The sequence below is a fragment of the Anopheles marshallii genome, chromosome 3 (assembly GCF_943734725.1).
Source record: "Anopheles marshallii chromosome 3, idAnoMarsDA_429_01, whole genome shotgun sequence".
NCBI lineage: Eukaryota > Metazoa > Arthropoda > Insecta > Diptera > Culicidae > Anopheles > Anopheles marshallii.
In genome coordinates, this window is record NC_071327.1 from 41,877,969 (window position 1) to 42,022,147 (window position 144,179).

A 144,179-nucleotide genomic window follows, 5' to 3' on the forward strand; every position below is an offset into this window, starting at 1 on the left:
GCATGGAAGTAGCTCTCTCTATAATAGTAGTAGTAGAATAGTACTCGTTGAGAGCGAATACTTAGAACTTGAACACTAGACGCTGGAGCGCCAAGCAGAAAACTGAAAGAGAAACCCCTTCTGGCCGCAGGGGGGTTAGGTTCGCACCGGACTTGCGACTGCATGTTGAAAACTCAACGAAACGGACGGTTTTGTCTAGATGCCCATATCAAAGGAAATGCATGTCGCAAAGCAATGCATGTTTAGCAAGTGCACGATCGCCGAAGACCCATTTCGGCCGCTGGAGCAGTCCTAGGGCCTGTTGGGCTAGTTTGGGGTTATGCCGTTTGGCACAAAAATGTTAGGCCCTCGTACGGAAAGCGCGGGTGAGCTTAAAAGTGCCGTATCCTTAAAGCCAGGTTCGACGCAGCGCGAGCTCCGCAATGCAGCAACCAGCACCCCCCGGGTGGGTCCGCTCCCCTGGACGGGCGGCTTGTTTGGCTGTGGAAGGCTTTGGATTTGAATACAACAAACCACCACACACTAGCAACCGAATGTGTCTGGACACGTACACAGAACGTGCACAGGGCCTGTACGCACACGCAGGTACCAGTGTGCTGCCGAAGGAAGAGCGCACACAGAATTTCATAAATGACAAGTTTTGCTTTAGAAATTTTAGCTGCCAAAGAGCCGAAGTAGGAAAGACAGCAGCAGAGCAGAAGAGTGCAGAAGGTGGGCGCACCGCGACGCCTTGCCTTTCGCCTGGCTTCTACGCCGGAAACCCCCACGGACGAAAACCCGGTACTTTCTGGGCCGAACAGTGCGCAGTAAGTAGCGAGAAACTCGAATTCGCTTATTTCTGGTTCGTGCGAGGTACAGTCGACGCATTCAGCCCCGATTGCACGCACGGCTGCGGGATTCGTTCGGCTGGCCAGCATCGGTGAGCGCGACGAGTGTACATTACTGCATCTATGGTGCTGCTTTGAAAATAACGTCAATTTTTAAAGGAATCTACATTAAAGTTCTGGATGAGAAGAGAGCTCGAAACGCGACGGCCTGTGTGTGAGCCTGAACCTGAAGCCCATCATCCCGTCGGAGAGAGCGGAACCATCCATGCACGAGGGAGGCTGCGTGCGTGTGACTGCGACGACGAATGGCTCCTGTTGTGTCCCGTCGAAGAACGCGAAACGAAGCCGGCTGGCTGTGGAAGAGGAAATGAACGTGGCGCACATAGCCCCAACACAACAGTGCAGGACTTCTGTCTCCGTCTTTCGCGCTTCCAGCGTCCGAATCATGTGCATGCGAACACGTGTATGTATGCTTGCGCTAGATGGCACAGAGCAAATGGGACGGCGAACGCACTGAGCTAGAACGACGGAAGAGCGCTACCAAAGCTGCCTCGCGATCCTGGAACAGTCAGAGAGCGAGAGTGCAATGTTGACTTCAATCTGGTTTTAAAGTAGATGCTGCTATTCAAACTTTTTAAGGTATCGTGTTTTCCCATTATATGAACTGTACAGGATATTCAGCACCAAGCATATACATTGGCCATTGCAGTGTCTTTCAGTCTTATGGTCCTATGGAGTACAGCAAATATCTTTACACGAGAAGGGAAGGAGGATTTGGGTCACAATGAACCATGCGTGAATGTGCGTGATATGCAGCGAATACAGTGGTATACTTGTTATACCTGTCATGCTGCTTTGAGGTGTTCGATATGAATGAATCCCTGAGGTACGTTGTTTAGAACAACCCAGCATATGTTGTTAGTCATTTCAAAGAATGCTTGGGTGACTGTCTATTCCTGAACATTCCATCGTAGTTTACTCGTGCATTATTATACATTGCATCTGATTCCTTAATGAATTACATAAAACAGTTGTGCCTTTCTTTAGATGGAGTAGTTTCAAAATGTTTTCATTAACTACTTCTTCTTAGTGGCACTATAATCATGAGTGTCTAGGTAGGTTTTGTTGGGTTTGGTACTATCAGGCAATTTGTGAATTAGTCCTTCTACTAGTTTTTATAGGGACTATCTACTAATGTCACATTTTTATATGTGATACATAAAACAGTAACGTCACCTATGAACGAATAGCGATTTCATACTTACAGAATTTCGAAACAGGCCAGAGATAGCATTTTTCGGCAAGACTGACTATTTAGCTGAATGAAAATCCACCCTCTTGTAATTGTTGTCTTGTGTTGTTGTTGTTGTGTGTATTGTTAGCTTGTAAGGTTGTACTGTTGGGTGATCTTGATCATCATTTGATACAACAGCGGTAAGGAATGAGTGCATTTACTCATAATAGAGCATCTATATATCATAAGTCATGGCTTACCTTACCATGCTTACTCACCTATTTGAGTAAGCATGGTAAGGTAAGCCATGACTTATGATATATAGATGCTCTATTATGAGTAAATGCACTCATTCCTTACCACTGTTGTATCAAATGATGATCAAGATCACCCAACAGTACAACCTTACAAGCCAACTGCTGTATTATTGCCAGAACTCACAATTAAGTACAACACTCCGGATAATTTCCAAACCTGAAGAATCAGTACAGTTTCACGGTATTACTGGCTGATGGCCGCAGTGTGGGATGAAGAAAAGGACAACAAGAATCCGATCATACCAAAAAATAATCAATAGCGGATTTACACTTTTAGCGGCACTACTCGGACTTGGGGGGGAATTGTTAAACAAAATAAGCAGGAAAATATACGAGCCTCTGTGAAATGCTAAATTATGAAAAATAGTTGCACTTGCGAATTGAACGTGGTAGAGGAATTTTGCTTCATAACATAACAAGGACAGCCGTAAAAAATTTAGGGAATCTTCCTAATAATTCGAGCTCCGGGATACACAAACACGAAAGAAAGCTTTAATGAAAGTGAAAAAGTTCCTTAAGATTTAAGTTTTTACTCATTCCCTTGTCTTTAATATCAATATATAATCTTCATATGCTACGTATGCATCAACGCATTCTTTCAAAATTTAGTAAAATCCAAAAATGTTTCATACGAGACGTTGGAATGTCCATGTTTAATCCACATTGGAATAAAAGGTGGCAACAGCATCCTTTATTTTAAAGCCAGATTGCCGCAGCCTACAGGAAAAGCCAGCATTTGCCAAAACTGCACTCTCGCTCGCGAAGGATCGCTAGGGAGCTTTGGTAGCGCTCTTCCGTCGTTCTAGCTCAGTGCGTTCGCCGTCCCATTTGCTCTGTGCCATCTAGCGCAAGCATACATACACGTGTTCGCATGCACATGATTCGGACGCTGGAAGCGCGAAAGACGGAGACAGAAGTCCTGCACTGTTGTGTTGGGGCTATGTGCGCCACGTTCATTTCCTCTTCCACAGCCAGCCGGCTTCGTTTCGCGTTCTTCGACGGGACACAACAGGAGCCATTCGTCGTCGCAGTCACACGCACGCAGCCTCCCTCGTGCATGGATGGTTCCGCTCTCTCCGACGGGATGATGGGCTTCAGGTTCAGGCTCACACACAGGCCGTCGCGTTTCGAGCTCTCTTCTCATCCAGAACTTTAATGTAGATTCCTTTAAAAATTGACGTTATTTTCAAAGCAGCACCATAGATGCAGTAATGTACACTCGTCGCGCTCACCGATGCTGGCCAGCCGAACGAATCCCGCAGCCGTGCGTGCAATCGGGGCTGAATGCGTCGACTGTACCTCGCACGAACCAGAAATAAGCGAATTCGAGTTTCTCGCTACTTACTGCGCACTGTTCGGCCCAGAAAGTACCGGGTTTTCGTCCGTGGGGGTTTCCGGCGTAGAAGCCAGGCGAAAGGCAAGGCGTCGCGGTGCGCCCACCTTCTGCACTCTTCTGCTCTGCTGCTGTCTTTCCTACTTCGGCTCTTTGGCAGCTAAAATTTCTAAAGCAAAACTTGTCATTTATGAAATTCTGTGTGCGCTCTTCCTTCGGCAGCACACTGGTACCTGCGTGTGCGTACAGGCCCTGTGCACGTTCTGTGTACGTGTCCAGACACATTCGGTTGCTAGTGTGTGGTGGTTTGTTGTATTCAAATCCAAAGCCTTCCACAGCCAAACAAGCCGCCCGTCCAGGGGAGCGGACCCACCCGGGGGGTGCTGGTTGCTGCATTGCGGAGCTCGCGCTGCGTCGAACCTGGCTTTAAGGATACGGCACTTTTAAGCTCACCCGCGTTTTCCGTACGAGGGCCTAACATGTTTGTGCCAAACGGCATAACCCCAAACTAGCCCAACAGGCCCTAGGACAGCTCCAGCGGCCGAAATGGGTCTTCGACGATCGTGCACTTGCTAAACATGCATTGCTTTGTGACATGCATTTCCTTTGATATGGGCATCTAGACAAAACCGTCCGTTTCGTTGAGTTTCCAACATGCAGTCGCAAGTCCGGTGCGAACCTAACCCCCCTGCGGCCAGAAGGGGTTTCTCTTTCAGTTTTCTGCTTGGCGCTCCAGCGTCTAGAGTGCAAGTTCTAAGTATTCGCTCTCAACGAGTACTATTCGTACTATTTTTCTTGAGCGATCGTTCGCGTCTCTTTTGGAGGGTGGCTGATGTAGGGGTTAGGTTCACCTACGTAGTCGATGTGTCCTTTCCATTTCTATTGTCTGATCTTATTCTCGGTTTCTCACAGGAATGCTTTTCCAATTCACTTTTGCATTGTCGTCTTCGTTTGATTACATCTTTCTTTTCCAGCTCTAGACTTTCCTTTTGGTTATTTTGTCTTGATTCACGACTATCACGAATGTTCTTATATAAACAGCAATATATGTAAATATTGTATATATAAATAACGCACTCGCTTCTGTGATAACTGTTATAAGACAATCTCATCAGTCGTCTTTTTAAGTAGTAAAAAAGATACAATAAAGAAAAGGTTTCTACAAAAAATAAAATATAAAAAATAATAAAACTTTATTGAAAGCATTATAGTTAACGCTAGCATAAAACATCGCAAGATGTAAAATACTGAAACAACTACTGTCCTCTGCAATGTTCAAGCATAAGAAATAAAACATCCAGAAAGTATAGCATAAAAGAGAAACGAATCGAACAAACTCTGGAGTGGTTTGTTCGCTTTAGAATTCCTGCACACTGTTTCTGATCTGTTATAGATGGATGTGTTATGAATGTGTGTGAACATTTTCCCGGAATTCATTTTAGACCCGAATCTCCTCCAACACGGCAGCGTTGCGTTTTGATTGATTTTGGTACTGTTGCTTTGCGGGCATACTTGTTATTTTCTTGTTTCATTTTTGGTTCATACTGCATGCTTTTATTTTTTGTTGAAACATCTTGTCATTTTACTGTTTCTTATATTTCATCTGTGAAGATTTCCGAGAATTTTTCACAGTAACTGCACGTTGTATTTAAGAGAATGCATGTTGCGATGCTTTCTTTAAGTTCTGTAAAGCACAATAATTTGACGATATTTTGCAATAGGAAGAGACTTTAGGGCACAGCTTGTGTATGGCAAATTCTTTTTGTATTAAAAATGTCAGTGGTGTTGAGCAACCAAGTCATAAACGTAATAACATTGTATTTAATTTGCTTGTTCCTGTTTTAGAGTACAGCGATAGCATAATCATAAATGGTCTTAAAAAATTAACAGTTTAAGGAAAATAAAAAAAAAAATCCTCTTCATGGTCATAAATTTAGAATATCATTAATTTATTTTCAGTCATCGTGTACTATGTAAGCAGATGATAGTTCAATTGTACACTGGAGTTAAAAAATGATTTTCTCATGATTTGCCCAATGGGTTTAATTAAAAATGTACATACATTTGGTATAAATATGCTTTAAAATTTTTTAATACAACTATAAACAAAAGCTAGCATAAAAAAAGAATAATATTCCAAAATGGTGAACGGTTAGCCAACAGGTTTTCGTCTTTCCATTGCCAACACAAAGAAGGAACATAGAGTTAGAATAATACCAGACGTAAAAAGATGTGATATAAACATAGAAGAACTTGGAACCTTTTTCAAACTGCTTTTCGGTCGCTTCGGTTTGTTTCGAGTCTCCTTTTCCGTCACCGTTTTCTTTCGAACATGCTAACGCAGGTAGCGAGACAATGGAATCCTTCACGTTGGTCTCTCATTTAGGACCCCATGGAAGATTTGGGAAAAAAACCACAAACACAGACAACATAGAAGGAAATGTATAAGCGAATGGCGAGTAATCTTCCAGTACATTGTCCATTCGTACTACCTCTGGGGGAAGAATTTCTTTCAAAAAGTGAGAAGACAAGCATGATAATATGAGCAGCCATACCCATACAATACCAGGCAACGGATATGCAAGAGCAGAAAAATGAAACTCTACTGGATCGACGAATTGTATAAACGCAAAGGAAAAGCAACGAAGGCAGCAAAGGTTCTTTTATTCCAGAAAACTAGCTACCCCTGCGCGATAGAACAGAAAAAAAGAGCAGAAGGAAAGTATAAGAAAGAACTATTGCCTGGTTTTCAAATCTGAGATGGGTAAAAAGGAAATCGGAGATCGAGTACCGAAAGCAATGGCTGAAAACTTAAACTACACCGTAAAGGACATTGAAGAGTAAAGCTCGAGTGGTAGAAGAGAAGAAGAGTGGTTAGGGTAGGTTGAATAAGTTACAGGTAGTGAAAATCTTGCACGATGTCATAAATGCTTTTGGAACATTTATGAAGCATGTGAAGCATGTTGAATATCACTTATATAGAAATGACTTTAATTTAAAAACGAAACCTTTATCCCACCGTTAACATACCATTCATCGCCACTGGTCATCATGAACTGGAAACCATCAGGTTGTTATGTTGTGAAATGTTTAAAGGAGGTAAAGCTCTAACAAAAAAATCCTATTTATGCGTGTTTTCTGCATTCCAACCGAACACACACGTTGTGTTTGTTGTGTATCCCATATTGACACTGCGAAAATGTGTGTCAACTGATGGAAAACAAATGCATTTGGAGGAGAAATAGGGAAACATTTGTCAAAGATAATCAAACATCGGTTAACCGAGCTGAAACTTGGATTTTAAAATACAAACATACACGACACACTAGGAGGACCCTGTAGAAAAGGCATGTATAGCCAACTAAACCAGTTTGTATATGCGCTTCAGAAGCATATTTTTATCCCGTATGCATTTATTTGTAGCACAGGGTGTTTTACATCGGGCGCACCACATGATTTACGAAGCACCAGTTGTAAAAAAAAACTCCATGTAGCAGGCAATGTTATGACAAAACTCCAGAACACGGGGGCACTTTGCCATTTCGCAGTAAGTAGATGTGTAAACTGTGAAACATTACATATCGAGGCAGGCTATACGTAAATAGTGAAGAAAACCTTTTTCAGCATGTCGTTTTGAGGTTTGTTGAGAAGTTTTTTGCAGCGCTTTCCAATGACAAAATAGCCACTGCACCATAAGAAGGTTGGTTGTTGTTATATGTTTAGTATTGCACGCCGAATGGAACAGAAACCAAACTAATGAGGACGTACGGTTGTTCTTGAAGGATTGTGTGTTTTAAATCGAAACACAATGCGTTGACACGAGCAACACTACCACTATTTAAATGTTATTGTGGAGATTGATTTGTTTTTTGTTGTTTGCATTATTTACTAGCGAAAAAAACATGAAAACCGAAAGCTCGGTAAACATCTTGGTGTTGAAACAGTTAATTTGGAACGGGTAACATTTACATTTCCGAACAAATGTACATCGAGACTTGCAGAAAACATGAGTAAAAAGGTATGATGGTCACATACCATAAAAGAGCAATCTGTGTTATGGGGCGTTTGGCTATTTTTTGCCAGTAAATAATAACAATCAGCAACATGGTAAACTAAAGCGGTCAACAAAAATACGGAAGGAACATTTCTTTCTTTCATAGCAGACAGCTTATACGCAACGATCGTACAAAAAACAGAAAAGGATAGACTAGTGCACATAGTTTTCAGTATTTGGTTTTAATCTTTCCATTATTTTCATTTCCAGTGTTCTCAAATCCTTCAATACATTGCTCAAAAACACATTTTACAGGAATTATTGTTGCATGCTGGCACACACGAACTACCCTTTTACACATTTTGACATGTATGCGCCCTCAGAGGCATGATCGTGTAGGTGTATGGATGATGAGGGATTTTCTGCACGGAACTTTACCAACTTAAAGCATAAACAGACCATAATGTTTGCTTTTTTGCAATTAATCACATTCAAGACTTGTTTCCACAAATGCATAGAAATACATGAGACTTCATTATTTTCAACATGCAAACATAGGTTTATGTTCTGTAAAATTTCCTGTTTTTATTTTTATTTTCTGACTTACAAAAAAAATTAAAACGGAACAGAGATCGATTGCTTGGCTTGAGTTTATAATTTGATGTTTTCTCTCTTTCCCTCCATCTCCCCCTCTCGCTCTCTCTATTTCTCTCTCTCTCTCTATCTCTTTATCTATTCATCTCTCTCTCTGTTTCTTTCTGTTTTTTTCTTATTCACACATCCATCACCCACATTTTCGTCCTGCTGTAGTTTACGAACAATTTGAATCGTTTGAATCGTATGGCTTTTGGTTTGTCCTAATTGTTTTACTTAAAATTACAACAATATATCGCTACGAATGATGGACGCGCCTTACTTCGCAACGGGACCTGCAGTATAATTCTCCTTTTGATTGTAACGCGTCTGACCTAGGATCGTTTAAGTTCTGCGTGTTTGTGGTCTACAGTACACCGACCACATACGTTCCCTGCAGACATCGGAGCACAGCTTTCTGAACAATAACGGAGAAGAGAAGGGTAAATCCCTTACTTCATTTCTCCTTTGGTACAGCACAAAATTGGTGTAACTTATAATAATAATTAATTATGATACAATTAAAGCCTTTTAACGTAACACATCCCGCACAACTACACTTCTCCTGCACGGGAAACAGATGAAATGGTCGACGCGTTAGGGACATTAAAAAGTCCTCAGTCCCATAAAACCTTACCTTCGATCACAATAGCCTTTTCTTTTTTTTTTGCTCCCGAGCCTGGCACATGTATTTTGGGATAATGGTTTAATGCTTAATCTTTGCCACGTACTGATAAATTGAAAAAAGTCAACAAAATAACATCGTTTTCCATAAAACAAACATACAATGAGAATGGGAAGGGTTTCGGAGAGATGTTTGTAACTGAAATAATCTATAATTGAATTATTGTAACGCTACTTACAATCAACATAAAGCGTTCACCGCTTTTCGGTATATTTTTGCTGTTGTTATTCGTTTTCCTGCCTGTGGTTCTTTTACTATGCTATATCGCAACCGATGCCTTTTTCTGCTTCTTTTTTCTTCCGTTAGCAAACTTGATACTAAAACATAATTCTTTAGTAACCTACAGCACATCACCGGACATGCCACAGGCCTCGATTAACCTTCGACAGTCGCGGTAGTTGATTAATTTTTTGCAGCGCATTCGGTGTTAACCGGGTGCAACCATAAAGATCGATGGCACGTAAGTTGACCAGTTCGGCGGCCACAATTTCTAACCCACGATCGGTAATGCGACTACACTGGCCAATGTTAAGCGTCTCTAGATCGTGAAGCGATTTGGCAATGCGAGAAAGACCTTCATCGGTGATTTGACACGCACTGAGGCTTAGAGAGCGCAGCTGGAATAGACCTTGCGAAATGTGCACCATGGCCTGGTCGGCCACCTTATCACAGAAGCTAACATCCAACGTTGAGATCGAGCTGCAGCCTTCCGTCAGGTACGCCATACCGATGTCCGATATGTTATCACATGCGCGCAAATTCAGCTCCTCTAGGCGCGACATACGCGCCAGATGCTTCAAACCACTGTCGGTGACGGAAACGCAGAAACTCAGATTGATCGATAGCAGCGAGCTGAGACCTTGGGCAATGTGTCGTAGCGCTTCGTCCGAGAGCCGCTGACAGTCCTGTAATCCCAGGTACTCGAGGGCAGGAGTTCCGTCCGCGGTTTCTTTGCTAAGCCCGGCAAGATGACCGATACCGTGGTCCGAAATATGCCAACAGGAGCGCAAATTGAGACGACGCAACTTCTTCAGACCCCACGAAATCAGCAACAGACCCGTGTTGGTGATGTTGCTGCACCCTCCAAGCTCTAGCACTTCTATATTTTTCAAATGTTGTGTGATGCGTCCAAGGCTCGAATCGGTCACCTGCTTGCAAAGTGATAGATTGAGCACTTTTAGGTTAGGGAAGTCGGCAGCAAACGCGTGCCCTATAGCCATGTCCGTGATATTGTAGCAGCCGCTCAGATTAAGTGACTCTAAGTTCGGTACGCCGGTCACAATGTCCTTCAGAGCGCGGCGCACCGATAACACCTGGACGCGTTTGATGCCTCGTTTGACCAACGAGCCGAACAGTGTCGGCGAAGGCCGCCGAAGATGCAAACTGGCTTCAACGCCCCGCCAGCAGCTTTTTGCGTACGCAGCATCACGCCAAACGGTGCACACTTGTGCCGCACGGCCACGATCCCTGACGCTTAGCTTAGCGAAGATCATTGCCAATATTTCTGGGTATAGATGTCCGATGTGTGTGCCTTCTTCCTCGATGGCCTGCGTGGGTGGAGTGATCGGACTTTTGGGACGGTTTGCCGACCGGATCGCCGCGTGATGATGGTGATGATGGTGAGCTGCATGGTGTCCGGCATGTGCGTGATGTGAGTGGGCATGATGGTGCGACAGATGATGCGATGGAATGGTGTATATCGTTGGCGAGTTCGCCGATTGTTGCAGATGTGGCTGATGCAAAACAACCGGATAGGGCGCGAACCGATGATGATGCCCACCGGCGATCGTGTGCGGTCGGTGCGATATGAAACCGCCCGGAATTTCCGTCAGCATAAAGCTAGCTTCCTCCATTGACACTCTCAACGTATTTGTGCGGCTAAATCACAACTCTTAACTGAGAATTTGCAATAAGAGAAATTTCACGCACGAAATACGTTTTGTCTCGCGTTTTTATTCAATACACCATTGCACACATAAAGTTTGTTTTTATCAAAAGTCACGCGCGGTTTAGCGGTCTCGTCGGATTGGAACAGCTATTGTGTGTGCTTCGTGTTCGATTCTCACCACATTCTATCTTTGCTGATCTCAGCAGCAAAGTCCGGTCTTGATGGCATTGCCGTTTCCTCTATTTTTCACAACGCCCAACGCAGATAAGACAAACTATGCTGTACAATAAGCAACGATCCCACGCGGACCCGACGTAATTGTTGCCGTAAGCACGACGAAACCGCACAAACTCACATAAACACACACACAAACACGCAGCACACACACGCTACTAGACATACAATAGCGCACAGATTAGATTGCCAAATACGCGCTGTACAATTAAGTCGCTGCAAGCACCAATGGTCGATGTTAGCACTGAGTTGCACACACTTTCTGGGCTTACTTTAACAACAATATTACGGTACCGCCTGGTACGTAATCAGACACCAATACAAGGTATCTATCCATGCGTTGCAAACGTGCGTAATGATTTCGAATTGTAGCAATATTCCGCGATCGTTAGGTAGTGCAGCCGTATTACGTACTATTCCTGATTGCACCGTTCTACCTTACACGGGAGGGGTAAGAATTTTAACTTTTCAACCGCGAAATCGCGCAATAGGTAAACAGCACGGTAAGCACGAGTTCAAATTAACAGATTTGTCAGAGCACCACGTTCAGCATGTCCGCTCGGTACAAAAAATGAATGAAAAATGAAAATGGGAATGAATGAAGGCCGAACTTGAATGAACCGAACGAGATCTCGGCATGAGTATGAGAGTGTGTTCGTGTAGGCATTAATACACCTGCGATGCAACGCACTGTGGGCAAATATCGTAGCAAATTATTTCAATTAATAATCATAGAAACATCATTTAAACGTGCTATCGTGAAAAGTGATTGCTAAATGGATAGATAAAACTCTAAATATCTTAAAGTGAACATGTTAGTGTTCAATAGCAAAAAAATACATCACAAACTGTGATTCAATTGGGGTGACAAATGAATATAGCGTAGAACAAAAATAACCATGATGCTTTCATATCTTTGGACCGATTGTATAATGTAAAAGCATTGTGTGATGTGGAAAGGAGATGAACTTATGTGGATTTTCCTGGAATTTTAATCTTAATTCCGATTTCGATTTCAGCGCCATGGTAATCAAACGTTACCGTTGATTATTGGATATTTCGAAATAATTTTTCAGAAAAAAAAGGAAAACATTGTTGAAATTATTTATTTTATTATAAAAGTATTGTTCAAATTGAGAATATTTACGTACTAATAAATTTCCTGATCAATACGGTAAATACAAAAAATCTATAGCATGCAGAGAAATAAAATTTTGGTGAGGTATTTTTAAAGTTTCACCCAGTATGATGTGGTACCCTTCGTGCCTTTTCCCTTCATTCGCTTCGAAAACGTTCATTTGCATCGTTCATTATTTTCATTCCGTTTCGATTATCCGTGGTAATATTCGAAAAACCAGGCAACATCGAACAGTTTCTACCCATGTGACAATTCCTGCGGTATATCGTATACAGGCAGTCCCCGAGATACGCGGTACCTTTTATGCGCGAATTCGGAGATACGCTTTTTTTGGAAATTTGACAGCTGAGTTAGTTTATAGTATAAAATCTAAGTAAAAAAGTGTGAAATTGGTCTAAAATAACTTACTCTGTCATACTCCCGGATTCGACTTACGCGGATTTTTCCCACGTTATAGCGGTCCACTATAATAGCGTATCTCGGGGACTGCCTATACAGTCATTTCCTGAGTTACGCGACACTCGATTTACAGGAATTGGAGATACGTGAATTTCAAAATTTTGACAGATCGTGTAATATTGTAAAAAAAAATTGAATAATTTTTTTACTTGTCAAATTTAAATTTTCCCAAAAATACGTCAAAACATTAACTTAGGAAAAAACTTACTCTAATAGAAACAATCGTAAATATATCAATTAACAATGTGCTTCGTAAAGTGAAAAGAAGATATCTGAATGAAAGGTATCGTCCGCATCACGCATCACTTGTATCCCAAACATAACATTTAGACCAGACGCCATACGAAACATAAAAGAGCCCTAACCGCTATTTCCGTCTTGCTTGCACTCACACGAGATGGTAACACGCTTCGAAGCTTGGGCCGATTAGATTGATTTTCCCCTCGATTGCAAACTTCCCCAAGTGAACCAAAACCCCTTCCTTTGGGAGAGAGCACAAAAAGGTATCCTACACACACTCTCACACACACTTTTTGCTATGCCTGTCTTATTCTACTCTTCCTTATCTTTGTATGTTCTACATTGCTCTACCTTTCTCTGTGTTCTTCTCTGACACCTCTTCCGAACTGTTTTGTCTTGTAGGAGATCGTGTGCATTACTACTCTTTTCTGCATGTGTGAATGGATCGATGGGTTTGCGCACGGAAGTGGAAGTGCGTAAGAGTAAAGAGGAGTGTGACAGATATTTTTGTATTCGTATGATTGCACGGATCAGCTGTAGAAAGAACGAGAACAGAACTTTTATATTATACCATTTGATAGCAATTTACCTCGACGGCGAATTGATGCGGCCACTAGAGAGAGTGTTTTCTTATCCTCACACTCTTGATCCTGAAACCCCACAGCACCCCTCACGGGACGTAGGTACTTACGCTGTGAGAGCCGTGGTGAAGATTTCAGGTTGTATCATATTAGTATTTCACCATTACTTCTATGGCAGAAGATGTCTTATAGAAGATGGTCCCGAAGCTTCCACCTCCGAGTCGCGGATGTCCCTCTCTAGCGCTAGGTTGAAGAGTAGACAAACTAGACCATCTCCTTGACGCAGAGCCATGATGGTAGCAAAGGGTCCTGAGTAGTGATGAGAAGTTGGAGGTGGATCGGTTGATCCGATCCGATCCAGGCTTGAAAAATCTGATCCAATCCTATAATATGTGATCGAATGATCCGGGATCACTGTTGAATAGTGTCATAGTGGATCATCATTGCTTGGAAATAGTGATCCCTTGTAAGGGGATTGTGATCCCTAGCGATCCGGGATCATCGTTGCATGGAAGTAGTGATCCCTTGTATGGGGATTGTGATCCCTATCGATCCGAGATCATCGTTATATGGAAAAAGTGATCCCTTGTATGGGGATTGTGATCCCTAGCGATCCGGGATCATCGTTGCATGGAAATACTCCCCTCTCCACCCCCCCCACCCCCACCCCACCTTCATCCAGAGATCAGGGATCATTCGATCCTATCCGATCCCGGTATCGTGTAAATTTACACGTTCCGATCCCAACCTTGAGAATAATTCCCATTACTGGCATGAGACGTTGGTCATTGTCATTCGTACTAGTCTGAGTCCGTGTTGAGTCGAGCCTGCGTGTTTATTTCACCTCCATTGGCGCGGGGGTGAGCAATTCTGCAACGTATTACTAGGCCAACCAAGTAGTGATCGGAATCGATGTTGGCACCTCGAAATTTAACAGGCTCGATTGTCTTCAGCGGCTTATCAACACGTGGTCGATCTGATTGTTGGTGACTCCATGCGGGGATACCCACGTGGCTTTGTGGATATACCGACGCGCAAATTTTGTACTTCCAACAGCCAGATTACTTGCTGCTGCAAACTGGAACAATAATTACCATTGTGGTTACTTGTTGTGCCCATTTCTGGCATAATTCATACACTTTTTCCTTCTAAACTGCTTTTCCAGGGGCCTCCTATACGGCGAGGCCCTAGGCGGTCGCCTACTCCGCCTACCGTTAGATCCACCACTGAGTATGATATTACTTACTTACTTATCCCGCGCTACAACCGCTTAGCTGTCTGGGTCTGCTGCAGGAGTCCTCTAAACCGCTCACGGTTGAGTGCCTTCATCTGCCAATTTTTGGGCTGGGCCTACCACGCCTCCTCTGTCTATATGGACGACCTAAAAGGACTTTACGGCTGGGTCGTCCGGTATCATTCGCCTGACGTGACCAGGCCACCGGAGCCTGGCGAGTCTAATACGCTGTACGACAGTAAGTTCGCCGTACAGCTCTTAGAACTCGTCATTGTAGCGACTCCTCCTCCTTCCACATATGGGGCCAAAGATTCTTCCGAGCATCTTCCTCTAGAACACGGTTAAGAGGGTTTCGTCAGTTTTGGACAAAGTTCATGTATGATATTATTATGTATTATTTATGACAGCCCAAACTAGCAACTTTAAAATAATACAAAAATTGGTGCTTTTCGGTTTTACATGCACCAATTGTTGTGGTATTTAGCAAATATATAAAATAACAATTTAACAACATTGAACATCCAAACATTATGCTGTATTAGCTTAAGTAACTTGTAAATGTATTTTTTAAAACATTTGCCGTCGATTGTGCGCTCTAGTTTGATTAAAAACTGGAATTAATGGAAGATCCTTCCTTAACTAAAGGATACGCAATGGTGGATTTTTTGACAGCAAAAATTAAAATCGTGATTTTTTGATCGATAGGTGGTAAAAGATTTTTGTAGTCCCCCCTATAGGGTTTGAAGCTACCCTGGACATATTTATTGCACTATGGGCTCATGAGTTGAGTTGGTCATGCAAAGGTAAAAATTAAAATGTTATGAGGTATGTTTTGATTTTTGTTTCCGTGGCTGTAATAGTTAAAAACAATGGTGGTTATGAAAATTATGAAAAATTGAGGAAATATTTAAAAAAACATAAAACTATCAGCGATTAACTTCTAATATATTAATGATTTCAGGATGGTTATCATATAGTTAACAACATAACAATTTTTTAATATTTATTTTAATATCTTTAATGAAAAAAACTTTGTTGAAACATATTTTATTTTACTTTGCTAAATTTAATGGGAATATTCCCTTGCATAAATGTTTACTACATATTTAGACAAATTATAATAAAAATTTCATGCTTCACGGGAGTAAAATCTTTAAGCAGTAATGCTTTTAATAAATAATAAAATAAAGCTTCAAACCCTATAGGGTTTGCCAAAACTTTTTGTAGTCCCCCCCTATAGGGTTTAAAGCTACCCTGGGCAAAAATTTGACATGCCACTATGGGCTGAACGTAGTCATGAAGCAAAACAAAAGAAAAATGAAAAAATGTTTTTATTTTTTGGTTCTCGTTGCAGTGGTGGTTTTAAACGGTGATTTAAGGGAAGTAAGGCTTTACTGCTTAAAGATTTTACTTCCATGAAGCACGAAATTTTTATTATAATTTGTCTAAAGATGTAGTAAACATTTATGCAAAGGAATATTCTTAATAAATTTAGCAAAGTTAAATAAATATATGTTTCATCAAAAATATATAGTATAGTTGGAATAGTTTTGATTTTGATGACCGTTTAACCGGTTGGCCTGAGAATAGCTTGAGAGTTTTCTATATAGAGTTTATCATGTTAAACTCCCAGGAAAATATTCCATATTGTTAACAAACACCAACTTCTCCAAACCAACACCAAAAAAAAAAACAAAAACTTCTAATATTAAATATATATTAATGTTTATTGCGTTGACCTGTCTTCTTCGTCTTCAGTTATTGCACGTACGAAGCTGAAGGACCTGTTATCCGAGAAAATCGATTAACCGGCATGTGGTCGGTCCGCAGTTGTCCAATCGACGATCTGCTGTATTATTAACAAGTCGCATCACCCAAATTTGGGTGATGCATTATGGAAATCCGTTTGATTTTGAATCAAGATAATTAATTATCCGAAGCATCCTTGAAAAACCCTGTAAACAGGCACTTACTTTATAATCTTTTGGTTATTTCACAAATAATAGGCCTTTTGAAATGTGCTATCGAACGTTGCACACAAGATGGCATAGAGCCTTACAAGTTCTACCAGGGAATAGAAATTCCTGCTCAAATGGTTTCGTTTATGTTACGCTACGCTGCCCTATAAAAACTTAATTCATGATTGATGTTGATTTTAAAACAAAGTCTTGGAACTTTTTTACGTTTTAAGATGCTTCATAGTTAACATTGTACCCTGTTACTCCATGACAATTTATTAAGCAATATTCATTCGATATGTATTTTTTTTCAACCAACCAGGTCCGGGATAAAGCAAAAGACAAGGAGGAGATTCCTAGAGAAAACTCAGCCCATAAGCGATGACGCCCCTTCATAATTATTATCATTTTTTTCAATATTACGGAATAACTAACATAACTATGGAAGAAACGGTCCAGATGAGACTTTACGTCAGACCTGTCGTGTGAAGACCGTATCCGTCACCAATGCACCACCCGACCGCACCTAAAAATTATAGTAAATAAATCAAATAGCATTTTCTTGTATTCTTCTTACAACTATTCCTTTTCTTTTTCTTATATTTTTTTCTTGTAGAACAGTGTTACTTGAAGTTAATAATAACATTATCTTAAAATTCGCTAACATCAATTCAAATAAATTGCCGGACATTTCCTTGCCAGTTTCCTTAGGCATGAGAAGGCTAATGAATCTTAAATTTTCATTAGTTGTGTACTGTCTTTTTTGGCTCAAATAAAAATCTTTGTAGCGACATATTTTAAGTTGAAAAAGGTATGAAACAAGCTGCTGAGCAAGAAACAATGCTGTTCGATTGAGGAATTTTAGTTGTATCAGCATGATCATGCGACTATAATTCGGTTAAATTAAACGGACGCTATGCGCAAAATAGTACAAATCAGATTACCATCTGATGATTAAGTTCAAATTAGTGTATGTATGTTGTGCAAGTAAATAAAGAAAGGTTATCCGTATTTATTGAAGAACAAGGTATAAATATTACACTCTGTTGTTATTTGATTACAAACGGACGACTTTAAGGGTTCGTATTTCATAGCGGTTATATTTTTTATAATACAGATTTAGTTTACATTATACAAAAATTGACATTAAATTAAAAAATACAAATTCAACCTTTTTGGCGTTCAATTGTTCTACGGAATTTGAGGCTGCTGGAAAGATATTTTTATACACACTTTTGACAGACTAGAACGTTTTTAAGCTCACATATGACTAAATCTTCAATTCAAAATCTTCAGCAAAGTATTTTTCATTCAAATAGTGTTGTGAATAATTTCAAATGGTGAATTATAATTTAATTTTATGACAATTTACTCCCTACTTATTTCGCTACTTAAATTATTTGATCAAATCGAATAAAGTTTGAAGAACAACAACTAACTTTGCCTATGCTTTTCGTATATAAAGAAATATTCATTGGTGCATAATGCGCTAAGCGCCACAAAAAAGCAAAAACTTTTACTGTACAAAAACAAAATGAATAATGCGCAGAATGCAGTCTCATTATGAAAAATTTGTTCTCTTGTTTAGGTTTGGTGTGCATGAGCTCTACCTTAACTAAATTTTCGTAAACTAAGTCTGATAACAACTACATTTGTTTTGTTTACGTTTATGTGGCGTAGTGGGGTTACTTTCTTAGTTACCACCAAATTGGTGGTTCATTAATCATTTTTACGGTAATGTGTTTACAGGTCTGACGAGTTTTTTTTTCTTTTCATTCTTTCTTAGCGGTGTGTTTGCCGTCAATGATGCCGCCATTGCCATAGCTTCTCTCGCATCTCGGCAAGGTTGAGTCATGTGCTTTGATGAGCATTGATATAATACCTGCTCCTGATGCTTGTTGAGGAGCAATATGTGCTTGTGGCAGAGAATCTTTATTTTGATACCCATTATTTTCAGCATTAGATATTCGAGAATTCGGCTTTCTACTCTATTGTGGCATTGGCTATTATTGCCTTGCGTTTGGCGGCTATGCTTTCTTCATCCGTTGCATGGGAGCTTGTATGTGTTAGAAAGAGGATGTCTGTTTCATGTTTCTTTCAACTAGCTTACACCGACCATCCAGTCCAAGCCGCAGTCAGCCAGCCGCAGAGAATTCCACATTTTGTTTCTTCCACTTTGCCGGCTTTTCCTTGCTCGGACATTTCCGCGGGCTCCAGAGAGGCGAACCTGTTTCGTTTATTTCAACTTCTTCGTCCCGTTTTGTACTTTGAATCGTACGTGTGCTGCTCGTTTGTGTTTGATGGTCATCGCTTTAACTTTATTCTTTACCGACAGCGGCGATCAGAGCCAAGATGAAGAAGATCGACACCAAAAGGAGAGTGAAATACCCAGACTAAGCAAAATAACAAAAAATGAGAAAAAACGAAATAAGAGTAACGCAGCCAAACACCATCGTCAGCATACTGAACATTTGGTGTACAGTAGCAATAAGTGAACAGAAAAAAAACAGAGTGTTTTTTTTCGATTGCTATTAATAATGTATTGATAACAAACAAAACAAAATGTTAGCAAATAATTTCTGTAAATAAAATCACCTGGAACGTCATAACGGTTTGGCAAGTGTGGTGCAAATTGTACATAGTTAGTGTTAGTACAGCAATTTAAGCATTAACAATAATATTACAAGCACATTCAATAATATCTATGGCGTGTAACAGCAAACGCGGTGAGATACGAAGCGAAACGATGAAAAACTGTTAAATGCATGCAGAACCGCTAATGGACGACGATAGAAGGAACAGTGATGATAGGGAGAAAGGCCTATAAGGTTGGATGCTATTTGATTTTATGCTCATGAGAGTATGCTTCAGCGTATAGACGACTCGTTGACCTGTCCTGGCGTAGGTTATGCTGGCTCTTTCGTCCAGGCAACGGTGTTAGGTATGCGTAGCGAAGGGCACATGGACACACCGAGAGTTCAAAGCAGAAATGCCGCTACATACTATGCGGCTGCAAATGCACATTATAGCTTTGATGCAGTTTCCTGTTTATTTATTCTGTTTGGTCTTTATCGACGTCTATTCAGGAGGATACGACAAGTTCGACAACGGATCCTGTACACATTTTCTTTATTCGAAGGGTACGGTTTCCTTTAATTGTGTCGAGTCAAACTCTAGTATTGCTACTGGTAAATGTATGTGGTCAGTCAATATGGGTAATTTTTGTCCGCCCAATAACAATGAAATGATTCAATAACTTGCCCGCTAAATGGTTTCAATCACTTACAGCCAACTAACTCAATTACTTAAAAAATAAAAGAAAAAAAAATTGGTTCGCTTGCAGGGGTTCTACTTAGTATGGGTGCATACTGTTCAAATATGTTACTTAACTATGGACATACGCATCGCTTATGTAACTTCTAAACTGCGGAATTGCATTGGAAAGGATAGATGATTTTTGTACATTAGCCATGCGGATTAAAATTTAAATAGAATCGAACAGTACCGGCATATCATTATGCTCGCTCAAAACCCCTGCAAATGTGTAATCTCTCTGATTAAATTTTGGTAGAGAAACATTGAGAGCATAGCTCCGCCCACCTAGCATCAACATGAATGGACATGCAACATTTTTTTGCGTACAAACAAACCGGAATGCAACATTCGAGATGAGATCGTCACACGACCCGTAGGACTGCGTTGTGAGTTTTTTTTCTTTCAAGCTGGTATGGAATGAGTTGTTTTTATTGCAAATGAACAACGTGTGCTCATTTACCCTGATTGAATATTACGCTTTGCGAAAAGAATTTGTGTGTAACAATATCGCAATTGCAAAGCAAAAATATAACATTTTTCGTATGAAAATATTTGGTTTTGTTTATCAAACATTTACAATACAATGATTTCAACAAGACAAAATTATGTTTCAATGCAAAAACACCAGCTAATGTTGAAATGCAACTGAGCTGACGCGCCCTGTGTAGAACGGGATATCTGCCACATCGGCTCTGCTTTGTGTCCGCAAGAGTGAGCAGATGCACCCGTTGGTTCGCAAGAGCATGCATGTACATGTTGGGAGAGTTTTCCTCTCAGCTTGGCTGAAATATGAATGTTTTATGCTATGCTGGAGCTGCATAGTCAGCTAGAGATGCTGTGCTCGCTCAGAGTAGTAAATTCAGTCATGTTGAGATCTGTCGGTACTGCCGTGTTCCGTGCTGAGTTGTAAACAGCAAGCTTTAGACTCCTCACACTAGATCGGTTCGTCCGTCGGGCTTCGACAAGAGCTAAATAACAAAGAAATTAATTAAACGTGTATTGGCGTAATGTGATGATGACGCGATATAACTCACAACAGAACGAACAGAAACTGCTCAACCAGTGTTACAGCGAGCCAGGAACACGCTTCACATTTGCGCTTATGCGGGAGCTTAAACTCGTGAAACGAAGAAGTGGAATAAATGCAGTGCCATTCTGAGGATTGGCAATTGGTTGCCACGGAAACGGATAAAAGTGAACGGTGTGAATAAAATACAACAATAAAGAAAAAAATGTACCCTCCACACGTAAACCCGCCAAACTAAAGCAAATCGTTTATTAAAACTACGATCGTGAAGCCCCATCCAGCAAACGCGATACACAAAAACATCACAAAGTTAGCAACCGTATGAAAAGAAGTTACTGGTGAAACCTATACTTTTTACCTCTACCGCGCGGTAGCATTACGCAGCGCTTGGAAAGATATAATTCTATTTGGACTAGGTGTTATTGTTGATATCGTTCATTGTGAAGTTGCTTCGTAACTCGTAGTGGACTCCAAGTGATGCATTTCAATCTGTATATAATGTCCCACACCGTGTGTGTTCTACTATGCGTTGTGTAAGTTTTGTGTATTCGGGGAGCGTCATATCGCATATAAATAATAAAATCTTGTGCGTGTTGAAGTGAACGTAAAATAATATAAATAATTTTACAAAACATTGCTAGCATAGAAATGTAAACGAATGCTGTGTACTGTAGATGAAAGGTGAAAGTTCTCAACGATGTGTACTAGGCAAAGATCATCGTCCATGGTTATGATATTTCAGCTGTTCCGACTCAAAACCGCTGTTCCTTTACACAAACATCGCGAATGATCTTTCGTACACCCGAGGGTGAAATGTGTTAGCATCGGAAGTAGTGATGCCAGAAACCAAATCAGCATTGAATAAAAATAAAATCAATAGTTTCGTGTGATACTTTAGCTTATGCGTTGTGTTTGTGTACAGAGACGTGCCTAGAAAGTGAAACCGTGAAAATTCGAAACAGATTTGTTTGTTTATTTAACGCATCCAAACTCGTGTAAGTGTATTTGTAGTCGTATTTCGTGTATTCGGAGCAGCTACGCAAATGGCTTTAGTGTGATCAAGAAACTAGTGTCAAATATCTGTGCAAAGCAAAATGTGTAAAACAGGAAAACCATCAACCAAAAAAACGGCTATGATGGCCGCTGGCATTGACAGTAGCCACAGTTGGATTACTTTACTCTGGATTGCTACATTCATCCTCGGCACGGCCAGTAGCACCAGTGTGTTGGGTGTTGCACTAGGACAAGGAATTCCGACTTGGATGTAAGTGAAACAGTACAGATTTGGTTTATGATTTTCAAAAGTTTTCACCCGGAGGCGGGTTTTAAGTCGGCTCCATTGTTAACTACCCTCCAATATGTGTTCAAGTATGTGGCACTGTTTACAGAAACTATGTTAAAGCAGTACAAGTTGTGACTGAATACCTGTTTGTTTGTTGAATTGTTTTGTAAACTATCCGTACTATTCAGCTAGACGCAATGAAACATTAGAACGGCCAGAATTGTTTATTGTTTAATTGTTTGGACTAACCGCTTAGAAAAGAAATTTCAAAATATTTTATATACTGATTGCAATACAATTGTTTGCTTAAACACGTATGATTTTCAAAGTAATGCTACTGTTCCCAAGAATCGCCAGGAGGTATCGACTACGAAGCAAAATATAAATGCTAAACAAAAAGCTATAATATTTTTCCGAAAATCATTGATCTGTAAATTTATGAGCAATTATAGTTGGAGATATTAATATACCAATATACTCCTATATACTACTATAGATATTCATATATCCACATGCAGTCCAAAAAACGATTTTTTTGTGCAATGCTTTGTATATTGTTGACAAGTAAAGAGATATATTAATTCAATATTAAAAAGGTTTGCATCCTTTACAGTAACACACCATCTAATCTTCAGCAAATCCAATTCGCAAGAAAATTGAAAATTCACATTTGACAGATAATAATTTAAATTAATTCCATGATCAAGATACGAAAATTTGTATTTACAATCAAAGATATTACTATCATGATGTTGTTCGAACCAGTTGTGCAAGACATTAACTTATAACATACATATACATTTATACTGCATATGTGAAATAATACAATATACCTATGTTCACATTATAACATTAGATAATGCTTTGAAAATTTTTGCGCATTTTTTCTGTTCAATTCGTTTCATTTGTATTACCATATTTTGTTGGGTTCATTTCATTTGATTTGTGGTTCATTTGTACCACTCTTTACTGCTTTAGTTTATTAGCCACTTTAAGTTCATTTAAAGACGATTTATAAAATTTTTGTGAATCATGGACAATATCCATAGGAGGATGTGGTGACGATTACACATGCATTTTCAACTTTACGAGTTCCCTTGATGATTTGGCTTAAAAAGTGCAGAGGTGTTAGAAGTGCGCTTCCTGATCTTTTCTGTCTCTAAGCGCAACAATAAGACGAATGAAGAAAGTGATATAAATTGGGTGTATGCAACGGCTCGCACACGATAAATGAAGTTAATTTGCTCCACCGTGTGGAATATCAACGGCTTGAACGAAGGTTCTTCTTTCCGACGACAACACCAAACATAAACGTTCTCTACGCCTTAAGATACTGCGTTAAGTTAGGGTTGAATGCATTTACAATCGTTTATTTTGTTAAGTCGTTTCAAATTCATTACAATTAATCAACAATAGTGCGTGCGATCGATAAAAAGCCGAGTCGCTTTGCAAAACAATGCGCAACGGTTTTCAAACAAAACAACAAAACTCAAATAACGCCAATAATTATCTGCTATTAAGGATTAGCTTACCTCTCTGGAAAAGTGCTGCGGCAAGCAGCGTTGTTAGTTTGCGAATGTAGCCACGTACAATCCCTACATTGTTGACTTCTTCCCCTAGTTGAGAGACCCAGAGTGCCGAGGCGCAGTAATATTTTCGGTACGGCAGGAAAGAGTGGATTGTTACAGCCATCAGTTTCATTCGGCAATATGATATCGGTAATCCGCTTTCTTTGGCTTGATACAGACAAAAGGCTTCTGAAAGCAACCCTGGCAACAGCTGGCGTGATGACGATATTCCGGGTGGATTTAAATCAGCTTCGCACGAAAACCTTTTCACGGGTCGACTGCTTTTTCTCAAGCGCTCCCGTAAGTTTGTATGGTAAAATCGTGATACAATGCGTTCTGCAACGGGTTGATGATGAATCCGTACATCCCTATGGTGGAATAGGTTCTACGCATACGGCGATGCGGCGAGCCTTTAAATTACAAAAAAGGGGTTCCATCAAATTGTACGCTGCACTATTAACAAATGCCCAACAACAGAACAATATTGAATAATATATGCGCATTTAGAGTGAAAGGAATTAAAAGTACACACAACATCACAAGAGTGGCAATAACGACAGAATATATCCTCCGAGATAAACAATATTATAATAACTGAATCCTCAATAATGTTGTCCAGAAGACAAAATTAGTGTAATTATGACAAAGGGTTAACACAAAGCTAAGATACTCCAGTGAGTTCGTTGTAAGTCAATGAAATAAGTTATTATCACTTACTACAACGTACATTGTTTGCGGAAGGATCTGAAAATGTTAGCTATTTTCTAATAGGAGTATTTAAATAATCTTTTTGGTTTGAATACAATGTAAAAAGAAATATTTTATGAGGTTATGTTTTATGTTGTGCTTATATTTCTATTAAGTAATTTAATAGCTTCGCAATCACGTTATTAAGCAAGCAGATCTTGTTTTGGACCGCAGCAATAGATTATGGTTTAATCGTGGAAACCAAGTCGATTTTTGATTGATTCGACATTGATTCGCTCACGAGTCTTGGACACGTGTCTACGAGTCTTGGACCATCCGAACGAAGGAGGTAAACGCTCTGGCCGTGTTTCAGCGACGCATTCTCCGGACCATCTTTGTTGGTGTGTTCGAGCATGGGGTGTGGAAAAGGGGGGGCACAACGAGCTCGTTGGCTGGGTCAGGTGAAGCAAAACCTGTCGGAAATCGGGAGTCTTCATGGATGGGAAGCTGCAGTCAGGGACCGAGTGTCCTGGCGAATAATTATTGTCCGGGCTATGTCACGACGACGTGTTCTATCGTGAGCAGACCAAGAAAAGAGAGAGCCGATCTTTGAATATATCATAGGGAGGAGTTGGTAGCGGTGCCGGCCGGAACAGGACCGGTCCAATAACCCATCCGGACCAATCCTCCATATCCATATGACTTACTATCCGGCAACGAGTAAATAAAAAGCAAAAGAAAATCATAAATGGCAGGCATAGACCTGTTGAGGAAGTTGTGCCGATAAAGAATTCGATCTTCGTATCAAAATCTTGCAGCTGTTTATGAGAAAATGTTTTTGGTTCGGCAAGAGATCGTTAGATGTAGTGTTTTTTTATATTGCTTGCACACAAGTACAGCTAAAAACATATATTGTACAACTCGATAAAATTGATACTGGAAGTTTTAAAGATTCTATTTCTTTCTTATTTCTGCTTTTATCCAGCTAACGGGGGGAAACTTGTACTATTATGTGCATAATTTCATTTCAATTAAAATGTGGCTTTATCTACTGTTTTTTTTCAGATCCCTGGGAATCAAATCTCCTTTTATTGTATTCCGAACGGAACAGGAGGTGTTATCCAACAATAGCGTGCTGTTGAATCTGACAGACATACGGAACAAGCTTAAATCCGTACATAACTTCGATCACTTCATTCGACCGATCGACGGTAATGCTGATAATAAAAACACAAGGAAAGATACGTTCGCACCCAAAGGGGCGGTTGGTAGGTTAGGCACTGCCGGCAGCACTAACTCACCACCTGCTGCGCCACCAGTCTTTAGCGCCGAGAGTGCGTTCAGCAGTGGTAACGTTTCAATAACCTTCCTCACCACTATAGCCCCGTCGTTTGTGAACCACTTTGAGAAAAGCAACGGCAATGACGGTGAGCTCGGAGCTCGACCCATATTGTCCATGAGGAACAAACCTCCCATACCGAGTGTGCTAGGTTCTGGAGATCATATGATATCGGACGATGATGGAGGCGGAGGAAATGGTAAAAAAGAGCGCAAGTACATCATTCCACTAGCACTGAAAACGTCCACGAACGAAAAGGAGAAAACTTCATCCGTATTCCATGGTTCGTCCACCAATATCGACGATCTGAAGCGGCATATTTTGATGTTACAAAATCTGACTCAATCCGATAAAAACTTCCAAAGCAAATTTGTAGTATTTCCCTCTCTGCAGAAAAACGGAACCGAAAGAACCGTACAGACGACAGCAACCACTACGCCGGCAACAGTTTCACCGCATCATTTATCGATGGCAGCAGCTGGATCTTCTTCAAAGGACGTGAAGGAATATCGAAACTTTGCATCGTCGTTGCGCGGCCAAACAACGAAAGGGGAAACAAATGCCACAAACAATCGATCGTTGGTCCGCCCCCTGATCTCCTCCTCGATCAATGTGCCAAAGAAAGCATTCCCGGACTCGCACGACATAATGTCGGACAAAAAAGAGGAGGGCCTGCATGCGTTCAAGACGGAAAAAATCACTATAGTGCCGCAAGTATTTTTGCAAAACGATCAAACAAGTGAAGCTGTCACCGATAAGGAGAACAACTTGAACGAATCTGCCAATCGTGCTGCTGCTACCGACAGCGATAAGATGACGACTATATCGCAGGTCGAGAATGGTCCACCGTTTTCCCGAATGCGTGAAACGAGGGAAAAAAATGTTGTTAGAAAGTTTGGACATAAATCAATGACATCTGGTAGCGGCAAGACCGGGCCTATCCCGGAGGTTGGCGTACTAGGCAAAGCTAGAAACAATCAAACGGTTCTTACAACTCCACATGTGAAAACGAGTAGTACTACGAATATAGGAGAAGGATTTCCAAACCGTGCTGGATCGGTCGAGATCGAAGCGCAGCGGTGGAACATGAATGGACCGAAGTTAAACGGAACGTCATCGTCATCAGCTAAACCGACCGCAGCGAAACGCGAGGGGAAAAAGAAACAACATAAAAATGGAAAGCGTCGTGGAGGGAAGCAAACCATCAAACTCAATGGGTCAAAAGAACAGCCAAAAACGGTAATATTGAACGACGACGCTACGGTACTGCAAATGGATGATATCGAGCGTACTAGCAGTAGTGACGCGTACCGACAAGAGATGGGTGGCGCGCGGCCCACCAAGCCAGGACGCTCTACCGGAAGCCGGAAGAGGTCTTCATCATCCTCTCGTGTGCGGCGCAATGAGAATAGTGGGATACTACAGCAGGCAGCCAGCAAACAACAACTGTACGCTTCTACCGGACGACTGCATGGCCAGATTGGCCGGGATGGACGGTACGAGAGTCGGATAATGGCGGTCGCAGGTTCATTGGAGTCGTTAGCCGGCACAATGGACCAGCTCACGAATGAAGGATCCGGTGAAAACAACAACAATAGAAGTCACAATTACCGCAATCGGACTTTATCAGCGGATGGCAATGAGAAAGATATTGTGGATTTGAATCCGGATCTATGCTACACGCTCAGCGCGCTAAGTGGCGGACAACAGAAACTGTGCGCTCAGCACACGACCATTATGCCAGCAATCAGCCGTGGAGCTCGGGCAGCCATACAGGTGAGCATTTGAGCTGGGTATTCGATGAAAAAGGAATGGTGATCCTTTACTGTCCACGACTCTGTGTTAGTGTGCGTGTGTGTGTTCTAAAGGGGCAACAAAAGATGACGAAACTGCTGTGAAAGTGGTTGGCTTAAAATGCAGCAGTGTAGAGCTTAGATTGTAGATGTGCTTGTTGCTATCGTGTTCAGTACACTAACCGTGCCTTAACCGTTTTCCGCTATCGTTAAAGGAATGCAAACATCAGTTCCGGAACCGAAGGTGGAATTGCAGCATCGTGAATGATGATACCGTTTTTGGACCCATATCAAATATAGGTGAGTCACAAACAACAGCATAACATTTAAGCTTCGTCAATCGATTTCTGGTTGGTTACACAATAACTGTTCGTGTGCAACAAAAACGCAATGGAAAGGAAACTAATTGAAACAAAACCTACCACGGATGAGGTAACATTAGCGTTTACACAAAGCGTGCAATCCGACAGCAAAAGGAAACCATAGATTCCTATAGAACACATACGTAGGAGTGTTTCAGTCTGATTGAATATGGATTAGCATGGGTTTGATGAAAATGAAAAGCAAATAGCACAGCTGTTGAAATTTATGTCATCGATTAATTTCTAAAAGGATGATAAAGAACAACTGTAAGATATGCTTATCCTAAGCAGGTATGAAGCACGGTACAAGGTATTTGAAAATGGGTGCAACTAGAATGACGGTCCCTATTTGTTTCCATATCTATTGGCTAAGATTCATGTATGTTTGCATTTTCATCCTTAATTTGTGTTATCAGTGAAAAAAGCACAGTGGAGTCAGTATTCGGACCAAGTTGGAATCTAAACTCATAGGAGTCTCCGAATCATACGATTAACTAACGAAACATCAGTGTAAGCATCAGAACTTGAAACGTTTATATTAAATTAGCTTAAATGAAGCCCACTTCTAAATGGCATAGACACTTTGCATCAATTCATTTTTTCATGAAAGTTAAGCGCTATCCGTTTACAACGAAACTCGTATGAATTGTTATGTATTGTTGCATCAGGTAATATTTGTAGTACTTTATTGTCTTTAACATTACATGCCACATGGTCTGGCTATAAATTAAAATAATTCGTAGAGGCAATGGCTATCTAAGCGCGTGTACAAAAGAACCAAACATATACCGACGATTGCTGGTGGTCCACGACCAGCCATGAAAGAAAAAAAAAAAACAACACCAAAGTTACCACTAAATACGACGAACCTACATGGATGTTACGCTACATTACTAGAAGAAAACTACCCCGGAAAAATATGAACATGGGACACCCGGTGTCTCATTTGTTCGTTTCTAGAACAAGTCCGTAACCAATTTCCAATTTTCTACGCATGAAATGGCGTGACCAGGGTCTAAAGTTGCAATGCATTGCCGCCTATTGTTGCCTGTCCATGACCACGGACATAGGCCTGGATGTTCTAGGTAACGGACTAGCAGTGCAAAATTTGAGACACCCTTCGATGTTGTAAGCAATTGATAACACAGTAAAAATGATTCTGCTGTGCCCCATGTGCCGTGTTGTACATGCGTGTGGTAGGCACAGAGCCATTGTTAGTGTTTTGTGATTGAAAATGATACGGGGTGAAAAGGGTACATGCATAACTGATGTGACGTTTTAAGCTGCACTAGCGTTTTATCCGCTTGGTGTGTGTGTGTGTATGTGTGTGTATGAAATAGACGTTTTAATGTAAAAAAAAAACTTTTTGTTCGCAGTGAATCACATACGTAAAAATGTTTCACGTACATTTCACTAACTGTTCCCTGATCACATTCCTCGTTGTTTCGTTTACATCTAAAGTGTACAAACGATAGAAAGCAGTGCATCGTATCCTTCAGATGTAAGATGTACGCAAAGAGTACATACGATACGTTCGAGTCATTGCAACAGGTGGTCAATTAGTACCGAAATCACGTTGTCATGAGCATTCAGTGACCGTTTCCAAACTATAAAGGGAAGCAGCATGTGATTCGTTGTGATTCAAACGATATTGAAGTGTACAGGCTTCTGGTAATTGTGCGGGATTTTACAAAGATTTTTTCTTCATTTTTTGATGATATTTCATCTTCAGTGCAGAAGAAGGGAAACGCCCCTATTAGCTTCGTCTACCCTTAGATAAGGCCGCCGATACAGATGCCGCTGGTTTTGTATATTTAAATTTACTTGTGGAACGATGAAGAAAGTTCGTCTTTTGTTAGCTCATGCTTAACCCAACCACCTGTTTTCCTGATGGTTGTTTTTTTTTTCTCTCGTAATCTTCTGCGGCTTTGCACTAGACCCAGACTTGTTCTTGGTTCCGAGATTCATTACAAATTTTAATGAGGTCTGGGTTAGATACTATAATATTCAATTAATAAGACACGAGAAACAGAGAACCCCCCCGAGAGCAGGGTATGAAAAGGTTTTTGGTTGTGCAATAAAGCCCTGTGCTCGATTTTTTGTACTAAAAAAGTTCATTGTTTAGTTGGATGGAAATGAGTTTTAAATTCTACATAAAAATGAGAGAAAAACATGTAACGTTTTGCCACCACGATGGCAAACGTAGAAGTTGTGGAGTTTCTAATGTGTATCTAAGTATTTGAGAATGTTTCAATTGTGGTTTGTTTTGCAACAGTAAACATACTTCAACAATGTACTGCTCTCGTATCGAGAAGCATATAACGTGTTTTGTTTTACTTATTTACTTCAATATGTGGCTAACATTATGGCATATGCCAAAATTGAGACGCCCATACACAAAGTACGGCTAATAAAGTAGCAACATTGGTATTTCATAGAATAATGCAAATTTAATGAATTCCTTGGAAGACCGCACTTCGGCCACCACGGACGGTTTCATTCCTCTAATTCCACCCCTGCCTGGCCACAATCTGGTGTGTTCTCGTACAAGGATACCATTGTGGAAAAGCAAAAGAATGATGCGACTGCAGGCAAAAGGCAAAACCTTGGGGCTGCGGTAGAAACAAACAATGTAAAGGAAAGAAAATCCGGACCATGGCATATCACTCCAAGCAGCCAACCATCCAACCGGAAAACGGCTCCCGTTCGTTACGAAAATGAGATGAACTTCATTACGTTTACAAAAGATTTACTCACAAATATTACAATAACAGTTGGCTTGCTTGGGTTCGCCTACGAAATTCATCGTTTTTGGAGCGGTTCGTGAAGTTATGCTGTAGGGAACAAGGACGAAAGAACTACCCTTATTTCTTTCGAATTTGATTGGAATTTCAGTAGCACCGCTTGTTCGTGCCTGCTCGAGTTTAGTGTTAATCAGATTTATGTCAGTACCGAGTTTAGTGTTGCATGTTTTCATAAATCAAAAAGAGCCTAAACATTTGATTAGCACCCAACGATGACAACAAAATTTATGATAAATGTGTTGAAATCCAAAACAAAATGATGTGCTCATAACAATGTGATGGATATTACACACTGCGCAGTCATAAATAGGAGTAATGATCGTGAGAAATTTGTGATCAGGTGAATTTGTTATATTAACACAACACAGCAGAAACACAACATTCTGCTGTTTTCTGTTGCATAGGTTTTTTATTGAATGATATCTAGGTTTGCAACTATATTTAAGGAGGGCAATAAAGCCAATGACCTATGAAATGGAATGCTAAATGTTATCAGCAATTTTTAAACCCGGGGAAAACATATGGGGTTTGAATAAGACCTAAAATGAGCAACCTTGTAGGGTGTTAGCGGAAAAGGATCAGAAAGGACGACCAACGATAACGTATTAGCTGTTTAATGTACGGTTTAATGATCTGTAAATTTAATTAATTTATATGACATCCAGCAAACAACGGTGAAATGAACAAACATTATATACTGTACGCCGATATTATGCAGTCAAACAGCACATTCAGCCGTTCTTGCTCTTTTAGACTTGACGACCTGCTAGGTCGGTAATGCTCGACATAGAATGGTTTCCTTTATATTTTTGGTCTACTTTCCCAAACAAATCCCATTCTAACGCGGATCCGAGCAAATTATATTCGTATTATTCCTTTTTTGGATTAGAAGTTCGGAAATGAAAAATTAGTAACAAAGAAACGATCTTTGTTTTGTATAGCGTATATGTGCATTGTTTTATGAGAAATTGGATTTGATATTGGTTTAGAATGATATTCATCAAGTTGCTAAAACAGGCTGTTTCGTCTTTTGTTATTTGTGATTGTAAAAAAAAGTTATTAAGTTCTCTTTGAGAGGCTAAAAATAATAAGAATACACGACTCATCGATCGATTTTATTCGACGAGATAATGTATAAAATAAATAATCACAACTTCTTATGCAACCTGGTTTGCAATTATGCAACGTATTCAAAACTGACTGTTAAAGCAATGTGGTTTACAAAACGTGGATGACAAGTGAAAACGGTAACCATTATCCATCCTTCTAATATTCCATTTTTAGGATCTCCAGAGATGGCGTTCGTGTACGCAATGGCCGCGGCAGCAGCGTCTAGCTTTATTGCACGGGCTTGCCGTGATGGCCAACTGGCTTCCTGTGGATGTTCCCGAAGCAGCCGACCCTCTAAGCTGAACGAAGACTGGACCTGGGGCGGATGTGGTGATGATATGGAATACGGCTACAAGTGAGTACAAGCTAAATGTACAAATCGCACGGATCTGTTCTTGGCACTGGGGCAGTGCGAACTCGACGAGAGTGGTTATTATGCATGTAATATTCTCATGCAAGAGTTGCACGTTTAGTCGTTATTTTGTAACACCCTTGCTGTAGGCCTGCAAAAGTTCTGGAATCGAGGAACACCCAGTTTGGTTTATGCTTATGACGCACCATATTTCAAAAACACACGATGACACTCGACGTCGAGAACAGCAGCGTGTGTGCATATGTGCCTGTATTATCTTTTTGGCAGGGATTTACATATGCTTGTCATAATGATAGTGTACGGGAGGTTTGATCTTGTGAAACGTGTTTCTAAACACCGCTCTGGGTGATTTTTTCATGCTCGTGACCACCTCGTACAACGACTGGGATGAGTTGTTGCTAATTGTGGGCGATTAAGGTCAATTTTTGGCAGCTGGTCAACAGGGAACTCTTTTAAGGGCTAGGGTAATCTGTGCCGCATCGAATCTGTTCAGCACTTTGCACATTCAGTCGGATTTAAGGGGCTACTTCTCTTATATCAACTTTCATAAATGTATTAGCTATGAAAGCTCATATGACATCATAAGAGTGTAGTACTACTAAATGTTGCGAATAGAATTTGATTCACTCACGAGTTCGCATTAAATCATCATTATGAACATTATTATTTTATACTTGATATAACCACGTTTAGTTACATATTTGACTGAAAACATTGTTTTTCTTCACTGGTAAAGTCACAACATGCATTGTTGGCAAAACACGATGCCTACTAGCGCGTACTTGCCGTAAAATAAAAATTGGGTGTATTTATCGTCGAGATTTGTCAAGTTACACATAATCGGCTCTGATTTATTCGCTAACAACAACAAAAAGAATTACATTCATTTCTATTACGCTTCAGTGCACATTTAGGGCGTTTTTCACCGTAAGTGGCGTAGTTTTTAAACGCGAACTTTTGTCTTGCTACTTTTCGTCTAGTGAGGCGTACAGTAGCATTACAAATTGCAATTCATCTGTCATTTTGTGGACGTTCCAGTTTTTTTTTTCGCCCGAGTAGCTGTATTGTTTGATGCTAATGGTTTGCTTTCTTGTTTTCCCTTATCAAATTCTGAATCATTACGCGCGATAGATTTACGCAAACTTTCATCGACATTCGTGAGAAGGAAAAAAAACGCGGCACACGTGGCCTGGTATCCATTCCGGCCAAGTATCCAAAAATAATCGAACGTCTGTTGGGCGCACTAAACGATACAACCAAAGCGGGCGTAATGCTGAACGAGACGGACACGATTCTTCGACCGGAGGACCTAGAAAAGCTGCAGGACAAAATAGCGAAAGAGATCGCCAACTCGAATCTTAATCCGAAGGAAATCAGCGACCTACAGGTAAAAGCATATATAGGTGCTAAGAGTTTGCTTATCTCGCAATAAAGCAGAGTTAACTTCCCACACTCCGATGATGCTTTAGAGGTTTTTGGCCACAGCCCGTGTTGAGCGATAGCACCGTCGTTCATTCCACTCCTCTGTGCAGTTGTGGTGTGCCAGGGCCAACCGGGTCCGGGTGGTGTTTAAAGATCTCATGCATTTCTCATGGTTTGTTTTCCTCTTTTCTTCCCATCTTTTGTGATTATGATTAGGAACGGATTAACAAGGAAATCACCAACTCCGAGGTATTCAACCTGAAAAACGTCAACATTTATGATAAATTGAAAAAGATATTCCGAAAACCCGAGAAAACGCTCAACGGCGTACAGTTTAGTGCGTCAGCCAAGGCACGAGCCCTGATGAATTTGCATAATAATGAAGCTGGTCGTAGGGTAAGCAAAACACAAATGGACTTCCTTTATATTGGCTACACAGTTGACGGTTTGGAAGGGGTGTGAGTGAGTGAGTGAGTGTGAAAGGATACGTTGGTTATTCAACTAGAGGGCCCGTGGAGCGTAGCACTAAACTAATACGATTTATTACAATCCCACAAGTAGAATGGAGCCGGCAACATGATTACAAATTTGGTTGTTCACTATTTTCTTGTGCCCAAAAAAATGTTATATATATTGAAAAGGATTAGAAAAAGAAGAAGATAACATTAACCTTACCCTATTGATGCGGTGTGATCGTTGTGGGGATTGACGATTGACTTAAAATTGTAGAATGTTGTAATGTTGTTTTATTGTCTATTATTACCTAGGCCGTTATTAAAAAATCACGCATCATCTGCAAATGCCATGGAGTGTCGGGTTCGTGTAGTTTGATCACCTGTTGGCAGCAGCTAACTTCGATCAGAGAAATAGGTAAGTTGCAGTCAATTATTATAGGTGTTTTTTTTTTATGTTAAGATGTAGTAAACGTTGTATTGAAATAATGTAATATTAATAAAAGTAAATTTTAGATACTTAAAGCAAACGACTTTTTCGGACACCATTCCACAGTGAACGCAGATCGGGATAGCACTGATTTTTTTTCACCATCCTTGAAGCATTTTTTTTTATTAAAGTAGATGCATAAATATTGAAGTAACCAAGGCTGAGGTTTCGAATCCCCGTAGTGTCGTACAAATAAAATTTTAAAATGAAAAAAATGTTTTCTAGTCCATGAGATTTAAAACAAAAAAAATAAGTTGGAACAATAATCTTTTCAATTTTAAGAAGAACTGCAATTTCAATGAGTGGCACTGTTTCAGAAAGATAATTTATACAGGTTTTGAATTGATTTTTTAACAATGTTGGTTGTGTCACAAACAACAAACGGTTTTTTATTAAAAGCTATTTTACATTTCTGCATTCGTTTTGTGTGCGGAAAATATTAGATTTTGTAAATTTGCCCCTTTGTAAAACAAGTTGTATAAAAATAATCATGAAGCGTTACAACATTTTTAAGGGTAACTTTTGTCTTATGAATATTGAATCACACTCAGCGTTACCAAAAATATAGTGCACATGATGCATGATGTGCAAGACCAGGATTGGAGACTGCAGTCAGATTCTCATCAAGATGAAGATAAAGAAGATGGTTCTTCAAATTCACAGAATAAAAATTTTACTCCCGATAATAATAATATTTAGAAACTTGTTGTATGATTGTAGAGAATCTTACATAGTTACGATAGATTTAAGGAATAACGTATGCTTGTTTAAACTTTAAATAAAATCTTTACATGTCTTAAATTTATACCTGCATATCATCAACTGTGCATTTAACGTTAAGAAATGCAAGCAAAATCATGTTTATTCCTTTGCTAATCCGACCGAAGGGAACACTATTAGTGATATTGACTATTAGTTATTATTAGTGACTATTAGTTTATGAATGATATAAAACCAATATGCGAACGAAAACATAGAGATTAAATGACATCGTATATCTATCCCGGAATTTTTATGTCCCGTCTTTCATATTCGTCAGTCCACACTAAAATATCGTAAAAATCATATCCTCTCTTCACTATTCCTGTACATACTGATTTACTCATATTTATCAGTGAAACGACACCATTAACAGTAACGTTATTTTTTTCTTAAAAGGCGACTTTTTGAGGGAAAAGTACGATGAAGCAACGCAGGTTAAAGTAAACAAACGTGGTCGATTGCAGGTAAAGGATCCACGATACAAAATACCATCTGCTTTAGATCTCATCTATCTCGACGAGAGTCCAGATTGGTGTCGGGTCAATCGACAGCTCATGTGGCAAGGTAAGCAATTTCAATATAGAATTCCTATTGTATAGCTGCCATTCGGCCATAGTACATTTTGAACTTTGGTAATGATCTGTATAATGTATCCTTTCATGTTTCATATCATAGGAACACATGGTCGTGTGTGTAATAAGACTTCCTCTGGGCTGGATGGATGCTCCATACTATGTTGCGGTAGAGGTTATAACACAAAGAAGATTATCGTGAAGGAACGCTGTAATTGTAAATTTCAGTGGTGTTGCCAGGTAAAGTGTGAAGTCTGCACAAAAAGCATCGAGGAATACACGTGTAAATAATAGAGTAAAACAAAAAAACACGTATGCAAAATTTGCAGAAGCTCCAGTGTGAAATGAATCGAAGATTTTGGATCATTCGCGCAGAACAAATGTATACTCGTTATTCAGGTATATAAATCCTCTCCATGTAGGTTTTATCGTTAGATTAATACAATCGAACAGTGAAAAATTTGATAACAGGACACCGGAACACAATAGAGACAAATTGTCTCAGACTGACTACACAAAGCCGACAATATTATTTGCATTCCAAAATTATGTGAGGCTTGTTATGCGTTTCTTACCTCCCATGCATCAAACAAAACGACAGTGAGTAACCCAGTTCCGATTCATTCTCCATTAGCTACTGCCGGTGCATGATAGTCAGTTGTAAATATCAGTTATTTCACTTCGTGTTAAGAATATTTCTAAAGCAAAAACAAACACACAGTATTATTAGGTACAGTTTTACTTAATGCATTAATTTAATATGCTAAGGTATGGTTCTTGATGGAATTGGAATTGATATTATGAGGAGCGCAACATTTGGCAATAACTAACTCATGAACTTGCAGAGCGATGATCCATCGAAACCTGAGGTAATTTTCTTCTATTTCGTGTCTCGTAAACATGTAACAAATTCTACTGTAGATATTCAAGTTTTAGTAGCAGAGATTGAAACTCGAGCACGGTCAAACTAGCTTTTTAACATTTAATCTATTTAAGCAACAACTGTCGTATAGTTATACTGCACAGATTATGTAAACTTGAGACCCGCCATGGGACAGATTTTCCGTAAGCGAAAAGTGGAGTAATTGCTCGGAAATTCTTATTTCTTCAGTATTTGTTTGCTTGAAGATTCGTAGGCATGTACTGGATACTCTTATTAGCTACGAATGAATGCCTATTTAAGTGATATGAGCAAAGGAGCAAAGGATTTAATGAATTATTATTGTACTTTTCATTCCAAACATGTTACTGACGTAAGCATGAACAAAGAAGCAATAAAAATCATAAAACGAACTTTGAAAAGTAGTAATAAATATTGAAACGTGACAATATCATGCACAATTTGAGGAAACTACTCTCGGATTTTTGGCCCCGTATGTCACGTGCCGAGTGATGGCGTTGATGCGTCCGCCAGAAAGGGCGGGATAAAGGATTGGCTGACGACGCCACACGACCGTGGTTTAGAGAACTCCTGCAGTAATCCATACCGGCAAGGGGCTTAATTGTAGCACCGGATAAATAAGTAAGTAAGTAAGTAAGTAAGTAAGTAAGTAAGTAAGTAGTCAATATCATGCAGTTATTGACAACACATGATATACAAGAGAACATCAGGGCCATCGTATTTGCTAGTGTTTTAATGACGAACGACAATAACAATTCTGCCAGACTATTCGACCAGCTTTCTGATAGAGTCCTTCGTATTAAATAACAAAGCAATAAGTATACCTTGTTACTGATATGCACTCCATTTAATTTAGTAGAACGCATTAAATACTTTCTCTTTAAACAGCTTTTCAATGTTTGGCATTGATATTATGACTAAGTTGATTTTTTTTATTTTTATCGGAAAAAGTGCCGGGCTATATCGTAGAAGTTATATTCAATATCTACTATTTCAACAAGTAAGCTGATTAGTATGTGGATGGGAGACATTTCCTATTACCACTATAAGGATGCACCTATACACCGGGTGGACTTGGTAGTCAAAGTTCTATTACTTCGGAATCATATAATCTCCTCCTTCTTCTGGCGGACTTTTGTCTTCTGATTTGGATAATCAGACGAGCCAACTGCAGCGTATTTTCGTGACAGCGACTTGGTGTTGTAGTCTTCGTTGTGGTCCATAAGGGCTTGTGTCCTAGATAATTACACATTGTATTGGTGGCAGACAGCAGGCCAGACTGCTTCATGGCAGCGTCTATCTCAACCGCTATACAAACGACCGTTGAAGCATGTAGTGGAACCTCTATAACAGCAATAATAATATAACAAGCAAGTTAACAAAAACTTTGGCCATAACACAGCAAGAAGGACTTAACAGGAGAAGAATAAGGGAAACGATTCATATGGTGATTCCAATCTCTTTAGAGTAGTCGACCAGAATCTGCAGTTACTTCCGTAGTCTTTCTGGCTCAGAATGTCACGCATCGGCATATCAAAGGTTTTTCCTGATGCCACAATGGCAGATAGAAGTCTCCGGTCGTATGAAGACCAGTGCCGCAACCGCCGGCCCGCCCCGGCTTAGAATATACACGATTTTTTTTTTAATAAAGTAATCAGAGCTTTTTATATCTTCAACAGATATCAGTGCTTCGACAGCGCTGAGACTGTTTGTGAATTTGAAATACTGATCCGGAGGACTCGCTCTTTTCAGTATTGGTTTGTAAAGTAGCCGCCAGCTCAACATCATAGCATAAATATGGCTCCCTAAGCTTGTGGAAAGTGGCGAGTTCTGCATGAACTGGCATTTTAGTGACATTTTTCAGTGTGCGTTTGTCAACATTAATTGTTTCAGTATAACGAAGAAGTATCGGAACAATCCCATTTCATGAAAATCAATCCGACTACACGATATTGTTGTCACTGTGATTCGTCTTTGTAATCAAAATACCTTCTGCTCTAACTGTTGCTCTCTAACATTGCTCTAACCTTGCAGATTCATAAGGATCTATTTTTTTATTGGTTTCATTAGGATACCATTAGGGACCATAAGGCCGTATAATCGACAGATTTTGGCAAAATTTAACAACGTTGGGCACATTCTCCTAGTTATAAGGGTCAATGTTGCATAATAATTTAATATATGTATCGTTCTTCTAGGTATTGTTTCGCAGATATCTTGACTCTATTTTCGTTTAACTACAAGCAGCTAGTTGATGTGATGATGAATGATAAATGTGATCATTTCCAAACAATAAAGTAAGCGAATATTAAAATGCAATTGAAGATATTCACCATTTAAATACTTCCGCGAATAACGCGCATAACTTTTCAGTAATTGTAGAGTTACTTCGTATCGTAGAATTTCGTTATAAATTATTCACTTGTAATTTGCTAACCTAGAGGCGAAGATGATGGTAGCGATAATGGTCTTCACACGAATCCTATCTGGTCACAATACTCCGCAAAAAGGACTGACTATTCGGCTACGTGGTAAAATAAGCGCCGATGCCGTTCTAGCGAGAAAAAAAAAAAAATAGATAACCTAAATTAAATCATAGCATGAACAATCGATTGCAGTTCTTGTCGCACTGCGCGCTAGCATTAGTAAAGTCAAGAAAATATTTGCAAATTTGCTAATCTTATGCATAAGTGCGATCAGCCATATGTGATAACGATACTTTCGCAAAAAATCGTAAGATTGTCCCATAATTATGTAAGCATTCTGCTTATTTATATTCTCAAATCAAAATACATATACATACTATGATGTAACTAAAACATTGGAATTCGTCTTACTTTTTCAACTATTATGCTTTTTGCCACATTAAAAATTGAGAATAGCAAAATAAAGGAGCAAAACTTCTCTGTCGCTACAATATCGGTGTTATATTACGCACGTTAGGCTTCGGTGTATTGAATACGCCATATGAATTTCGTAAAATCTTTTCAGGAAATCAGCATGTTTGTTTAGCTTTGATGCTTAAGTCGTGGATCGTTTGATAAACATTGTGCCGTCATTTTCCAGTGTTGTAATAATTCGAGTCGGAATAATAAACATCTACCCGATATGATGATCTCACCATCATAAAAGAAAGAAATAGGGGTTTGTAAACTTTCTTTGAATATTCTCTAAGTTGCTGAGGAGACCAGACTATACTAACAAATTGAATAATGGGACGTACTAACGAACAATAAGAAGTTTTTATTCAAAAGGGGTCCTTAAAGTCTCTTGTCCAAACGGAGTATGAATCCTAACACACGTAGAACTTTCGAAATTGTCAAATCAAAATGATTTTGCAGCGTTGGTCTGGATCTGGTCAAGGATAACACGAAGAACGCGGGCTTCGTTTGTACCAGTCAAAGGTATGCCTGCTATTTTCTAGTAGATTATAGGACGCTGTTTTCGTAAGAACGAGATAACACAACACTTGTTTACGTAAACGTACATACAGTTTTGACCCAATCATTGACACTGACGAACACTTTTGACGTTCACTGCACAAAATACACGCTGTATTATGTGTGTTGTATTGTATTATGTGTCACTATCCATATACCCTGGTGGTTCGTACTACTAAGCTAGCTTTAGGAAATAAGATTAGTATTTAAGTTTAGTTTTGTATTTGCCAAACCTGCGTAGCAAACAATAATAAGAATAAATAACAAATCAATGTTTTTTCGAGTGGATAAGGAATTATAATCGATTAAGTCATTATTAAGGTTTCAATGTTCGGATGCTTACAAAATCTTGGCAAAAGGCAGCATGTAATACAACGTGTACATTCTGGGTACATGAACAATCATTCCACCTAGACACAATTTATTTTTTAAAAAATCAGCGTGTTTACGCCCACTGATAAACGATATCCATTAGTAACAACTATTGTACGGTTTAATATATACGTTTCTTTTGCGTATAACATTCGACCAAAATTTGGACATCCAACTTGAAAGCTGGATTATAGTACGTTCTTTTGTATTTCTTTTTTTAGCAGGTTTTGCTTTCATTTAACTTTTCTGCTTTGTTTTGTTTTTCACATCAAACAGTGAAAGCACATATACACATATATACGTAATTATATTTTATGCAATGTTTTACGTTTTAAACTCTACTCAATTGTGAAAGCACATTGTGTGTCTCCTACTCAATGCTATCGGTTTTGCGTCATATTTAAAATATGTTTAAAATCACCCAATTAAAATTAAAATCCAGCCTGATGAACTGACAACCGTACGAGGAATAGAACTTCCTTGTTAACCTTTCATTGTAATGGCATTATCCGAAGAAGCCTGTTGTATATGTTTTTGTTGATGTTGCATTTTCTGCAATTATGTCGAAAGTTATTATTCCTTTCCATTAACATACTGATATAGCTTAAAACAATTTCTTGAATATAATTCAAGTATTCAACATTTCTCTTCTGATACAGTGAAAATGGGAGAGGTTTCGATTTCATTTTATTAGATGTAAAGCATAAGTGGAATACGTTTGCTATAATGTTTGGTTTTTAATAGATCCTCTATACCTCACCGATTACTGCTGGCCGTACATATTCTTTGGGGAAAAATCCAACCTTAAATAAAATTGACGTGAACAATATAGTAACCATGCTGTAAATCGAAAACAGCTCAATGCAATTGTATATTACCTTTTCTAAAGTTTTGCCACGCCACCAACCTTTGCTGTCTCCTTCTTTACCGATTACAATTACCTGACAACCTTGTCGCATCGGTAACTGGTTCAGCTCATTGGGGGCAAAATCATAAATTGCAATTACAATCTCTTCTTTGAAAGGCCATTGCAGTAGTTGATTCAAGCTGGAATTGAAGATGAACAATACAGTTAAACACCATGATTAAGCGAAAATTGGCAATGATTTTTTACCCAGCAAAGTTTTCTCCCAAGTCATTTCGTTCGTAAAATGAAACAAGCTCTATTATGGTTTTGAAATATCTCCTTGTCGATAGATAATAAAACACGTTTTGGGGTTCTTTCTTCTGATAAATTTTCATGTGTTTAATTATTTTCTTGTCGGTCCTGCAAGCAAAAAATAGGAACAAAGGCACATTCATAAATCGAAGTAACGGTCGCATTAATAAAAACAACACTGAGGCAAATAAAAAAAGATGAAAGTTGCTTACTTCAGACTAAGCGCATATATGGTTTCGCTTTCATGGGAGGCACCTTGCGGACGGACGCGTAGCAGATAGGTTCCAATCTTTTTATTTTCTAGCCGCTGGGTAGCAGAATCCCGATTCATAGTACCCACAAACCAATTGAATTCCGAAAGCAAACGATCACATACCGGGGGCGGTGTTTGTTGCAGTTGTTTGCATCGACCAGTTGATGAAATGCATCCTCGGTGTACTATTATTTCACATACCTTGCAACGATAACCTTGGTGTATTTTTCCTTTCAGGAACTTGGAGCAATGGCGACAGATGACTGGCGTATCAAAGGTGTGTATTAAAAATTTGTGATCCGTATTCTTACATCCCACGGGTTCTAATGTTTCCCTGTGTTTTCGAAAATACATAAAAGTGGAAATATAATACGTTCATTAAATCGTAAGTTGCTCTTAACGTTTGTTCCTAAAGGTTGTATCTCACATTGCTGTTTCGAAAGCTCTTTTCCATTTTTCGCGCTCTTCTTCAGTTTTCATATAGAGTGTAAAAGCAGTCGCTTGAGTTTTGCGTGCTAATAATAGTGAATATTTTAATCGCCCATCACGACCCAAAGTACGACGAGAATTTAATATCTCTATCCTATAATCGAGCAAATTGTGTGCTTCGCGGAAAGAATATTGGGCTTCCTGTAAAGAAAAACAGCATTAGATAGACGTTATCCTTACGTACGACGTATAGCTACAGTAATAATCTTACCCCAATCTTGGTATTAGAATTTTTTACCAGTATCATTACTTTTTCGAACACGAAAGCATACCGATGTTTCATTTTTTGATCTTCGTGTGCTTTTATATTAAGATCCCCATCGAGAAGTAATCGACCGTACTGTTCGAGATTGTTACCGTTTGGTAGGTTCAGATCTGAAATGCTTTCCTGTATTGTTTGAAGAAAACCAAACAAAACGCAATACATTTCAAAACACAACCATTCCCATTTTCATTTACTTTTATATCAGGCATACAATGTATACAAATAGCATACATGGCATACAAACCTTAACTTTTTGTATTACTATAAGATGTTCCGAGTCTCGCTTCACTTCATTAGAATACTGTGCAACATCTACCATTGCTTCTTTGGCCCTTTCTAATCCACGAAAATCGTCATGTGTCTAAAAAGATCAAAATTAAATCATTGAGATACATCGTTTGTAAATATGACTTATCTGCGATATACTTACTGGCACTGTTTCTTGTACAAGTTTATCTAACAATAAATGATACTTTAAAATTCGTTGCATCGGAACAGACAATATATCTCGTAGCTGCAATCTTCCATCGCTATGTTCTTTTTGGCTTTGCTAAAAGAAATAATTATACACTTTACACATAGGTTAAACGCTTTACACATAGGTTAAACGCTTTACACATATGTAAAACGATTAGTAAAACGCTTTGAGCAATACTAATGAAAACATAAACTGTTTTGCTGTGTTTTGTAGTACAATATTTTTTAAATGTTTGACTCTTGTCGCTTTAAACAAACTAAATCTCTTATTTCGTTGCTAGTTAGTTTTTTTTCTTCTTATTGCTTATTTTCATTTTTAAGCTAAGATATTAACTCTAAAAAACGCGTAAAGAACGAAATCTGCTTACCAAAACGGTCTGCTCGACAGTGTTCGATTTTTTACACACTTCTCGTAATGTTTCGACCGCGCTGGTCATACTAGAACAGTATTCGCCGTAAATTAAAAATGGTTCTCTGAATTCCAGAAACGTTGTGCTGAGCTTGAGCTTGGAACCCGGACACACAGCCTCATGCAGCCGATCTAGGAATTTGTTATGAATTTCTACCAACTCTCGTATGCAAGGAAAAATTGCACGTATATCTTCTTTGGAGAGTAGTTTCTCGAGAGGCTGCATGAAAACGTATTTCAGTGCATTCAAAGCTTCCAGATAATTTTTCTCCGTATCGAGCAATTCCTTGATTACGAAATCACGTTGCTCTAAGTTGTTAGTCGATGAAGCTAACTGCAAGTTAAATAAAATAGAAAATTATTATACACACTTCCAATATAGTAAATCTTCCACGTGTTACATATTACTACACTTATCATTGGAAAATAAAACAAAATAGTTAAATTAGTTTCTTTATCTCTTTATCTTTTTTATAAAACGAAACAAAAACGTACCTGATTTCGCGAAGCATTCTGTATCGAGCATAAATCCTGATAAACTTCTTCTACTTTCATATCATGCTCATCGTGACTGCAATATTCTACTGGATTGGATGTACTACGTATTGTCGATGCGGAATGCAACGCATGATACAATAAGCGCACAATAATAGAAAGAAAAAAAGCAAAACAAGTATAACAATAATTTTCAAACCAAAATAATAAAAACAAATACATTTTTTATTTATATTCGACATGTATTGATACTTCTTAAACTAATTAGATTTTGATCTTAATCAGCAAAAATATAAAAAATGTGTTGAATATATAAAACACATTGTCCTTTCGTTAATAACAAATAAAGTTCTACATTACCAAAACTACGAACACAGTCGATAGCACTATTATTTACTGTGCAACAACATTAAGATCGAGGTACAACAATACGTCTCTTGCATTGCAAGTCAAACGGATTTTTTACGACAAAATGTAAATACACAGACTTTTATCATGATCTGTTCCATGAGAAAATCGATTACATTTACATGATTTAACATTCAAAAGTAATTGTTGTGATTTTGTTTTCAACAAAAATCCATTGGACTTGCACTTGTGTGGCAATAAAAATTTATGATTCAAAAAACGGTACATTGACACATTGCTGAGTGGTTACAGTGTTTCCGGTAATAAATAAAACGTACTACGGAATTATATATTTCTTTGCTAACCTGTGGCAAAGTTGACGAAAATGTTACATAGCAAAGATCTTCGTAAATTTTTTCCTCGTCGTGCGCACAACAATCCGGATAATTCGTTAATTCGTTGTAATGATCGTAGAACGTACTTTCTGTTGCATTGCAATTTTTAAAAGTAGATGTTTTATAGGAATAAATAAAACGAAAATAGTTATTGTTTTACCAAATTAAATTTTATCACATCTCGATATATTTCAAACCTTGATGACAGCAAGGAAGGGAACCATTAATTAACACGACCTCTTTATTATCACATCCTAGTTCCGAATCCAACAAATTTTGGCTAATGTTGCGTGAAAATAAAGAAACGGACAAAATATTAATGTGCTAGCTTTGGATGGAAAACAATGTGCTACGATACAAATATAAATTGCAAAAGTATGCATGGCCTTACGTAGGCCAAATATCAAAAATACTAAAACCAGCATTTGTAATATGCAGTTTACATATCTTGCTTGCTTTATATACCATAGACATTAATATATTCGTGGAGGGTAGAGGAGCTGATTTTTCACACGACAGAACCAGTACCAAAACCAAAATTCGTTCCCCCGTAGCAAGTTCCGGATAGGTAATTATCCGGCGGCGTGATAAACAACTACATCTAGCTGTGACTAGTTTTGACTAGACATGACCATTTGCCATGCCAAGCTTAGCGCACGTTTTGAATTCAATTTGGTTCAATTTTATTGTTATATAACACATGCATGTGAAATTGAAAGTAAATTTTGCGAGTTTTCTACCTACCTTGCATGTAAATCCTTATAGATGTCATCGTCTAAACTGGTTCTTTCGGTCTGTACGGAGTGCGGGGCGAAACCACTAGAAAGCAAATCAAATATATGTAATAGATATAGTTAAATGTCTTGTAGTTGCATATAGTATCGTGTTGGCCTGTAAAATCTTTACTGGATGCGTTGCTGGTACTCAGGTCATGAAAAGCAACGCAGATGAAGCGTTGCGCTGAGTCTGATGTCAATTTACAGTATATGTCAAATTGGTTATTAATTGTATTTTTAGAACCATTTCAATCAGATTAGACTATGCATATACGCAAACGAATACATTTTAAATCAGTCGTTCAGTAAGATATTTAGTCATTCGTTATGGTACACTTTGTCAAATTATCAAATTATTTCATAAATCATTGCTAGATACTAGTATTGGAAATTGGTATAGAAGAGGCGAATGAAGCTGCCCAGCTCAAAGTCTCTTTAAAAACAATAAACAACAACAACAACAACAACAAATTGGTATAGACTTACGGTATATTGTGTGTAGTTTGCACTTTTCTGCATGTAGACAATTTCGAGAGAGTTAAGAGCACCCGATGAAAGTTGGTTAGGTCGTATAACATCGTTGGTTCGAATAAATCAGATTCCTTCAGCCCAAAGTTTGTTTTACATGCTTCCAGGAAAAGTTTTATGTTTTGTATGCAAAGAAACTAAAAAATGGGTTTTGTATGTTTATGTGTACAAACTTGCAATGGGATATAACTGAAGAAGATGTGCATTTCGAGATGAGAATGCAAATACATCTTCATTATAATGCTGGAACAATACATACGTGAGCCATCTGGGGTTTCCTATTGAAATCTTTTCTGTCGAACGACGATGGATCAAACAGATTGACTAAATTACACAGCAGCACCCCATCGCGGAGAATGGTGGCGAGAACTTTGATATCCGAATCCGGATGATTAGCACGGTGGTCATTAGGAATGATGTTGCAGCGGATTAGCCAGGCCGCGCAATCACGCCACAACTCATCGGCCATAGTGTTGGAGGCGACGGTAACTGTTGCCATCACTGGAGGAAAAGATGCCCTGTAGTTTTCTATCGCCCACGCCCAGATATGTTAGGATATCAAGGCTGAGCACTTTCACAGCGCAGTTGAAATACCCGGCGTGGAAGAAGATTGTGTAAGGTAAACCGAACAAAATGTAAACAACGCACTACTTTAGATGTAGATAAGTAAAATCCATAATGTTATGGATGGGAGAGCGATATGGTTCACATTCCCATTTGTTTCTGCTTGTTTTTTGCGATCTTCTTCTTGATGGCTGCGTTTTGTTGTTTTGCTTTGCACACAACAACAGCCATCGGCCATACATGATGAAAGATTACATTCGGGTCTACGTAGACCAAATATTTTGCAAAGCCAAGTGTGTTGCTGTTTTGTATTGTTTTCAAACAAAATATTAAAAAAAACGGGCAATTTATATGTTATCGCCTTCGTAATAATATGTGTCGCCCAGGGCTGTTAATAGATAAATTTGAGAGTGTAAAATATTTATTGGAAAAATTGTTTGGCAACCAAGTCAAACTGACATTTCGTTGAAGTTTCAGCATTTCGCTGCATCAGCTGAGGAAAAATAATAACAAATCTTCTTATCACAGTAGCCAGTGCTGTCACACTAATTCCTTAATAATCATATCGATAAAAATCACCAGCATCGTAGATTTAAAACAAATTCAAAGTTCTTACACGATCACAAGCAAAAACTGAGTCGCACAGATTGTTCAGAGTGCGTAGATTGGTTCTAACACACCGAAATCGTACAGGTTTAAATACGCCATCAATATTCCGTAAAGTTGGACAGTCCTGAAACATCTAGGATTCTAGGTGCGGTGTATATAAATACAAAGTAATCAAGCAGCTTGATTCGCATTCAGTTTTGGTGGAGTAGTCCTACTAAATTAATCGCGACCTGTTTGCAACTGTGTGTTTGTGGTGCGTGCGTGTGTGCTTTTATAGTGGGAATAGTGCGAGAGCATAAAGTAAGTTGATAAAAACGTAAAAGTTAGGCTCATAACCACAGGATTGCAGTTATTGAAGAAGAAGGGGACGAATACAATGTTGATTTTCAAATACAATATAATATCAATTTAACCAAGCTACTAAACGACGAGTCGAATATGATCCCAGTTTATCGATCATATTTCAATTGAGAGGATAACTGTTATATAAGAATGTCGCATATCATGTCCAAGCCTATGCAAATATAGTTATTTGTTGCACGATACGCATATCGATTATACCTAGCAAACAGTTTCATATGATCATTGTAAAATTCGGAGTGCGATTAGATTTAAACTAAATTTAACCGGTCTCCTACAAGACCGAGCTTAGCAACAGCTGATCATAAAAATCGGCATCAATAATGGTACTTATTCCTATTATGCTGCGCTTATTTATATTTTCAATTCATATGGATCGACGATATTTGGTGCATGATTGTTAATCGTCTCGTTTCGAATCGATATTTGCCATTCTCTGCAGTGTATATAGTATAGCACAGGAGCTAAATGTTTGTTATAAAAGAAGTTTATCCAGTTTTCAGGCGTCTTCCACTATGGCTAGCAACGGCAACAAGTCAACTTCTGTTACCTCCAGCGGAACAAAACAGTTTGCGTAAGTAATTTGCATTATCAGTATCAAACGTATGTTACAAAAGGGAGAGTGGTATTTACCAACCACTATTGTAGTCAATCATCGATAGAAGCATCTTGTTATAGCTGATAACTCGAGTTAGATTATTGTTGAAGTAAGCAGTCTGACACGAGCATAAAATAGAAGAACAAGATAAAATGAGTTCGACGATGATAGCATTTTGAAATTCAGGGGCCTTCGTGACAACCCACTTGTCTATCGATGCTGTTTGATAACCCATTAGAAGTATATTGATATGTGTTGATAGCGCTGCAAGCTTGATTGAATGAAGCATACATTATGAAGCATTATGTTAAGCCAACAATTTTGTATTAATTACGTTTGGTTATCAGAAAGTTGGTAAGCATTAACATACGTGATCACTGTTATTTATTTTATAGTTTTTCCATTCGAACGTTTTTTTTTCAAGATGAGAGCTCATAATATGTTCATAAATCTATGGCGCCGGTCTTCACACGAACGGCCCGGACCAAAATCCCATCCGGACCAATCCTTCGTACGCAGGACTGACTATCGAGCTAAAAATTAACAAATAAAATAAAGTCACAGTAAGCCAGAACTGGCAGGCCTAGACCTAGACCTCTTGAGGGGTTGTTGTGATGATAAAAAAGAAGAGAAGATTTCAATTACAAAAAATATATTTAAAATGCTTCTACACTTGTTCTTTTTAGATTATTACCAAAAATCATCAATGGCGGCATTGCTGGCATAATCGGTGTATCGTGCGTTTTTCCTTTGGATCTTGTTAAGACACGCTTGCAAAATCAACAAGTTGGGCCTAATGGGGAGAAAATGTACAATTCTATGTAAGTGATTACGATTTACGTCATTCATTTCAAGGGTAAAACCAATTTGAAGATGTTCATTTATTTCGCTTTATATTAGGACTACAGTTCACATGCACAAAGAATTTCAGTAATACATGGTTTAGTATTATTCATTTGTTTTATTTGTTATTTATTATTATTTGTATTTATTTGTTTAGTATTATTTCAATTATATTATTATATTATAGCATTTATATTATTAAATGTTCAGGCCATCCGTCCATCTTAATGGGCTTGTATAATAATCATTACGATATTATGTGATACGTTAGGAAGATGTTCAGTTCAATCAAGCATTATATAAACAATTACGCTTTTTAAGCTAAACGTGAACTGTTTTAAATTTAAAGTACAATATGGTTTAGTTACACTAATTATATCATTTATTATAAATGATCGTATATGCAGGTGATTATTGTTTTGTTATGAAGCACGGTTATTTCAAAACTTTGCCTTATATCTTTTTATTACGTTCCTTAGTATTTTTTGTGTTCTCCTGTTTTGTGTTTCGTTTGTGTTCGTTATTGTTTTAAGTTTATTTACTTTTTTTCTTGTTTTTGTTTTTGACACATGACATTGACTTTTGCCAAAGCACGATGCCGTTTAAATTTTGTGTAATTAAAGTTTAAATTGCTTGTTTTTATAAGTTTAAACGTTTTCCCACTTGTCCTTTTTGATGTCGTTTGAGTTTTTGTAAATTGAGCTTCAAACAAAAATTACAAATCCATAACAAGAGATACATGTTTAATGATCGGTACCTAAATTATGTTATATTTTAGGCTAGACTGTTTTAAGAAAACATATCGCGCTGAAGGATATTTCGGTATGTATCGTGGCTCAGCGGTAAATATTTTGCTCATTACCCCAGAGAAAGCCATTAAATTAGCGGCTAATGACTTTTTCCGACATCATCTAACCACATCAAATGGGTAAGTATTAATTGCTTCTTCTATAATTACATGGCAAAGAGTTGAACCAGCGGAACTATATTTTGGTACTACATATTCTTTAGAACTCTGCCAATTACTCGACAAATGGCAGCAGGTGGGTTGGCTGGTTTGTGTCAAATTGTAATAACAACTCCCATGGAACTTCTGAAAATTCAAATGCAAGATGCCGGTCGTGTTGCTGCACAGGTAAGCTGGATAAACGTTACATGTTCTCTTATGACAGATACACATCGTACAGTAATTGTATGGATGGTTACTTGAATTTATGTTTCTCCTATTTTATTTCAGGCTAAAGCAGTAGGCAAGACTATGCCGAAAGTTTCCGCAACTTCCATTGCGATGGAACTTATTCGTACGAAGGGAATCACAGGATTGTATAAGGGAACTGGTGCGACGATGCTTCGTGATGTTTCGTTTTCGATTGTATATTTTCCGTTGTTTGCCACACTGAATGCACTTGGTCCTCGACGAGATGATGGCAGCAACGAAGCCGTATTCTGGTAAATGAATTGTAGTAATTCAGAATAACAGGAGACTAATACCATCTCTTATCTTAGGTGTTCATTTTTGAGTGGTTGTGCTGCCGGCTCCATGGCAGCTCTGGCTGTAAACCCGTTTGATGTAGTCAAAACGCGTCTTCAAGCACTAAAAAAAGTAGAAGGTGAAATGCAATTCAACGGTGTCGCAGATTGTATTGGGTATGTTGTTAAACTGGACCAAGTTTATTGCGCGCTTGAATGGAATGTTTGTGTTAAACTATATGTTTTCTGTGGATCTTTCCGCATATTTACAGCAAAACTTTGAAGCACGAAGGAATAACTGCATTTTTCAAGGGAGGATTGTGTCGTATGATTGTCATTGCACCTCTATTTGGTATAGCGCAAATGGTATACTTCTTGGGCGTCGCAGAAGCCATTCTTGGTATTAAATCTGGTAATAAGTAAAGCTGTATTTAACGTTATATAGTGTCACCGTCATGTTTATGCTGTGGATTAATCTGTATCGACTTGATGCAATACTCAAAGTTTTGGTGGATACCCCGAGAACAGAACATTCAGTTACTCATAAAACAAAATTCAACAATAATGGAATAACGATACCTTGCGTAACTACTCTTCAGCCCTGGTTTCTTAACTCCGCATTGAAATGGATGTTTGTTTTTAGTTAAAAGATATAGTTTTATGTTTAATCAATTTTGTTTTCAGTATGTAAATTACTTTTTTGTGTAAATTACTTTATATATTCCATTATTTTTTGTAGTTGAAATAGTTGTTCGTTGTTTTGAAACGATTTAAATAATTTTATATGTTTTGCAGTGAGCATGAACTTTTTTGTAATACTTGACAAAGTCAATTAATCGTTCTAATGCAGAACGAGGGGTTTGGTTCCAAAAGTAGTTCAAGTTTAACAAACGAATGAAGCAGACTATAGAAAGTTGTATTCCGCTACAATACCGTGTAGAAGTAATAATTGTGCGAAGAGGAACGTTAAAGTAAAGCTCTGCAATTGTGTAAAAGCTTATAAATGTGTTCAATGCATATAATCACTAAACTGTGGTGAACCGAATGGTCCGGATGAAGGGGTTTGCTCTAAAAGATGATCGTTCAAATGCATGTTATTTTGTTCAATACTGGACCTTGTTCTCAAGTTATCTAAATTTTTAATTAACAATTACAAACTGCAGTAACTAAAAAAGTTTTATTTCAAAGAGAACGATCTGAATATGCATCGATTAGACCACGCATTCAATAAAAGAATGAATTGGCACACTAACTAGCTGTAAATAATTGTGGTATACTTCCTATCTATTTTGCGACACATAGCTGATGACCTATCGAATAGTGAATTTTGCACTAATTGTGGATTTTAGCAAAAATGAGCATTGCGTGTGTATGATCAGTAACTAAATTAGTAATTTGTATTAATGAGCAATATTAGCGATTTTATTTACATTTGATAAACATGCACAAACACAGATAAACTTCAACATGTCTCCATGTAAAAACCTACATCTACATATCGTTAACGACAAGCGTAGACACCGAGACAGAAACAGAAAAGAGAGTAAGGCAAATGCTTTAAAAGTAACTGATGACAATAACCAAAAGTAGGAAAAATGTGTGCTTAAATGATATAGTGTTTAAAAAATGTGAAGAAGTAAATATGATACGGTATGTAACCTGATGCATGGATTATTGCATGAATGTCAATAACATATAATAATTATCATCTAATTACATTACTCCGTCTAACACAGCACCAGACTAGCCAACCAAAGCTTGTTTTATTCAACGTGTATAATGACTGCTCATGTAACAATAAAAATTTTACTAAATAGACATTACAATTTACAACAACTTTTTTGATTGTAACGGACAATATTTCTCTGTTTATGTAATCAAACATTAACATCGGATTGAACTAGTTCATATACCATCATTAGATTTAGAGAATCAATGTATATATTCGGAAAATGTTTATATGCAAAAGTTGTTGACCAATTTTTGCGTAAATATAATATTTTTATACATTCCGACTCAAAACCCGAAAAGCTGGATTAGACTAAAAAATCACGTGGCTACTCCTATTTCGATTCTCAAATTGACATCGTACAGTTTTCCTCGAAGTTTCTAATAGTTTTGTTAAGTGGTTTTCATTACTTCCGGGGTTTTCGCAGTTTTCCATCGGTATTTCACCACTATTCGAAAATGTTTTACTTATTTTTCATGAAGGATATCGTTGTTTACCAGGAATGCCTTATATTTTGCATAGTTTGAGGATTTTTTTCTAGTGGCACTAGACTTGACATACTTTTCTAGAAGCACTATTTTTCAATAAATACGTTGACACGTACATGCAACTTTTTTGCAATTTTGTTGGTTGGTTTGTAGTTTTTCGAGTGGATTTTCCGCAAATAATTAATTAATAATTTTAATAATCCTACTTATGGTTTTCCCAAAGTTTTATGCACATTATTCTCGCAGCTTTTATACAGGGTTTACACTAACGTTACAGTGCGTTTCGTTGAATTTTCGAATAATATTGCTTACAGTTTTATATGGGATTTTCCACAGCTTCTATCGGGTGTTCGAAATTTTTCATATGTCTTCAAGTAAATGTTCCAACTGGTTTCATATGTGTTTTCGGTAGCTTTCCAGTATTTTCAGCTTATAGTTTTGAAATTTAGCATTATTTATCTTGTTTTTCACAGCTATGTTTAAAAAGTCCAGTGGTTTATTGGTAGAGCTCGTAGAGCTTGTAGAGCTTGAGATTCGACAGGTTTGGACAAAGTCCATGTCTCAAAGGCGTATCTGATCACTGGACTGTATATAGATACTAAATAGACTAGTGGTGGGAAGATTGGGATTCAAAAGATTCGAAGATCCGATCCCTTGAAGGATTCGATCGGATCGGATTCCATTTGACAGGTTCTAAAAGAATTCGATCCGATTGAGATTATAAAAGTATTGGGGTTCTAAAAGTATTGGATCCGGTTTTGATTCGATTCGATAGGGATTCTGTTGGGAATACATCCCAACCGATGTTGGGAATAGATCGACGCCATCATTTCATCTCAATTTGGGCCTACCACACCTCCTCTGTCCATGTGGACGACCTAAAAGGACTTTAGGTCTAACAACTTACAGTCTAATCCGCTGTAAGTTCGCCGTACAGCTCATAGAGCTCGTTATTGTAACGGCTCCTCCATTCTCCTTCCACACATACGGGATCAAAAATCTTTCTGAGCATCTTCCTCGCGAATGCGGTTAATAGGGTTTCGTCAGTTTTGGACAAAGTCCATGTCTCAGAGGCGTATGTGAATATTAGCAGCTTCGTCCGTCGCGACAGGTGTTTTGACCGGTTGGCAGCCAGCACCCTAGCGCGTTTTTCAACATCAATGTTATTGTCGGTGCTGACTTTTGACCCAAGAAAGGTGAAATTTTGGACGAATTCGAAAGAGCGCTCACCTATTTGTACGTCACTCCTGCGTAAGTTAGGATGTGTTAGCAGAGCCAGACCGGAATTCCATAAGAGCTCATACAGCTTGCGTCGTAAAGATTTACCCTGGCTATGCTGTTGTATGCGGCCTTGAAGTCGATGAAGAGATGGAAGGAGTGTAGCTGGTGTTCCGCCGTCTCCTCCAAGATCTGCCGCATGGTGAAGATCTGATCACTGGTTGATTTTCCGTTTCGATATCCCCTCTGATAGTTACCAACTAGCTTTTCTACGGATGAGACAAAACGATCTTGTAGTGTAAGGAAGATTTTTTGTAGGTGGTATTCAACACGGCAATACACCTGTAATTGCTGCATTCTAGCTTATCTCACTTTATTGTATATGGGGTAGATGATACTAAGATTTGACAACATTTTATGTTATCATTATCTTATTTCGACAAAATATCAACATGTCGACTTAGATCTGAAGTTGTTTCGGTGACGTGCTATCTTTTGATTAAATTTTCTTCCGGGTCCGTAACACACTTTGATTTCTTGAACAGCATTTCTCGAAGCGCATTTTTCGTCGAACCAGCTAGGTCTGGTTTTGTGTCGACGTGATAGGATTGTGGCATTGGTCTATATTGAATCGAACTTTTGTGTTTACTTTATCCTCATTCACGCGGGGCGGGTGATTCTGCAACGTATCACTAGGCCCACCAAATAGTGATCGGAATCGATGTTGGCACCTCGATATGATCTGACGTTTAACAGAATCGATTGCCATCGCCGGCTTATCAACACGTGGTTTATTTGATTGCGGGTGGCTCCATCCGGGGATTCTCACGTTGCTTTGTGGGTATTCCAACGAGCGAATTTTGTACGTCCAAAAACGTTTCGGAAAACGTATTACATAACGGAATGGGAGTTAAGTAGGTAGTAGGAGAGCCCGTGGAACCTTCAAGAGGCTTGGGGTCCTACCCAAATGCAGAACGACTATCTACATATCCTTGGGTTAGCTTGCCTTTTCTTCAATCTAGCGCTAGAGAGGGCTATCTCAGACACAAATGTGGCGATGAAAATTCGGAGACCTTCTTCTATTCCTTTTCTTCTTTATCGGTACCACAACCTCAAGAGTTCAGAGGTTGAGCTTCCTAGCTTTCTTTAACTTAATTTACCTTTAGTCGCACATAGACAATACTGCGTACGAAGGATTGATCCGGATGGGATTTTTGGACCGGTCCTGTCGTGTGAGAACTGGCGCCACTCTTCTTCTATAAGGGCATTGCATTGCAGGCATTGCAGTGACCTGACTTCTTAGCTTATCTGCTGTTTCATAAACCGTAAAGGATTATCAACCAAACACAACCGCTCCAGACTTATGTTCCACCAGGTTCTGTCATAATTTTCCTTCACTTTAATAAGTAATGTCTTGTTGTTTTGTGTTATTGGATTTGGAGCTATTTTTCGTGATGCTGCACGTGGTATAAATTGGTATGTTTTACCATACTGTAGGATTTGTAGAATTTTCTAAGAGTTTAGGATTTTAGGAGCGACCCGGTGATATATACTGGCCTGGTATTGGTAACTGGTCTTCAGATGACAGAACCGGTCAAATATTTCATTCTGTGCTATACTCTAATGCTACGGGTAAAAAAAGTTAAAGAAAACCAGAAATGGTAGACCTGGACCTCTTAAGGTTGTTGTACCGATGAAGAAGTAGAAGAAGGATATCTATTTAATTTTTGAAAATGAGATAATTACATGAACAAGCGGTGGAATTTCTTGGAAATAATTTTTATTAAATGCATGTTGATACATTTGACGATTAGGACTAAATAAATTAAGCTACGCGAACTGTAGCAAACCGACAAGCGGGAAAACTACACGCTTTCGTGACGAGAATGTGTGCATTTTATTGAATATAGTACTTGCATAATTATTTCACATAGGCATATAATATTTTATATCTAAGTAATATAAAGTAGTATATCCTGTTCTAGTCAAATCAAATAAAAATATCAGTAAAATAATGAACGTACAAGTCATGGATCACTACGCATGAAGAACCAAATCGATAGAAATCAGAAGCAGTATCCATTACATCATAGAGCAAGTTGAAATCAATTACATCACAGAAACGGCACGTTACTGAATTCAGTACATCGTTCATTATTCAGTTTATATTTAACAATGAAATTTCGTTTTACACTGTCTTTTGTGAGGTGTAAGGGTATCCATAACATTTTTCCTTTCACTATATATTAGCTTTGCAAATTATGTATTTATAATAGATCAACTGTAATTAAAACGGGTTAAAAGATATTCTATTAGTCGCCCATTGGTAGGAGACACAAGGACGCAAGCTGATTGTTGACAATATATGTATGTAACGGTTGTTAAAAAAATAATCAATTGTACCAGACGAAGAGCACGTGACTGAAGCAGTGCAAGCACCATGTGCTTTGTTGTATAATTTATTAACTAATTCATCTAGACACGTTAAATTGCTCTTCATATTTTTCCCATAGCTTGGAAAAGAAAATCATTTATGTTGTTCCCTTTTAACTTCGTGACTAGTTAGTATTACCGGTCAACGAACTAAAGTTAACAGAACAAAAAAACATCGTACACACCAAAAGGGAATGTTAAGCTTAACGAAATAGAAGTAGCTCCATTGTGAGAATTGTTATTTGCAATTCTCAACATTCTTTGCTCGGTAATTACAGTTAAGGTACAGTTAGAAGTGTTCTTGCATTATATTCTGTTTCTGCATCTGCACGCATCATCCAGCACATAGTCATAAACAATCAATTAGCTCGTTGGTTTTGAAGTGTTTTTTCATTCTTTAAGTATATATTTCATTCTACAAGTAAACGGATAAACGGACCTGATCATGTCAGCACGACTTACTCAACAGTGAACGAGCTAAGAAGAAGAATCAATATATTTCAACAATATATAGTTTGCTGCAATGAAGATATTTATGTAAAAAACATATTTTTTATTATTTGGAGCTTTATAACAAATTCAGTGCATTTAGATCTATATTCACCATTGCTGTTGATCGAATGATATTGTTATGTTTTGAAATAAAACATAATTTTCCACTAAACTTCATTCGATATTAACGTTTACATACTGAAATACGCACTTGCATACGTACTCCAAATAAAGCCTACAAAAAATATTTGTGGGAAACAAAAAAAAATTAGCTAAGCTGTGAGACCACTTTTGATTCACCGATAATTACTTGCAAATTAGATTCAATTAGAGATCGATCAAATCGGTTTTAAACTGTACAATTTTTAGTGTGTCTAGAGTCTTCATTCGCCAGACGACCGCACAGCTGTTATTATGTTCGCTTACCCGTAACGTATGTGCTACTCTCGGGTAAAATCCAGCGCTTCAGAAAAATGGAACGAGAAATATCAATTATGGTAGAAGCGAGGAAAGTCGCTGTGAGATCGTTTCGTATTCTTTCGAAGTTCTTCGTCCTCATTTGGGGCTATGGAGATTTTGCACGGGTTCTTATTGAACTGTGTTCATGTACTCAAAACTCGAACTCAAACAAACAGTACAGTTGTTTCGTGAGAGCATCACTTTAGTCCTGAGCTATGATCACTCGCACCAAACAGCACCCGTGAGCAATGATGATCCATCTTGTCTAACGAGAATGTCTTCAGCATAACGAATTTCATAAATGTTAAATTATCTTTGAAACATACAGATGCAGCTGAATATCTAATGAACCTTAAGCTGAAAACTTTGCACTTTGTAATATGTATTATTAGTGTTACAGGAAATAGCCCAGGAAAACGGGTAGTACTGGTTGGGATTACATGGATGCATAGTTGTATAATTTAGCCGGCTTCGGAATGGTCGGTGGGTGGATGGATTAACAGCAGGGAATTGAGATCAATCAGCTTACATTTATGTACGTACTCCATTTCTTTCTCGCTTAGGTGCATCTTCATCGTTATCTATCTATCTGGTTTCAAATATGCTGGTATATGTGTGCCATTATACATGTACACGTATATATGTGTGCATTTGCTGTTCCAAGCTTCTTCGTACACGCACAATTTTTTCTCCAGCGCGCTCTCGCTTTCTCTCTCCAGTTTTATGCGCATTCTTCGATCCCTGTGGATCGCAGTATTAACGTTGCTGTTGATGCTGTTGTTGCCGTTGAAGAGAGGTCGAGCGCCTTGGTAACTGTAAACACGCCAAGAAAGAAGAAAGAAGAAAGCAAACCAAAGAAGTGGGTCATGTTATAAAAAGGCAAGTTCAAGGCAAAGCGTCTTTTAGACGTGCTGTGAAGTTCGTGCTGAAAAGAACCAACACTGCTGGTGCATAAAACGATAGTGTATCGTGCTATTATTGCGATCTAAGGAAGCGATCGCATTGAAGAAAACGAAAAAGGAGATAAAAGGTTTGTTCTTATTTGGACCCAGAATTGCTAAAGTGTGCGTTTCGTTTGATGGTGGTACATTGTCATTAGTACGTAATGTGTACCCAAACGACTGGTATACCGTTTTCCATGACTAGGAGAAAGTTTTTCGAAAGCTTCTTGTATTGAATAGTGCGCAGCATTGAATGTAGGGTCGTACAGACGATTTAAGATTCGAACATGTAGTGAAATTGATATGAACGATTTTTAGTTGAATGTGGATTTGTGTTGTTTCGTTGAAAGTAACCTCAAGTTTTCTATACCCCTTGGGTTTGTTTGTTGCTCAGTAGTACATGTTAGTCCTTTAGGACAAAGGTCCTTTAGCGGATTTGCATCAAACATGTGTGTTCAACCGTGCTGTGTGTGCCGAACCGAACAGTTTTGTTTTCTTAGGCCCACGTGGTAATTGTGAATTGCTTTGATAGCGACTATGCATTCTAGACACTGGAATAAGTTTCTCGCAATAAAATCGGTAAAAACGTGTATGAACCGTAAACCGATAGCTGTCTACAGTTATGGGAACACGGGAAAGCCTTTTACAGTTATCTCTTATTTAGGTTATAGAACGGGGCTTCCAAGCATGGCATTCATTCATACCGCCAAAGTTACTGCTCCCAGCTTTATCCGACACGGAAAATGCAAAATTGCTGCTTGAAGGATGTTAATGTAATCTTTCATTTATTTAGTGTAACAGCATTTCACTCTGTTGGTTAAGTAAAAAAAAGTACGTTCAAGCGCATGTGAAGAAAACTGTATAAACAGTGAGTGGAATTTGTTAACCGAATGGGATCCTGACCCTTTTTTTCTTTTGCAGAAATTACGGTGGTCATAGATTGGAACTTTCTCTTTTGCTGGCAGTGATATTTTGTCTGTTTCTTTTGATTCGTTCGTATATTCGTCATGCATCAGAGATCCACGTTTTTGTGAAACAGCGTCATCCTCCAAAAATCACACATTGCTTTTAAGGCGTATTTTTTATGCTGCCCAAGAATTTAGTTTATCAGTGTGTTCTTGTTGAGGTTGTTGATATTGGTACTTGTTTTAAAAATATCTATTTTATGCATAAATAGCACTTTAATAATTATAGCTTTTTATTCAATAGATGTTAGCTTAGTATAAATGGTAATTGGTAATGTTTCCAATAATTTCTCCTTTGTCATTAATTAAGAATTCTTACTGTACTAAAATGTATTTAAAATGAATTTAATGTTATCGGTGAAATAAGTAATAATGACTCTTCAAAACACTTAATTCGTTGGGCGGGATGGAGTGGGGAGGGGGGGGGGGGGGGGGGGGGGGTGGGTGCTTACAAAACCGAACCCGAAGAGAAATGAGTTCAGCAGGGTGCTAACAAGCCCCCAGGAAGTTTCTGGGACACCGGGTTTCGTGTTAATTTCTAGGTCGTGTCCATTCTAAACCTTTGACACTATGTAACAAGTTGGGAGGTTCAAATGCTGGAATGAATTGATCGAAATTATTTTTATGATTTATCATTTAAGATAATATACTTAAATTCATCGATCGGATATATTGAGCATAGAACGGTTGGAGGAAAACATTCAGGATTAACACTCATGTTGCTCGACGTTCGATTGTGGCTTCCGAAAAGAGAAAGTTTTACTTATGGATATTATATCATGCTCGACGTTTTGTTCGTCGTCGTTGTTTCTGATTTTTAGTGTCGTGGAAGTGAATGTGCTTTTAACTTGTGCTGTGACTCCGTGTGCTGTGACGTAGCTTCCTTTTCTATGTGTTTAATTTGTTTTCTCATTCTTTTACAAAACGAAAAATAACTACGAAAATGTTAAACATCAACTACAAGTAGTATTCGTAAGCTAACCAAATTTCACGCTGACTCACATCCATGGTAAATTTACATCAATTTTAATGAATTGAGTAACATAGCCAAGCAGTCCCTGAACAAATAAAAAAAAAAATGAAAAAACCTAGTAACAAAAATGACGATTGACTTTTTTCTCTCTTTGGCTTTCAGAAAGATGAATCACAAAATGGGACTAAACATGTTTCTTTTGGGGCTCGTGTTAAGTAATCTGGTGATATGTACCTGGGCATATCCGCAACAGTACCAGCAACATACGGTGGAGCAGAGAAAGTTTGCGGAAAAACCGAACGCCATTAAGAAAGTGGCTCTCGACGATATCGATGAGATACAGACCAATCAGATACAAGAAGGTGGCTTTTCGTGGTCCAACATGCTTGGACTGCTGATGCAAATGATTTTCAACGGGGGAGGTGGTGGCGGCGGAAACGTACCGACCAAATCTGACGACATTGATAACGGTGTGTCATCGTTCGGCCAGTCACCGTGGGCGAATGTGATTTCAGTTGGATTGAAGATTATCACTACCCTGCTTGGTGGTGGCGGTGCTGGCGATGGCATTGATAAAGTGGACAATGGTGGATCTCCGATGCAGGTAAGCAAATGAATGTTGTTGGGGAAACAATAATAGAGCAGAGGTGATGGATGATATCGATAGTATGATTAAGCTCAATTACCATTTACATACATCATATAAAACGCCAATAATCCCTTACCCATACGCTTTACTAATACATTTTCTGCGCTTCGTATATCCATCACAATATAGTAATGTCAATAAAACTTGTCCATACAAAGTTATGCTGAATTTCCTAAAATAGCTTCTAACTGATGATTTTATTTGCCTTTGCGAGAAGAGATTATAATGTACAAAACATATTGTAGGGTGTGCAATTTCTTATGGCAAAAGATTCAGCTAACCATTTCAACCATTCAATTCAATAACCATTCAAGTAGAAAACCCGGAAACTGTAACTAGTTCAAGGGAGCCGAGCATTATTAAATCATTGAAGATGGTCAATAAATTTCGCTTCCTACCAACGCATTTGCTTCATCTTGGTTAAAAATATTATTATTGCCCTTTAACTAAGAGTTTTTTATTGCAAACGGAAACACTTTATTAACTTTTCCGTTACTGTTTCTATATCATATCATGTACTTTGCAAATAAATATAACTCACGGTGATTTATTTGTATCTGATAATCTAGTAAATTCAATAACGTAGCTCACGAATTTCGTATTCAACCTTATAATACTCATATTTTTACAATTTAAATTTGATTCTGTTTAACTATTAAATTTATGTCCGATTCAATAATTTTCTTAAACCATACATTTTTTTTTTAAATAGACTGTGCTCTAATTTGTTATTCATTTTATCACATTCACATCTATCACATCTAGTTGCATTATCATGTTCTTTTGCATAATTCGCTTACCATGTTTCTTGCGTAGTAAGTTCAGCTTTCGGAAAGTGTAGTTTAATTTAAATTGTTTCCTCTGAACATTTAGAACGTTCTAGCTGCAGTATTCACAGCCATGTTTGGCGCCAAAGATCCGGACCAAGTAAATACGATGGCAAAACAGGCTGGAGAGGTATGTATTTGTACATTACGTAGTGTTTTATACCGCATGGTACGTTGTAATGCTTATTTGTACACTGAAATCCTTCCGTATTCTGTAAAAATACTACTGTACTTCATCCTACCGGGATACATAGGTTAAGATCTTATTAAAGCTTCAAATAGTGTAAATCATAATGTCGCTCACTAGTACTAATAATTTCATTATATTTAATGCGGAGGTTTTGTATAAACAGCACCTTTGAGTGGTTCAATATTTTGAGGTGGAGTTCAGTAAGTTCATTGCAAAACACAAGTGTTGTCAGAATTTATGATACTGCAACTTGACAACTTTTGCTTCAATAATTTCTGCTAAATTCTTATCATTTGATTATGTGGTGGAATTATTATAATCAATTCAGAATAAACATCCAAATCGAAACCAATTAACTGAAACTATTCGCATTGAACCCTATTTATCTAAATAATTTTCACAATGTTCGAAATGTACATAAAAAAGTAATGCTTTCAAAGTAAACTCGTTTGAACTCGGACGACATCATTTACTCAACTGTGTTGGGTCTTTAGGAACTTATTACTGAAAGTGAATTCAGTAAACATGATGTCTCTTAAATGGTTTTTTGTTGTTGCAGTTTATTAACATCGTCGTAAATCTGCTGGATGCTCTGAAGACATCATTTTCACATCGCTCGTTAACCGCACGAAATCTAGGAAAGAAGGACGTGATCAGCGATGCCACCGTGGCCAGTTTGAGCATGATGAAGGGCTACGTACGCAGCACACGCAATGCCGACGATCGTTGCATGCAAAAGTTTCTTTGTGAAGCAAATATTGACTGCATGGGGGCGATTGGCGGCTCAAGCATATTTTGTCAACTAGGCTCGTGAGTTTTGTTTACTATTTACATTTGACGTTAGTGAAATACGTGGTAGTGTTACTCATACCGTCATCATATTCCGTTTCAGTTATGCTACAAGCTACATTCTAGAGCGACAGACAGGTAAATCGTTCGAAAGCTTTTATGAGGCTGGAAGGAATGGACGCTCTGGTTTCGATTGCCGACAGCTGTACCTGGAGTGCAACGAAGTATAAAGTAATATCACTTGCTAGAGGACTGTTAGTAAAAAAGGCAATCACTAGGTGAACGAGAAACATACACACTTGTTTTTGATCTACACTCATAATAAGTCAAAACTTCAATTGTCTGAGATCGATGGCAAACACATATTACGTGGCTGCCTAACCGTCGAACTCGATAAGCCAACACGTAGCTTTTAACTTTATATAATACGTAGTGTTAATGTGAAATTTTTGTGTCCGTATTATTTATACTTATTTATATTTCTGTCTTATTTATTTGGCTACCGAGCAAGCTAGAATTCAAAGCTTTTTTTTTGTATTTTCAATTTCAATCAGTCTTTTCTTGGCAACTACAAAAATTTGTCAAACTTTGTTGTATCGAGGCACAGGTGAAGTGCGAATACTAACTAAGCATTCGTTAATTCGTCACTTCACGTACAGGAATGCTCATAAGTGATAAAAAGTATGATTAAAAATGGATTAATCCACACGTACATTTTTCCATCCGTCACAAGACCCTAACAGAAACAACGGGACACTTTACTGTACCAATTTAACCTGACGAAATGTACTATAGAAGGAATGGCAAATGTGTCTTTAACATGCAAGCAAACATGATTAGACTGTGCTACAATGGAAACAATTTCCTGCTAAATAAAGACACACCAAGAAGATTGAATCAAAAGACTTTTACGTGCAACCAAATCCGAAATCCTAACTCAGTTCAGTTCATCTGAGAGATATACATTGGAACGACGATTGTTGACGATACCTGCTTATAAATGACAGTTTGAAGTGTTATTTGTCATATGAACTGAAAACCCACTATGAAATGAAGCAAAAGGTCGAATGGCGAATTTTATTTGGAACAATTTCTAACAATTTCCAACATACTACACAGATTGCTTTTTAATAAAAAAAATCAATTATTACTTATTGTTAGAAATAGCAATGTATTAACCCTCGGTGATTGTTTAGTTTCCTACCCTCACGAAATGTCAGGCGGAGATGACAGATGTATGTATGTGTGTATTGTAATAAAGGTTTATTTCCGCAAAAGTACGAGGTGCCACTCCAAACAATTTTCTGCACTGCGAATAATATTCCCAACATAACCTTGGGTTTTTTAAGAAATTGGGTTTCACAGAACGCAATAAGCAGCTTCTGATTTGTTTTCTATAAGGTAAATGAATGTCATCCTAGTGTCATCATCTATGAATGTAATGTAGTACCTATTGCCACTAGGTGTACTTTCTAAGGGGCCACTTAAGTCGGTGTGCACTATCTCTAGTGCCTCCTAAGTTTTTGATTCGGTTACCTTTGAAAATGGTAACCTACTCATTTTTCCTTCCATGCAACATCGGCATGGTAAATCCTTCTTGCATTCACAAATTTTGGATCTCATTTTCACACTTCGCTATTATTGCTACCGATCTTCCCTTAGCGTTGTACACAATGCATTGGTTTTTCGAAAAGGTTTTCGTTCCTGCCTTTAACAACCTAGGAACATACAAAACATCCGACATATATAGTTTGCGTTTCTTCCATATCCGTAAGAACGTTTAAACTACCACTGCGGACACCAGCTACTTCAGCCGTTTGTCCGTCTGCCAGTAACACTTTTGTACCTTGTGTTATTTCCAATGTATTAAAAAATTCTTTGCATGGCGTCATGTGCTTCGAAGCACCAGTATCCATGTACCATTCCCAGGGTTCACGTTTTCCCACGATCCATGCGGTAGGTTAGTTCGAGAGAGTAACATTATTTACTTTTTCCGCACCTTGCCTTTTTAGCAGTCTTCACTCCTTTTTAAAATGTCCGGGCTTATTACAATAGAAGCACTTTTTCACTTCAGCAGCACCGCCATTTAGTTTCTTCTGTTGCATCGTTTTCAACGCCATCTCACTCTTACTTGCTCGTGCGACGCCACGTTCCTTTCGTTTATCATCCTCTGCAAGCAGCTTTGATTTCACCAATTCCAAAAAAAGCGGCTGTTTAACGGCCTTTGCTCCAATACTGTGACGAGAGGATCGTATGAAGGTGGTAGTGAGTTCAATAGCATCGCTACTAGCCACTTCTTGGGTATTGGGTCGCTTGATGCAGCAAGCCGTTGAAGCAATTCGGAGTACTTCCGAATGTGTTCTTCCATATTCTCTCCTTCGCCGAGTTCATTATGCGTCAATCGTTTGAAAAAATAAATTTCTGAAGCCTTTTCATGATAGGCCTTCAGCACTTGCCACGAATCCTTCGCCGTTGTGCATTCCCTGATCAGGCCAATCTGATCATCGTCGATATTTAGGCCGATGGTTGCTCTCGCCTTCGTATCGTCCTTTACCCATTATTATGATGATGTCTCCGGCTTGGGTTCTGATATCACATACCATAGTTCTTCTTTTTGTAGAAGCATTACACTACACACTACACACTACACTTACAGCACTACAACGTGGAGTACCATGTTTGGTAGTTGTCGTTCGATAACTTCGAGATTGATACTCGATACGACGCCATCCTGATTCGTCTTTTGTTCTTTGGAACAAGATTCCTTGCAATTACTCAAAAATCACGATAATCCGATAATTCAAATCTAAACATGCTCGCCGTAGATGAAAGTATCGGCAACCGAGACCACCTACGCAAAACAGGGTGTGAAAAATTAAAAGAAAGAACTATAGAAGCCATGTGGTGCCCAATATGCTGCATTTAACCGTGTTACACTTCTGCTCTTTACTATAAAACGAGAAGTGCTGAATGTTCAATATCACTTCCAGCTCCTTTGAAGAACTCGTTGGATAATGCCTGGCCAGTAACGGTCCACTAAACCTTGCGCCGTTTGGATAAACCTCGGCATTCCGAAATTGAACAGTGACCACAGCTACAATACATAGTTCATTATGGGCATGCCAGACAGTATCAACCGATGGATCGCCAACAGCTGCGCAATCACTTTCGAGCTTTTCGGGTGCGTGGAATGTAATGTGACCCTCATCCATGTACTGAGCTGAAAATCTCTGCATCCCTCAGCCATGTACTGAGCTGAAAATCTCTGCATCCTTCTGCACGATTTCGTACGACGGTATCATCAGTTTGTGGCGACCAGAGCGTCGTAATTAGCCAAGACACAAAAAAGCGCCACCTAGGCAAAAAAGAGGGTACTAAACAAATTGCTAGTTGGGAAGTTTTGCCTGGACAAGACGAATACAATGAGCTCTTTGTTCCTAGGTAAACCCAAACTAGACAACCGGTAAAGCTAGGACAAGAGGACAGGGATTCGAAACGAATATGTCAAGGAAAACAAAAGAACACATACCAAAACGCATTTTGGTATGCGCATTTTTTTTTGGCGCATCCGGTCTCGGTTGCCCGGAAAACCGACGTGGAGAGGAACCGACGCGGCAAGATTAATTAATGGTCGGCGTCGCACATTCCGAAAAAATGGTGTGCGCCTGCAACAACAAGTGCAATCAGCTGGAGTATTGTGAGGGTTTTCCTGCGTTTAACTCCGAGTGAACGGTGGAAACGTGTGAAGGATGACCAGCTATACAGCACATGTTTGCGTCGTCACCGCAACCCTTGCCGCGTGACGGAAGGGCGGAAAAACACGGCGGAACGGCGTGGCTACGGCGGAAAAACAAAGCAAGTATGAAGTTAATCTCTCGCATTCCACAGAAGTACATAGCAAAGGCGAGGTATTGTTGCGCTATGTCCCTGTGGCAGTACATGGACATGAACGGACGGTTCATACGGTGGCACTCCTCGACGAAGGTTCATCCGTGACGCTGATGGACCATAGCTTGATGAAACAGCTGGGCTTAGAGGGAATGAAAAAACCTCTTTGTTTGAGCTGGACCGGGGGGCAACTACGAAACGATGACGGTTCCGTCGAGATTCCGATCACCATCTCCGGAATTCGAAAAGAAGATCGAAAGTTTCTGATGCCTGCTGTTCGGACGGTTCAGTCACTAGGTTTACCAACGCAATCTGTCAGCGTGAGTAAACTTACGTCGCGATATAACCACCTAAAAACTCTTCCGTTGCAGCCTTATGAATCGGCTGTTCCTCAATTATTTATCGGAATCTATAACTATCGCCTAACCCGCCCCCTTAAGACAGTCGAGGGACTGATAAATGAACCAACGGCTACGAAGACCCGCTTAGGATGGGTTGTATCAGGATGCTGTACCACTGAAATACAGAATCGACAGAAGGCTGTAGCCACACATAGTGTAATCGTCTGCGACTGCGCAAATATAGATGCTAAAATCGACGCCGCTTTGAAACAAGGCTTTGCTTTGGAGGATGTACGATCCTCCAATATGAAAATCAACATTTCCAACAAGATGATCAGGCCTCAGGGTCATTGTTTGAAATTAAGGGAATTCAGAAAAAAATCGGGACATTAAACAACATTAGACTAAATACCCCTTCATCATATCCAAATATTCTCTTTTGCATATATAATGATAATTAATATATAAGATATATAATAATAAGTCGTAGGGGTCCCTTTTACTAAACCAGCTCTTTATTCCTTTAAGATCAGATTCGGAGTGCCTGTTTTAGAGCCTTGCGCGGTTCATCTAACTGACATTGGTGTAACTGTCAGTTGGGCATGGTTGAGTGGTTCGGGTATGACAGTACATTATCTTACATATAATGTAATTATTCCACCTATAACTATGTATAAGATAATTAATGAATAATATAACTGAAATTATTTATTTTCTTCAAGCATTACTGATATTAGATTGCATATATTACGGGCCCCATTGGGTATCACCGTTTGAGGCGCCTCGAAAAGCGTAAATCCGTCTCTGGATAGAGGCCTTAAGGAACGATATAAGATATATAAGTATCGATATAAAGTTAAGTCAATTAAATAAACAATTCATAGAATGTCTCCAGTGTTTCTCATGAGAAAAGTACTTTAAGGAATAATATGAGCTGTTTTGACTAACATTAACAAGAAATAGAATACATATGTGGGGTTTATGGGTTTTATTTCAACTTTCGTAACACTCCTGGTATATGCAACAAACATTCCAAAAATAAAACAATATTATTAACGTCAATAAAACGGTAGTACGTTATGTATCGTTTTCTTCTGCGTTCACAACTCGACTAGTTTGCTTTGAATATATCTCTCCAAAGCACAATGGCTTCAATGGACCTTCGGCATCACTTGCTTCGTTTTCATTGCCACTGGTGAATGTTTCATTGAGCTGATCATGGTCGTGCATCATTCTAAAGCCGTACATTAGCGTTTTGTTAACATCCCGTAAACCTTTGTTCAGAGTAACATAAGTTCGGGGAGGTCGCGCCGGAGGACGTTGTGTTTGCGTAGAACTTATAGTTGTATCTATCGTCGGAATAAATAAAACTCTGATTAGTTTATTTGTGCTATATTTATGATAATTTCCTTTTACCATTCGTAAAATAACGCTTCTTAAATGTGTACGATGTAGGCCAGGTGATCCCGAAAAGTTTATGATTTCGCTGAAATATACGCGTAAAACACATGTTAAGCAACATACACAAAGTTCGATTTTTCGTCTTCCTGTTGAAATTATTACTATTATTATTTTTTATACCGATGATCGTATGAAGTGTCTGCCTCTTTTAGTTCTAAACGATGGCCTAATGATCGACTAAATAAAATGTATTTTTTCTCTCTACCCCCCCCCCCCCCCCCCCCTTAGCCTGCTTCTTACCCTCCCCCCCTTTCTCTCTATCTCTCTCTATTTATCTTATGATAGGTTACTGACTCACTCTAGTAGTCAGATAATCGATCCTCGTCGAAAAATTTATATTAAAAATTTACAGTCAATATTTTTTTGTAAATTTACAGGTACAAAGTATGCGATCCACCAAGACTAATGTATTCTAATCATACTGCTTGAACTTTATGAAGAGACCAGTACTGTGCACTAAGTTTTATACTCCGTAATGGTACCAAGCGTACATTTATTGATACAATGAGATTTTTTAGATTTAAAACAGTAAAGCAGATTTAAAGTCGTAAATGCACACAAAATAACGTACCCGATGCGCCGGTTCTGGATTTATTGATGAGGCGCTCTCGTGCAGCGTTCCTGAAATTTTTCGTCTTATTTTCGGTCCACTTCTGTGAAGTATTCGCAACCCAGCCAATAGCGCCATGTGTGAAGCCGGTTCAGTGTTACGGTCATAGGTTTTTCGCTTTTTGAACCTTCTAAAGTAGTCCTGTATTAGATAGGTAGCGTAGAATTTGCCCACGGTCACTTCATCCTCTATGCCTGGAGGTGGGACTACTTGATCAAGCAGTTTATTGCTAGTTCGCTTCCAAATCTGTTTGATTATGTGTCTCAGCTCAAGATTTGCCTCGTCGATATTGCCCTCGGTTTTGATTTTCAGTGAGGTGCGCACCACTGCGAACAATGTCGCATTAAACAGCACCGTACCGTCGCTGTTTAGTGGCATATTCATCGATACAAGCCGTTTACAGGCGACTCGGTGCGGGCATAGCTTACCGAACCCGAGCGGTGGTGATATTTTGCGCAACAGTGTTACCACGTCGAGATGTTTGATACGACCCTTCGCATCAGGATCGTATTCGCTCCATAGCCGCACAAACTCATCTAGATGGTGTGGTCCCAGTATGGACCAGTCTCGCGTAAGATAGTCAAAGTTATCCATGATGACCGCCACAAATAGATTTATGATGAGGAACGAACATAGCACGTAGAATGAGATGAAGTATGGAAAGGCAAAATTGGACCCACATCCTTCTTTAGATTCCTTGTCCTCAGAATTTTCATCACAGCGTACCTCTTCGCGCGCAGAGCAATCTAGCATAATATCTTGCCATGCTTCACCTAAATAGAAAAAAGCAATTAGTCTCGTCCATGTTCATGACAGTTAGCTTTCATGTGTTAAAAAATTAGACGAAAGCACAAAATTCAACGGACTTATAATAGCCGTAGATTTGAAAATTACTATGTATAATAAAAGTTTTAAAAATATATTAGAGACACGGTCTAGCCACTCTTGAGAAAATGATACAAAAAAACTTGGTAGTACAAACAAGTGTGATACAAAACGCTACATGTAGGAATCATGCTTTAGTGAAACACAATATCGAGAACGTACCAGTAGCGGATCTAAACAAAACCAAAATAGCCTGGGGAAATGTTTGGAAATTATTATTCCTATGTATTGCAGTTTCATCATCCAATGCAATACGGCCAAAAACCTAAAAATTCAAACAAAACCGTTGTTGACTAACGGATTCTTGATTAAAGGAATATACAATTATGAACCCACTTGCATTCCTATAACAGCATAAATGAAGAACAGCATCACTATTAGCAATGCCACGTACGGTAGTGCTTGAAATGACTTAATGAACGTCCACAGAAGTGTGCGTATACCTTCACCACGTGCCAACAGTTTTATAAGTCGCATAACACGGAATAGCCGGAAGAAATTTATTGATATTATAGTTGATGCGCCCTGTGAGGATAGAAGAGTGTTGCGAAATGTTTTTGTATTTTGTTGCCATTTATAAAAGTATTTGTTTATAAATTAAATCCTTATTTCCAACATTTCTTACATATAGCCTAGTTCTTTAATGTAGCCTAGTGTTAATGTAAGTAAAAAATGCAATGTAAGAAAAACATATAGTCGATCTTCACATCTCGAGGAGATAGCATCTCTTGCTGGAACAATAACTTCTATATCGGATTGAACTTAGGATCGGACTGACTAATTGTACATATGGAACAAATTGAACATAATTCTATACTCTTTTTAGCCACTTGAAAACCACTTTTTGGGTTTCAAATAGAAACATGTAATACTCATCAATTAATCTTAGTCTTTACTATTTTAGCACACATTTATGGTTACCTTCGTTCCACTGCTGGTAGTTACTTCGGAATACACAATATCAATGAAACTGCCCAAAACGATGATAAAATCAAACACATTCCAAGCGTCTCCGAAATAGTTCTAGCGAAAGTAAAAGTAAAGCAAGTAGTAATATATTTGGAAATGAAATTATAACCAGAATAGTATAGCCTATCAAAAAGCTTACCTGAAATCTGAATGCGGCAAGCTTGAACACAAACTCTAAGGCAAATACTGCAGTGAAGAGCAGGTTTAAAAAGTCCAGCCATTCGGTGTAGGGTTGGGGTTGTCGGTAAAATTTCATCGAAAGTGTAATAGTATTCATCATAATTAGTATAAAGATGGTGTACTCAAACAGCTGCGACGTAACGAACCACCATACTTTATACTGTATCCGATCATCGTTCGGGATGTATCGCCGAACTGGTTTCGCTTTAAGCGCAAACTCAATGCAATTGCGTTGGTTTTTATCTAGATCACAGTTTTTGTACTCTTGTTCGCCTTCATTTTGAAATGTCACTATAACAAAACCGACGAAAATGTTTACCATAAAAAAGGCAATCACAATTATGTATATGATGTAGTAGGTCGCAACGAGTGGCCGATAATTGTATATAGGTCCGAAGTTTTCCGTATGTGAGTCAATCGATACATAAAGAAGTCTGTAAAATAAACAATTAACCATCAAAGATACATTTTGCCTGGCAAAAGTACCGACTGTAGACACATGCTCCAAGAAACAGATACATACGAAGGCCATCCCTCAAAGGTGGATACGGTGAACAGGGTAAGCATAGCTTTTTGCACATCATCGAAATGAAATCGATTGTTAGACCATTCTCTTTCTTTCGACACTGGCTTATCGACATTTCCATCCTCAAAAACTAAGTATGTTCCGCTGTAAGAAAATTAAATCATAAATTGTCATACTCTATAAAACCATTACAAAATGTACTCACTGACATTCTGCTTCTTCGTATTTTGAACGATCAGAACACGAAAAAAATTTTCCCTGAAAAGGAAAAAGCTTTTTAGATTTTCTTCACTAACATAAACCTTACTATCGGATAATTTGAAAAATCTTGGATATTGTACTTTTTGGCCATTTGTACAATTTAATTGGATTTGTCGCCGACTGTACCTTGAAAAGCTGTACCCCGATTACCGCAAACATAAACTGCAGCAGAAATGTGACCAGCACAATATTTCCGATGGTTTTTACTGCCACTATCACACATTGAACAACATGCTGGAAATATAGTAAATATGAAACGCAAAATGTTTTATTAATATTGTTATTTATTATATTTATAACTGTCATCATGTAAGTGTATCAAAATTTCTGAATGGTCATAAATGGGTATAGTATAGAGAAAATACCGTAAATCACCAGTGCAGACAGTATTTACATAGGCACAAAACGTGTTTACCATAAAACCAATAACCGTTGTACTTCTATGATCAAAACGAAACAAAACTAAAATGCTCGTCGTGAAGTATTTTATATTTTTTTTTAATAGCTATGAAAATTTCCTTATCAAGTTTCTTAAATATAATTTATTTTGACTATTAGCAATATTGATATCCTACCTAAAAGTAGAGCAAGTGCACTGGATCTGTCTCTATGTTCATCAGCTATGGCCCTGGATTTTTGTTGGAATGTCATCCAGGACCCTATCGAAAGTGATCACTTGCCGATAGAAATTTCCTATATCAAGGGAGGATGTCCAGTTAATGGGATTCCCGTCAAACGAGGCTTGACGAGGAACATTGACTGGACAAGATACGGCGAATTAGTAGCCGCTTCACTTTCTCTTGTAGATAATAATTTGCCTCCTATAAAGGAGTATGAAAATCTTGTTTTAGTGATAAAAAAGTGCGCCCTTGAAGCTCAAACAAGGGGCACCCACCAAGCAAGGACATTTAAAAAACCCCCCCCCACTCCTTGGTGAGACAAGGACTACCAAGCGGCTTTTAATAAAAAGCGGGAGGCATTTAAAGCCTTCTGGGACACAGGTTCCAGGCCTTGATATGAGAAATATAAAGGCATGGAGAGGTTGTGCAAAAACCTTTTGAAGGCGAAAAAAAAGGGATATTGGCGCAGATTCGTCAATAAGCTAGATCCTTCCACTTCGCTAAATTCGCTTTGAAAAATGGCTAGAAGGATGCGAAACAGCAACGACATAAACGAGAACGAATGTTTTTCCGACGAATGGCTTAACGAGTTTGCTCACAAGTTTGGCCCGATTTCGTTCCAGCGCAAAACTTCGCTCAAGATGCCCTGGTAGTAACCCAATTTTGGACTTACCATTCACCATGGAGGAGCTCTCCCTGGCTCTTCATTCATGCAAAAATTCGACCCCAGGTCTGGATCAGGTTAGTAGCAAACTGCTTCAAAACCTACCAGACATGGGCAAGAAACGACTGTTGAGAATCTTTAACAATATGTTGGAACTCAACATCGTCCCGCAAGAATGGAGAGAAGTGAAAGTTGTCACTATTTGTCAAGCAATTTGTCATTTATTGTCAAGCACTATCAACTTGCTCGTGCTTGCAAGCAAAACATGGGGTCTATATTTCTAGATATACAGGGGGCGCTTGACTCAGTTTCTCTGCACGAACTGAGCCAAAAACTGCAAACCGCCGGGCTGGGACCTACAATGAATAATTTCTTATTCAATCTTTTGTCGGAAAAAGCTATGAATTTTAACAATGGTCACGTTCAATTGAAACGAACCAGCTACCATGGACTTGCACAAGGGTCCTGTCTGAGCCCCCTGCTATATAATTTTTATGTGAGTGAAATAGATTCTTGTCTAGCACCCAACTGCAGTATTAGACAATTGGCAGACGACAGCGTCATTTCAGTCGCTAGCAGGGACGCCGTCGAAATACAACAGGCTTTACAAATCACTCTGGATAACCTTGCCGAGTGGTCCGATAACCTTGGTATCAAGTTCTCTCCAACGAAAACAAAAATGGTTTTCTCCTTTTAGCGACACCGAAAAAAACAGGGAGAAAGCACTATATGAACCTAACATTGATGTCTTTTTATATGGGGAAAAGTTATCAATCACCGACAATTTTCGATACCTTGGTGTTTGGTTCAATTCCAGGCTAAACTGGAGCATGCATATCACCCAGCTGATCAAAAAATGTTCAAAAAGAATCAACTTTCTAAGGACAGTCACAGGGTTTTGGTGGGGCGCACACCCATCAGATGTCCTGCGTCTGTATAAGTCTACGGTACTCTCCGTATTGGAATATGGAAGCATATGCTTCCATTGGGCATTCAATACACAGCTCCTTAAGTTGGAGAGATTACAGTATCGTAGTCTTAGAATCGCACTAGGGAGCATGAAATCTACTCATAACATGTCCCTAGAAGTGATGACCGGAGTGATGCCGCTGAGATTACGTTTTGAAATGCTATCGCTTCGCCTTCTAGTTCGTTCTTCAGTATCAAATCCCTTGATCATAGACAATTTTAAAGCGCTTATAGAGACAGGTTCTAAAAGCAAAATCATTAAAATTTATAATGGTTTTGTTGCTCTACAAGTCATTCCTAGCGCCCCACAAGCAGTAAACCGTGCTGCCCTTCCTGAGTGCTACAGTTTCATTGTTAGTACAGACTCCTCGTTGCGTGAGGAGATCAAGATCATTCCTCTTGATCTTCGTCCGAGAGTCGTACCGGGCATTTTTGTGAACAGGTACGGCCGTATTGACAAAATGAACCAGTATTACACTGATGGATCATCCTCTGAGGAGGGCATTGGCTTCGGTGTGTATATTGAGAACACCGAAGCCTTCTTCAAACTGAGGCAGCCATGTTCCGTGTTCAAGGCGGAGCTTGCCGCAATTTTTTACGCACTATTGTTAATAGCAGCGAGTCCCCCGGATCAGTACTTCATATTTACAGATAGCCTTAGTGCTATTGAAGCACTGAAAACTCCAAGGGCTGTTAAGAGCCAAGACTATTTTGTAGTAAAAATTGTTGAATTGCTCGGCTCAATGTTTAACAAGGCGTTCAAAATATCGCTAATCTGGGTCCCTTCTCACTGTGGAATTCCCGGCAATGAGAAGGCAGATTCACTGACCAAAACAGTCGTCAGAGAAGTCGTTTTTTACGACCGATCTTTCCATGAGTTCTTACGCACTCCACAGCAACTTTTCCTGTCTTGTTGGCAGAGCATGTGGGAGGCGGATGAACTCGGGCGATTCCTTTTCTCGGTCTCTCCGCAAGTGTCCCTGCGGCCTTGGTTCGGTGGGCTCCCTGTAGATCGTGCGTTCATTCAATTGATGTCCCGACTCATGTCGAATCATTTCGCATTGGATGCACATCTACAGCGTATCAATCTGGCAGATACAAAAGTGTGTGGCTCTGGGGTCGGATTCCATGATTTGGACCATCTTTTATGGTACTGCGTGGAAGTCGAAACCGCCAGACCCTCCTTGATAGGAGCAGTCGAATCCAGCGGTAGAATCCCGGATACACCGATTCGAGATGTTTTGGCTGGTAGGGACATGAAATACATGAGGCTGATCTTTCGCTTCGCCAGGGACAACGGTCTTATCCTATGAATCCCATCCTTATTTCCCCGTGTATCCTTTCGCTCCCCATCCTTTGTTATTTGTTGTCATTGTCCTTGTGAATTAATGTTTTTTGCAGTGCCATTTTTAAACCGTTGAGGAAACAGTCGCTTTTGAGGACAACACCAAAGCCGCCGGGTGTTTTATATCGTCCAGTCTGTGTACATTTGTTTGTTTTGTTTCAGTCACGTCATGGCCCGTCGAAAAATGTCCAGTCCCGTCGGAAAATGTCGAACACAGGAGGTTGTTCCCGTAAAGACCGACGCCTTAGCACATGAGCCACACCACAAGCAATAGCTCCACAACCACAACAATAACTACAATAACATCACCGGACCTAGACCATCACACAAAACAATAGGACAAACAAAACGAACAACAACAATAGTACAAAACCCAAAACGACACAACACCAACATCCACCATACACCAACAACCAATCCAACCGAGTATGCCCGGGATAAGGCAATTCGCAAGGAGGAAATGCCTTGTAAAATTTGAAAGATTTGTATAAACTCAACACTTTGTTGATAATACGGCAAATGCCGTCATCATGGAAGAAATAAATAAATAAATAATATTGATATCATATGTTTTCCTTAAACGCGTTAGCAATAAACCTCGGACCTGGGGGTCCTGAGTTGTTGATAATGGAACGAAAACTAAACCCATTATATCCCAGGGATACGCAGTCTTAATCCAAATAAAACTTTGTAATCCATCTAGGAGTATCCCAAAATGGGGAGTGTTCGCAATCGATCCCTACGTAGTGTTGTTATGTGTTTCTTTCGAACCGGTGAAAATTAATAACGCGGTTTTTCTACTTGGGCGTACGTGGTCCTTGCTACGGGGGAAAGGTGGGGGATTTTGGACCGGTCTTGTCGTGTGAGACCTGCGCCGCTACCAATACACTACCGGGCCTGACCAGACCTGTTGTAGTGTCTGACATACAAAGTGTAAACAGTAAGTGAGACATTATTTTCCTATGGACATCTTCAGAAATGGTGTTATCGAAGAATATAAATAGATAGATATTGTATATCTTACCTTCAATCCTTTAGCCCTATTGATAGCCCTTAGAGGCCTTAACACTCGCAAGACCCGAAGAATCTTTACGACGGATATCGTGCCTGAGCTGGAATAGTGCAACAATGTAATATAATAATCAATATAACAACGTAATGTAATACCAATACTCTATCGTTACTCACCTAAACAGCATTGACACCAATGAAACGCTGACTACTAACAGATCGAGCAAATTGAAGGCCGAACGACAAAAAGCTCCTTTGTGCAGTATGAATCCGTATGCAATAACCTTCAGAATAAGCTCGATGGCAAATACAGCGGTGAAGAAAAAATCGAACTGATTTAAAATTTGATTTCGCTCCGAATTGGCATTCAGTGGATCCTCGGCAGCAAGCATTACGGACGAAAGCATAATGCACAACAGAATTATGTTACCAAATACGGTATGATTACATAACCAGTGGCAAAACTGTCGAAATCTGTACAAATTACGAGTGAATGAAATAATACAGAAAATGTAAGTATTAATAACTTGTAGGCATACTTCGTATCACACAATTGAGTGTCAGTGACTTTACAGAAGCACATAAGACTAACTTTTACGATCGTTCACACATTACAGTGCAATGATGAATGAATCAATTACAACATCTGTTTGTTAACGCGTGCATACCAATACATTTGCTGAGCAAAACTATCAAAGTGGCGCAACGTAACCAGAAAGATGCATTGAAAGATCATCAAGGGATTATTTGTATATTTATAAGCAACTCAAACAAAAGTCGTATAATAACACTCTTAACCTGTTGGTAGGCTTCAATAGAAAGAGTGACTTTTCATCGGATATCGGTATAGGGCTGCTGGATACCACGGCCTCCGATAATCGTTTGGCGTATGTTGTGTGAGCGGAAGTGCGATCATTCGGAATTTCAATCGCTTCACAGTGATCTGGAATAGTGGAACAATAACAAATGTCGGACCGAAAACAGTTGACAACCCCTCATAACATATTATTACCCTCAGTATTGTTTTTTTTTATTAGCCAACAAAAATCTTTGCGTGCATTGTGGTTTAGATGTGATAGAGCTAACGTAACAAATCCATTCATCGTTCCATGTTAACAACTCATATATTGAACAATCCGTGACACAACAAAATAACCAATCCATTCACTGTAATTTGTGTACAAATATGTAACATAAGCTCGCAACAAGATTCTAAAAGAAAAAGCCAAACATACTACATACTACAGAAAAAGAAAAGCAATTGGTCACCTGTTGGTGTTGGATAAGATAAAAAGCGCATTTTTAGGCGGCTCGCGGTATTTTTTCACTTTCAAGCCTATGCGGGACAATCGTCGAGGAAGCAGCGTTGGTTTAACTGTTAAAAAATTGCACAAATAATCAAATGGCCTGTTAAACATTAATTAAACAAAATAGTATTGCGTTTTCAAGGAAAGGTATTGCATTAGATACGACACCATCGTTTTATGCAAACTGGCTTAATTTTTAATGGTGGTTAATTAATTACAAATATTTTCTGTTGGAACTAATTCTAATTTCTGTTGGTTAGGGCAACATCAATTAATTCGCACTATCACTACGCACTAACAACTCTATGTTAACGGAAAAATGTGTAAAATAATTACAACTTGTATTTATAAACACAACTTTACAAATTGATAAATACGGATCTATTGGTACAAAGTTTCCATCGAAACGGATGTGAATTATATTAATGTCACTTTCAATTAACTGATTCTATACCAAGCTTAGCACAAATGACAAACGTTCAATTGGTTAGTTCGATGTTTAATTAATAGTTTAAATTTGAAAACAACATTATAAATGAAGCATAGAAAAATATAACACATATCGGACAGTTAATGCGATACACCCGCATGTACATGTTATCGAATACCTTGAATCACTACTCTACTGATGCGCGTTTTTTTCGTCTCTTCTAACGTTGCTGATGCAATTTTAGTGTTGCTGGTACTGATGGTGGATTTCGTGACATTTGCACTGGAAAGCAAAACACGGTTAAACACAACGAATGATTAGTAATCAAATAGTTGCATTGTTCTGAATAGAGGCCAGCACAAGATCTGATCTGATGGGTACATCCTCCGATCCTGTGCAGTTAGCCGAATTAAAAAAATCCCAAATGTCCCGAACTTTTTACTATTCTTTTCCATAATAGGCTCCTCAGTTTTCTTAAATCTTGATCCATACGCTCGTCTAGTTTCATCATTATCATAACAGTGAATATCATCATCCTCCGGTTCTTCAATGTCTTCTGTTTCATCAATCTCCTCGTTATCTTCGTTGTCGTTTTCTCTGTCACCCAGTTCGTTGTCGGACTTTTCGGTTAAAATATCCAGCTCTGTATCGGGATCATCTTCTTTTTCAACTGCAGTCAATGATTCGGCATCGGCAAGATTGTCCACGGCGATGGCAAGGAAAACATTTAATAATATATCTGTGTTAGGATTCGTGTTGATAAGGAACGTTCCACTGATTTTTTTTATTCAATAAGGACGGCCAGGCCGTATTGTTTTGCACTGTTTGACATTGCACTGCACATTGCACATTGCATTGTTTGACACTTTTAAAGAATGTAGTTCAGCTAATTCAAACCCGAAGTAATTTTATTCCAATTGATTCATGCTATTCTAACTGGATAAAGGAATTATCAGAAGTTTATTTTGAAAGGATACAGTTTCCGCAGATAAAGAGAATGATGAAATAGATGCTAGCCAAGATTCCAAAAGATGCCACACCTCCATATGCTTGGATGCCATCGTACATAACAGCATTCTACAAGGAAGGAAATTATATTGAAAGAATATAAAATTTGAAGAACATTGACACCCCAATCAGATACTTACCCAGTCTTCTCCAGTAAGGATCTATCCAGAAGGAGAAATATCAGTAGAAAATATAAAATGTAACTAAATAATCAAACTCAATATATGTTTCTATAAATTGTTGTCCCTTTCTATACATTTTCTAATCCAAACAAATGTACGGATAAAACAATGTATGGCACAACAATTGCAGTGTTTTGTTGGTTTACAATGGACAGAATATTTTGCGTATCAAATTTTACAAGCCCATTTAAATGATGGGTCAATTAAGCTACAGAACGTCAACCAAATAATTCACAGCTAAATGTACCACTATGGAAAATATTACAAAGACATATTATCCTACCACCTTATATTATATTCTTAACAATTTCTTACTCCATATGTAGACACAATTATTGAATACTACTTTGGACCATATGCTACGTTCCACAACTACTAGAATGCTTTATGACCTTCAAAATATGCGTAGGTAACACATGCAAAATTTAAAAAAAAACATTGAATATACCTGAAACACGGTCAAAAGACTTTGTACAAAGCTGTCGAAATTTGAACGAGGCTTGTTATCTGTAGAGTTGAAGATGAACCGTCCTCCAAATACTTGCATTCCCAGAAGGGCAAATATTACTATGAATAGAAACAGTAACAGCAATAGTGATGCTATTGATTGTATTGAATTAAGCAACGACGCAACCAGATTCGATAATGATTGCCAGTATCTATAATGGGAAGGAAAAGTATGAAATAAATTATTGTCCTATTATATGGTTGTTCGATTAGAATTTATTTCTTTACATAAACATCCATTGAGTCACTATTTTAAATAATGCACATTAACCAATAATAAAAAATAGATTAATTGAAGTAAATGTTTCAATTACTCTTCACTTTTAAAGTACGAGCAACGATAAGAAATCAATAACATTCGTCCACTGGTCGGCAGACTCTTTTTTTTGCTTTATTATGCAATAACAATACTCCACTTTTTTAAATATATCAACATTTGGTGAATCAGCTTTGCGTTGCAAATATGTTTTATCTTTTTGCAATAAAAATTACTCCTCTGAGTTCGTCAAACATCCTCATATCGACTGAGATAGGCGAAACAAACTGCACCGAATGAACGATTGAAAATTATGGCGAAACTGTTATATATTATGAAATGAAAGAAGCAAACTATGCCGACGAATTTTAAAATAGAAATGCGATTTACACCGCATTGTTCGTGGCGTTAAAGTTTCCGGATAAAATAAATCCGTTCCAGAGAATTCCTGAATTGAAAATTTGGGAAAGAATTCCTATCATTTTGCAAACTCTGCTTTACCTTTAGTTCACCAATGGTTCGACTTGCAAGTATTTTCACGAGTAAAAGATAACAAATATTGGACATTTATGTAAAGAATGACAAATTTAAACATTAAAAGTGATTCCTACTTGGTCACTTTGAAGACACGTAACAATCGCACACATCGTAGGACAGATATGCCTAGCGGAGGCATTAATTGCGTATTGGTTAACAGGACTTCAATAACACTACCAATTACGACGAAGCAATCAAAACGATTGAATAACGAGACATAATAGCCCTGCAGTCCTAAACTGTACATCTTGAGAAACATTTCCAATGAAAATAGTGCCACGAAAAACATATTGGTGTACTCTGAAAGAAAGTTGGAAACAGAAGGTATAGTTTTATTTCTGATTAGCTCTATTGATTAGGACAAAAAAATTCCAACAGTGAAAAAAAAGTCTTTCACTACATGCATAAGGTTTACATACAATCATACATTATATTATGAAGGATGGCATAAGCATTTCCACTGCATTTATTGTCTCGTTACATAAGCTTTTACCAAACGCACCAATCGAATGTTTCGATGGACCCATTGTGTGCGAAACAATCTTGCTGATACATTAGTGTGTTAGTATATCAACGCGCTGATTTCGTTTAGAAAATGGGATCCTTTTTAGTTGCAAAAGCCTGGGTTGTTTTCGTTTTATTGCAGTAGTGCTTGCTTACATGCGTGGTTTTGTGCTTGCGTGCGTACAAGAATGCAAATAGTGTCCGGGCATCCAATTTCTGATATCCACCATGCGGCAAACAGTGCCGTATACTATCCTGCTCATAATTCCTGGCTTGGAATCGAATCGAGCGTCTTATTGTATGATCAAATCATAACGAGTACAGTTTGCATGGGAAGTGTAAACGTTACTGCCTTAGTCACGGTGCAACTGGTGCAATGGTGCTTTACAAATATACCTCTAAATCTAAAATAGTAACATATAGCTTTCTTTTAAATCGAGCAATTGTACAGTCGTTCTCAGTTTGACCGACTGGAATAGAACATATAAAAGGGCTTTTTTCATACCACACTTACCTTGGAAGTCATCCAGCCATTGCGGTTGATGGTAGTGCTCAGTTGCAAGTACACCCGTGTTCAAAAACACAAGTATAATGATTAGCCAGTAAAATGCTTGCGATTTTACTGCCTTTCGGCATGATCGTCGCATCTTACGGTTTAAGCGATCCCAAGCTCTAAAATGTCGATTGTACCACGATTCCGGAACTGGCTGTGCATAGTCCAAGCTGGCTTCAGCGCAACTGTGCACTTCTGTTGAATCGGGCGATACCCCGGCTATACCAGAGGCTCCAGACCCTACGAGCATTGCTTTGGTTCCCTTCAAAAATCCTTCAGACATAATCTTTCCAGGCGATGGTGGTTCCTGGTACGTATCGATATCCTCGGCCTGTGTAATCCAGTCCAGGTATCCTTTCAGATCTTCTTCGATTCGTTGCTTTTCGCGAAGTTTCTGAAAATCACCCCGACTTTTTGCTTTTGTGCGTTCTTTGGAAAACTCACCACTCAGGACACCGAGAATTAGGTTCATTACGAAGAATGCTCCTAGTATAACCATTGAGACAAAGTATATCCATTGCCAATTGCTACCCATCGCATCTTCAATCTGTTTGAAATATAACAAAAACATAAAATTTGAAAATACAAGTTTAAATTCCAAAATGCTTTAAACCATAAGGTCGGTATATGATGCTCAACACTTTTTTCTTTTTTCTTTTTACATAAAACAACACATGCGTAGAGATCAGCTGCTGCGGTTTGTTTAGTTATGTTAAAAGCTTTACCGAAAACAAGACAATTGCATCGTTTATATTGTTTGAATTTTATTTTAAATTTACTTATACATTAAAATTTCTGCGATATTCCTTAGTATCGAATCAAATAATACAAATATACGGCTTATTCGCCCTTAAAGAATAAAAAAAATATACTTATGATACTCACATAGTACAGCATATCTGTCCATCCCTCTAATGTGATACACTGAAATACCGTTAGCATCGATAATCCAAAGTTATCAAAATTCGTAATTCCGGCATTAGGTCCTTCCCAATAGTAGCGACAAATCCAGTGTATGCCTATGGAGTTACATTGAAAACCGCCTTCGCCACATGGTGTTGGATCTTCCATCATGTCCTCTATTGTTGTAGTTCATTGAATTACATTAGAAATTAGTTATTCGTTTTCAATACATGCATACTAGTATACACAGATCATCTTGTATTGCTCATACTTTTATTATTTGCATCGACTTAGCAACTTTAGAACGGTTGTATCTGGGGATTCGAAGTGTCTAACCATATAAAATATCTTCGCTTCGGTGTGATGCCTGCCGTTCAAGCAAAGCATGCTGACTATTTTCGTAGAAACTGTTGCAAATATTGTTGTCGATAACATTATTAAAATCCTAAAATCTGCTCATTTTATGTACATACGTTTATTAATACTATTCCTTACTAAAAAGCTTTGCCATAGATAGTTTACATCCCACTACAACACCATTGATGGCATAAGCGTATTTCAAATTTCACCAGCTGGTGGTGGCAACCTGATGGCTTGTACAACAGGTGGGTAGAAACTGAAGAAATACTGCAATATTTGTATCCTCTTTAATAGTATTCTACTATTGCAACATCTCATCCAACATATAGTGTAAAATTAAACATGATATTGTACGCGTTAGAATTGCACCATTTTAGATATTCCTCACTTAATACCGAACCCAACAGGTTATCAGCAAGAATAAAAGCACTGTTTTAGCAATACTCCAAAACACCATTGTTCGTAGGTGCGATACAAGAGGAAATATTATACTTTGCTGCATAAGTTATTATACATAACTACCTGTAATGTTGTGGAAGCATGTTTTATGCATTTTGCCAGAAAATAACTCTAACCCCACGATTGCATAAATGATTATTACAAACAACACTAACAAAGCAATGTGTAATAACGGTACCATTGCTCGTAGAATGGAATTAAGTACCACCTGCAAACCTGTAAATGAAAAAAATAAACAAAAAAATTATTCGCATTTCATGTTTTCTCTGTATTATTGGAATTGTAAGTATTTGCGATTATTAATGCGAAGTATGAAAAGTGCGGAGTAAACAAAAAAAAATACGATTTTTATTAAACAAATACTCTCAACTACCATCACAATTCACTTAAATTTTAAATGAAATGTTCTTTAAATGTTCTTATGAGTATAGTCACGCTACACTGGCATATGACCTAGGATTGAGTTTAATAATTGGTACTTTTATAACAATTGTTGAACATTTGGTTACACATGTATATGTTGTGCGTTGTAACTTACTTGGTACTCCGGAAACTAATCGCAGTGGACGCAGCACACGGAATGCTCTTAGTGCTTTGACATCGAAACCGTCCTTCATAATACTGGATAGCGTGGTGCTTATCATCCTATGATGGTAAAGTAAAATGCAATAGCAATAAGAGTGAGAAATGCAATAGCAATGCATGCAATAGCAATATGCAATAGCAATAAGAGTGAAAAATGAGTGGCGGCCCGGTGGCATGATGGTAGCGGCGCCGGTCTTCACACGAACGGACCGGACCAAAATCCCATCCGGGCCAATCCCCCGTAGCAAGGACTGACTATACGGCTATGTGGTAAAATAAGTCGATACGGCCAGGCCGTTCTAATGAAAAAAATCTCTAATACATAACAGCAAACGTTTACCACAGTACGCTGCATTTTTTGATCTGTCATAAATAGTTTACAGTACAACCATAATAACTTAATAACATGTACTGTACTGGATATACAGGGTAAATTTGACAGACAAGGAAAAAGAAAATTTTTGCTTCACGGTCCTTACCTGCAGCGGGAGTCCTCTATTACCGTACATCTACACCTAGCGGCCTTCACAGGTACGTTAGCCAACGTACCTGTCATTTACCATTGGACTGGGTTCGCTACCAGGTACGTAGGGAGCTTCCCACGATTTGAGGTAGACCAAAATGACAGGTACGTTGGCCCGCGTACCTGTGAAGACCGTTAGGAGTAGATACACAGTTAGAGGACCTCTAAACCTTTCACGCTCAACCGCCAATCTTCTTTGTACTTATTATTATAATGACGAACGCTATGAACTGTACGATCTAACTGAACTAACGTACAGTGAATTAAACCCGTCAAGCTCCGGTGGGTTGATCACGGCATTAGAATGACACCACACTACCCAGCCCGTAAAGTGCTTTCCTGTGCCGTCCTTTTAGATCGTCCACATGGACAGAGGAGGCTTTAGATTGAGATAGAGTGGTGGCGTTGATATTAAAGGAAAGACGACAATTCTACTCGGGTTGGAGTTCAGACTAACTTTATTTAGAATAATGTGCTATATATATATAGACAAGTACAATAAGAAAATAGAATAATTCCAACAGATATCCGCCAGAAATGCCGGAATTGTTGCGGTTTAGAGCACACCTGCAGTAGCCCAAGACCAAGTGCCTGATAAGTAAGTAGGCAAGTACTTATTCTCCATGGTTTGACGAAAAAATTCTCCATAGGCCCTTTGTGTTACACTTTGGGGCCCCCATTAGCACTTTTATACTTTATACACTTTTCCTACTAAACAGCTTTTTCCGGAGCCCCCTTCACGGCGAGGCCCTAGGCGGCCGCTACTCCGTCCACCGTTAGATCCGTCATTGCTACTAACAAGGCTGTGGTGTTGCTTCTATTAGTTTCTTTTTCAATAAAAAAATTTCCTTGATTAAGGTCCGGGGGGTTTGGTAACTAAATAAAAATTCACGGACAACCGTTTTTGTATTCTTACAGAGTTGAGGCAAGGGACAGAATCAATATTATCGCGCCGATTCTCACATCACAGATCCGAGAACAAATTCCATTCGGACAGTCTTTCCGGCTACATGGTAAAGTAAGTCGAAACGGCTTTTCTGTTCTGGAAAAAATGTTCAACCGTGCAATTAGACGGTGACAATTTTCTCGGAGACTTTTTTCTCCGAGACTTTTTCGATGAAATGAAAAATTAAAATGAATGAAAAATTCTATGAAAAAACGGCTTCCCATTTATATCACGTTTATGAAGTGGCTCTATTTTGGCTGGTGTTTTGTTGTCATTTGTTCATAAATACAAGTTTTATCCACAAAAATGAGTCCTTTCAAGCTTAAAATTAATTTAATATTATCTGCATACATAACAAAAATAAACACCCACAAGTGGCATGTAAACAAACAAATGAGCGCAGAAAAGTCTCGGAGAAACGAACTTTTTTGCTGGATTGAGCCAATTGAAAAAGTCTCGGAGAAAATTGTCACCGTCTAATTGCACGGCTACAGATTTGTGTATATTTCCGATTTGTATGCCTCATCCGCAGTCTAGAGAGCGCCATTTGATCTTTGTTGTTTGGATTGTCGATGTTTGGCCCTACCGAGGTTTTAATGTACCGTAAGAAGGTGTCCTATTCCTCCCACCATTTTTGCTGCCATGTATTCGTTAATATCATTTTTTGCCATTTATGGCTGTCTCTGTAGGGGCTTGGTTTGCCAGAGGGTCAGCTTCTTCGTTGCCATAAATCCCGACATAAATCCATAAATGACTTGGGATGGTTTTTATGGTAGGTCATAGAGGACTTGAATGAATGGGTCTTTAGATTTTCCGTTTTCTATGGCAGCCAAAACACTTGCGCTATCGGTAAAAATAAGGTTAGGTTTGGTTGAACATGCCGCTTCATCTGCCGCTATGATTATCGATGTTGCTTCAGCCGACAAAACATCGAAGAACGAAAAAGACGTAGAACATTGTTCAACCCTTACTCTGCATACATGCATTCACTTTTTTCCATAATGTGCAATGCGAAGTCAACATTGGTTGATTAAATTTAAGAAACATCAAAGATCTATAATCTATGTCCCTATTGAAATTTCAAGAAGAGTCGTCAAAAATTGAATCCTGCATAGAGTTTGTTGTACGGTTTGATCGTTTATCGATTACCGCTTAACAACAAAATTTAAATTACCCAGGTGCAGCAGGTTACAGCAGGTTTACGCATCCGAATATTATTGTAATTTTATTTCTGTTATGGTGAAATAATAGGAAGATACAACCTGGAATCTTCACCACAGCTCTCACAGCGTGAGTACCGTGAGATGCTGTGGGGGTTCAAGATCAAGAGTGTGAGGATAAGAAATCACTCTCTCTCCGGCAGCGCTTTAGGATAGAATAATAAAGTAATTGTGTTAATCGTACCCGCGTGCACGTCTAAAGGATTCAATATTTTACACTGACGACAGACCTTAACATTTCTATTTCTCGTATGGTCGCATTTGAATATTAATTAAAATAATTCGTATCATTCACCATCAGCCACTTTGAAGTTTGATTGATGCGGCTTAAAAATGCAAACCAAAGAGAATTCGATATAAATAAACCCGGCATGGTGAACGTTTCAAAAGTGTACTGAAACATCGGCAAATTGCAAGAGATGTCAATGTACTGTAACTAGATTAAGAATGGGGAAATGCAAATAAACAGACATGAATCCCAAATACGTAAAAACTACACAGACGTATCATATGCTATTACTTGGTGTACGGTACTGCGTTTACAAACCAATGTTATCTCTTCAACTTACCCGATTAAAACAATAGTGAAATCCAACATATTCCATCGACTTCGAAGATACGCTCCAGGGTGCATGACAAATCCATACGCGATCAACTTCATCACGCATTCGAGTGTAAAAATGATAAGAAAGATGTGTTCCACTTTTTCCAACATCGCGTTTGTTGCATTAGAGTCGCCATTAGGAAAGGGCGTGTATGTAGCTAATGCAACACAATTTGCAAAAATCGTTAACAGTATAAGATACTCGAAAGGTCTGTAAAAAATGCAAATAAACCATGGACAAAATGACTCAGTTAGGACGGAATACGTGATTAAAAAGATAATTGTTTTTATTTTGTGTACTATTTAACATGCAAATAGGTAATGAATACCATCGATTACGTATGAGAAAGAAATAAAACTCATAGTTAGAATTGTAATTAGTACAAAACAAACGCATTCACACAAAAATTCATACAATTTTTATATACATTGCTCGATGCCATTCAAAACCACACCGATGCTATTTAACTATTCCTCTGCAGGTAGTAAAAATAAAACCATTTTTAAGTGCGGTGTATTTCAGAACCTCAACTATTCTACTACCTGGCAGGCGACCAAAACCAAACTTTTGGCTTCGTACTCTGTTAGAATGTGCACATATGAAGTGCAGTGGTCATTGTATCACGATTGAAATATGATTGTACTATTTATCCTTTCAGCCAACGGTGCACTATGAATAAATTTGGTACATATCAAACGGGTTTGGTTTATGCTTGCTCAAACAACAGGCTGTCGTGTGAAAATAACTATTTCTTAATTCGTTTGGTGGTGGACTTCACGTATGTAAGCAGGGTTTGTTTTTATAACAGAGAAATATAATCTCAGATGTTGCATTATTGATTTATTTCTTACTTTACAATAAAAAAAAATCGCTTTCGAAAATGATTCAGGTAACAACTGGATAACTAAAATCAAATTTAAAAAAATAATAACTAATCTCACCCAGACTAATAACAATAATAATAATACATTTTTAGTTGCATGCAGTTAGCATCATATTCTAAAACCGCACAAAAAATTGGAACCATTGAAGATTATTGTAATGGTTTTAAGCTAATAGAACAGTTGAAAGTTTTGGTAGTACAAAAACCTTTTCCAACGTAGCACATTCAGAGGTGTGAAACGATGGCTAATCCAGGGGTCAAAAACAACTGATTGAAAAGAATTTTTTTCATAATTTTTGTTTGGGCGAATGGTTTGGAAATAAAGTGAATTTCAATTTCATTGTCCTGTCTACGCCATCATTGATTTCTTTTACGATTTATGTTTAGATAATTTATGTTCAGGATAGTGTTTGTTATGAGTAACTTTACTTACGTTACACAATTAAAACCACTACGGAAGACAAACATTCCCCTAATGTTAAAATTTGATGTGCCGAGAAATTTCAAGCAGTTACGTTCAGATTGTGCTAATTTCTGTTGATGACAAACTATAAACCTGTATGAAAACAGAACAACGCTATGACCACTACCACCACTGAAAATGAAAGATCCAGTGAAAGTGAAGACCAAATCTCAAATTAGAATTAAAAAAGAATCCCAACAGTTCACTGAATGTTTAGCATAAAATCTTTACTGTTATATCAGAAGTGTGTTTATTTCTTGTGGTATGTTGTTGTTTTTTTGATGTAAAATTATGAAATATTGTTTTAACTGACTAAAATAACTTTCACACTTATATTCGCCTTTCCAAAACATAGTAACTAAATTGGCGTTAGCTGAAAAGTGTTCATATATTTATTTTCCGTTCACAACATAATAAAGAAAATATGTACGTCCAATCAAATGGGTTTCTTGCAATTGTGGTTCATTCTTCAAAAGAGTTTAAAATATTTTGAATTTGGGGGATTCAGGACTTTTGATAACTTTGTTACAAATCGTTGAGGCTACTAACGATATCTGATCCACTAAATCAACAATTTCCTTTAGTTTGGTTCACTTATCAAAAAGTTTGTCGACCCCTGACAACTATTTGTTAGACCAGGATTATGCGCCTTGGCTATTTTGGCTCGTCTGCATTGTAAACATTTATGTTCACACCTGTTATACTATTTATGTTCCACCTCATTTGTACGGCAACAAACAGGCGCTCAACGGAAGATGAAGCGTTAGAGTACTCTTTGCCGTCCATTTATTAATATAGATGTTTTTTTTTTATTTTTCAAGAGACTTTTTCTCTTATCCTCCTGAGGTATGTAATCACAATACATTGCATTGCATTACAAAGGAAAAGTTATTATTTGTAATAACTTGTAGTAGTCTATGGTCTATGGTATTTTGTTTCAATATATTTGCCTTAAGAAACTGTTTACGTTGTAACACGAAACACATTGTATCACAAATCACGCAAAAGCTTAAAAATTCCGCACAAAGCTGCATGTAGTGCTTTGCACTGCATACATACATTTTAAAACACACATCTCGGCAAACATTTGCATTTGAAATTAAATCACACCACTACAGAGAAATGATTTATCACATACTTCCATTCCACCACTTTGATACACAGCTTTCGCAGAGGGTTCTTCAAAGTAAGACAGTAAAATACACGCTGCGGACGATCAGGGATGACTTTGCCCGGTCGCCTCAGGGGACGTTTCGGCTGATTGTTGGCTCCGGTTCCATCGCCCAATGACGGATCATCTGCGCCAGTAGGGACTTGTGGGGCACTATTTACTACGGTTGTTACCCCCGGTGTTTCTGCGGTTTTCCCTACATTTTCACCAAGGGTCTGCGTCGGTGACACCTTCGCTGAATTAGCTATTTTTGTACCGTTTTCCATACCGCATCCGACCAACCATCCGCTCACCGTTCAATTACTAACAGTGGCAAATATTTGGTGAAAAGTTAACTTAGAACAAACTTATTCTTTACACTATTTTGTATGATCTAACGCACAATTCTAATTAGTTTGTTACACAACCCGACGGCGCACAGCTTGAAATGAAATAAAGCAACTATCTGATGCTGCAACTGTTGCTGTCGATCAAGGTACGATCACTGTACACACACACACACACACACGCACGCACACACACCAATTGGACCATCAATAATTTATACGTTTCGATGATTTCAAATTCAGCATTGTTTTAAATAAAAATTCACACTTCTATGTAGCAGAAGAACAAAATGAGTTCGCATACAGGAGGGACTCACGAAAGAGAAAGTTACAAACGAGGCAATTATAAACGATCACCCATCGCCACTGATTTTCACGAGAATCAACGTACGACTGATATTTGGCTTACACGTCGACGTATTCGGAGCATCGGTACCATCCAAGATTCATCTTAACGTTTGTAAGAATCTTCCCGCCTTAGCTGTGTTTGTAAATCAGGTAGTTCACAGTGTAAAAGAATGAGGTTAAAACAACTTTGGACATAATTTGGTTTTTTACTTCAATTCTGTACGATATACTATCTTTTTGAAACAAACATGTAACATGCATTGCTGTTAGTAGATTGTACGAAGGTGAACTAAAACAGCTTTATATTTGAAAACACATACCAATGCGTATTGCATTTTCTACCTGTCATGTACTGCACCATCTTCTCATAGTGTCCAATACGCGTGTCTGAAACTGCTGAGTGTTAACCGGCGTTTCAATCAGCTCTTGGTGCTATTTTTGGATGGTAAACATGACGCAATGGCACGATGTCGTCTTTTACTATTAGAATGGATATTTTTAAACTTAATTCTTAAAATCGCTTAGCATAGATTTGTATGATTGTGTAGGCCATGCGTTTACTTTAGATTTATTTTTACACAGTATTTTCCTGTCAGCAATTGCGCTCGTAATGAAATTCATTAATGCATTATACATTATGTTTACAACCAATGCTGCAAATCGTTTTTTTTTCAGTAGAAATACAAATCTATTCCCTATATGGTATCCTTTAATGGGCCTGACAGTACTTTTTCTACTGAAATCTGTGAGATGTTTTCTAAAAGATTTGAAAATTAATTGCACTCAGATTGCCGCCGATGCAGACCGTCTGATGGTCTTCATTTACAAATCACCTTAAGCCGACGATTAACTTTCGCCCAGAAGGCATTTCCCAGAAGGCACCATTTTTCGCCATTTGTTTCGCCCAGAAGGCACCATTTTTTATGCCAAACTTGATTGAGCTTGAAGGAACGAACAAACGGAACAAAAAGCAGCTGTCGATTCGATGACTCATTCTATTCTGGTGGCTAAATTACAAAAGCTAGCGTTTTCCACCAATACTTGGTCGGTCGGTCGATGGACCGAATCCTATCTCTTCGGTATATCGTATTTCATTACGCTTGGGAATGTGGCGGACGTATGAAACATTATTATTTCTACGCTTATTTTTGATAGTTTATATTTATGAAATAAATAGTCAACCGGAATACGGCTTAACAAGACATAATTTAAACAGGACATATATCGAGCGCTATGAATACCGGACCTAACGTTATATTATCCTGTATTAGTAATATCTCTATTAGTAATATCTGATCTTGGCGGTCTACACAAAATTGTTGAATAGAACTAAAATACTAGGCATTAAGAAATCGAAGACGCTCTCTAAACAATGATGTAGACATGTTTAAATCGAAAACATCAATGACAACATTTCATTCAAGACAAATCTGTTGTTACGGGTTATTTTATCCATAACTGATCCTAATACGGTCGCAACGAAATCAAAAACTCAACCGAAGAGACCTATTTGGGCATGAGGCATGAGATTTACATTAACGAGGAGCACAGAAGCAACGATTTCTTCTCGAAGCAGCCAGAAAAGGAAGAAGCGTTGCGCATTTTTGCGTCTAGTGCCTAATGATTGCAGACCAAGCAGAAGACACAGTTGATAGTAGTATCAATAGTATTATCGATAGTATATATCAACATATAGTATTATCAATTCTTAAGTGACACATTACAAACATATTAATTTGCTATAAAAACACAGTTTTCCTGAATGCTGCTATGCTTATATTATAATCGAAATGCTCAAACAATCTGTTAAATTCCCTGGCCATTGATAATATGGAGTCAATTGAACCGTATTGCGTATTTTTAATGTCTCTATAGATTATCGTTTTGTTGTTGTTATCGTCGTTTGTATTGTTTTTGCTGGTTTTTGAAAAATGTTTTTGACCGATTCGATCTTTTGTTTCCATAATTCGGAATGTGGACAAGTAATAATAGAACCATATTCCAATGGGCCTGATGTGAGCCTGAATAGCGCACAATATGGGGCTTTTATACTAGGACGATGATGATGGTGATGGTGATGACGATAAACAACACAAATGGTGATAATACTGATGATGAAGACGACGGTGGTGTCATCGAGATCACCGATGGTGGAGATACCATAGTAGAAATTACAGCTGCATCAGGTTGACATTCATCCAGCAAAATGAGCGAAGCCAATGACGGTTGTACAGGATCCGGCTGAACGAGCATTCTTCGCGTTCAGCCGTGACCTCAACTGGTTAATGTGTGAATGCGATATATAACCAGCTGTGTTCACCACTTGATATGTAACCTACCCAATCCGCTTCTGAATCACAACAGGGACCCAACTCCAATCGTTGTAGTAATATTTCTTCGCGTAAATGGATTGACCAATGTTGAAAACTTTAATTCGGGACGGTAAATCAATTTTGTTAGATACAGGTCGGCGCGTTAGAGGCGAATGAAGCTACCCAGCTCAAAGTCTCTATAAAACTCTATAAACAACAACAGGTGGGCGCTGTAACCTTCCTTCTAATTCTTATTGTAAGGTGTAGTTCTGTATCATAAAAGGAATGTATCAAATGCCTCATGCAATGACACCTTGCCAACCTTAATCTTCTTGAGTGCCCTTTTCAAAGAATTTACAAATCGTTCCGCTTGGCCATACGATTAGGGACGGTAAGAGGCACTCTTTAAATGCTGTATTCCATTGCTATTGCAGAAGTCAGCAAATACTGCGCTCGTAAACTGCCTTCTAGTCCGTGCCTCTTACCTGCAACTTACCTCTTAACTGTACACAATCTACTCAGAATAATGACGGTCGCAGTAGCAGATATCTTTAAAGTGCATACCAATTCTGGCCATTTAGAATGTGAATCAATCACAAGAACGAAATAAATTTCTTCAATTGGCCTAGCAGAAGACGATCCTGCCAATATGATGGTATGCTATGAGCTGCAGACTTAGCCACAGAAGTGCACGATTAATATACCTTCAGCATATCTTCAACATCAGCTTCTATTTTTGGCCAATAAACATAGCTACGTGCATTTCCTTTCATCCGCTCAATCCCATAATGGCCATGGTGCATCATCTTTATTACAAGTTGTCTCCGCAAAGCAGGAACAATTAGCCGGTCTCCACAAATAATTCAATTCTTGATTATTGAGAAAGTCACTTTTCGCGTGAATGATTTTAAGCTCACGACTTTCTAATCTACCAGGCCATTCCGGACGTAGTTAAAACCCCGAAGCACAGGATCTTTTCGTGACTCGCACACTTCATACTCAAATGCAATCAGCAAAATACTTGCTGCATTCTTCACTAAAGCTCCGACGTCGTTGTCCAGTTCGATGCTAACAATCACTATGGTGGGTGTTGCAAACTTTCGGACTTTTTCGTGTAATATTAAAACTACATATAATAATAAGTCGTGGGGGTCCCTTTTACTAAACCAGCTCTTTATTCCTTTAAGATCAGATTCGGTTTGCGCGGCTCATCTGTTTGCGCGTCTGTTTGCGCGGCTCATCCAACTGACATTGGTGTAACTATCAGTTGGGCAAGGTTGTGTGGTTCGCGTATGACATTACATTATCTTACATATAATGTAATTATACCACCTATAACTTCTCCGGGGGGTGTAGCTCGGAGGTCCTCGTTCGATTTAAGTTTGTAATAAGAGGGAAGATTTGTTTTCAAAACGTAGTAATATGTACAATTAAAAACTATCTTCAACTATCTAATTGCACCTATCAACAAAATTCACTCACGAAACACCAAAAACAGTACAAAAGAAAATAAAAAAAAAAAAAAAACACTTCTTTTCACTATGACGCCAGCTTATTTCAACCTTTTAATTTTACGTTTATGCCTTTTAACACCTCTGGCAGTTTCAAAAGTTCTATCCGCGACGTGTTGAATAATTACTTTTGTTGCTCTTGGTTGCATTTTTGTTCGAATATTGGGTTTAACAAACACTGCTTGGTTTTCGTCCAGTTCTGGTGGAGCACTTTTTGAATTATTATTTTTGATTTGATGGTCGGCCGCTTTTTGCATGTTATGAAACGCATCAGAAAATAATATTCGTGCTTTTCTGGAAATTTGTTCCGGATCTCTGTTATTCATGTTGTTGAACAATAATTCGTTTGGTGTAAATTTCGTTGCTGAGTGTACACTATTATTGTATAGAGTGACAGCAATCCTTGTTAGCGTTTTAGTATCCGCTCTTTCGTATTTACACTTGTGCGTATTCATAATCTCTGTTATTGTGCAGTGTGTTTTTTCGATTTGCCCATTCGATTCAGAACATGACGCATATTTCAGCAAAACTCCCAGAGATGAGAAATAACTTTTGAGTTGAACGGACATAAAGGTGGTCTCGTGGTCCGTTATAATTTATTTTGGCAATCCAAAGGTTTAAAAATACGAAGCCAATTTTTTTTGAACTTGCACTAAATTCTTGTTTTTCAAGTAAAGCAGTTGCAAATGTTTTGTGAATGAATCTATGATACATAAGAAACTTCACATATTTATAATGTAATGTATATGGATGCGATCTAATGGTTTCTCGGTAATCGGTCTGGGCGTAATAAGGTAATAAAATCTGGGCGTAAGGTGTAATAAACAGAGGGGAATAAGGGAACGGAAGGGTGTAACACGGAAGAGCGGAAGAAATACGGAAGGGAATTCGACGACGGTCCACTTATGAATGCGTACTTCGCATGACAGTTGCGCAGCAAGCTGTCATGCCCAATTAACGGATTTACATTTTGACGTTTCGGGATTTAAGCAATGGTACATGGTCATGATCCTACAGGACATTACAGCTCGGCTGTCCTGACCTAGAATTGGCCTCAATTCTGTTTAGCACAAAGATCCTCCTACGTTTTAGGACTGGTGGCCTCAACTTGTCCGCCAGCTTCGGAGGATTCGCATGAAGGGGAGATGAATTCCTACGGAGCAGGAGATGAGTTTCACAGCGCTTAATGAAGTCAACCAGCTCGTAAATATCTCGATGATGTACGGTGATCAGACTGTTGTAGAGGGGATCGCGGCACAGTCCCTTTATGGCGTACGTGATGATAGCTTGTTCATTCACCCGGCCTTTCTTTCCCAGTGCATGTACACGGTATACGTATCCGCTGCACGATTCACTGAGCTTCTTAGTGAGGGCAGCGAGTTGGCTATGGATTAGGGCTTCATCAGCGTGGTCGGGAAAGGCCTTTGTGATTCCTTCAGCAAACTCATCGAACGTCTTAACGGTGTAGCGGAAGCCGTTATACCATTCGAGGGCTGCTCCTGTTAATCGGCCGCCAGCATACAGCAACGTCATTTTATCCGACCACTCGTATATTTCGCGGTTGTGACGAATCGTGTTCATCCAATGGTTGATGCCAAGGCCGTCCGAAAATTCAGGAATCAGAGACTTCACTTCCTCCGGGTGTACCAATCGGCTGTCCGTAGCGGGTTTTCTTTGCTCAATGGCCTTTAGTTTTTCTTCCAGCGCCAACAGGTCCAAGCGTAGCTGAATCGCCTTCAACCGATCAGAAATGGCGGAATTTTCATCGGCGTCACCCATACCATCACCTTTATACTCCTCATATCGGTGGTTTGGTTGCGCAATCGGTGTAATACACGGAGCATCCAAAATGGCAGCATCTGGTTGCACGAGTATGGCACGCGGAGCGTCCAAAATGGCAGTGGATACATCGGCTGGGGGCACTTTTCCGGATGTTTCTGGTGGGGCATCAGCCCCAATGCTTTCGGCGAACAATTTACGAACCTGCGTAAGCGTAGCAGTTGAGGGAATCACGATTCCGGCGTTAGCGAGAACACACAGCATTTCATCCCGGGTGGGCATGATGGTGCAAGATCGCCAAACGGAAACGCAAGCTGGCGAAGGGTACAATCCAAGACGGCACGGAGCGGAAGCACGAGGGGGATCCCACTTCTGAGATGTAATAAACAGAGGGGAATAAGGGGACGGAAGAGTGTAACACGGAAGAGCGGAAGAAATACGAAAGCGAATTCGACGACAGTCCACTTATGAATGCGTACACTTACACTGCACTGCACTTCGCATGACAGTTGCGCAGCAAGCTGAAACTTTATCTAAATTGTCCAAATGCGAAATGAAAATTATCCAAATGTTAAGTTACAACCAATTACAATAATATCATCCAAGTATACAAAACAAATTGAACCAATGTATCCTGCTAATACGTGATTCATAGCACGTTGAAACGTTGCAGGCGCGTTTTTTAACCCAAACGGTATTCTCGTGAACTCAAAGTGACCTTGAGTTGTCGAGAAGGCCGTTTTTTCGCGATGTATGGGATCCATTTCTATTTGGTGGAATCCAGATTTTAGATCAAGCTTCGTAAAATATTCAGATTTTCCCAAACAATCTAAGATTTCCTCTATTTGAGGAATGGGAAACTTATCATAGATAGTTTTCTCGTTTAATTTGCGATAATCTATCACAACTCGAACTTTTCGCACTTGTGATGCGTCGGATTTTTTCGGTACAACCCAAATGGGTGACGAGTATGGACTGTTAGAAGGTACAATTATACCATAATCAAGTAACTCATTAATCTGTTCTTCGACATCTTTTTTGAAATGGTTTGGAAATCGGTAGGTTTTTGTGTACGTTGGCTCTTCGTTTTTAGTTAATATTCTGTGTTTTATTACGATAGTTGAAGAAAAGTATTTGAAATATAATATATGAAAAATATAAAATATTTTGGAGAAGGAAAATATTTCACGAATGGAACAATTCTATCTCCAAAGTAAATTATTTCTTTGTTATAATCAATCAATGGTCTACATTTAGTTAAATATTCTGATCCGTTGATTCCATCAAAAAAATCACGGAAATTCATTTCGTAATTGAGTTGCTCGGGAATTTTTTTTCCTATTAAATTAATAATTCCTTTTTGAGTTACGTTATGGTTTCCAACTATATTTTTGATAACAGTATTAGTTGGTTGTATTGAAGTAAGAATGCCGCTTCTTAGAATATTTTTGTTAGCACCAGTGTCTATAAACAATCTAAATTGATTTGTGGTATCAGGATGTGTCTCTATTATGTATGGTAGAAAGTTTAATTCGGTGCTTTTGTTTTTACAGCTTCCTAAAAATTTACCAAAATGTCTTCTTCTTCTTCTTCTTCTTCTTTTGCAAGTGAGGATGTATCCACCTGCGTTTTTTACAATCAGAACACAATCAGAGGCTAACTCACTCTAGCTCAAGGCATTAAAACCTGACAATTTCATCATAAGGTCATTACATTTTGTTTTCCTGTTCTGTCATTTTCCTGTTTATGTTCTTGTTCTTTAAAATTCAATTTCGTTGGTTTCGTTCTTTCAATTTCGTTCCTTTCCAGTTTTTTCTTTCCATTTTTCTTTTAGTTTTTCTAATGATATCTCCTTTCTGTTTAGTTCGTATGTTTTGCAGTCAAATACCATATGTCGTCCCGTGTTTGGTGCATTGCATGTATCACAGATTCCTGATTCTGCTATCTTCATTTTGTTGAGCCAAAATAGTGAGAGGTCATGACCGAGTGTGATGGGCCTGTTAGTAATCTGTTAGTTATTTTAATTTCTTTGGTCGTTATGTTGACACCTATCTCCCACGGTTCGGGTTCAAAAGTTTTTTGGAATTCAAAAAAATTCTTCCCTTTCTTTTCGCATTGGTTTTCGTACCATTTTTTGGTTTCCTTTATCATATTATTTTTAAGTCTTTGGAATATATCTATGTATCTTATTTTATTTCCTAGTACTGAATCACTGTTTGTTCCTTGTTTTGCAAGGAAATGCAATTCCTTTGCCCATTCGTTTCCACTGATACCCACATGTGCCGAGATCCACCATATCTCGGCGTTAATTTGGCTACCTAGTTCATGTATATTTTTCACTATCCCTTCTATTTCCAATTCCTTTTTCGCATTCTTCAGTATTGTGCAGCTTGTTAGGCTGTCTGTTAAGATAGCAATATTTCTTAGTTTTAGTATATTAGCTTTTCAATTGCTATAAGTTCAATCGTGCATATTATTGCATGATTTGCTGTTTTAAAGTTATAGTACCAGGTATATAGATACCTATTCCACTTTTTCCTTTTGCGACACTTTCGTCAGTATAAATACTTGGTTTGTTCTTTACATTTTCGTCTATCATTTCTAACGTCATTTGTTTTAGTGTTTCTTAATTTTTCATTTTTGTTGTTGTCTATTTTCTCTTTTATTTTTGTGTTATTTTTTACGTATTCTTCAATGTCATGTCATGTCATTTTTGCTATGGATAATTTGCTAAGCCAGTTTTAAGTTCCCTGATTATTTCTTCTTGGTTAGTTGTTTTTCTTTTCCTCTGGTTTGTTTAGAAAATTTCTTGAATTTGTTTTCGGAAAAAATGTGCTGGAGAAAATGTGTAGGCTTATTTCTTTTCCTGCTATATATCTTCTTCTAATTTTTAGTGGTATTTCTGCATTCACCGCATGCAGTGAGTTCGATGGAGTTGTTTTTGTACATACCGAGCATTTCCTTAAGGCTGTGTATGTGACTGTATTTAATTTGTTGCTGTTTGTGTTACTGTTGTTGATTGTAAATGAGGATCCCCTTTCTATTAGGCTTCTAATGGTGGATCGGTATATTGTTCTGGCTTTTTGGAGTGATATATTATTAGCTTTTGCGCATAATATTTTAAATATATAATTATGCGGGTCACCACAGGTTATAATAAAAAAAATCATTTTTATTGATTATTAGTGGCAACTCGCGGGACCACTTCCTACCAGTACAAAACTAAGTGAAATCGAAATGAATCGCCTAATTCTATGTTTCCTATTTTTTTATACCTTTCGGGAACTAATTGCTGTCTATTGCGAAACGTGGGAATCGCGTATGAAGAGGATGTGTTGGCTTCCGGAGAGTCGGGTTGCAAGAATGAGCCTTCTTCCGTAGGGGACCTGCGTTGATCGATGACTGGTGTCGTGTTGTATGGGGCTAGCTTTCAGACGAACGGATGTGAGTCAAGAAATATTGATACGATCACACGTGCAACGTAATTATATTTATTAGCTTTGTTTTCTCAATATTGCTTTTAGATTTATTGCTGAAGCTTCCGCTTCGAATGCTTGAAGGCTTATTTGAAGTTTTTGTTGTAGTTCTACATCATTTATCCCTGTTGTTATAATTGCAAAGTCATCTGCGTATTGCACTAGCTTCGTATTTTTGATCTTGCTTATTCTTTGGTGTAGTTTTCTTGTATAGATGTTGAATAACGTTGGCGATAGCACGTCCCCTTGTGGTAATCCATTAGTGACTAGTTTTTTTATCTTCTTATTGTAACTAATGAGTTCTACTGTCCTATTTTTTAAAAGTTGTGCGATCCATTTCACTATTTGTGTGAGAGTATTTGCTTCAATTAAATTGCTAGCCAATTCTTTTAGTTTTATTTGATTGTACGCATTCCCTAAATCTAGAAATATAATTCCTGTTTTTAATTTTTTATTTTTGTTTTCCATGATGCAATTAATTAGATAATTTGTGCACGTTTGAATAGATCTTTTTTTCCTGAATCCAAAGGAGGTTTCAGGGATAATTTTGTTGATCGTGCAGTGGTTATATAATTTCTCCAGGACCGCCGTATTGCTGATTTTTATTATTGTTAATAAAAGTGCAATTATTCTATAGTTTTCATTTTTTTCTGGGTCTTTCCAGGTTTTGGGATTGCTATTGCCTTTATCGTTTTGTATTGTTTTTTTTTTTTATTTTCCCTTGTTGCAACATTTGATTGATCTCGTCTATTATGCATTTCGTGGAGTTTGCAGCTAAATGTTTTAGCATTTCATATGTAATGTAATCTACTCCTGGGGCTGTTTTCTTTTTTTTTTGTTGATTATATTTTCCCATAGTTCCGGCTCTATTAATTTTTCTTCATTTACAAAATTCTGACAGGAATATATTTTCTATTCTAAAGCTACTGTTTTTTCCAAACGTCTGATCAAGTATTTTTTTTGCTCGTTTTTCGTTGTTATGTGTTATGTTTTCTTCTTTTGTTGAATTCTTGTTCCTTTTGATTCTTTTCACTGTATCCCACAGTTCTTTGGTAGATGAGCTTTGGTTTATTACATTTATTGTTTTTTCTAATTCTATCTTCTTGTTTTTACGAATCTCTAATTTTAGTTTGGCTGCTGTTTTTTTCATTTTTATCAAGTTTTCTAACGTTCTTAGTTTGTTAAACTGTGTTCTGGCTTCATTTTTTTGCATCCAAGCTTTTCTAATGTCGACGTTCCACCATGATTTAGGTATATGTTTCAATTTGACCTTAATCTTTTTAATTATCTTGTTTATTCTTCTCCTTATTTGTCTTAGCTTAGTCCGTTATCACAGTTTAGTTTTGCTATTTGTTCTAATATTTTGGCTTTTTTGTATATTATTCTCTCTTTTATTTCGGTTTCTTGATCAATGTTAATGTATATCAATTTGTGTTGGCTATTTCCTATGTGTTCTTCTGTTATTTGCTTGTTTATGTCCATATATATATCTTGTGTTACTATTGTCAAATCAATTGATGTTCCTCTTTTGTTTGTATCGGTGGGGAAGTTGATGGTTGTTTCGATTTTTGTTATTATTAGGTTGGAGGTTTCTACCTCTTCCATTATGATCTTACCCCAGTTGTCCGTTTTTTCGTCACCCCAATATGTGTGATGACTATTAAAGTCTTCTACTACTATTGTTTTCTCTGTACGGCTTGTTGCAAGCTGGGCTATTACGTTTTTTACTTCTTCGTTGTTTGCTTTGTTTGAAATGTGGATCTAAATTATGTTTAATTTTGTTTCTGTTAGCTCAATTCCAGCAACTTGAATAAAATTGAAACTTTTTAAATTTTGGATTTTAGCATATCTTAATTGTTTTTTTACGAGGATGCAGCTCCCTCCGTATCCATCCTCTCTATCTACTCTCACTATGTTGAATCCTGGTATTTTAAATGTTTTTTTCTTCCTTCAGCCATGTCTCCTGCCAACTTTATTCTCCATTTTCCTTCCTTGCTTTTAATAGTTCTGCTACTATTTGGTTTCGTTTAAGATTATTTCTTTTGTCCTTGTCCACCTCCTCACTGGAGAATCCGGCGAGTTCCTCATCACTACTAATCAGTTTTGAGTCGGTGTCGGTGAGATCTTCATGATTTTCGTTATTTTCTGTATTTGTTTCTTTGTTCTTTGTTTGGTTCTTATTGTCTGTGTTTATGTTTGAGTTTGGTTGTGAGTTTAATGTTGTGTTTGTCTGTATTTTTTTTAAATTTTTTCGTTATCTGATATTGTGTTTCTGCTTTCTTTCTCTGTTTTTTTTCTGTGTTATTGTGTTTTCCTTCGTTTCTTCTGTTTTTTTTGTTTTTTGTTTGTATTTTCTGTGGTTTGATTTTATAATGTCTGTGCAAAGGTTTTCTTTATGTGATTTCTTGGCATAGCTGGGGTCTGTTATCTTCTAATTTTTCTCGCTTCTTTCATCGTTAATCTTTGTTTGATTTGTATTTTTTAAATTTCTACTTCATCGAGGTAAATTGGTCATTGTCATTTCGGTTTTTTATTACAATTGCTTTGTTCTTCGTGATATGCCTCTGCGCACGTTGCACATTTTTTGTTTCCTCTGCAGATTTTTTTTGAATGTCCTAGTCTGAGACAGGTTATGCACCTTAACGGTTTCGGGTAGTACTGCTCAACTTTTACGTCGTAGTAATACGCTACGTTGATTTTTCTAGGCATGTTTGCGCAGTTAAAGGTTAGGTATTTATCAAAGGTATTTTCGTATTTGCCGTCCTTATTTTTCCTTTTTACTATGTATACCTCTTTTATCTTTTCGTCCTTGAGGCCCTCGAGCAGCTCTTTATCGCTGATATTTGCGATGGCGTCGCATTTTATCACTCCTTTGGATGAATTTAGTCTATCATGTTCTCTCACTTCCACGAAAGCCTATATTTCGTTTCATCTTTGTTAGTTTTTTTGTGCTTGATTCTTGTTTTTTACTAACACTAGTAGGTTTCCGTCCTCATCATGGAGACTTTTTTGGGATTTTCTCCTAGTGTGGCTTCTAGGCCCTTCTGCACCAGAAAAGGGTTAACAGCGTTTACCTTTTTTATGGGGTCCTTGCTTTCTGTCACAAGAAATATTTCTTCGTCCATGTTCCCCTGTCCTATCTCGATCCGTTCTCCTCTGACTCTTCGGATCCTGAGAGAGCTATTTCCATGCAACGAAGATCCCGGATCGCTAGGGATCACAATCCCCATACGTGGGATCACTATTTCCATGCAACGATGGTCCCGGATCGATAGGGATCACAATCCCCATACAAGGGATTATTATTTCAAAGCAATGGTGATCCCGGATCGTTAGGGATTCAACAGTGATCCCGGATCATTCGATGCCCTATTATAGGATTGGATCAGATTTTTCAAACCTGGATCGGATCGGATCAACCGATTCACCTCCGAATTCTCATCACTAGTCCCAATCGTCCTTCTCTCTGGATACTCGTGCTCATTGCTGGATACTCGTGCTTCTCGACCGACGAGTGACTTCTCGCCTAGAGCGCACGTGAGTATCAGACTGCGTACGTTTCCAACAATAACCCCACTGCTCCCAACGATCAGAGCCTCCAACTCCGCTCAGAGTCTCCAAAGAGCTAAATGCGCCACTGCCCGGGTCTTGGGATATTTTGTTAGGACGTAAGTTTTGGCCCACCTGACTTATCCAAATTTTTGGCAACTCATGATGAAAAGGACTAAGGAAGATCACGCAGAAAGATGATGTATTAAAGAGATCACGCAGAAGCAATTCAGAAAGCAGAGGGCATCTATCTACAAGGTAACCCCAATGAGGATTTTTGCCACAGTATTCCATTAGGATAGAATATGAGTGTTTAGACCCGTGTTAAGCTAAAAGGAACAAGACATTTTTTTTGCTGAAAATTATGGTATTATGAAAAGAAACTTATACTATGTGTTTTTTGTGTATTTTGAAATTTATTATGTCTCATTTTCTCAAAACCCAAAAGATAATACATCCAAAAAACATTGTTTAATGCCTTTTTGTATTTCAATTTTTCCTTCTTAACAATGCTTGTATTACTCTCAAAACTCATTTCCGACTAAGATCGAGCTAAGGTTGCAAATTGTTGAATATCAGATGTATGTGTTATATATACTGTAATGAACGTTTACTTCTTCTCGTTTTCCTATTTTCATCATTGCTTCCACATCCGTTGGTATTGCATATCCCGTTTTATTCCGTGTGGCTACGGGTTTATTTCTATTTGATGATGGCGTAACAGATATTAAATTCACGACCGGCGGCAAGAGAGCAAATGATTGATACGTTCAGCCTCTTCATTAAAATGTTTTCAACTGGATTGTTGTGCGCTTTGTGATAAATTTGATATTAACAAATTTTGTTGCAACATAAACAAATAACATCTTTTTAGGGCTAACATTTAATGAGGAAATGAGAGCTATTATTTTTAGATAAAAGATATCCGCCTGCGGCGACGACTTGTCTTATTAAGTTAGTTTGGTGCTATAATAGCGGTTTTTGATTCTTATTGTTCCTAGTGTTGGTTCCGCGCTTGGGTTGGCCTTTCAGAGGTGCGCCGTTTTTTCTATTAAAACGCTCTTCCAGCATCAGTTCGTGAGCTGCCAAATCCATTTCTTCTTGTGTCATGTCTAGCGCCTCTTGCATTTCCATTTGAGCACAATGAACTAAATCGAGATCACAATATTTACCCAGTCCCTGTTGCGCCAGTACCTGCAAAACAAATTACGTGATGAATAATTTCGAATACAAAGTTGCATCGTCAATTGTGCATCGTTAATTTTGCGCCATGTTTATATTCTGTTCTGTTTAGCGATATTCTGTGTGTTCTGTATTAGCTATAAAATATGTAAGGTGTTGACTTTATGTATGACTTCATGGCTGTTCTTTCGGAGGGATAAGAACTAAGTGGCCTAGTCGAAAGTAGATTCGTTTGGCACGAGGGTCAATAATTCATTATTTTCGGACGAGAAACTGTTCATGCTGCTGCGGCATGAGATGTGCAACACGGAATAGAAATTCTTTGCAAAAAACAACGCCCAATTCAACTTAGACAATTGATAGATCATTATACTTACTCTGCCCACAAGACTTTCGGCCGACCCTATAACTTCGCCCGACATTTTATGGGTTTCTTGAGGACTACTCGGCGTTGAGTGAATAAGACGATCTTCTTCGAAATTAGCAACTTGACTATCTGTAAACAGTAGAAACAACCGAGATCATCGCATATTAAATAATTGATTAAAGATGCTCATTTCACACAGAGTCACGAACCGTCATGATACTAAATTTGGCCGAATTTTTCAATGATTCAAAGTTATTACGTGACGTTCAATATACAAGAACCTTCGTGTATTGTCACGATCGTACAATGAAGTTAAGCAGAACTCGATGTATTCGTTTTGCAATCTTAAAACCTATGCTACGATATTTAACGCTGTATGATTTCACCACTTGTACTTCAAATGTACAGTAAAAGTAGCTCAGAATTCTACCTCTAATTCAGAAAATAACGTGTCAGTTAATGTTTTAACATTGCAATAATATACACGTTAATCGCATGAGTCGTCTGCTGTAACATAAATCAGATATCAAATATATCACCTTTCTTATTCACTCGACTTTCTAAAGCTCTTTCTTCATAACATTTAGAAAGATAAGGATTGTATTTCAGTTTTTGTACAGAAAAAATGGAAAAATATATATTATTTGCCCTTATCATTCAACACATTGAGTTCTCACGATTGCATAAAAAAATACATCAAGTAATGCTGCTAATAATGCTATTAATTTACTTTATCAAAAATAATAAAAGGAAATTCATTGTTAATCAAAAGATTAAGTAAACAAATAGGCAGAATTGAAACGATTTGACATACAAATGAGAAACGTGTTAGAAATGTGAAAACACAACACATAACTATCTATCCACCTGTATGTGATAGAAACCTTCTAAAACCATAACTGTTTGATGTAAACCTATCCAGGACAGTGAAAACAAAAGCTTGTAAATGTTTCATTTATCATTTGCCAGATTGCTTGACATTTTTATTTACTTATTTTTATTGTGACGGCTTATAGCCGCATTATCAGATTGCTTGATATACTGTACATCAATCGTAGAAATCAGCATAGGTGTAGGGATAAAGTCACATTTTGAAATGAACATAAGTCCAAATAAGAAAGACACGTTTCAATTGCTCTCTCGCTCTAATCAAGAATTACGCACCCACTGAAAACCACATGTTTAATATTTTGTTGCTTTGGATTGTTGGGCTCTCAAGAGACAGGTGATGGTGTTATCTGTCCACACCTTCGAAGTGGATGGCGTTACCATGTGCTGGATCTGTGCATCAATGAGATTTGTACGATTTGTTTCAAGCGAGGCGTCATTATTGACAAATGGATAAAAGAAAAGAGAAACACAAACGATAAAGTTTGCATTGTACTAGTTTTGCTTGCTCCAGAAATAATTAGGTTAAGTATTTCATACAGAAACAAATTTATTGCAATTATTCGCTACCAATGATCGCCATTATTTCCTCCGAAGAGCTTGTGAACATGGCTTGATGCGGTTCAGGTGTAAGCCCATTTTGTGGAGCCCAGTGTAGAATAGTACACTTACCAATCATTTTCATGTTTGATTTGTTGTGCGAGCCGATGTTAATACTAGTAGCACTGCAGAGGCATGACATTGTAAATTAATAGAAAAAAAGAATATTAGTGAATCGAGACCAAATCAATTTCAATTGCAATGATTGCATGTACTTACTTGGCAGTCACCCTTTTCAAGTTGATTGAATCATCTAAAACGAGTGGGCGAAGCGGAATGTCACCCGAATTTCCTGCGCCACCCGTCCCAAATCCGTTGCCGTAGCTTCTTCCTAGTGGTTCATCATGTACGGCATGCAAAATGCTTTCAGCTACATGATTGTAAGTATTAGAGCTGTTTACACAGTTCAGCTTTGGCTTTATATCTGTTTGGCTTGACCCATCGTTAGGTCCTGTTAAAACTGTATGCATAGCCGCAGAGGCGGCCATGGATGTGGCAGACATTTTATTGTTCGAGCTCCACTTTTGTTTCGATCCAAACGGACCCGGACGCCGAATGGACGACCACACATTGCCAAAGAGGGTATGGTTACGCTATGGGAAATAAAAGTTAGCTGCATTTTGGTCAATCTTGCTACTTCCACTGCACGACATACCCGATGCGATGGCTCCGGATTGTCATCACCAATTTCCTCCAGGTTGCCCGAGATAGCCCGCTTAAGTTCGGGACCCGCTTCATGTAACGTTCTCAGTCCAGCCTGCAAGGTCATAGTGCGCCGTTTATTCTGATCGCTGTTAAGCTTATTATCGTTCTCTTTGCGCTTTTTGAACCGTCTGAAGTAATCTTGTATCAAAAAAGTTGCATAAAATTTACCTACGGTTACCTCATCATCTACTCCCGGCGGTGGAACGACCTGATCCAACAGTTTCGGATTTGTTCGTTTCCAAATCTGTTTGATTGTATTCCGTAATTCTGCATTTGCATCATCGATATTGCCCTCGGTTTTGATTTTCAGTGAGGTGCGCACCACTGCGAACAATGTCGCATTAAACAGCACCGTACCGTCGCTGTTTAGTGGCATATTCATCGATACAAGCCGTTTACAGGCGACTCGGTGCGGACATAGCTTACCGAACCCGAGCGGTGGTGATATTTTGCGCAACAGTGTTACCACGTCGAGATGTTTGATGCGACCCTTCGCATCAGGATCGTATTCGCTCCATAGCCGCACGAACTCATCTAGATGGTGTGGTCCCAGTATGGACCAGTCTCGCGTAAGATAGTCAAAGTTATCCATGATGACCGCCACAAACAGATTTATGATCAGGAACGAACATAGTACGTAGAATGAGATGAAATAAGGGAAAGCAATGTTTGAGCCGCATCCTTCGGGCGAGCCTGCGTCATCTGATTTTGCATCACAGTTCACCTCTCCCGGACGAGCGGAACAATCGAGCATTATATCTTGCCAGGCTTCGCCGGTGGCTGATCGAAACAGAACCAATACCGCTTGTGGAAAGGTTTGAAAATTATTGTTTCGATGTATTGATGTGTCATCGTCCATAGCTATTTTTCCAAACACCTGAAGTAGTAAAGTAAATCGATTAAACCTTTTATAAAGAATCAGAACTTGTGCGAATACTTTTTGCAAATGGCTTTAGGGTCTGGCATACCTGCATACCAATTACAGCATAGATGAAAAACAACATCACTATTAGTAATGCAACATACGGCAGTGCTTGAAAGGATTTGATAAAGGTCCACAAAAGTGTTCGAATTCCTTCCCCTCTGGCCAACAGTTTGACCAACCGCATTACACGGAACAGTCGGAAGAAGTTTATTGAAATAATACTAGATCCACCCTGTAGTGAAGAGTAAAGGAAAAGTTATAAAACATAGTATCCTGCTATAACTAATATAAATCATTCTCACCTTCATTCCTTTACTAATGTTAACTTCTGAGTATACGATGTCGATGAAACTACCGAGCACAATTATAAAATCGAACACATTCCATGCATCTCCAAAATAGTTCTACAAAATAGAAAGTAAAACTTAAACCAAAGGCCAATTTAAACATGTATCGTAATTTCCACCTTACCTTAAACCTAAACGCTGCTAATTTAAAAACGAACTCTAGTGCAAACACCGCCGTGAAGATTAGGTTCAACAAATCGAGAACTTCGGTATAAATCTCTGGTTGGCGATAAAATTTCATCGAAAGGGTTATCGTGTTGATCATGATCAGTATAAATATCATATACTCAAATGGCTGCGAAGTAACAAACCACCACACTTTGTATTGTATCCTGTGTTTCGGTATGTAACGCCGTATCGGTTTCGCCTTCAACGCGAACTCTATGCAATTGCGTTGGTTCTTATCCAGATCGCAGTTTTTATATTCCTGTTCGCCTTCATTTTGGAATGTGACGATAACGAAACCGACAAAGATGTTTACCATGAAGAATGCTATTATGATGATGTATATTATGTAATATGCCGCAACTATTGGGCGGAAATTGTGTATTGGTCCGGAATCTTCTTCGTGGGAGTCGATCGACACATACAATAACCTTTAAAAAGAAAGTTGACAGTGTTTAGTAATAGAGCATTGTCTTGTATTTCTGACCGATGATGAATTCGATGAAAATATGGTAAAAAAAACCAGCAAAAAAACTCTAAGTTGAAAAAAATGACGTATCTCATTAACTAAAAATTATTACTGCTTGCTTATTAGCTAAACAACCAGCTGATACAAAAATAGAAGTTCATTTTTTAAAATATTAATAAAAATAAAAATAATAATAGCATTTTTCTAACCATAGTTAACTAAACCATTTCATCATCAAACCCAGGATTGTGAACATATTTATAAATTTATATCAAATTACTGCTTACCCAGGCCATCCTTCAAAAGTAGATACAGTGAAGAGAGTCAGCATGGCTTTCGAAACGTCGTCAAAGTGGAAACGGTTTCTAGACCAATATCTTTCTTTTGAAACAGGTTTATCTACGTTGCCATCTTCGTATACCAGATAAGTGCCACTGAAATAAAATCATAATATCATATGTAAACGTTTTAATCCGTCACTTGCGTCATGATTGGTATAGTTTTCATTTCATACTCACTGGCATTCTGATTCTTGCATTTTCGATCCATCAGAGCACGAAAAGAACTTGCCCTAGAGGAAATGGAATAAATATTAGCTTGACTGATTTTCGATTTACTGTGAAACTAAAGTATTTCAGTATAATTCACACCTGTTACAGGCGTTTAATATATAATAACCATTTCGTCCTACAAACCGTCAACTTCTAGTTTTGTAGTTTTATACAATAACAAGTATTACATACATGGGATTTATAAACAAAAAGCACATATAAACTAATACAGCTTTCAGTCAATTGGGATGCATTTATCGAAACATATTATGAACAGATGGACTGTGACATAAGTGAAACAAACAGCGCGGTTAGGGAAAATTAAAAGCATGCATTACATGAACACATATTAAAAAAAAACTATTCACACACTGACAACAACACATATGATCAAAGGATAGGAACTCAGAAATTTAAAATTAAGACAAACCAGGAAGCAAAGCTAACGAGGAAACATATATTACCAATTGCCAATCCTAAGATTAGGTTTTTCACATTAGTTTAGTTGCAATGCATCCATTATAGTATATGATATCAACAATATCGTAATAGAATACTACCTTAACAGGTTTTTAAGCGCTACTGCCAAGATAGATAATGAGGCGTGTATATATTTTTGACTAAAAAAAACTCAAGAAAGCATAATCATAACAATGATGATTGTCATAAAAAATTAGCAACGTTTAATGGAATTGCGTCGCGCCATGGTTTAATTGCTTAAATATTGTTTCCCACATGTTCTCATACGTAAATACTTACAGAAATTCATCCATATATGTTGGTAATGATGGCAAACGTGGAAAATGTTTAATCAAAAAATTTTGAAAGGTTGGTTCATCATCGAGATAACCAACAATTTATTTACTTTCCAACTAATTATCATTCTGCCTATGGCATCCAAAAATGGGATTGTAATAAATGTTTATGATATGCATATCAGACGTCCCAAACACGATGGGCCTTTATTGTTGAATCGCCCTGCGATTTTTCTTAATTAGTACGAAAAGATTGTTTTCTATTAAAAGTATTGATGTACCTATACCTATATCGTAAGAAAATTTCAAACAAAGATTTAATTTGTTTAATTTAAGGTAGTTTTAAACTTTTATCTTTTCCTTTTATTTACAGGTTTAGCATAATGGTATAGATTATTGTTTAGAGATTTTTTTACTGATGGTTGAAAATAATGTTTACATTGAACAACTATGGTTGTAATGATTTAATAGTTGACTGTAATGATTTGATAAAATAAATCGTCTGCACGGTAGAGGTAAATAACAACCGGTGATTGAAAATGTTTAAGTTTAGTTTTGACTTAGCTTATTTTCAGAAACAGGAACAGACACTTTTTTTCTTTTTGCCTCAACTTTCTCTATAAATACCATTACACCAAAACTATTAATGGTCTCTTGTTATGATATTTATTCATATTAAATATAGTCCATGATCTAAAACTTCAAATGTTCATTCACAGAGAATTATGAACGGAATGTTTTCTTAGCATTTTTTTCGATTTCCATTTAATTAACATGCATTTCGGCATGCAAAAATACTCGTGAATAAGTAATTTTACGGATGAGCAAGCTTTTAAGAAAAATAGTGACCATTAGAATTTTCTCTCTGTAAAAAAATTAATGGATCGTGACGAATTTTCTAAAACTACAATCTGTATAAAATTCATTCAAAATATCCTTAATATTTAAGACACAATTAATACTTGGTGGTAAGTCACCACGGAAATCGTATACAGTAGAGCGCCGATTATCCGTGCTCATCGAGGCTCGACGTTTGCTGGATAACATGGATCGGATAACACGGATAATAGGCTCATCTTCTTTTTTTTTTATAAAAATTAGTGTGTAATGTATCATTGGGAGGAATTTTTTAATCTACAATTTATTTTTACTGTATGTCTTATTGTTGCAAAAGAAATTATAGTCGCTTTTTATAGAATTTGCTTTTTTATCATATAAAAAGTTCTTCCGTCAACGATGTTGCAGGGAATATGTCAAATTTCCTTTGGGACTGTCATTTCCGAGCTGCCCGGATAATCAGGCATCCGGTTAAATGGCACCAGGATAATTAGCACTCTACTGTATGTTAATATATATTACTGAACAATAATAACAAAGTGTCGGAAAAAGTGATAAAGATGTCACAAACCACAACGGTTAAACAACATGAACAACAAAATTACTTTTACTATAAATATATATATACGTATATACATAAATGAGCAAATAAAAACTGTATGTGTATAGGACAACAAATGGCATTTTGCTACTACGTAACAAAAATTATGAACCAATATAACATATCAAGCTCTACTGAGAACAACTAAATTAACATCTTACATGATGATTCTATGAAATATTAGAAACAAAATATCATAAACAGTAGGGAATGAAAATAAAAAAAGTGTGTAGGTGGCAAAGTAGATCATATCATAGGCCTAACTAGACGGCTAAAGTGAAATAATAACAGCCAATAAACGAGCTATCAATTACCTTAAATAATTGTACTCCAATCACAGCAAACATAAACTGCAAGAGGTACGTCACTAGCATAATGTTGCCGATCGTTTTGATGGCAACTATCACACATTTTACTACGTACTGAGAAGAATTTGGGTGTACGGGAGAAAATTATAGTTAAAAAGGTTGCATTTTTAAATTTTTCATGGTTTTAATAATTTCTTTTCATAGCTGACAAGGAAGGATGTATTACGACCGTACTTGGAAATAAAAGTAAAATGTTTTTTCCTATTAATCTCAATTTAAACGTTGAGGCGCTTGACGACCTCACTGATTCAATACCGAGTAGGTCGTTTTAGTGTATTACGGCCTTACTTGGAAATAAAAGTTAAATGTTTTATAATCAAACTTTATGTTAAGATAACATGATAAAATTATGTCATATTCTCTCTATTAATATGTTTCATTTGGTTGATGAGCTCAAGTTTAAAGTTTTTCACTCAGTTCTTCCTTAGTTAATAGTAAAATGTAAGGAAGAAACGACCAATTTTTGTTGTTCAAGTTTATGTTCCGATTTTGTTCAAGTTCTCAGTTATTACCACCAGCTATTACCAGTTATTCCACCTTTAAATAAGTTCTTTATTTGTTTATGTTATGCTTTTTCCGTCTTTTTGTTAGATGCGGTTAAAAATTTAGATCTTGTCGATCTTCTAAAAACCGTTTTTACAGAATAGGAATCTGTTTTAATAAGTGTTACGATAATAATCAATCTCCAACCAGTATCTGTATAGCAATTGTTTTTTTTGTAGATGTCGACGAGATAAACAAAAAGAGAAGAAATACTGATACTGGCGTAAAATCCACAAAAAATAAAGCGTTCGTTTTAGAAAATCGCAAAGGGAATAAAATTGTAAGCTAATTATAGCTGAAAGTAAAAGCCTTGATTAAAACTATAATTGAAGAAAACATCAACAACACCAAAGGGAAATTAAGTATATAGCGCCCTTGTATGGGACACCGGATAGCGTTGAATATAATAAAAGTGGAAAACACAATATCAGGAAAAAACACAAGTAATAATCTGAACTAAAGAACAACTCAAAGTAAACGAAACTCCAAATCAAACACAAATCTCAATGTAACAGAATCACGTTGGGCCGCACTTTGCGTCCTACCTTATACAACTGCACTCCAATTACGGCGAACATAAACTGTAGCAAGCAAGTGACCAATACAATATTGCCGATGGTCTTTACTGCTACTATAACGCATTGCACAACATGCTGAGAATTATATAGAAGAATCGAAAAGTTAAAAAGACGTACTTAATGCATGAATCTGAACGAAGCATACAGTTCAACTAAATCTAGGCATACCAAATGCCCAGAAACTTTCTGGAAGCAAAGGCTAGCAGCTACATATCCGCTATGAGAATATAAGGAGACGTGTAAAGTCATGGACAGTGTCCTATAGTATCCATACTTAGCGTTACTTCAAATGCACTGCTCAAATGAGTGTACATTCGAATCTAATTTTACTCGAGTATACTGGCTTTCATGACACATCCTATAAGTTGTATCCTATACAGTTGTGTACACACGTAGAGCCAGTAAAAACAAATTAAACTTCCCAGTCAATGCACCACAGATATAAATCTTCCATGTTGAAAAGATCACCATAATAACCAAAATCAATCAAAGGAACAGAGTGAAGATCCACATTTCAATACCATTTGCTGGTCTCACGTTGTAAAATGTAACACTAAACATCTTACCTTCAATCCTTTTGCACGATTAATTGCACGCAATGGTCGGAGAACGCGAAGTACACGAAGTATTTTTATCACAGAGATGGCACCAGAACTAAAACGAATTACATATTATACAAGTTTGCAAACTACGCTTCGTAATATGTTTCATCGGCCTTACCTGAAGAACATTGATATCAGCGACACACATACGACTAACAGATCGAGCAAATTAAATGCCGATCGACAGAATGCACCATCGTGAAACAAAAATCCGTATGAAACCAGCTTCAACAGCAGCTCGATTGTGAATACCGATGTAAAGAAGTAGTCAAAATAGTTCAATATTTGATTCCTTTCGCTGTTCGCATTAAGTGGGTCTTCTGCCGCCAACATCGCCGACGAAAACATGATACAGACGAGAATAATGTTGCCAAATGTGCTATGATTACATAGCCAATGGCAGAATATGCGAAATCTAATGTAAAGGAAAAAAGACCAAGCGATATTAGTACTATTTTGTAAGATACTGCTCGAAAGGTTTTAACACTGAACAAAACGGGGCATGAATCATTCGTTAGGTTTACGCGGGTAAAAACAATTATATTTACAGGAAATAGATTATCGATCATTCCATATCATTCCAATTTTTGCATTAATCATGTATATTTTAAGTTCTTACTGAATCGTTACATGATCGATCAACAGCTAGAGAGCGGCGAGGGTACTGTCGTTATGCTTTTTTGAAAATCATATAAAACAGTGCTTAAGATTAATAGCATAATCAACCAGAACAACCGTTATATTAAATTGTTTGGTCTATAAAAGTTCTTGAACCTCATTTTATACTAAAGCCTAACAACTGAAAATGAACAATGAAAAGTCCAGCAATTTCCGTTCCTGCGTTTATTCAAGAAAGGAAATATAACCGGTATGTTGAAGACGTTAACGACACTAACATTGATTTAATTGAAATTTCCGAAGATGTTCACGCAGTAATACACAACGACTGACCATTGTAAAAAATCATTAAAAATTTACATATCTAAACATTTAATGGCGTATTGTTAATTCAGAAGAATTTTCGCATGGGGACACGCATTAGTAACGTAGAGTTAATATATTAACGGAAAATCTATCAACAGCCCAAGGGTAAAATGCGTACTATTTCATCTTTAGCAACAAGGATATAGCAAGGAGAGCTAAAGAGCGCAAGGCAAAATTGCCGGGAGTTGCAATATTTTGCATCTGCCATTGATTGACACAGGAAGGGTAAGCAATTGCGATATTATGCTAAGTCAAAACTATTATCTATTATCAACCTGTTTGTCTTTGATAATATAAAAAATGCTGAACCATCCGGTATTGGTACAATTGTATTGATCACATTCAATTCAGACATACGTCGTGGCCTAGCCACTCTAAGCCCATCATCTTGTGAATCTGTATTGTAAAATATTGTAACAAAAGTAAACAGAAACAAAAAAACGCGTTAGTATGATAAACTTGGGGCACTCGACAATATGAACGAGCTTTCACGGTTTCCACATATCATTTGTATGAATTTCTGGTAAAGTCGTTCTATTTGTTGAGTGCCCATTTAAAATTACCTGTTGGTAGGCGAGAAAACGAGCAGAGCGTTCGACTTTGGAATGGGTTTTTTTGATTTCTTCACACTCAGTTCCGATAAGCGACGCGGACGAGCTGAAGCAGTGGGAGGCTCATCAAATGTCTCACCTAAGAAAAACATAAATTTTATGTTTCAATCATTTGTTTAGTTTTAATAAATTTTTAGTTATTAATTTGTATAATGTAATGGCGCAGGAAATGAAAACATCTCGAGCATAACCTCAGAATCTAAAGCTAAAACTCTTTTTCTTACAGGAGCTGTCGGGTATAGTAACACTAATGTTGTTATCGTTTAAACCATGCCAATACTTAGTCGGCTACACATAGTACATGCAAAGTCAGTATAGGATACCGGTGGATGAACATAGAGTACAGTGACAAGTGTTTATCGTCCATATAAAAGTGTTGCTATGCAGAGGCGCATCTTCCCAAGAGGGGACTACGCGGTCATTTAGGGTCCCGAACTTCAAGTGACAAAGTTACCAATAACCATTGGCGGATCCTATGGTATTGGAAGTAGGACGCGTTTATCGTCCATACAAAAGCTTTGCTATGCAGAGGCGCATCTCCCCAAGAGGAGACTACGCAGTTATATAGGGTCCTGAACTTCAAGTGATAAAGTTACCCGAAACCATTGGTGAATCCTATGGTATTGGAAATAAGGCCGCTTAAGGCCCCGTCATCAAGGGAGACTCTGAAGAAAACTAGAGTGCAAAAAGTGTCGCCTCTGTGAAAAATGAAAAGTGGAAAAGTGTAAAAAGTGTTGCAAAGTATTGTGCGTATTTCGTTACTTAGTTTTTTATAACACTTTTTCATCTAAATATCAAAATCAAGTTTAAAATGGCAAATTATATCAGAGCTATGTATCGAACTGTATCCTATATAGGCTTTGGGAGAATGGTTGTCAGAAGATCAATGATTTGTCAACGTATCGGTTTCTTCTCACTCCTTATAGAAGAAATCTAACGATTTACTTTTACTCGTTCTTTAGCATATTTGATTACTTTACAAACCTGGAGTGTCTTGCTCTTCATATCCTTCGTCGTCTTCTGCAACCGGCGTCTTAGAATCCGAATCATGACCATCATATTCATCAGATCTTAGATTGGGAAAAACATAACACCATTTCAATAAATAATTGGAATTAGCCATTTTTTAAAAATCTCTAAACAAACGTATAACGTAAAACAACCAAATAAAGTTACTCACATGTTCATAGGGTCATTATCAGAATCCAGATTGTCTTTATCGTGCTCCATAAATCCATCGTCCCCGTGCTCTGTTGGGGTTGGTTCGTGAGATAACTTTTCTTCCTCTCCCTCAGCATTTTCTCCTTCCTCCTTTTCAACAGTCGTTAGTGAATCCGCATCTGCCAAGTTATCGACAGCAATGGCTAAGAAAACATTTAGTAGAATATCTTTTGGTTGGTTGGTTAAGGATAACCATTGCTTATATATCAAAGTATTACGAAGTAGTATAAAAGGCATGTTAAATTAGCTTTTCGGAAGGATACAGTTGCCGCAAATGAACAGAATGATGAAATAAATGCTTGCAATAATTCCAAGCGATGCCACTCCTCCATATGCTTGAATTCCATCATACATAACTGCGTTCCAATCTTCGCCAGTGAGTATCTGTGTAAAAGAAAAAAATATTGGGCAATGTTTATGACATCCAACCTTATACTTAGACATCGCAGGGCTATGTATGATGTTGTGGTAAAAAAATGAAACTCACCTGAAATACCGTCAGCAAGCTTTGTACAAAGCTGTCAAAATTCGAACGAGGCTTATCGATTGAACTGTTAAAATTAAACTTTCCTCCAAACACCTGCATACCCAGCAGCGCAAAAATAACAATAAACAAAAACAGCAGTAGCAAGAGTGATGCAATGGATTGAATAGAGTTCAATAAAGATGCTACTAAATTCGAAAGAGATTGCCAGTACCTGTAAAAGGGGGAACAATAATAGACATGTATCAGTTTTAAAATGAAGGCCTTTTACGGTTGCTGCCTCAATTTAGCCTAAACAGACACTCACTTAGTCACTTTGAACACACGTAGTAATCGGACGCACCGCAGGACGGATACCCCGAGAGGAGGCATGATTTGAGTGCTTGTTAATATCATCTCACCTATGCTACCGATCACGACAAAACAGTCGAACCGGTTGAATAAGGATACAAAGTATCCCTGAAAACCTAAGCTGTACATTTTCAGAAGCATTTCCATAGTAAATAATGCTACGAAAAACATATTTGTGTATTCTACGATGATAATTAAAACAAAAAAAAAATAGATTAGTAATTCACTGGTTACATAACCCTTTTGGTAAAATGATGCATTTCAGTTCGTTTCGCTTAGTGCATCCTTAGTGAATTCTTGCAAATTACAATCAAAAAGTTCACAAACTGTGTTCAAGTTTTTCGCGTTAAACACTGCAGACCAAAGTCGTTAGATCCTATATATATTTAAATGAGTTTACATGTTTAAGGTTCTTTTTGGTTGGGTTTTACTATTACGAAAAACAGGAACGAAATTTAGTTTTTTTGTGAATCTTTCAAGGACATGTTGCAAGAACACACACCAGGGGCCAATGTAACAATACTAACAAACATAAACCTTACCTTGGAAATCATCCAACCACGGTGGCTGTCGATAGTGTTCAGTAGCTAAGACGCCGGTATTTAAAAACACCAATATGATAATAAGCCAATAGAATGCTTGCGATTTCACGGCTTTACGGCAGGCTCGCCGCAGTCGCCGATTGACACGATCGATCGATTTCCGTTTTCTGGAAAACCATGATTCATGCTGCACTTCACCATCTTCCCCAACGTTATCCGAAGAATCAAGTTCGATTGTATTTTTCATTTTTCCTTCCGGCATTCCACTTGCATCATTGTCCGGATCAATGTCCTCAGCTTGCGTAATCCAATCGAGATATCCGCGAAGGTCTTCTTCGATTTGTTGTTTTTCCCGAAGTTTTTGAAAATCCCCTCGGTTTTTCGCCTTCGTACGTTCTTTAGAAAATTCACCGCTCAACACACCAAGAATTAGATTCATCACGAAGAACGCACCAAGAATAACCATAGAAATGAAATACACCCATTGCCAACTGCTACCCATAGCATCTTCAATCTAGGAAGAGGAAAACATACATTCAAACACCTTTCCGGAAGTCATATCTAATAGAAGATACACACATAATAAAGCATATCCGTCCACCCTTCCAGTGTAACGCATTGGAAAACCGTTAACATAGACAGGCCGAAGTTGTCGAAGTTGGTGATTCCGAAATTGGGTCCTTCCCAGTAATATCGACATACCATTTCTGGCGATATGGTGTCACAATGAAAACCGTCTTCTCCACACGGATGGGGGTCATCCATTATCTCTCCTGCGATAGAAGCATTAAAATTGGAGATTATTTTAGCGATCAATACTAAATGGGTAATTGAAAACGTACCGGTCTCGTTGTGGAAGCAGGATTTGTGTAGTTTTCCGGAAAAAAGCTCGAGTCCAATGATAGCATAGATGATTATCACAAACAACACCAATAGGGCTATGTGTAGCAAAGGCACCATGGCACGTAAGATGGAATTCAGGACGACTTGCAAACTAGGTACTCCAGATACTAAACGTAATGGTCGAAGAACACGAAACGCACGGAGAGCTTTCACATCGAATCCCTCCTTCATTAGATTGGAAAGTGCAGTAGATATCATTCTGTAAAAAAAAAATGTTAATAACATTCCGTTGGGTGAAATTATACTTTTTTTTTTTATTTTGATTTCATCTGTTGAAATCGGCTTACGTGTAGACAGACATTTAAAAATATCTGCAATAATAAACGGATAATCATACATACCCTATAACAACAATGGTAAAATCAAGTATATTCCATCCATTACGTAAGTACGATCCTGGATGTAGTATGAACCCGTAAGCGATCAACTTCATTATACACTCCGCTGTAAAAATCACTAAAAATATATACTCGATCTTTTCCAGCGCTGCATTTGTGCTATTGGAATCACTGTTTGGAAAAGGGGTGTATACAGCTAAGGCAACACAGTTGGCAAAGATAGTCAGCAAGATCAAATATTCGAAGGGCCTAGAACACCATATTAAACGCACATTAGATGTACAGTTTGTACACACAACATTGCCGGATTTTGCACAACACTTACTTCCATTCCACTATAGCGATGCATAATTTCCGCAAAGGGTTAGTCCGAGTCAGACAAAACAAGGCTCGCATGGGTCGATCAGGCTGAGGCTTCACCCCTGCTCGTCTGGTAGGTTTTTTCGGCGCAATCGGTATAGTTGTTCCGCCTATATTGATTGCTCCGCCACCTGTTGCTCCCGCCGGGTCTGATCCAACTCCAGTGCCACCACCATCCATCTGCCCATCGGTTAATCCAGCTCCGGTCAAGTTGTGATTGAGACCACCTCCCAAACTAACATCGCCACGCACTGCACTGTTTACTAGTTCGGTGTCATCCATTTTTGCCGCTGCTTGACTCATTGCCGTTGTGGACCGCAAAGTGGTTTGCCATACATCGGATAAAGAATGTTGCCGCTTGAGAAAAAACGAACGCGATGAGCTTTTCTTATGTGGACGAAGGGATCGCACTTTTCCGCTGGCCGATTCAGAACCTGAGTGATTTGGCACACGTGTTTCAGCGGAGCCAGCGACTTCACTTTCGATCCACTTTTTTGATCCCAGTGATTTGTTACGTGAAAATGGTTTGTTTAATATGCCAAGAAATTGATTATGCTGCTCAGGCTGTTGTTCGCTGCCTTCCGGAGATATCCGAGGTGCTAGGGAGTACGAAGCGTCGGATGTATGAATTGCACCGATCAATTTGTTTCCCGATGCAAACACATCTTTAAGCTTGTTCTTATTTCTTCCTTGATTCGAATTTGAAATATTAACCAAAAGATCTCCTGTGGAATAAAGAACATAAAAATGGTTACAACACATCCGTTAGTATCCATCCATAAACTTATGTTAGAATGTACGTTGTTGTTGCACACACAGTTACACCACACGCAGGGAGAATATTAAATAGTGGATTAAATTTTCTAAGTGTTTAATTGTGCCTTGACTACGATGCAGTGACACAATTAAACATGATTCCAAAAACGCTTACCAATTGGAAAGCCTGTTGAAAGGCTTTTTGGCTGAGGATGTTCTGCTATTTCTGACGGAGGATCCATGTTATCTAAAACTATATTTGCTCACTGTTACTACCATTTCAGTACGACATGCACGAAACAAGGCTGTACGCTTGTTCCATCAATGTTTATTTTTCTCATTATAAGGAACCGTTTGTATGATTTGCTCAGCAAACCTCTGTCTTAGTGCTCCATCCATCTTTTCACTATATCTCAACACAGTTTTTTTATCTAATCCCTTAAAGCATATCTTCTGTTGTTTCGTAGAAGATCCACTGTACTGTTGACCGGTACGATTTGCCGATACAGTCCGAATGAATGCTCATACAATAGATTGATTACTTGCACAGTAAAGGATTTTTTTATATGATGTATAGCGCTACTGATTTGACGTTGCTCACTGCATTCGATATTGCAATGCTCGTTGCAGACAAAACAAGAACACACGCGATTCTAGTACAAACAAAAATGTTTTCTCGAAACCTTTCGCAGCTATTTTCACACATCACACTTGTATCATTCTATTTCGTTATCGTGCTAATCCACTTCTAATATCTAATGGCATTATAGTGTAGTTAAATAAAACATTTCATATCTACAACTATGGAACAGCCATCAACACCACGAATGTATTGAAAGCAATGTCTATTGTGGATTACATATTACTTGTTTGGTTATTGATTTGTTGTTAACTTTTTTAACTTTTGTGTCATGTTGTCTTGCAGTACTAACACCCATTAAATCTCTATACTAGTTTGTTGATAAGCCTCTAAATGTACACTTTCTATTTGCATTACTTTTGTTTAGCTTCTCACTACATGGAGTAGAGAATGCTATGTGAAAGTGTGTTGGTAACAATATTCGCGCTTGAAAGCACCAGTGCGCAGACTCTCGAACGGAGAGTTCGCATCACATAAGGGTTCCTCAAACAAAAAAATATTTAGCTGTTTTACTCGTTGTTCCCTTCGCTTCATTCAACTTACTCGCTGGTTCTTTCATTTATTCTTCCGTTTATTCTCTGGCTTACACTATACTCACGGCGACAATGTATTGTGACATTGTTCCACCAACATATTGGTGCTCTATACATGTTGTCTCTTTACAGTATTCATTTTTAGAGCATTCATTTTTCTGGAGATACTTTGGATAAATACATGTTTTTGGCGATTAAAATTGACGATACAGCAATTGAAAAATTTTACATCAATTTTACACATTTTCTTTTGTTTCTTGTAATTGTTTCTTAGATATATTGTACATGTTTAATGGCCCACTTGTATAACTCATTGCATGCTATTATTATTTAAACGCTTAGGCGACAAAATAACTCTTTTGTTTGACAAAATACCGAAGATCTTGTGTCCAAAAATTAATGTTAGTTCTACTTTTTTCTATGTTTTTTATAGAACCAAAGCGGTTGTTTGTTGTAATATTTACAATGGTATACTAACACCTCGATATTAGACAACTTAAGTTTTTGCTACAAGTAATGCATATATTTTACATGATTTATCAATCAGAACACAGAACTTTTATTTCGTGAAGTTAACTTATTAGCCTGCATTACATTTTTAATTGTTTTCAAATCATATAAAACCTTTGGTCCGAATAGCATATTGTTTTATTTGAATTTTATAAATCTACAGATTTATTGTTGAGCAAGCTTCTGCATTAAGGAAGTATTCAAAAACGAAAAAAAACATCTGTTGGACAGAATCCAACACTCCAAACCCTGTTACAGTTTATGCAGTTAAAATATGATTAAAAGCAAATACATCTATTTGATTCCAATTTGCATATTTGGAAAAAAATTTCAAAACTAGTTTTGCTCTCTAGCTGTATCTTTTACTTGCCTAGGATTATTGTGTTGGTTTTAAAACAGAATTAATTTTAGGTAGTATTTTGTTGGCCATTATTCATAACTCATCCTCAATGCAAACGGTTCGAAACTTTAAATGTTAGTAGGTGCCTGAACACAACGAAGCAGATTACAGCAGAGCAGAGAAGAAGATTACAGCAGAAGATAAACCGCAACCAAACTGCCGAATATAAAGTAAAAGTTACAACAATTTGGAAAGTATTTAATCAAAAATTTATTGTTCGAGACATTGGCAGCCATGCCTTACAGAACAAACAAACGTGCACAAAATTTATGTAGCTATTGCTTAGTACAACGTATACTTTGTCTGAACGTCCGTATATCTTACATGCAATTCCAAATTTCACTTTACTTTTAAGTTGGATTATTCCTATTTTTATTGAATTTATTGAGGTCCGCGACCATGTGGCAGCACAAAAGTCTGTTAAACGTTATATTACACTGGCTGTTCTTCTTGAATGAAAGACTGAATGCAAGACCTATAAGGCAGTCTTCTGTTGAACTAAACTTAGCATAAACATTCCGCTAGCGACCATACATCTAGTTCTAGAACATCGAGAAACTTACGATCCATGTTTGAGCGCAACATGAGCGCAACCAAAAAAAGGTTTATTCCAAAGTGAGAGATGTGCTTGTAAAAAATACATGATATTTGTAATTCTTAAACACCACACACATTCACACATAGTCATCACTGTACGATCACTAGGTAAACTTTTGCAGTGCACCCAATTTGAGTTTCGTTTAGTTCATTAATTGAAGATAACATATTAATAAATAAGCCTTGTTGCTTATTTTGAGCATTTCATATGTATTTAAGTTGAGATATCATCAGACAAAGTTGCTACAGTTAACCTCTTCAAAATCTAAAATTGTTGAAAGATTTCGTATCTTTCCAGATCGTGTGGGAGTTATTGAACTGATTCGTAGTGTGCTTTATGGTAGATCGCAATACTTGACCTTTTAATTGCACTACATTTATGCAGAAATGTCGTACCAAATGTTATACATCATTCAGATTCTTCTGATGAGTCGAGAAATTCCGTCGCAACCAATCCCTTATGTATCGTTATCTCCCTATTATGTGCGGGTTTTAGACATGCCATAGTACTCGAAATTAATGTAGAAAGCATATCCAAACGTATAAATAAACCGTGCGCGAGACACTTACACTTACAGAACATGACCTTTGCATGCGAACAAATCAAACTAATTCCTTATTATGGATATTATCAGTACAAAAGAAATAGAATCAAATGAAATGTCTCTAACAACACTAACCAAACACATTTTTAATTGTAAAAAAGTGCTGCCAACGAAAACTATACGAAAGTATTTTTCTCGTGTTAGTCATGCGGAATTTATCACTTTTCTCTTCTTTGGCGTGGCCTTCATATAACTTCTGATGAGACAAAACTTACCATTTTATCGAAATATACTAATTGCATTCGTTTAATGTGTTCTCACTGCTGGTTTTGATATCTTTCACATTATAACACTAGTGAAAATGTTTTCAATACAACTTAAACTTTCGCCAACTAGCTTCCTTAAATCCCCTGATACCGCACTTAACTCATAGAAATATCACAAATCGCGCGTTTCTTCCTGTTGTTTAAAAACCGCGCAAGCGCTGAACACTTTAACTTTCATTGCCTCACTGGTGAGCCCGGGTTAATCGAAACATACTACCACTGACTTCCACAGCACTTTTCCCACAGCACTTGCATACATATTGTTACCGGTTAAAAATAGAGCTCCCTTTGCTGAGCTACTTAATGTAGTTCCGGAAAATACAAACCGTATGCTAATGATTGTTTCTTACCTCACGTTAACTAAAAGAACACAACACGCCATTCGTAATAGGTGATCGATTCTTCAACGATGTCTTCTGATAGTTGGTCAATAATAGAAAGATTCTAATTAATCACCGACCCCAAACACTTGTTCGCCAGGCAATATGCCATGTGGTATTGTTGAATCATTTCTGAATGGGAGATGGTTAGACCAACATTTAGAACAGACATACAACATGAACTGCTCATGCGCCAGCACTTCTTAGTACAAGTAACAATAGCAATAATGTTTCAACAACGATCAATGAAAATTGTCGCTGTTCAAACCAAAATATTTCAGTTTTTAAAATATTATTTTCAGCAATGGTAGCATATCAAAAATGTTCTGCATGAATTCAGTATGACTCAACGTTAAGTATGTACGTAGAAGATAAAAGTTAATCTATCGAATAAATTCATCAATGAACTAAAGCAAGCAGCAGTAAAAATAGGTGAACGAAAAGGATACATAGCTGGTGAAAACCCTGTCAAATATATCTTAAATTTCATCAACCGTTGTACAAATAATTATTTTTTTCAAGTGCAATAAAATTTTAATCGAACAGCAATAAAGTTTTGTGTGCAGAATTATATATTTTATTGTTATAGATTTTTTGTTCTCGATTAATATTATATAAATATAAAATTAATTTTCATTCATCATCATTGATTTACTTTAATCTTCTGTAAGTCTATCCAGATCCTGGCATACGCTGATGACATAGACATCATTGATTTACGGCTCTCCTACTTAGCGGATGTTTAACAAAGGAATGAGACCTCGGGTTGGAGATTAACGAGGCAAAAATCAAGTTGATGGTGGCACCACCAACGGCCCTGCTAACACATCCTAACTTAACACATTGATGTTGAAAAATGCGCTAGGGTGCTGGCTGCCAACCGGTCATACTACACCTCAACTCAAAACACCTCCCGTGACGAACGAAGCTGGGACTATATAGAACTTACATAGTTCCAGTACTCACATACGCCTCTGAGACTTGGACTTTGTCCTAAACTGACGAAACCCTCTTAGCCGTGTCAAAGAGGAAAATGCTCAGAAAGATTTTGGCCCCGGAAGAACAATGGAGAAACCGCTGCAATAACCAGCCGTACAGCTCCGGCGAACTTACAGCGGATTAGACATGCCAGGCTCCGGTGGGCTGGTCACGTCATGAGAATGACACCGGACGACCCAGTCCGTAAAGTCCTTTTAGGTCGTCCACAGGGACTGAGGAGGCGTGGTAGGCCCAAACTGAGATGGAGTGATGGCTTTGATGCGTCCGCCAGAAAGGCCATGATAATGGATCGACCGTGAGCGGTTTAGAGCACTCTTGCCGCAGGCCAAGACCGCGAAGCAGTTGTAGCACCGGATAAGTAAGTAAGTATTCCCTTGTATAAGGATTACTACAAATTTATATAAATTTTAGTAAAAATTTCATGCTTCACGGGTGTCAAATCTGTAAGTGGTAAGGTCCTAAACTTATAATAAAATACATCAATTAAATTTTATCGTAAATTTCACCGAACTTCCCTTCAATTACCGTTTAAAACCACCATTGCAACGGGAACCAAACATTAAAAACACTTTCATTCCTATTTCGTTTCCCTTCATGACCGCGGTCAGCCCATAGTGTTATGTCAAAATGTTGTCCAGGGTAGGTTCAAACTTTATCGGAGGGGACTACGATAATCTTTCAACGCCAATTCTGACAGCGGGTTCTCACGTGTGGCGAAAAAGCAACGGCGAAAAACCGTTTGATCGTTTGATGATTGTTTTTCCAGTGGAAAGGCTAGGCCGTTGTCTTAAAACTGTTTGCTCGTAATCATGCATATTAAAATAAATTCAGACGACAATGCTAATAATAAAACGTTTAATCAATCAATTTATTTTTATTATTTAGATCAGGTGTTCAATCAGATCAATGAATGTCTGTAATACATTGTCAAATCAAATGGCCAGCTAAATATCCCGCTTGGCAAGCCAGCTGTCAAATCGTATAAAAACTGCCCTCATGACAAAGTGGTACTATTTCTCATAACATCTCACTCACACCATACTGCTGTCTCCCTTTTCTGGGTCTTAGGTTTTGTGACATGGGATCGCAATTTGTGTTTACGTGCGATAGCCAGCGAGATTGCGAAAATATCGGACAAATCCTTACAAAAAGTAAGTATATTTGTGTAAAACATCAAAGTTAGGTCAACTCCTTGCTAATTGCAATGCATTTTTCCAGTTTTACATCCTTTTCGTAAAAATCCGGAGCAGAACGCCGCGGCGCCATCATCGGATACACCATGGACACAACGCTGAAGACCATCGTCACCGTGTAAACAGTGCTTTTTGTGATAATTAAATGTGAATGGGAGAAGTTATTGATAAATAGTGAATAAATGATGTATTTGTAATTGTAATTATTGTGGTATCCGAAAAAAAATCATAACCATATGTAAACAAACACGCGCGCACACGCACAAACAAGCCACACCCCTCGATTCGATTTGGGCTTCTTTCGAAATGACGTCATTGACCAAGGAGCCGAGAAGAAGCCCAACGGTTTTCATACGATTTGACAGCATGCTTGCCAAGAGGGTACAATCCACCGCCAAAAATAGAAGAAGAAGAAGAAGCGTAAAGCGAGGAGCTGCTGCACATCCCTGGCGGCACAAAATCGCTAAAAGTACACCGATTAGAACAATTTCAAGGTGCACGATTAGGCGTACGGAAGAAGATCTATAAGTACAATTCAGATTGACAACTCTGATGCTTCCCCCAAGGTTCATAATAATCATTATTTCTCAAGGTTATTAAATATTAATAAAATTAGTTTGTTTTTTGTAAACATTATTTTATTTCACCTGAATGTTTTCACATTAAAATGCATTACCGCACCATATTCAAAAAATGTCTAGCGACGCTTTTCAAACATGGAGCCTCCAGTCATGACGAACGCAGTCCATGCTTGCGTTGATGATGATGATGCCCACCGGAATGATCATCGCAGCAGAATCATCTTTTTCCAGGATCCGTGTTGGATTGTCCTCGGCCTCGATATTCGTCAATAATGTCGATATAGCCTTCCTGCGGTTGGTGCTGGTTCCTGCAGCGGAGCTCTCTTCTGTACCACCTGGAAATGCAGTTATGATACATGTTTAATAGAAATTATTACTTTCTCTACAGTTACAGCTAATGTATGTGATAAGTACTTACTTGTTGGTGCATATTCGTTGTACAATCTATGTTCAGTACATAAATTCTTTGATAAATTTTTCACAATCTGCAACTACTTGGCACGAACGTAGAGTCACCACTGACGCCAAACAACGCAAGGTACACAACCACACAAGGCAAAGATACGATGACGAGCTGGGTGACACACACGCTCGCGGACACGCACATATCTACACAAGGGTAGCATAGGCTGCATCGGTTTGACAGCTCGCCTATTCGTACAATCCGACAGGGATCTTAAGCCCCCGATGGTAAACACAAACTGCGATCCTATGTCACAAAAGCCAATACCCAGAAAAGGGGGACAGCAATATGGTGTTAGAGGGAGATGTCACAAGAAATAGTACCACTTTGCCATTAGGGAATCCATATGAAATCCGTATGTAATTGGAAACGTTTTCATGTTTGGTTGCAGAATAAAATAGATAAGTGAAATAATAGCTACCCAGTACAAAAGTGTGGAACAATTGTACATTTAGCAAAGTCGTGCGATATTAGAATTTATCCTACATCCTTAGGCAACTGTAGTGTGTTACAACATACATTGAATTACATATAGCAATACAAGTGCGATCAAACGTTCAGAAAACGTTCAGAAACTCTATCGTTACGAAAGTTCTATAATTATAATCGAATTTTGATTGTAAGGTTTGTATTCATCCGAGGCAAGGTAAAATAGAATGTGCTATGTAATATTAATAGATTCTGAAATTTACAGTTTTGTATCGGACCTATTCGGCATACCCGTTATAAGTGCTGAGAAAGGAAAAATGGGCAAAAATTTGGCAATGGCGAGAAAACTATCCACGAAAACCTACAACGCAACGGATAACACGTACGAATCAAGCTCGGTCAGTGATTCAGATGAGAGCAATGCAAGCTTATTAGAAAGAAGCTACCTTTTGAGCAACAAATTTATGCTACCTAAAGATCTCTGCGAAAATGGAAACATTTTTAATGATTTTTTTTCCCGTACTCTGTGGAATACGCTGCCTCCAGCTACCCAACATAAGTTGGCAAAGTTACTGCCAGTTGCCAAAGATGATATGCCGTCGGCGACGAAAGTGGTGCATGATTTGCTGTCGCACGAGTTGCACCGCTTCGGTAAAGAACCGATGGATGATTTCCGCTACAAGCTAGCAAACGGAAACTTCCGTGTGGATGTTGCCAAATTGCAGCACAATTTAGTGAAATTAACGAAGAAAGATCGGCGAATGGTCGAACTGCAGCGAATGTCTCGTTTGGCACCAAACGTTATGCTATCCCGTGAAGCTGTCTTGTATAGTGAGCTGCATTCAAGTGATGTACGTGCTTTACCTTCCACTGGCCGAGTGACGGACAGTTATAACCATCGTCGGCAGTGGGATTATGATTCACCCGTTTCTTCCACAATACAAAAATGTCAATCAGCTGCAAAAAAGCGATATTTAAGTGAAATTATTAACATATGCGATGAAATCGGTATGCCAATGACACTGTCTGATGAAGAAGATTGCATGCATGCTTTACCAACTGGAACAGTACGTAAACAACGACGGATGGTAGGTAGTGGCTCGCAGTCTAGCGAACAATCAAACTTTCAACTCCGTCCCGGCCTGTCAGGCAGTTCCAATGGCTGCACAGCTGGAAACACATTTGATGGCACCATATTCAACGCACCAAAGCTGTTTGTTGTTACTGAGGAACATTACAGAAAATTAATGTTACAACATAGAAAACGCAAACTGGAAGAACCCGATCATCCTGAGCTGGACTTAGACAATATTAAACTAAAAGATGTCGTTAGTCGCACTCAAATAGCCGCTGGATATCGAAGAATATTGCCCCTCCCCAAGGTGTACATTTCGAACGCTATAAAGGATAATACGACAGCGTTAAAAGGGAAAGTAAAGTCGCAAAAATCTTTAAAAATACACCGATCTTCACTGGATCAAACCGATGCAAATAACACGTTCGATTGTTCTTATGGTGAATATAGTGTTGATAGAGCTAAAGTCAAATCGGAATCAACGGTTGCGATGAATGTGAAGGTTGAAGATGAACAACCATCAAGTGATTGTTTTGATTCAGATTTAAATGAGATACCCGTGTCGAGCATTGTTTCAACTAAACAGTACAGTCGCTCAGAAAAGAAAACCACGATGTCTTACAATGAACCAGCAACCAGACCAGATAGTAAGAAAAAATGGAATCCGACGGAAGAAACAAAACAGGAGGCTATTGAAACTCTTTTAACAACAGTTCCCGATACTCCGACGCAATCTACACAACCATCATCGAACGCATCGTTGCCTGATGCAATGGTAGAAAATGATGAATCAACCAAAGTAGAACAAAATGTTGTAAACTGTTTGTTCAGTAGTGGAACGCACGCCTGTTTCTTGGCGGTCGTCCGGGACCTGTTTTGTTCCAATCCCGATCATCGATCCACTTTACCGGAACTGCAACTAAAGTTGGATGCTTGGACGAAGAGTCCAGTTGCGGAGCGCAATTTTTGGTTTGAACAGTACCGAAATAATGGCGAATGGAATGAGACACTGCAGTCTGCCGTGCAATTTCTGGCTGGAGAATATCTGAACCAGCCGGAAGATTTCGTCCCGTATATAGAGCATAAAGTAGCTCTTAACATACTGCAATGGATTGGTGCATCTCGCGATGGCGACAGCCGGTTAGTACCGCTTTGTGCATATTGGCAAAGTAGAAAGCAAGAGATGGACAAACCCTCAGGTCTGCATACACTTACGACTAGCAACATCACAAGCACGAGTAATTCCATTGCAAATTACTCTTCTTTCACGCAAGTTGCTGCTTCGCCCAAAAGCAGAAGCAGATCAGTTGCTGGATCAAAACATGTACCCTTTTCTCCGTCTTATTCGTCCTCATCGTCCATGTCATCCGTGTCTTCGTTACAGGTTGCAGGAGATAATTCAGTATCGTTATTTAACGATTCTACCCTATCATCGCTTTCGATAAAGACTGCCACTGTGTCCGAGGATGACGGATCGATTAATGAACGTTCGACAGCAACACCACCACCACTGTTTTCAACAGACTGGATCGTTCGGAAAGCAACTGATGAGGAAATAAAAAGTTTTCGTGAGCAGGAAAAACGTCGTTACGAAAACCCGCATATGGCTTTCACTTATAAGCAACACTCTTACGATAGTGTGGTTGGACCCGTGAAGGGTATTTATACGCAAGCTCCAGGCATCTCGAAAGCTCGTGATCACAGTATGCTTGTTGCAAATCGTCCCAATTTCGTTACCATTCTTACCCTAGTGCGGGATGCCACTGCACGATTACCTAACGGTGAAGGTACACGGGCAGATATTTGTGAGTTGCTAAAATCCTCGCAATACATTTCCTCAACAGCAGCTGAAAATGTCTTGCAGACCATCGTCAGTGGTGCATTGGATCGAATGCACACAGAACGAGATCCTTGTGTGAAGTATGACGCCAAGCGTAAAATTTGGATCTATTTGCACCGAAACCGCACAAAACAGGAGTTTGAACGTTTGCACATGCAATACCAAGGATTCACTAAACATAAAAAATCCAATGTTAGGAAATCGTTAAGGCAAAGCAAAGAAACCATGTCAACATCCAACACGTCCAAACACGACTTGCTTAACGATAGTGGTACTTCTGTCGAAAGTTTTACTCTAAACAGTTCTACGATTGAGATGGACCAGGAAAGTTCAGCAATAATTGGCGATAGTGCAGCAGATTCAACTATTAGTACAGATACAACTATAACCATTACCGAGATACCAACAACCAGCATGACTGGTACGACTACGGGAAAATCGTCTACGTCTTTGTTAAAAAAACAGATGCTTCAGACTACACCATCCGATAACATAGCTGTACAACAACCACGTACAGACGACATTAATTCCATCAACAGCATGGCAAAGAGTGTAACAACGGATGTAAATACACCATGTCAAACAGATCAAACTAGACAACCTATATGTGTCGTAAAAAACCATCAGACAATACCTCTAGAGTCTAGTACAGATGTAATGTATAAATCTTCCGGAAAGTTGTGTGGTGCCGTCACTTTAATTTCTTCCGCTGGAAATAATGTACGCACGATTCAGATTCCTAAATCTTCATTAACTTTGGCGAACACACTAGTAACGTCCAACACTAGTACAGCGTTAGTTAACGAAACTTCAACATCTGACGATGTTTTATCACAAGATGCATTAGGAAACATTAATACAAAAACTGCAAAGAAAATTCTAGTATCAGCAATAGTGTCCTCCGCGAAATCAACTATTTCCCCATCCGCTGGTGCAAATACTAAATCTGTAGTCGATATTTCACGAATTTCCAACTCGAAACCCATACTGGTACAACCTATAGGAACTGCTGCATCTTCGCACACACCAGCCGCATGTTCCTTCGTTTCATCTCCAAAAGACGATATTAAAATTGGTTCATCCATCGGTGGTACGATCGTGTCCATCCGACAGGTAAACAGCACTTCGGGTATCAGTAGCGTTAGTCAAAAAAATCAAATATTGCCTTGTGGACAAACTACCACATTGCTATCCCCACAATCATCTGCACATGCGAAAGGTCCACAATTGTCCATCAACAATGCTTCGTTCGCCAGCTCTTCTGGAGGAAGTGCGCTGCCAAACATGAAGGGTGGCACGGTAATAACAGCTACAATAGGCAAACCGATCTACAGTTCCTCCGTTGGGCAATTGCCCTTAAAGCAAGCCACTAGTTCTGCTTCCATCGTTCAAACTAACCTCCCTGGCACGGTATTTTCGCAGAAAATGATGGTCAGTTCTGGCAGATCGGAAACACCATCCTCCGGAGAAAGTAGCCGCGTTCCTACAGTAGTAGCCATAAAATCAGCCAGCACATCGAATATGACATCCGCAACGACAGATGGTATCAATCGCATAGTAAAGCCTGCAACTAATCTGTTGAGCACAATCACAATTGCTAAAGGACAGCAGTCTGTGCTAACACCAGCTAAACAGAGACAAATAATTCAAAATGCAATTACAAAAAATCAGAAGCAGTCATTTACAGGCAATCAAATAGTTTCTCAAGCTGCTCTGCTCGCGGCGAGTGCATCATCCTTGACAAAGGTACAAATCGGCGATACAAAACAACAGTACAAAGCTAGCCCATCGTACCTAGTGGAAAATCAGACATCTGGTGTAGGGTTTAAAATTAATCAAAATCAACCCTCAAGCTCACCCATTAAAACATTATCTCCAAACATTGTTAAAATAACTCCAACACGCTCGAAACCTCAGACCTCCATAAGGCCTGTTACGAACATAAGTACAATTGTCGGTTCCGCAAATACCACTGTACTTCCGACGTCGAAACAAGCAGCATCCAGTGTGAAAATGATAAAAGTGAGCCCATCGACAATACTCACATCAACGGCGGTACATGGCATGGCTAATGCTGGTACTACAAGCACAGGTACTGCGGTAGCTGTGACTGTATCAAGTAATACTGGGACTATCACCTCGTCTACTGCTAAAAACGCAACTATGCGAGTACTTAAAACGGCTACAGGATCTACGACTGTAATCAAGACAGAAGTAACAAGGGGACCATCCGTGCAGCAACTATCACAAAGTAACGCTCACCACGGGTTAGAAACCTTACGGAAGGATCCATCTCCGCAGGTTAGTTCTAAATTGATAGTACACCCCAACATCAATACAGGACAACTGATTCCGCTGGAAAGCTTGTTGCAAAAACCTGGTATTGGAGGCACGGTAAACAATTCACCAGGGAGTGTGAATACAATTTTGAAGCTTACCGGTACCACCAAATCCGGACAACAGTTCATACAGTTCGGTACCAGTGCCAATCTCACCAATTCGTCAACTTCAAAACCTACCACAAATTTATCATCGGCCAGTAGTGGAGTTACCACTGTTGGGAGTGTAGCACATCAATACACAATTTTACCACAGACACGAAATATAATATCTGTCGCATCGACGTCGACAACAAATCGACCAACGAACCTTCCCTTAACCATTGTGTCATCGTCGTCAGAATCAAGTGGTAAGCGTTGATGACTTAACGTTAGTGCTAAATAAATGAATTAGACAAATTAGTCTAAACTTCGTTATCATAAGCATTTTAGATAAGTCGGTTAGAAATATTTGTTTAATTCGCACTACCGCTGTTTATCATTTTGCAGAAACTTTCCAGCCTGGAGGTTCCATTATTGTATCGAATAAAAAAGGAAACCTAAGCGAAGTAAATTCTTCTTCCGATTCGCCGACTGCCAAACTAATGCAACAGGGCACGAAAGTAAAACTACTAACTACGACCCCACACAATCCAAACTCGTTTGGTTCTGGCCCTGCTGTTTCTGCATCTCAGCAGCAAAGTTCGGGATGCAATGCTAAAACATCCGTGCCCTCCACGGTTAATGTTAGCGGAGAATTTTTGAATGCAAAAATTATAGGCGTTCGCAACATAACCGCGGCAAAACTGAAAGGGACTTCTTCATTAAGGTAAGCTTTCCTAGTAACGGTGTTTTTTTGGATTACAATTGTTAAAAGGTTTAACGTTTGAATAGCTTGATGAATGCTAATGCGTTGAATATAGCGCATATCGGAGGAAAACCTGTTCTAATTGCAAATAATACGACGGTCGGAACTAATCAAGGCATTACAGTCAGCGCTGCTAAATCCGGTCCATCTAGCGCCATGTTATTAACGGGAAATGCCAGCTGCAACGGTCTCGTATTGGGACAGCAAAATGCAAGCAGTGTAGTAAGTCATGCAAAAATGCAATTGGATACATCTATGAAAATCATACACCTGTTATGTCTCATTTGGAACAGCCCGTGCCTGGGACATCTTCAACGACCGGAAGAGAAATCATGCGCACAAACGTTGTCAGCGGTATACCTGGTCAAATTCAAACTGTTCTACTTCGTAACAATGTGGTGAAGGTTCAAACTATGCCGCCGAATACTACAACTAAATTGTCTCATCAACAATCTATTGTTTCTGGAACCGTTAGCAGCAGTGGAATTAACCCAGTTGCTACCACACTGATTGCTACGGCCGGTCGATGCACTACAGCCCAAATAAAATCCCAGCTTCAACAGCAGCAGCATCAAAAATCACAGAAAAAGCAGCAAACTATCAGCACGGGTGGAACTTCTGTCATTTTAACACCAAATATACCACCGAACCCCATGACCCTAGGGACAACAGTTGGTGAAGAAACGTTATCGAATTCATTCATTAAATTACAATCTTCAAATGCAGAGATAACAAACGTAAGTAATAACACATTTTAAACATAAAGATTACTTTCGTTTCTTATTACTCTCCGTCAGCGGATACCTGTTGACTTAAAATATTTGAATGTTTACTTAAAATATGGGTTTGAAGAGCATGGTCAAATTGAGAATTTATCTGAAACAAAACTTAGTTGGGTTGAACAAAAAACTGTTTTATTTATTTTCATTGTTGAACTATCTGTTTATTTATAGAATGCGGCTTCAGTGTCACAAACATCCAGGGTAGTTATTACGCAGCCAATTATAATACCATCAGATGTTCAGAAATCTGGCTCCCCGATAAATGTTAAACGACTTAAAGTTATACCCGTAAATAAACAACGGAACAAATAGGTTAATGATGAGTTTAAAAAAAACTCGCATCAATGCTACTGTGGTATGTAGGCACAAATATACATATGCATGTATGTACTTTCAAGTTATTCGAGTATAAAAAAATTAAATTAAATACGGGTACAATATTTTCCCAAGTTACAAACCGTTTTCAGCGTAAAACTAGTGTCAAAAACCTTGGAGTGCTCCTTGACGATAAGTTTAGCTTCCATGACCATTTTGAACATACAGCTGCTACGGATAACCAGCTTATTGGCCTGCTCAAAAAACTTGCACGCGACATCAACGATCCGGTCTCTGTAAAGATGCTATACTGTTCGCTAGTTCGCTCTGTAGTGGGATATACATCTGTGGTGTTGTGGCCTACAGCCGCGCGTCCCATGGCGTGTTTGGAGTCTATTCAGCGTAAATTCACCCGGTTTGCACTACGTTCCTGGAACGTCCAAGTAGACTATGACGGAACTGTAATGCGCAAAGATTATTTGTCGCTGGGCTGCTTGACTATCGAATTGACTCGTCGACGCTGCTCTTCAAACTAAATCTATACGTCCCAGCTAGAAGGCTCCGTGCTAGAACGTTACTTGGAGTAGAGGAAAGTCATGGTCGTTTCGGCTCCTCTGATCCGTTTTTTGTTAGTAATATTGTAAAACTAATCTTAAAAATGCTTCAAAGGGGTCACATGAGGCCCATTGAATTTAAAAAATAAAATAACAAATTTTATAAATTTGATAGTTTGTGTAATTTTGTTCGTAAAATTCAATTTATAGTATGTTATAAAGTTATAAATGCTATAAAGGGAACGTGTTGTAAAGGGAATTCGACTTACGCGAATTTCCCTGACACGCATTATTCGCGTTACTCGGATAATGACTGTACAAGTAAGTTGCAACAGTTAAAAAAACAATACTAGCATTTTAATTTAATAGTTTATACAGTTATAGATACAGTTATACAGTTTATAGATTATTCGCTGTTGCGAAACATGATATGTAATCGATGTGTATGGGGCGAGTCGGTAGTAGCCCGGTAGCAGCACTGATCTTTTATTATACAGTGTCAAAATCTGATCTGGACCAATCCCCCGTATCATGAACTGACTATCCGGCTCCATTTTCCACGTGAAGATACTCAAAGGAGAACTTACGCGTGGCGAAAAGAAAAAAACCCAATATTCAAAGAAATCTACTAGAATACTAGCAAAATTGCGAAACCTCTCTAATGGAGGTTATGACCCCAAAACCCAACACACAATGCTACAAACTTGTAGGCAAATTTGCATGTTTGACTGTCTGTAATAATGCTACAAATACTTCACCTCCAAAATGATCTATTTTTGATGAACTGTTGGTCAAACTTTTAAAACCACAAAATTCTGGACATCGATACCTGAAAAAAATCAACACATTTTTCTGTGTTCTCCTGGACCATGAAAAACGAATTTAAAGACATGTTTTGCAACCCAAAATTTCACCCAAAACTAGCTTATGTTTGCTTGCACCTACCAGAATCGTTGCACCTACTGGACATACTTGAACATACGGGCCGACTCGAACCTACTCGGGTCGCTTACGGATAGCTCCGAACCGCTAGGTTCGAGTCGACCCGCGCATGACTAATTGCCAGCTCACTGCGAGCAGCGTTATCTCGCTATACGATTTACAATTCTACGCAATACATGTTCACACGCATAACAAATCATTTTTACATTTTACGTAGACGGCCGCATAAAATGTATACAATATAAAAACGTGTATTGCGACCGATTTGGCCCAAACAAATAGACACAAACGACATTGAATTCCTGAGACATAACGTGGAACGGATTAGAGGAAACAAGTACGGAATACCCCTACGTCAAGTAGTGTTCTAGCACAGAGCGACCTCACGGAGACGTACCGGATGAGTCCACAGAGAGGAGAGGAGAGCAGAGCAGAATCGATCCGATAGCTAAAGAGTCCAGCACTAATTAATCTTTGCGTGTTACAATTGCTAGTCTAGATTTAAAACCTTTTAGGATGTTTTTTACGCATATGATTCCCAGTTATCTATACAACTACACTTGTACCACCAATAAAACGAATAATAGAGATATCCAACACCAACAAAGAAGGGTGACATATATTTACGCCAATAAATCAATTTCGATACATTTTTTATTAAATATATTTTGGAATTGTACATGAAAGGACAAAGTTTAGGTATTTATATAACACTCTCTGTTTTGTTTGTGTTATATGAATTAATGTTATTATTATATTATCCAAAAACAATTCCTTAACAATCATCTCAGCATGTAACACGTACTTTTAATAGCAGTGTTTTTATTAATAATATTTAAACTACCAAAGACTCTCACGAGAGCTTGATTGCTTTAACATTTTCAAAATTATTTTTATTACATTCTGCATTTTTGATATATTTATATAAGATGGATGCAAGAATATGTTACGCTACACCTTGCGCAACTTAGTTTCGATCGTTTTATACCATTTAGCATGGATATAAAAGGCCACTACCTTCATACCTATAGAGAATTTACAATTCGAATCGCAATGTTTCACATCTCCTTCTTATTGGTTGATTTTAACGTCTGCATTCCGTTGTTAAATTAATTTAGTTTAGTAACCCAAATAGGTTAGTCTATACGTGGATTTTACCTTTGCCCAACACGCAGGAAGTAAACTGATGCACTGACCATTTCATACGGTAAATGTCAAGGATGATGTCGTGATCGTATCGAAAGCCTGACTGTCTAACCAATTGTCACTGTGCGGCGCCGAAGGGGTTCTGTAGACACTTCGGTGAATCGTGCAGTTCTCTGGAAGTAATGAGACTTCCCGCTTGAGCAGATGTCCTTTGTGGGATGTGGGTTCTCTATGAAGATAATCTCCTCTGACAACCTGGTGGGCGACCCGATCAGACAGTGGCTAGCCTTCCACGTGACAGGGCCATCTTTAATATCCCTGCATCTTGGACCGTTTTTCCATAACAAAAACTCTAGCAAATCAGTTACGGTAAGTATAACTTAAAACAGGTCGATACGCAAAAAAGAAGAACATCCCTTATTTGGAACCGTGAATTGAGGGTAGAGTCATGCTGTCATGCAATGATCCCAAGACTAATATTGAGATGGTGAGACACGCATTGTGAATTGAACTGTGAAGCCTTGCATTGGCAAACAATATTATTCATTACCCTAATTGTCATCGGCGTACGATGGAGCAAGCCGAGGATATAGCTAGAACAATCATTGAAGCAAAAATTAATAAAACCGCCAGTTCTATCACACTGAAGTAAAAATAAACACTTACCCCAAGTAAATTTCTTGGAACATAACCTTCCTTGTCTAAGGTATTGCGTGCCCACCACCATTCACGTTCGGCTTCGTCGCCTTTCCGGATGATAGTGAGCTTATCGTTCACAAAAAAGCTTAATTCATCAGGCTGTTGAGATTCGTACGCGAAGACGGCATGCACTTCTCCATTATTCAATATGCCCAATTTTTCTTGTATACCTGTGCAAAAATAACAATAATTAAAAATATATGCAATAAATAAAATAATAAAGATAGAAATTTGTCAACGTACTGTAAAGATATTCAGAACATCCGTCGAATCCTTCTTCGTCTTCCTCACACTTCTCGGCAGGTGTTTCATGATCAGATAATGTTGCTGCGAACAAACAGGCACCAGACTCGACAAGAAATTTGACCATCGGTAAATTGTTGCAACTAGCGGCACAGTGTAATGGTGTCCAGCCGTCAGAATCCTGTGCATTGACGTCGCATCCAAAATTTACCAGGAATCTGTTGTAATAAATTAGTTATAGTAATTTTATAGCAACACGTAAAAACTCTATTTTATCACTTACTTTACTATCTCAAAGTGACCCGCACATATAGCATTATGCAGCGCAGTGATTCCTTCATCATTGGCCGCACTTGGATTAGTGACCTGCAAGCAACGATGGTTTATTAAAATTAATACAAATTTATAACTATATATAAAACGATATGATTGATTCTGGTTGCTTATTTGAACTTACTTGCATAGCAGTTTTCTCTACCAATTCTAATTCACCTTCCAAACTGGCATCCAACAGAAGTGCCAACGGATCAAAGCTTACACGGCGCGACAACTTATGTTTGCTTCCTTCACCAACAATTGATCCTCCAGTACTATTCATAGCTCCTATACTGCCAGCTTTACTCTGACTGTCAGGAGTTATCGCAATGAAATTACGCTTCCGTCTAGTAACTTCATTATCAGTGTTCGCTGTACCGTCACCGCTATTGAAACTTCCACTTTTTAACTTTTTTAAACGTTCTATTGGATGATCTCTCCCTGTCATGGTCTCACTAACGTCTGAAGCGAATTTCTTGTCCTGCAAACCTTCATTTTCGTAATTACCATAATGTGTAGCTTCATTCCCATCGCCAGCAGCAGCTACCTCTTTTCGTTTATTTGTTACCTGTTGCTGCTGTGTACCGGAAGTAGATGGCATTTTATTTAGTCCCGTAGAAACAGCAGTTCCGCTGCCGAGATTAAACGAACCGGTAAAATTTTTTAGCCTCGGTTGCTCCAAAAATGGATGTTTCCTGATTGTCAAGGGTTTAGCTTTGATGGGAAGTTTATCATTTGCTGTCGATTGTTTACTAATTGTTGCCTGCAGCCCCAAATCCGGAATATCGAATGATGTAGAGGATGAAGAGTCATGCTGGTTGTTTGTTAAACCTCCATCAATAGCAGCATTAGTTTCGTTACTATTCTCATCGTTTGCATTGCTATTTCCCGAAACACTCGCTGTACCTGAATTCCCAAAACATGGTGGTTTGCTAGGTTTCGGCGGTAGTGCCGGCCGACTGTTGTTATTTGGGCTTGTAGGAATTGATGCTTGTTGAGCTTCGTTCATTGCCACACCACCACTGTCAATTCCTAATGGAACCTTACGTGTTACACTAGTTATTTTCGCACTTGTGGTTTCATTTACGAAGGTCGAAAAGCCAGCCACAGACGTGACAGGCTTCATAGCAAGCGTCGGTGCTACGCTGTTTATTGGTTTCCTGGGAGGTACCACCAAGTTTCCCAATGGAATGTTGTGCAGAAAGTTGTGGCTAGCTTTCGGTTGGCTGGAATTGTTTTGTTGTTGTTTCTCTTGATTATGTCCATATGCCTTTGTAAGTGTAATATTATTATCCCTTGCCTGTTCATTATCGTTAGCTGCGCTAGCAACAGTATCTAATTCGCCCTCACCAGGCGGTGTATTGTTGTAGAATTCAAACATTCCTTTCTCGCTATCGTAACTTGATACCGTATTAGAATTATTTTTTATCTCAAAATCATTTGCAATCAAATGTTGTTGCGTGTCAGGATAGTTTGATTTTAAAGTCGTAGAATTATCCTCCGTTGCCATTTCGGAACCTGTAACAGTCCCGACGCTTTCTACGTAACGAGAACGGTACTGTTGTTGCTGTTGTTGCTGCCGAACGGCTAATTTCTTTTCATCACTTTCCGGTGCTAGCAGCATAGCCTCATCGCCACCCATCAACATCGCATGTTTTTCATGGTCCCACTGATAACTTTGAAGTTGCTGCTGATGTTGCATAGAGTCAGTGGCACCGGAAATTGGTTGCTGCATTTTCTCATTCGTGTTCACCAACGGAGACGGAGATGACGAAGGATTTGATCCATTTCCAAACGATGCTGATTTGACAGGAACATGATTAAACGGTTCCACTGCAACTACATTGCCACGGCTCAAAGTTCGTGAATGCGAAGGAATTATGTGTGTCGACGAAGACCTACGAATAGAAAGGGGAAGTTATGAATATGTCTTAAAAATGATTCCTTTAGAAAGGCATAACAACGTTGATTGCATGAGCTTAACATGAGCCTGATTACATGGTGTGGGCCTATGAATGTATAAATGTCTCTATATACAATTTGTAACAACAATTACCTCGCATGCAACGGATGGTTAATGTTGGACGGTATTGTTTTGCTATGAATTTGTCCAGATCCCGGGCTATTATTTGATGCATTTAGTTTGTAATTCTGCACATTGAGTATTCTTTTCTTATTAATACGGCTTTGCAATTCCACGATACGTTTGTCCACTGAGTGTAGTTCTATCTGGCGCTGCTGCAAAGCTTCCCTCTGCATATTCAAGCGAGCATTCTGTTGCATTGACAACTGATTGCGATACTGTAAGGCAGATGAATACACTGTGTATATCGAACACTTAGCTACATATGGTTCGTGGAATACAACAAACTTACAACAAGTTCCAGACGCAACTTTTCCAGCTCCTTGCCCGCAGGTGACCCATTGTTATTTAGAGCATTTGCATTCAAATTGTATGAAATGCCATTTGTACCGACACCTCTGCGATCACGTCGAAGCTCTTCCAATTGGCGTGTCAGTGCTTCTACCTTAGCCACAGCTAATGTAAGCTCCTTTTCTTTCTCACTAAATAATGCTCTTATCGAGTCTAGATCATTACCCAGTGTGACATTATAGGTTTTCTGCAAATCCACTTGACCACGCAAGGCTCGGAGGCGCCGCAGTTTAGATTCCTGGGCTTCTACGCGTTCGCGTAGTCGACGAAGGCGTTCTGCTTCGGCTATCGAAACAACATTACGAGTTTCATGGGATTTTAGAAACCGTAAACGTTGTTCCTTTGCTGCCAACATCTGGTGTTGTGTATCTATTTGTTGCTGTTGTCTCATTGCCATTGAACGTAGTTCTGCAGCACTCGGTCGATCAGCTCCTCGGTCGTGCAGCTGAAACTAGGACAACACAGAAATGAATTTCCTCCTTGCTTGTAGCCTTGACTATGCACACATACATTATCTTCACTAAAACTCGGTTGCTTCATTCCATGATATACATTCAACAATCGACGCAAACGTTGACTATTTCTCTGATAAACGATGCTCTATACTGTATTGAAAATCAAACGAATCCGAAAAATATTTCAAGTGATGGATACACTTTGCAAAACAAGGATGGAGTATAACGTGACCCACAAAGAGTTAATTATTGAATCACCGATTAAACTTTAGTCGAACACACTGAAACTGCTGGGTGCTAATTTTGACGACGAAAACACATCGTTGTAACAACACTACATACCGATTGTTAGCCAAATGTATCGCACTTTTCAAACATAAGAAAATTTCACAAATATTGAGGTGCTTTAGCAAACGTAGTAATAAAAGCCAATGTAGCAGCATTTACACCCCACATTTTGAATGGCGAGACAATATTAATGTATTGTTCCGTACACTGACTGACACTGACCAAATCGATAATTACTTTGCAAGCTTGTGTTGTTTCCTCGGAATAATGTAGTAAATTCACTGTATTAATAACAATATTTTATAATCGATGACGACTGCACGCCATTTTGTATGTATTTCACATTGACTTTGACTGGTATCGTATCCAGCTTGAAGTCACCCAAAACAAATTGACACATGACTTCGTGACATGTCTTGCTTTGACAGTAGGGGTGCAATGCAATCGCGAGTAAGGTTTATATATAGTTATGAATTCCATTGCAAAAAAAATCGAGAATAACAACGATGAACTATTTTCGACTCATTTAGATATTTCTTCGTTTTCTATTTCTTGAAATTCTGAAACAACTTCAATAAGACAATTCAATAATTCTTTTATCAACTGAATCTACAACCATTCATCTTGAAGGTAAGGGTGGTTAAGTTAAATTATACATAGCTGAAAAATCATGCTAAGGCAGGTCTTGATAACAATCAGAATCACTCCGATCGAGATTTGAACCCATATCAGGTATAGTGAAACCATCTCTATTTAGACCGATTCCCAACGTAAATACCATATTGCATATCTAAATGTATGTAGAAAAGTCATGTACAAAAAGCTATTTGTTGAACACCATGTTGGATTAAATTTGACAATTACAAACATATGACTATTTACAAACGTTACCCCAAACCAGCAAAGGAAACCCCTGTTCAGTGAGGATGTTGAAAGAGCCACAGTTTTAGGTTGAATTTTTGGGATATTCAAAAACCTTCATCACGTAAAATCCCCTGAAAAAAGCAGCTGTTTATCTACCACGATAGCAACCGGTGTAAATGAATCAAACGATTGATAAAGTACCCGAACATTGCTGCAATTCCGTTTTAAATTTACACTGACGTTTGAAATGTGTAGGGCCTCGTGCGACGTTGGGAATTTCCATATTTTCACTCTAAACAAGTATAATAACTTCGATAACCTTTTCACGCCTCAACAACCTAAACATTCAGCTACAGCATTGAGCCGTTTTCGCCAAGAAACCGCTATTAATCGTTCTCCTAACATCTATTCCTTCTATTAAGATAACCGGTTCTGATTAAACATTATAAATGTGATAAATACAGAAAAAGAACGGCTGTATGGCCTATGCAGACCATTGTTCGGCAATGGTTTGCCTTTATCGTATTCCAACGTAAGTTGAATACAACAATTCATCAATGCTTTAATATTGGAAAAATAGAAACAATGCTTATTCCACTGCAATGAAGGGGTGTAATTTTTTAATGCTAAAATGAAGCATTGGTCCTTGTGTTACATGGCCACGATGCTTTGAGGATATGGTTCCAGCGAGGGAGATGTTCAAGAAGGACAGCAAAAAAATTGCAGTAATATACATATTGCGCCTGCGCAATAGGAACGTGCAACCCGTTTTCCAGTCGAGATGACGGTGACAGGGAAACGACATAATAGGTTCACCGTCGCATAAAATAAAAGAACCTGGTCAAAGCATAACGAATGCCGTTTAAAGGTCCTCGCAGTTTCGCTAGGTTATCGGCGTGTTGGTGTTGCGGTCACCTTTTTGTGTACTTCAGGCAAAATTCTGAGTTTCTCTCTACCTGTGT

At 38.3% G+C, this 144,179-nt stretch overlaps 9 protein-coding genes across 9 annotated transcripts; 4 read left to right on the forward strand and 5 right to left on the reverse strand.

Moving 5' to 3' along the window:
- Positions 1–9,373: 9,373 nt before the first annotated feature.
- LOC128715821 (F-box/LRR-repeat protein 14) lies at positions 9,374–10,876 on the reverse strand. The gene has a single exon (XM_053810739.1). The coding sequence runs from the start codon at positions 10,874–10,876 to the stop codon at positions 9,374–9,376; it is 1,503 nt and encodes a 500-aa protein (XP_053666714.1).
- Positions 10,877–22,179: 11,303 nt separating this feature from the next.
- LOC128715820 (protein Wnt-5) lies at positions 22,180–36,404 on the forward strand. The gene is made up of 9 exons (XM_053810738.1): positions 22,180–22,361; positions 25,700–27,749; positions 27,982–28,066; positions 32,217–32,397; positions 33,547–33,802; positions 34,054–34,233; positions 34,605–34,707; positions 35,938–36,105; positions 36,217–36,404. The coding sequence occupies exons 1-9, from the start codon at positions 22,192–22,194 to the stop codon at positions 36,402–36,404; spliced, it is 3,381 nt and encodes a 1,126-aa protein (XP_053666713.1). The 5' UTR covers positions 22,180–22,191.
- Positions 36,405–41,575: 5,171 nt separating this feature from the next.
- Positions 41,576–46,919, reverse strand: LOC128715704 (protein vav). The gene is made up of 14 exons (XM_053810616.1): positions 46,680–46,919; positions 46,379–46,557; positions 45,861–45,935; positions 45,314–45,396; positions 45,087–45,205; positions 43,838–44,212; positions 43,423–43,542; positions 43,237–43,353; positions 42,939–43,115; positions 42,666–42,868; positions 42,198–42,572; positions 41,941–42,093; positions 41,705–41,873; positions 41,576–41,629 (listed from the first exon to the last, which is right to left on the reverse strand). Exons 1-14 carry the CDS (start codon positions 46,917–46,919, stop codon positions 41,576–41,578), a joined length of 2,439 nt encoding a protein of 812 aa, XP_053666591.1.
- Positions 46,920–48,468: 1,549 nt separating this feature from the next.
- On the forward strand, positions 48,469–51,287 carry LOC128715706 (mitochondrial glutamate carrier 1-like). The gene is made up of 7 exons (XM_053810617.1): positions 48,469–48,527; positions 49,238–49,372; positions 50,173–50,322; positions 50,406–50,529; positions 50,632–50,843; positions 50,901–51,041; positions 51,137–51,287. Exons 1-7 carry the CDS (start codon positions 48,469–48,471, stop codon positions 51,285–51,287), a joined length of 972 nt encoding a protein of 323 aa, XP_053666592.1.
- Positions 51,288–58,348: 7,061 nt separating this feature from the next.
- Positions 58,349–63,247, forward strand: LOC128712090 (uncharacterized). The gene is made up of 5 exons (XM_053806986.1): positions 58,349–58,566; positions 60,729–61,166; positions 62,085–62,168; positions 62,788–63,038; positions 63,121–63,247. The coding sequence occupies exons 2-5, from the start codon at positions 60,729–60,731 to the stop codon at positions 63,245–63,247; spliced, it is 900 nt and encodes a 299-aa protein (XP_053662961.1). The 5' UTR covers positions 58,349–58,566.
- A 5,076-nt stretch (positions 63,248–68,323) lies between these two features.
- On the reverse strand, positions 68,324–90,415 carry LOC128713369 (muscle calcium channel subunit alpha-1-like). The gene is made up of 25 exons (XM_053808227.1): positions 90,117–90,415; positions 87,597–87,842; positions 84,292–84,398; positions 83,817–83,969; positions 82,917–83,110; positions 81,993–82,578; positions 81,049–81,274; positions 80,123–80,333; positions 79,633–79,653; positions 79,462–79,561; positions 78,920–79,223; positions 78,663–78,766; positions 77,546–77,690; positions 76,925–77,221; positions 76,761–76,848; positions 72,265–72,372; positions 72,083–72,135; positions 71,875–72,021; positions 71,311–71,785; positions 71,124–71,225; positions 70,539–70,727; positions 70,365–70,467; positions 69,279–70,090; positions 68,663–68,732; positions 68,324–68,595 (listed from the first exon to the last, which is right to left on the reverse strand). The coding sequence occupies exons 1-25, from the start codon at positions 90,413–90,415 to the stop codon at positions 68,324–68,326; spliced, it is 5,412 nt and encodes a 1,803-aa protein (XP_053664202.1).
- A 14,001-nt stretch (positions 90,416–104,416) lies between these two features.
- On the reverse strand, positions 104,417–120,725 carry LOC128712256 (muscle calcium channel subunit alpha-1-like). The gene is made up of 26 exons (XM_053807152.1): positions 120,659–120,725; positions 119,693–120,452; positions 119,371–119,616; positions 118,969–119,228; positions 118,706–118,899; positions 118,127–118,640; positions 117,541–117,766; positions 117,237–117,447; positions 117,013–117,133; positions 116,709–116,916; positions 116,513–116,598; positions 115,481–115,607; positions 114,052–114,348; positions 113,898–113,985; positions 113,299–113,406; positions 112,157–112,264; positions 109,617–109,669; positions 109,386–109,532; positions 108,589–109,060; positions 108,420–108,521; positions 108,161–108,349; positions 107,143–108,069; positions 106,707–107,080; positions 106,560–106,612; positions 105,010–105,128; positions 104,417–104,644 (listed from the first exon to the last, which is right to left on the reverse strand). Exons 1-26 carry the CDS (start codon positions 120,723–120,725, stop codon positions 104,417–104,419), a joined length of 6,285 nt encoding a protein of 2,094 aa, XP_053663127.1.
- A 7,671-nt stretch (positions 120,726–128,396) lies between these two features.
- LOC128714327 (mucin-12) lies at positions 128,397–135,274 on the forward strand. The gene is made up of 5 exons (XM_053809203.1): positions 128,397–133,683; positions 133,823–134,141; positions 134,207–134,402; positions 134,474–134,917; positions 135,134–135,274. The coding sequence occupies exons 1-5, from the start codon at positions 128,397–128,399 to the stop codon at positions 135,272–135,274; spliced, it is 6,387 nt and encodes a 2,128-aa protein (XP_053665178.1).
- A 3,196-nt stretch (positions 135,275–138,470) lies between these two features.
- Positions 138,471–142,150, reverse strand: LOC128711408 (uncharacterized). The gene is made up of 8 exons (XM_053806279.1): positions 142,121–142,150; positions 141,552–142,061; positions 141,233–141,477; positions 139,319–141,074; positions 139,145–139,227; positions 138,862–139,079; positions 138,586–138,788; positions 138,471–138,512 (listed from the first exon to the last, which is right to left on the reverse strand). Exons 1-8 carry the CDS (start codon positions 142,148–142,150, stop codon positions 138,471–138,473), a joined length of 3,087 nt encoding a protein of 1,028 aa, XP_053662254.1.
- Between the last annotated feature and the right edge of the window lie 2,029 nt (positions 142,151–144,179).

Excerpts from the sequence above, each read along its gene's own strand:
- LOC128715820 (XM_053810738.1), top strand. The coding sequence starts at position 22,192 with ATGTGTAAAACAGGAAAACCATCAACCAAAAAAACGGCTATGATGGCC. Across the intron at positions 27,750-27,981 it reads GAGCTCGGGCAGCCATACAG|GAATGCAAACATCAGTTCCG; the intron begins GTGAGCATTTGA and ends CTATCGTTAAAG. Across the intron at positions 34,234-34,604 it reads ATAATGAAGCTGGTCGTAGG|GCCGTTATTAAAAAATCACG; the intron begins GTAAGCAAAACA and ends ATTATTACCTAG.
- LOC128712090 (XM_053806986.1), top strand. The coding sequence starts at position 60,729 with ATGAATCACAAAATGGGACTAAACATGTTTCTTTTGGGGCTCGTGTTA. Across the intron at positions 62,169-62,787 it reads TGGCAAAACAGGCTGGAGAG|TTTATTAACATCGTCGTAAA; the intron begins GTATGTATTTGT and ends TTGTTGTTGCAG. Across the intron at positions 63,039-63,120 it reads ATATTTTGTCAACTAGGCTC|TTATGCTACAAGCTACATTC; the intron begins GTGAGTTTTGTT and ends ATTCCGTTTCAG.
- LOC128715821 (XM_053810739.1), bottom strand. The coding sequence starts at position 10,876 with ATGGAGGAAGCTAGCTTTATGCTGACGGAAATTCCGGGCGGTTTCATA.
- LOC128715706 (XM_053810617.1), top strand. The coding sequence starts at position 48,469 with ATGGCTAGCAACGGCAACAAGTCAACTTCTGTTACCTCCAGCGGAACA. Across the intron at positions 49,373-50,172 it reads GAGAAAATGTACAATTCTAT|GCTAGACTGTTTTAAGAAAA; the intron begins GTAAGTGATTAC and ends GTTATATTTTAG. Across the intron at positions 51,042-51,136 it reads GGTGTCGCAGATTGTATTGG|CAAAACTTTGAAGCACGAAG; the intron begins GTATGTTGTTAA and ends GCATATTTACAG.
- LOC128712256 (XM_053807152.1), bottom strand. The coding sequence starts at position 120,725 with ATGGATCCTCCGTCAGAAATAGCAGAACATCCTCAGCCAAAAAGCCTT. Across the intron at positions 117,448-117,540 it reads CGTGTGTTCAAAGTGACTAA|GTACTGGCAATCTCTTTCGA; the intron begins GTGAGTGTCTGT and ends CCCCTTTTACAG. Across the intron at positions 105,129-106,559 it reads ATCAAACATGAAAATGATTG|ATAGTCAAGTTGCTAATTTC; the intron begins GTAAGTGTACTA and ends TACTGTTTACAG.
- LOC128713369 (XM_053808227.1), bottom strand. The coding sequence starts at position 90,415 with ATGGAAAACGGTACAAAAATAGCTAATTCAGCGAAGGTGTCACCGACG. Across the intron at positions 84,399-87,596 it reads TTCACTATTGTTTTAATCGG|GATGATAAGCACCACGCTAT; the intron begins GTAAGTTGAAGA and ends TTACCATCATAG. Across the intron at positions 70,728-71,123 it reads CTACCAGCAGTGGAACGAAG|GGCGCATCAACTATAATATC; the intron begins GTAACCATAAAT and ends CTATCCTCACAG.
- LOC128715704 (XM_053810616.1), bottom strand. The coding sequence starts at position 46,919 with ATGGCAACAGTTACCGTCGCCTCCAACACTATGGCCGATGAGTTGTGG. Across the intron at positions 45,397-45,860 it reads TATAAGGATTTACATGCAAG|CCAAAATTTGTTGGATTCGG; the intron begins GTAGGTAGAAAA and ends ACGCAACATTAG. Across the intron at positions 43,543-43,837 it reads CTGTCGAGCAGACCGTTTTG|CAAAGCCAAAAAGAACATAG; the intron begins GTAAGCAGATTT and ends TATTTCTTTTAG.
- LOC128711408 (XM_053806279.1), bottom strand. The coding sequence starts at position 142,150 with ATGAAGCAACCGAGTTTTAGTGAAGATAAT. Across the intron at positions 142,062-142,120 it reads CGAGTTTTAGTGAAGATAAT|TTTCAGCTGCACGACCGAGG; the intron begins GTATGTGTGCAT and ends GTGTTGTCCTAG. Across the intron at positions 141,478-141,551 it reads AGTTGCGTCTGGAACTTGTT|TATCGCAATCAGTTGTCAAT; the intron begins GTAAGTTTGTTG and ends TCTGCCTTACAG.
- LOC128714327 (XM_053809203.1), top strand. The coding sequence starts at position 128,397 with ATGGGCAAAAATTTGGCAATGGCGAGAAAACTATCCACGAAAACCTAC. Across the intron at positions 134,142-134,206 it reads AAAGGGACTTCTTCATTAAG|CTTGATGAATGCTAATGCGT; the intron begins GTAAGCTTTCCT and ends ACGTTTGAATAG. Across the intron at positions 134,403-134,473 it reads AGCAAAATGCAAGCAGTGTA|CCCGTGCCTGGGACATCTTC; the intron begins GTAAGTCATGCA and ends CATTTGGAACAG.